The sequence below is a fragment of the Haliotis rubra genome, unplaced genomic scaffold, assembly GCF_003918875.1.
Source record: "Haliotis rubra isolate DU_JTF1 unplaced genomic scaffold, ASM391887v1 Scf36, whole genome shotgun sequence".
Classification (NCBI taxonomy): Eukaryota; Metazoa; Mollusca; class Gastropoda; order Lepetellida; family Haliotidae; genus Haliotis; species Haliotis rubra.
The window spans coordinates 2,744,495-2,866,390 of NW_025767035.1; the positions used below are offsets into that span (position 1 = coordinate 2,744,495).

At 40.4% G+C, this 121,896-nt stretch overlaps 3 protein-coding genes across 4 annotated transcripts; 1 reads left to right on the forward strand and 2 right to left on the reverse strand.

Annotated features, from left to right (window-relative positions):
- Positions 1 to 33,654: 33,654 nt before the first annotated feature.
- On the reverse strand, positions 33,655 to 62,260 carry LOC124285381 (CCAAT/enhancer-binding protein zeta-like). Its single transcript, XM_046721606.1, has 28 exons — positions 62,083 to 62,260; positions 59,341 to 59,436; positions 59,081 to 59,130; positions 58,548 to 58,839; positions 57,285 to 57,387; positions 56,517 to 56,705; positions 54,953 to 55,020; positions 54,095 to 54,220; positions 53,732 to 53,777; positions 50,397 to 50,440; positions 49,441 to 49,525; positions 49,137 to 49,221; positions 48,730 to 48,826; positions 48,246 to 48,330; positions 47,616 to 47,730; positions 47,190 to 47,331; positions 46,655 to 46,735; positions 45,861 to 45,908; positions 44,966 to 45,143; positions 44,718 to 44,860; positions 44,320 to 44,419; positions 39,369 to 39,489; positions 37,945 to 38,042; positions 37,542 to 37,599; positions 37,011 to 37,240; positions 34,889 to 34,985; positions 34,339 to 34,463; positions 33,655 to 34,037 (listed from the first exon to the last, which is right to left on the reverse strand). The coding sequence occupies exons 1-28, from the start codon at positions 62,203 to 62,205 to the stop codon at positions 33,811 to 33,813; spliced, it is 3,252 nt and encodes a 1,083-aa protein (XP_046577562.1). The 5' UTR covers positions 62,206 to 62,260; the 3' UTR covers positions 33,655 to 33,810.
- A 72-nt stretch (positions 62,261 to 62,332) lies between these two features.
- On the forward strand, positions 62,333 to 103,113 carry LOC124285382 (glycogen phosphorylase, muscle form-like). The gene is made up of 18 exons (XM_046721607.1): positions 62,333 to 62,709; positions 74,408 to 74,509; positions 74,979 to 75,161; positions 76,022 to 76,153; positions 76,714 to 76,825; positions 77,263 to 77,345; positions 80,088 to 80,231; positions 80,967 to 81,059; positions 85,104 to 85,250; positions 85,825 to 85,988; positions 86,573 to 86,687; positions 94,627 to 94,728; positions 95,543 to 95,749; positions 97,400 to 97,621; positions 98,759 to 98,886; positions 99,252 to 99,386; positions 100,737 to 100,803; positions 101,229 to 103,113. The coding sequence occupies exons 1-18, from the start codon at positions 62,464 to 62,466 to the stop codon at positions 101,406 to 101,408; spliced, it is 2,562 nt and encodes an 853-aa protein (XP_046577563.1). The 5' UTR covers positions 62,333 to 62,463; the 3' UTR covers positions 101,409 to 103,113.
- Positions 103,114 to 106,723: 3,610 nt separating this feature from the next.
- On the reverse strand, positions 106,724 to 120,786 carry LOC124285383. 2 transcript variants are annotated; one of them, XM_046721608.1, is made up of 5 exons: positions 120,702 to 120,786; positions 119,953 to 120,095; positions 119,018 to 119,381; positions 111,257 to 111,475; positions 106,724 to 110,916 (listed from the first exon to the last, which is right to left on the reverse strand). In XM_046721608.1, exons 2-5 carry the CDS (start codon positions 120,052 to 120,054, stop codon positions 110,699 to 110,701), a joined length of 903 nt encoding a protein of 300 aa, XP_046577564.1. In that variant the 5' UTR covers positions 120,055 to 120,095; positions 120,702 to 120,786; the 3' UTR covers positions 106,724 to 110,698. The 2 variants fall into 2 exon arrangements, with proteins under 2 accessions (XP_046577564.1, XP_046577565.1); XM_046721609.1 differs by having other exon boundaries at positions 119,953 to 120,092; positions 120,702 to 120,780.
- Positions 120,787 to 121,896: the final 1,110 nt, after the last annotated feature.

A 121,896-nucleotide genomic window follows, 5' to 3' on the forward strand; every position in this document is an offset into this window, starting at 1 on the left:
TATATATTGTTTTTGTTTTTTGGGAGGGAGTGGACACGGCCACTCCCCTCCTCACACTCTGGGGAACAGACACGGCCGCTCCCCTGTTGTCACTCTGGGGAGCAGACACGGCCGCTCCCCTGCTGTCACTACTATCACTCACCTACTTTTCACTCTGGGGAGCAGACACGGCCACTCCCCTGCTGTCACTCTTGGGGCAGGCACGGCCGCTCCCTTGCTCTCACTCTGGGGAGCAGACACGGCCGCTCCCCTGCTGTCACTACTATCACTCTGGGGAGCAGACACGGCCACTCCCCCGCTTTCACTCCTTGTTCCACTCTGGGGAGCGGACATGGCCATTCCTTGCTCTCACCTTGGAAGGTGGGCATGGCCACTCCCTTGCTCTCATTCAGCTCACTCACCCTGGGGAGCGGACACGGCCACTCCCCTGCTGTTTCCCTAGGGGGTGGACACGGCCACTCCCTGTTTCAAGACCCTCGTTGGGACGCATGTGTTGTCCCTCTTTGGGACGCATGGTGGACTGGCGTGCCAGTCTGGTGCCAGTCTGTGCGACCGGCGTGTTCTGGCTGGGCTGGTCCTCTGAGGTCAGGAGCTTGGGTGGTATAATCTCCTTGGCGCCCTCGGACAAACTGAAGACTGGCTTGATTGATATAATTTCTTTTTAAATATACTGACATAGTTCACTTTCCAAGAGGAAATTGGCTAGTGGTCTGTACATTGCAAGGTGCTCCGTGGGAGCCAGCAGCCGCTTGGCTGTCAATGTACCTAGCCCTGTTTCCTCTCTGAGTGTTTGCCTGGTTGTGTCAAACCGTTGGCAATCCAGCATAATGTGAGGGACTGTAGCTTTGGTGTGGCATGTTTGACAGTTCTTATATGAGGTTTTGGTGGTACCTAGTCTTAGGCGGGTGATCATGATGTCGACTCGCCTGTTTTGTGAGGGAGTAGTTCGCGTCCCTTTCACACTGGGGCGGAGTCCATGATACCATCTGCCTTTGTCTGAGGTGTCCCATTGCCTCTGCCACTTGCTAGTGATCGAACCTTGGATCATACTTCGAATTTCGCTTTTTGAGTAAGGATGATCCAGTGACACGTCCAATTCTAGCGCCTGTTTAGCTAGTTTGTCGGCTCTCTCATTACCGGGAATGTCTATGTGAGATGGTATCCAGCACAGTGTTATCTCTTTCTCATTTTCCCTTCTTAGTTTCTGAATGAGAACCAAAATGTCTCGGATGGTGTCAGGTCTACTGCTCGAATGCTTAGTTGCCAGTGACTGTAGTGCACTGAGAGAGTCAGAGAGGATGACCACTCTTTTCTCTCTAAGGTTTTCACTGTACCTTAGTGCATGGTGTATGGCTTCTAGCACCGCTGTGTAGACTGACTGTCCGTCAGGGAGGCGGACCGAGATGGTTTGGTTGTTAGAGGTTGTGTATATCTGGATACCATAGGCGGTTCTATTTCTCACAGGATCCTTGGATCCGTCAGTATATATGTGAGCCGAGTCTTCGTAAAGTGAGTCAATCCTACTAAGCGCAATGCTTCGTAGCAACATTGGGTTCTCACTTTTAGGCACTTCTTTTGTGAGAGTGGTGTCGACATTGGGTGATTTTAATTCCCATGGGGGACATTGCACTGTCGTTTGACATGTTGGTGGCTCCACCCTGTAGCATCCGTGTTCTCACCTAAGCTCTAAGACTCTGAGCCCGCCTGGTGTTGTATCAGGTCTCTTTTGGAGCCATGCTTTCATGCGTACGGGGTAGAGTTCCTCTTTCCATAGTCTAGTGACAAGTGGATTGGAGCAGCGACTCCAATAGTTCAATGTCATCTGGTTTTATAGTACTATCTCACTGAGATACCATGCCGCAGTGAAGCATGAATACCCCACTCAGACACATTATACTGACTCCGAGCCGACCAGTCCTTGTTGTACCCATTACTGCCGAGCACCAGGCAGGGACCAACAAATACCATATTTTAACGTCTTTGGTATGAGGCGGCCGTGGATCGAACCCGCGACCTTCCGCTTTCCGGGCGGATGCTCTAAGATGCTCTACAAGATGAGGATATCAGGTGGTGGATCAGACTGTATTCTTCTTGTCTTGTCATGTCACGGAGTTCTCACTGTAGCACATAATACTTTACTTTTAGGAGTCAGTAAAACTTAACAAAAAGATGCCGTGTTCACATCTACCTTACACTAAGACTCCTGTAAGTCTATGTTACGTATGGGAGATACGATAACCTTACACTAAGACTGCTGTAAATCTATGTTAGGTATGGAAGTTACGATCACCTTACACTAAGACTGTTGTAAGTCTGTGTTAGGTATGAAAGCTACGATCACCTTACACTAAGACTGCTGTAAGTCTATGTTAGGTATGGAAGTTACGATCACCTTACACTAAGACTGTTGTAAGTCTATGTTACGTATGGGAGTTACGATCACCTTCCGCTAAAACACATGTAAGTCTATGTCAGTTATGGGAGTTAAGATCACCTTACACTAAGACTGTTGTAAGTCTATGTTACGTATGGGAGTTACGATCACCTTCCGCTAAGATACATGTAAATCTATGTTAGGTATTGAAATTACGACCACCTTACATTAAGACTGCTGTAAGTCTATGTTACGTATGGAAGTTACGATCACCTTACACTAAGACTGTTGTAAGTCTATGTTAAGTATGGAAGTTACGATCACCTTACACTAAGACTGTTGTAAGTCTATGTTAGGTATGGAAGTTACGATCACCTTACACTAAGACTGTTGTATGTCTATGTTACGTATGGGAGTTACGATCACCTTACACGAAGACTGTTGTAAGTCTATGTTACGTATGGAAGTTACGATCACCTTACACTAAGATTGTTGTAAGTCTATGTTACGTATGGAAGTTACGATCACCTTACATTAAGACTGCTGTAAGTCTATGTTACGTATGGAAGTTACGATCACCTTTCACTAAGACTGTTGTAAGTCTATGTTAAGTATGGAAGTAACGATCACCTTACACTAAGACTGTTGTAAGTCTATGTTACGTATGGAAGTTACGATCACCTTACACTAAGACTCCTGTAAGTATATGCTAGGTATGCGAGTTACGACTACCTTACACTAAGACTTCTGTAAGTCTATGTTAGGTATGGGAGTTACGATCACCTTACGCTAAGACTCCTGTAAGTCTATGTTAGGTATGCGAGTTACGATTACCTTACACTAAGACTCCTGTAAGTATATGCTAGGTATGCAAGTTACGACTACCTTACACTAAGACTGTTGTAAGTCTATGTTACGTATGAAAGTTACGATCACATTACACTAAGACTGTTGTAAGTCTATGTTAAGTATGAAAGTTACGATCACCTTACACTAAGACTGTTGTAAGTCTATGTTACGTATGGAAGTTACGATCTCCTTACACTAAGACTCCTGTAAGTATATGCTAGGTATGCGAGTTACGACTACCTTACACTAAGACTGTTGTAAGTATATGCTAGGTATGAGATTTACGACCACCTTACGCTACGATCGCTTTGTGCAACGGCTGAGTTCGAACTCCCGGTCGGCCCCAAGTCAGCCTGGCTCCCTGTTATGTTGGACTTGCGCTTCTCTGAGAGAGGTCTGCCTAGCAGCGTGGGAGTTAAGAGCGACTATTCCCTACGATCACTTTATGGAATGAGGCTGTTACGACGTAAATTGGAATAAAAACGCAAATTGTAATACTTCGTAATAGAAGCCTTGGGTCCCGATCCACAAAGCGTTCGTACGACATCCGTAAGCCTATGATATACTATAGAGTTACGACAGGTCGTAACGTTACGAACGCTTTGAGGACCCAGGGCCTAGATTGACGAAGCTCTCATACCGCTAAGATAGGTGTAAGGTAATGTTAATGTATGGCACTTACGACTATCTTAGCGCTAAGAGAGCTTCGGAAATCTAGGCCCAGGATTTCAGAACAAACTACGGTTATTATGCTGGACATGCAGTACCTGTCAGGTTGTATTGAAACGTAATCACATGACTGCAAGATTTCCTTAGAGGCGGACACCAGCATTTGATGAACCATTCAGTAGGGTGGTAATAGATTTGTTAGATGATTCCCAAGTTCTCGATCAGGCAATGTATACTTGTTGACAATCAAGTGTGCACAAACTTTTCAGAAGCTATTTCTTTGAGAAATATTGAGCTCCAAGCATTTGTAAGGCTTGATTGAGTTCTTCACTCTTGTTGGTGTTCCCGGTTTCATTCAATCATACCACGTGTCCCTGCTTCATGTCTGGAATGTTCCAGCAAGTCAAGCATGTCTTGGGTACCACTCAGTGTAGATCTCACACTTACCATCCAGAATCGCAGGTGTGGTGGAACCATTTCACCAAACCTTAAAGAATCTGCTTAAGACTTATTGTAATATCAATATGATAAAAGAAGCTGTACATGAATCACTGGGATTCACTCCTTTAGAGTATCATGGAGATCACTTCTACTGGCTTGCTGAAAGATGACTGGTTACGAGAGGTTGGTTGGTTGGTTTGTTGTTTAACGCCGCACTCAACAATGTCCCAGCTATAAAGCGGCTGTCTGTAAATAATCGTGTTGGACCAGACAACCCAGTGATAAACAGCACCAGCATCGATCTACATAACTGGGATACGATAACACGTGTAAACCAAGTCAGCAAGCCTGACCATCGACCCCGTTACTCGCCTCTAACGACAAGCATGGGTTGCTGAAGACCAATTCTAACCAGGATATTCACGGCAGTGCAAAATTATTGTGACATTACAGTTTAGACAGGAGAAATGAAACCTTGTTTTAATCAGAAGACAATGCATAGAGCGTGTAAGCCAGCTGACAATGTAGACACTACTCCCAATACCAGCTCGACCATTCGTTCACTGGGGACAGATACTGCGTAGTTATTCGTAGCTCGTTATTCAATATGTATTGCTTTGGAAAGCTGTTTTTCTATTATGGCAGCTTTTACCGTGTTCATATCGCGCGAACTGATCGAATACCAAATATAAATGATCATATTGTCATATTGTCAGTTGAGAATCATCTTGGTGGAGGGTCTTTGTTACGATCATATAACTTCACTTGCAAACATCCTTGCTTTGCATTATAATTTGTTCACAAAATTAAACAGGTCAAGAGATTAAGGTACCTAGTATAATGGTATGGTCAAATACTGCGATGTTAAGATATGCAGTATGATGGTATTGTCAAGTACTGAGATGTTAAGATAGGCAGTATGATGGCATAGTCAAATACTGAGATGTTAAGATAGGCAGTATGATAGTATAGTCGAACACTCAGATGTTAAGATAGGGAGTACGATGGCACAATCAAATACTGAGATGTTTAGATATGCAGTATGAAAGTATAGTCAAATACTGCGATGTTAAGATAGGCAGTATGAAGGTATAGTCAAATACCGCGATGTTAAGATAGGCAGCATGATGGTATAGTCAAGTACTGCGATGTTAAGATAGGCAGCATGATGGTATAGTCAAATACTGAGATGTTAAGATAGGCAGTATGGTGGTATAGTCAAGTACTGCGATGTTAAGATAGGCAGTATGAAGGTATAGTCAAGTACTGCGATGTTAAGATAACCAGTATACTGTAAAATTAAAATACTAAAATGTTAAAAGATCCCACTTACTAATATCATCAAAATACTGTGATTAAATCACCACAGCCGATGGATAATTAAGCAGCTAGTCGATTGTCTTTCAAGCCTATAAATGTCCTACATTTCAGACAACAAAAATATCTTCCTCCTTGCATAACGCTTGTGCTATCAAACTTAAATCGTCATTTTCTTAGGAAGCCTGATCACATGAATACGAACCATTTCAAAGTGCTTTCTTAATTGATCTTTCACAAAGACATGACAGACTGCTTCGGGGCGTCTTTAAATGCCGTGACATTTCTACAGCGTAAACATCTCCTGCCCTCGCTCATGACGACGACATGTACGTCTTTGAACTACAGCGGGATTGCTAGCAACAGAGGACGACTTCGTTACTCCGACATCAACTACGTCAATATCACCGACAGAGATACAGGTGGACGGCGGATCAAAAGAGTGTCACGTGATAGGAGACAAAGGTGTAAGACGGAGGGAGAAATTAACGCCAGAGGACAAATGGCATCAATTATTACTTTTTTCCACGTAAAGAATGACATGACATCGCTTTGAATAAATGTAAAAATATATCTGACAATTCTCTTCCCAGTGTCAGGTTGCATGTGCTGTTTATGAAATATACTTGAAGGCACCGAGTTGTGTAACGTTTAAAAGAGAACATCAGTTACTGGGCCTGCACTGATCTCGTAGTTTATGCAAATGGGTGAATGAATGTTGTTTTACGCTTCGAATGGCATTTGTCCAGATGTGTCGCCGTGGCTTGTAAACAATCAAGCCCGGACCAGGCAAACTGGTGAGCGAAAGCACGAGCAACGCTTCACGCCCACGCAGTTTGATAACACGCAATCAACCATCACAGAGCCAGTCTCCATTTTATTCGCCTCCTGCGACAAGCATGAATTCTACTAATTCTACATTCCCACATTCATAAGAAACCTCCGCCCAAAGCAGAATCGACTTATGTTTCCGACTATCAAATTGCGCATAAATTAGTGAATCAGTTACGCTTTCTCTTGCCTCAAACGATGTATACTGATCCTGATTCACATTCTTTTCTTTCGTGATAATTTGACACCACAATTTTAAATGTACTTTTCTTCTTGTTCTTTCTTTGTTTTCGGGGTTTGTTCAAACAGCTACACCGTCCGTTCTCATACACCGTTGTCCTAGATGTCTTGGGTGGCCGAATAGTTGTTCAGCAACTCTCTCTGCCAGGAACAGCTGGGCGACCGCCTCCGTGGTCTTATGGACATAACAACTGCCGCAGAGCTGAAGGTCGCTTGTTCGATGCCCGGTCGTATCGTATCAAGGTTTGTTAAACGATGCTACTTGCGGTTACCCTGCCTGCCATGCGTCATATGGGAGGTATTACAAGGATTGGTCGACTCGGAGTCGGGATACTGAGTCTAAGTTGGGTATTAGAAAACTGCGGCATGGAAGTTCATTGGGCTGGTATTCTATAAGTGACACTATATAGTCAGGACTAGAAAAAGCACACACGCACATGCATGCACGTACGACGCTATAATTCCGTTGATAGTGGAATCGAACTTTGGTTAGTAATCACTAAAAATATATTTTGTTAGCTTTCTCTACATCAGTCTGGTATGTCATAATGGAAACTAGTCTTAAACTGCGTTGACATTCAATATGTTTCTGTATTTTGTCTTTTGTACGGGCTGTGTTGACATCTACATCGATATCACGGGTGTCCCGTACAGAGGTTCCACGAAGCAGTCCTTAACAGTCTTGATCGCACAGCCACCATACCAACATAGGTCATACAGTTAATAATATCGTATTACCTTCTTAACTTGAAAATATGCATCTTCCACTCCTGGGGAACGGGTCCGAACTAAAACTGTACAAAATAGCAAATGTGTCGAAACTATTTAAACGCGTTTTTGGTACTTTACAGCATAAAACTACAGAAAAAATAAACTGTTCTATGTGCATCCCGCCCCCGCAATTTCAAAGATCTACAACGTGTTCGTGTCTGAACAGTAAAACGGCAAGGTTGGTAAACAGATAAAAACATAGAGAAGGCGCAACTGTCAGAGAGACGCTCACTTAAAAAACCCTCGTTCGTATGCTTTGTGAAAAAAACCAGCGACTTGGAGACCCGACATAAACAGTTCGATAAACAAAGAAGCCATGCGACAACGTGGGCAAAGTCTACATGCAGCCTGACTGGCCAACAGCATGTCAAGGATTATTGGTTGTACATGGTGATTTGGCGTTCCTGGAGACCGGCTGACGGAGTACGGCCTCAGACTTGGTCTAGTTGGGAACAGTGGCGTTTGTTTCGTTTACACTCGGCTAGAGTGAGGCTTCACGAAGGAATGTTGGATACGGTCGTGTTGATGAACTGTCAACTACACGTAGCTATCTTCCATCCCAAACCGAATTAAAATCGACAAAATTCTTTCCACATTCATAAGAAATCTCCGCCCAAAGCAGAATCGACTTACGTTTCCGATTATCAAATTTCGCATGAATTAGTGAATCAGTTACTCGTCTTCTTGCCTTGAACGATGTTTACTGACTTACACCCTTGCCTTGAACGATGTTTACTGACTTACACCCTTGCCTTGAAACCAATGGAATCTGGATCTGAGAGAGGCGAGACTGCGTACTCTTTCTCACTGACGTTTTCTATGTATTACTAAATAGAATGGAACTACATGTACATGATTAACTGGCATAAACCAAGGATTGGAAACCACTAAGGAGAAGTATTAGTAGATCGTGTCAAATAAACTTTGTGTTAAATGAAGGTTCTTGGAAGATCAGAGGGACCGGAATTGGAGGGGGACGAGACATGCAGCGAGTGGGTGTGAATGGATGTGATTGGGTGTTAGTGGGTGTGAGTGGGTGCTTGTGGGCGGATACCAAATGCCAAACTTACCGTACCGTGCTACTCCACTGAGCTAGCATTCTGCAAGGTATGATGGATACACCATTCAAACATATTACACTAATTTTAAGCAGGAGACTCCCTTGTATTATCTTGTTAAAGCCGAGCAACAGACATAGGACCATATATATGATCTTGGCTGACCTAAAGGGTGAATCTCTGAATAGCGAATGGTATCTCATTTGGCGTTTGTCTGACCAAGGCCCGAGGCAAGAGGATGCAGTATTTGTAGAAGAAAAACTTCTTCATATTTTTGGAAAAGGCTTTATCCTAACAGGAAAAAATATCTGTCTCATCTGACTGATTAATCTTTTAATCAATGGTTGTATATTTTGATAAGAATGTTGTTCATTGGTTGTACAAATGAATAATGTTCGCATCTGACTGTCTGCGATGTGTGATGATTGATATATCACATACAATACCGTGATGAAATAGACAATACCTGGGTTTTCTTTGATCTTGACCGTTGTGACAACAATAGTATATAACAATAGGGTCATGCCCCGTGAAACTCTTCTGTCTGACCATCGTGATTACTTGCAGACCGGTCTCCGTCAGTGACTCAGCTAAAATCATGGTGATGGACAAATTGTCTCATGTAGTTGTACACAATGGAATCTCGGCTTGAACCTATGTGCAAAAGAATACCCAGTCTTGACTATCCCCCAAAACAAAATATTTGGTATCATCCGGTTTACGGGTTGGGACTATAATTTCAATCCACGATGGATTCTGAAAATTTCCTTTTCTAATATCAAATGAAATATTATTCCAACCATGGTTGTAAAGAATCTGAAGAATGTTGCAAGAAATCAGTATCATCTATACCAGCTGCTATGTTATATTTAAGACGGCATAGCTTGCCTAAAATGTCATCTCTAGTGATTGGAAAATCACTAATATCCTCTGTAACTTTGAGGTTTATAGCATCTTGAGCGAATTTGTCTGGTTCGGCATCAGACTAATCTTCCTGGGAATGGACATTTTCATCTTTGTAAGTAATATTATTCCAATTTCATTCAATTCTGCACATATTTACATCTTTGTAAGCAAAATTATTATTAATACTTGTGTATATCTTTTTAATTCATATCACTAGAAACAGGCCAGGTTGTTTATCTACTTTTTAACAAATTGCATATTTTTAAAGGCGTCTCATACGAAAATGGAGTACATCTCTTAAGAGAAAAACTTGTCATTGCTTCATTACACCAATAAGAGCACTCTCGGAAAGTTAAATGTATTATATATTTTGGGCTTTAATTAATGGTATTACTGACAAAAGTTTGAACAGTGTAAGAAAAAGTATGACACAAGATATGGATATCAACGTCTTCTTTATTGTATACACAACGTTTCTGAGCTATTCATTGCCCCTTCGTCAGGTGAATACTAACAGTTGTACTGACTGACTGACTGAGTGAGTTTACTTTTACGCCGCTTTTAGCAATATTCCAGCAATATCACGGCGGGGGGACACCAGAAATGGGCTTAACACATTGTGCCCATGTGGGGAATCGAACCCGGATCTTCGGCGTGACGAGCCAACGCTTTAACCACTAAGCTACCCCACCGCCCCTACTAACAGTTGTACAGGATATATATAAACTAGCAATGGTCTTGAAGCCAGAGTGCTTTTAAACATGTATATACAATAAATAGCGGATTATAAGATGGAAGAGAATTAAATATACATGAGTCTAATTAATTTCCCAAGCATTGGGTAGGTAAACCCTGTGATCTCTGTTCATCTGTGGCGCTAATCTTTTGATGCTGATAGACTCCGAAATCTTGCGTCGTCGCCAATCATGGATGTTCGATGCTATGATGGTTGTTGCTTGCCAGTCAATGAAGTGTGATGAATTGTTCACAATATGTTCAGAAAGGGTTGACTTTAGATCTGATTTCTCTACCTTGACGAAGGGGCAAGGAATAGCCCAGAAACGTTGTGTATACAATAAAAAAAGAAGTTGACATCCATAATGTCTTGTGTTATACTTGAATACCAACTTCTATATGCCTCTCAACAACCTCAGTGTAAGAAGAAGAAAATTACAATTTACAGGAGAGAGGGTGAAGTAAAACAGACGCTGCATGTGTAACACCATCTCGATCACGGGGTTATAGGAGTGAGTGAGTGAGTTTAGTTTTACATCGCAATCAGCAATGTTCCAGCTATATGGCGACGATCTGACGGAGTTACATGAAAGCCAACTGTGACATTACGTGAAATAGCATTGAATAAACGAAGATGCCAAAATATAATGATACGTCGTTATCGCTGCACCAATTTACCGTGAGGTTTTACATCGTTCTTATCCCCGTATAACTATTCTTTAAATCTCAACTATGACATTTTGACAAACTCGTCGCATTCATTCCTTCGTTCTTTTTGTTCAGGAGACTTCTTGCAGCTTTTGAAATTGGTTTCTATACCTTGATACCATGATAGGATATGATTGACGAACGAACAACTTCTTTATCACAATTTCCACCGATATTTCAGTGTAGGTTGTGGCGCCATTATCAAGAAAGTAATGTACAGTGTATGGCTGAGAGGCATAGAACTATGGGCAAGTTGTTCATCCATATATCTTATCCTTACTTAGTACTCCAGCAATGACTTGACACCAGTCCTACGTGACAGATTGCTGGAATATTGCTAAAAGCGGCGTAAAACTAAAACTCACTCACTCACTCACTCACAGCCTGTTGCATGTGGTATCACTGAGTTAATCGATGGAGACTACTGGAAACTTATTTCTTTAAATGTGCAGTTTATTGCTAATAAAACAATAAGGACATCGAAATGGATCGGGTACCGTTCTAGAAACAAAATAAACGAAAACTAACGTTTCTATAATAATAACGAATATACGGATAATGATAATACCTGATTAGAATGCAACACGGAGTTTAAAAGGGACTAGGCATTGTCATACAAGGTGATGTTCTAGCCCGTTCATCTGTGGGTTTTGCATTCACGGCAGCAATGGACCGGATGCTTTTCACTTCTCCGTCCACCATCTATTCCCAGATGAGGTCAATACTTACCGTGAATAGAAAATAATAACTGTTCAGCTTCTTCCGCTCCAAAGTGCAGTAAATTGAACTCTTTACACGAAGAATATCAGCTGTCTCTAACACAATATTGATAAATGGAAATGTGTCGCCTGTATACATGGATGCACTAGACAATCACCCAGTTTCTCTGCCCAAGCGTCTCGAGAGACCGGGACAAGATTAAACTGGCAGTTTGAGTGTGCGTCGGGGCGCAGAGGTGACAGTTCGGATGCTCAAGCATTGAGAGTATCGAGAAAATATACCGATTTATATATGAGATTTTGTTAAAATATTGTGTTTGGCTGTCTCAAGGGGGTTACCCAAGTGTATTTATTGTAAAGTATATTTTATCAATAATGCAATGTGAAATGGCTGACAGTCATTTAATAAGTTGTTCAATAAACATAACTGAGGATTTTAGGTGTACTGTGATCGCCATGGTTGTCAGGTCGTCAAATTGCTAATTTTCTGGGGAGGGTCTTTTGATGGTTTTCATACCTGGAAGAAACATTTAGGGTGATAAGATCAAAACCCAAAACACACTACGTTGCTATGGTTACTTGTATTAATGTAATTTAATCCAGACATTTCCGCCCGACACGACAGCTCTCTCGATCACGGTTGACGTAACGAAACGTATAGATAAACTGATTCAGCAGTTTGTGCGTTAGCTTTCAATCAACAAGTCAGCTTCATTGCCAGCAACTGAGTGAGTGTTTTACGCGGTCTTAAACAGTACTTCAGTCACGTTACTAACTTACTACGTGGGTGGGAGATCCAAAGTATACTACTGTTCTGAAACACACAAGCACGTGTGCAATAATGTGTGAAACGAGCACCGGTACGGTACTGAGTTAACACGAGCACCTTTGCGGTACTGTGTTAACACAGCACCTGTACGGCTCTGAGTTAACACGAGCACCTGCACGTACGGTACTGAGTAAAACGAGCACCGGTAGGGTATGAGTTGACAGGAGCACCTTTGCGGTACTAAATAACACCACCATCGGTGCGGTATTGATTTAACACGAGCACCTTTGCGGTACTGAATAACACGACCACCGGTGCGGTATTGATTTAACACGAGCACCTCTACGGTACTGAATAACACGACCACCGGTGCGGTATTGAGTTAACACGAGCACCTTTGCGGTACTGAATAACACGAGCACCTCTACGGTACTGACCTACAGCCACAAGTTTCTGGACCATATAGCACTCGTATGTAGGACTCATAGCGAAATGCAGAGCTTCCCATCCCAAAAGAGGAAAAATGCTGGGGTCCAGCCGTTACCACGGTGGGTCCTGGTTGGGGTTTGAGGGGTAAGGGAATTACATTCAGAAGTGATCTCGACGAAATGATTGGCTAGAATCATGACAATGTATTGAAATAGAAAGAAAGAGAAGATGTTACACATATATTCTGGGCAATAAAGTGAGCCCCATCTGGCGAGGCATGGAAATTTGGATATCGTACAAAAAGCGAAGCCCGGTATCAGTATCCACAGAAAATGTGCTATTTATAAAAGTAATAATCCTATAAACCTTGTCCTTATCTTGTCAAAACGAATCATTTTCAACTTTAGAACTTATAACTACTCACCAACATACAGAAGGATCTCACGTTAATAAGGTATACATCTGTCATTAATTGTAATAGAAATATTAAACTTTGGTCAAACTGTCATGCTGTGTTTTCTTCTATACATTGTTGTGCAAAATCGTGTTAGTGCATAAGATAAATGAACAAAATATTTTAAAAATCGATCCATCAGCGATTGAACTACAAGACAAGCAAGATTGGCCTTCGGGGAAGCAGTTTTGGTCCACGCAGTTAACTTTACGTTACAAGTTTACGACAATGTCCATGTACAAGTCATACGCCAGTAATCATTCTTGATGCAAGTGCAATACGTGTTTTGCATAAGATAAATAAACAAATTATTTTAAATATCGATCCATCAGCGATTGAACCACAAGGCAAGCAGGATTGGCCTCCTAGAACGCAGTGTTGTCCACGCAGTTACCTTTACGTTACTTGTTTACGACAATGTCCATGTACAAGTCATACGCCAGTAATCATTCTTGATGCAAGTGCAATACGTGTTTTGCATAAGATAAATAAACAAATTATTTTAAATATCGATCCATCAGCGATTGAACCACAAGACAAGCAGGATTGGCCTCCTAGAAAGCAGTGTTGTCCACGCAGTTACCCTTACGGTACTTGTTTACGACAATGTCCTTGTACAAGTCATACGTCAGTAATCATTCTTGATGCTGGTACAATACACATTTGGAGTTTTACAAGAGAATGACTACCACTGCTGGTGAATTGTGTCTTGGGAGTACGCTAAGGTTGTCCACATCAGAGGATATCCGACACCGGAGAGCTTCCTTAATGCCCCTGAGGGCGCTGAACAAACGTCAGGGGCTAGATCTCAAGGTAACGCGAGAGAAACGCTCATCTTACAGAGACTGAGGTTTCACTCTGTGCACTATTATTCTTCTTGTAAAAATTTAATAGTTTGATATTTGCGTGTATCATAACAACTACATATTGCGTTTGTGCCGTTTTACCTCTAAAGTCAGCTTAGGCTAAAGACTTGCTGACATTACAATTTAAGAAGAAATGATGATTTGTACTTAAATTCTGCTCTTTTTCTCAAATTCTGGAGATCTTGTTTACCGAATTCATCAATTGATAGATCTTTATTTCTGCACCGAGGCTATAAACGCATAGTATAACAATGTTTCAGAGTAATTATTATTATTATTATAGGATATTTATATAGCACTAGTGCATGCTCAAGGCGCTGGTATGTTTTCCCTCGATCATTGGATGTCAATCTCAACGGCACATCGCATTATCAATCTCAACTCCCTGGGAAGTATACAATTTGAACAGTAATGGAGTATATAAAAGAGTGCATTTATCATAAGTCAAGGTAGGTCTACAGAAAGATGATCAATGTTAAACATTTCTCTTTCGCAAAGGTGAATATAATATGAAAATTTGATCAATCTAAAATCTTGCATTTTTGTTTTAGTGTGATCTACAAGCTAAATTATATAAATACCAAGGGAAAATAAAGCGACTATTACAATCAAACTGTTGTATAGCATGATATTAAATAGTTTGTATTTATTATTATCAGAAATCTTGCGTTGTTGTAACATTTTTCTGAACACATAATTTACACGAAAGGTTTGTGCAGCATTGAGTTACTGTGAGAAATGCTGCGTCTCAGCTCACCTTTAACAGTTTTAAACCTATTACCCACCGTTCAGATACATTAGGAAAAAAGGAAATTTGAGACAGTGCGTAATTGCATTTGCAAGTAGCTGCTTAATAGGCCTCCGTGTAGATGAATGCCATTGTCAACAAAAAAACGCCGCTAAGAAAGGAGCGCAAATTGGTTCGCAGCAATGCTGCCATTATTTCAATACAAATAACAGTTGGGTGTTTTAGCAATTTTCTCACAATTCAAAACTCGTCCTTCGGTGTCTAACAGTGCTACGTTAGGCATGCATTCTGCGTTCTCAAAGCGGGGGATCCGCTTGAAAGATGCAAACAAAGACGAGTCCCTTAGCAACTGTGCCATCAAGGAGCCCCTGTGTTGCCAAATATTGCCAAATATTGCCAAATTCTCTAGACGATTCCGCTAATAGGTTGCGTTGGTTGGTGATGGTTTTAGTTAGACCCACGGGTTGTTCAGTACCAGGATGTCGCCTGAGCAATCGAATTTCGTCAATGCGGATTTCATTTGGACTGATCCAATTTGAACAGTCGCCGTGAATTTGAAATATGATAATATTGTCATTCGAGTGGTAGTAGTGTCCCTCTATAGAGGATGTCTGTTCAAAGAAGCGATGGCCCTCCAGAGGAGGGACGACTAAAGAAACACAGATACTGTTGTCGTAGGGAGAAACACCCACATGAACAGATACACTGCTACCATAGAAGAGAAGCCTGTAGGTCGTTAAACATTGTTTCTGGTTCTGTAGGACTCATCGGTGAAGCATTAGCACAATATGTGTTGGAGGGAAGGGGCTACAGCAAAGACAAGAGGGTTATAAAGCTGACTGCTTTTGTTTGAGAGGTACTGAGGGAATGGCAAGAGAGGTTCAGTCCATGGTATTTAGAGTTGATAAGAGAGTTCAGTCAGGAGAGGGGTGTCAGGAGAGGGTTAATCTGTCCTATCCAGAGATGGCAGGAAGAGTTCAGTCCGTCTTATCTAGGAATGACAGGATGACGTTCTGTCCGTCCTGTCTAGGGTTGACAAGAAAAGTTCAGTCTGTGTTATCTAGGGTTGACAAGAAAAGTTCAGTCTGTATTATCTAGGGTTGACAAGAAAGTTCAGTCTGTTATCTAGGGTTGACAAGAAAAGTTCAGTCTGTGTTATCTAGGGTTGACAAGAAAAGATCAGTCTGTATTATCTAGGGGTGTCAGGAGAGGTTTAATCTGTCCTATCCAGAGATGACAGGAAGAGTTCAGTCCGTCTTATCTAGGAATGACCGGATGACGTTCTGTCCGTCCTGTCTAGGGTTTACAAGAAAGGTTCAGTCTGTGTTATCTAGGGTTGACAAGAAAGGTTCAGTCTGTGTTATCTAGGGTTGACGAGAAAGGTTCAGTCTGTGTTATCTAGGGTTGACAAGAAAAGTTCAGTCTGTGTTATCTAGGGTTGACAAGCAAAGTTCAGTCTGTGTTATCTAGGGTTGACAAGAAAGTTCAGTCTGTGTTATCTAGGGTTGACAAGAAAAGTTCAGTCTGTGTTATCTAGGGTCGTCAGGAGAGAGGAGGTTTAGTCCGTCTATCTAGGGTTTAAAAGAGAGGTTCAGTCCGTCTACTAGGGTTGAAAAGAGGTTCAGTCCGTCTATTTAGGTTGACAAAAAAGGTTCAGTCTGTGTTATCTAGGGTTGACAAGAAAGGTTCAGTCTGTGTTATCTAGGGTTGACAAGAAAGGTTTAGTCAGTGTTATCTAGGGTTGACAAGAAAAGTTCAGTCAGTGTTATCTAGGGTTGACAAGCAAAGTTCTGTCTGTGTTATCTAGGGTTGACAAGAAAAGTTCAGTCTGTATTATCTAGGGTTGACAAGAAAGTTCAGTCTGTGTTATCTAGGGTTGACAAGAAAAGTTCAGTCTGTGTTATCTAGGGTTGACAAGAAAGTTCAGTCTGTTATCTAGGGTTGACAAGAAAAGTTCAGTCTGTGTTATCTAGGGTCGTCAGGAGAGAGGAGGTTTAGTCCGTCTATCTAGGGTTTAAAAGAGAGGTTCAGTCCGTCTACTAGGGTTGAAAAGAGGTTCAGTCCGTCTATTTAGGTTGACAAAAAAGGTTCAGTCTGTGTTATCTAGGGTTGACAAGAAAGGTTCAGTCTGTGTTATCTAGGGTTGACAAGAAAGGTTTAGTCAGTGTTATCTAGGGTTGACAAGAAAAGTTCAGTCAGTGTTATCTAGGGTTGACAAGCAAAGTTCTGTCTGTGTTATCTAGGGTTGACAAGAAAAGTTCAGTCTGTATTATCTAGGGTTGACAAGAAAGTTCAGTCTGTGTTATCTAGGGTTGACAAGAAAAGTTCAGTCTGTGTTATCTAGGGTTGACAAGAAAGTTCAGTCTGTTATCTAGGGTTGACAAGAAAAGTTCAGTCTGTGTTATCTAGGGTTGACAAGAAAAGTTCAGTCTGTGTTATCTAGGGTTGACAAGAAAAGTTCAGTCTGTATTATCTAGGGTTGACAAGAAAGTTCAGTCTGTGTTATCTAGGGTTGACAAGAAAAGTTCAGTCTGTGTTATCTAGGGTTGACAAGAAAAATTCAGTCTGTATTATCTAGGGGTGTCAGGAGAGGTTTAATCTGTCCTATCCAGAGATGAAAGGAAGAGTTCAGTCCGTGTTATCTAGGAATGACGGGATGACGTTCTGTCCGTCCTGTCTAGGGTTGACAAGAAAGGTTCAGTCTGTGTTATCTAGGGTTGACAAGAAAGGTTCAGTCTGTGTTATCTAGGGTTGACAAGAAAAGTTCAGTCTGCATTATCTAGGGTTGACAAGAAAGTTCAGTCTGTGTTAATTAGGGTTGACAAGAAAAGTTCAGTCTGTGTTATCTAGGGTTGACAAGAAAAGTTCAGTCTGTCTATCTAGGAGAGGTTTATGGGAAAAGTTCAGTCCGTCTATCTAGGAATGACAGGACACGCTCTGTCCATCATATGTAGAGCTGACAAGAGAGGTTCAGTTGGTCTATCTAGGGTTTAAAAGAGAGGTTCAGTCCGTCTATCTAGGGTTGAAAAGAGAGGTTCAGTCCGTCTATCTAGGGTTGAAAAGAGAGGTTCAATCAGTCCTATCTAGGAGTGACAAGAGAGGTTCAGTCCGTCCTATCTAGGAGTGACAAGAGGGTTGACTAGGAGTGACAAGAGAGTCCTATCTAGGAGTTCAGAGTTCAGTCCGTATCTAGGAGTGACAAGAGAGGTTCAATCAGTCCTATCTAGGAGTGACAAGAGAGGTTCAGTCAGTCCTATCTAGGAGTGACAAGAGAGGTTCAATCAGTCCTATCTAGGAGTGACAAGAGAGGTTCAATCAGTCCTATCTAGGAGTGACAAGAGAGGTTCAATCAGTCCTATCTAGGAGTGACAAGAGAGGTTCAGTCAGTCCTATCTAGGAGTGACAAGAGAGGTTCAATCAGTCCTATCTAGGAGTGACAAGAGAGGTTCAATCCGGGTCCTATCTAGGAGTGACAAGAGAGGTTCAATCAGTCCTATCTAGGAGTGGCAAGAGAGGTTCAATCAGTCCTATCTAGGAGTGACAAGAGAGGTTCAATCAGTCCTATCTAGGAGTGACAAGAGAGGTTCAATCAGTCCTATCTAGGAGTGACAAGAGAGGTTCAATCAGTCCTATCTAGGAGTGACAAGAGAGGTTCAATCCGTTCTATTTAAGAGTGACAAGGGAGTGTCAGTTGAGAAAGGTTCAGTCCATCCCGCCCAGAGATGACAAGTGATGTCCAAATTCCCTTCTATCCAGTGGTGATAGGGTAAGTCCTATCAAAGTTTTACATTCGAAAGACACGTCTACGAGGCGCAACTGAGCTAAATGCCTTCAACGACAGAGTCACCCACCCAGGTACTCTTTAATACAACCCCTTTGATCTACAGTCAATGAAATACTCACTACATGCGCGTCTGTAACAGATGCCTTCTATCTACGTCAGAAACCCTGTACACGTCTAGTTACAATCTACCTTCGACGTTACGTAGAAAGCGAGTGCCCCTTGGCATGAAACCTGTTCCTCCTTGTCCCAAACTGGCAGACAACCTAGTTTAGCCATCATTGATCGCTGTAAGTACACCACCAAATATTTCCGTGGTCATTAAGGGCCAGTAACATCACCTTCGTGTGACCACCACGCAATGTTCTTACGGATGTATGTAAGCGTAGATGTCACTCAAAATCTATATACTCTTAAATAGATTTGAAATAATCCATACACGCGTTACCCATCAGAAGAGATCTAAGACTTCAAATGGTATTATACGGCTCGTTTATAAAAGGCGCCAAGCATTGACTATATAGTAGATACTGCACAGTATTGTCAAATTAAAGGTGTCGCAATTTGTTCCGCCCAGTCGCGTTAAAGGACATGGGTTCGATAATGATAATTGTTTGTCGGGGCTGTAACATATTCATGCTGATCTCTTCGTTTCGCCAATGGAAAATGTACAAAACCATCATCAGGTGGTTTTTCTTCCACTTCTGTTCAAAGCAGCACAAAGGAAGGTGGCCTATTGGATATAGTCAACATTCTCCCCAACGGATGCCCGGTCGAGTTCGATTCCCAATTTGGTAATGGTGTTTGACACCTATTATTATATTCGACATCGTAACTATTGCTAAAGGTGATGTAAAACCATACACTAATTATTTCAACCATGGATTGGAAACTCACTATGAAAAGACATATCTTACAACGTTCTTCTCTAACGAATCAGTAAAGCAAGTTTCAAAACATCTCAGGTCGCCTATCTAGTGCATGGCGGATGTAGATATAAAAACAGCTCTCTATCAATTAAAGTAGACATGCTGAAGCCATTAAGTACTGTCTCCCTGTCCATCCCCGAGCATCAAGGCAAACACTCATCTATTGATTCTCTCAAACTGAGTTCTGTAAACACATCCAGCACTCGACGACGTGACCAGGCAAATACGCCGTTATTCGCAGCTGTCCAACACCAAGAAGATAGGTCTCCCTTGACGAGTTCTGTGCAGGTGTATTCTAGCACTAAATGAAGTCTATCGGTTTTTGTAATGTACATGATCGTCTCGAATGGCATCTGACCACACGAGCTGCGATAAGGACATCAATAACACGCCTGCAGTTTACTGTATAATTCGATATATTTGGGACCAAGGTTATCGCGAGATTGATCATTTCCTCTCGTGTACTGAGAAGGTGAGATCACAGTTTCTGTGACCCTCTATGTACTATTTGTAATGTATCTTTGACGCTTACTCATCGATTACCTGTGGTTTCAATGAAATCCCAAGAGAAAGTGTCACGTCTCTTAACAAGGCAAAAAAATGCTAACCAAATTGGGACAACTCTACATTGCGAGGAATCATCGCCAATTCTGACGGGGAAAATGTGGGCTTTTCGCTTGTAGGCTGTTGGCGAATAAACCCTAAGAATAATATTCAAAACTCGTATATGCGACATTTGATCTAAATGCTAATGGTTAAATGCTTTCTGGATGTGTGGTGTAACTAACTTTATACGTAAAGATTATATAGAAGAAAAGGTTAACCATATACAATAAGTGAATTACTTCAACAGAGGTATCAAATACAGGGCTTTAGGGCGAAGGGAAAGAGGGGGCGATCCTCCTGACGTCAAGGGTATTACGAGTACTTCAGTCCCAGATAAACATATCCAAAGAATCAAAATATAATCTTTCCCCACCGTATAGAGTTCGGACGAAGGAAAAATGATGGTGCTTAGAAAGTCTAGAAAGTATTGCATACTGTACTGAACAAAACCCACCAGTTTATTGTGCTTCTCTTGGTGACGAGGAAGCGTCTGATCGTACTTGGCTTGACGGTCAGATTATAAATTACAGTAGTTGGTATCGCTGATAAATTACGGAGTCTTATACGTATTTCTACTCAAGTCCATGTACTACTCATGGTTTGCTGGCTTTTAATCTGATGTTTTTCTGTTAAACAAGGTGTAGGTCAGGGTCGCATCATATCATCATGGGTCTTTAGTTTTCATGAACTAGTGAGCGGTGAGTTGGGTTTTACGCCGCTTTTAGCAATATTCCAGCAATATCACGGCGGGGGGCACCAGAAATAGGCTTCACACATTGTGCCCATGTGGGGAATCGAACGCAGGTCTTCTGCGTGACGAGCGAACACCTTATCCACTAGGCTACCCCACCGCCCCTTTTCATGAACTAAGCATCTCTCTTGTGGACTGTACATGTCTCAAATGTGGCGTGGCGTTGTTTCTAAAAAAACATTTAAATTGCCATGTCATCTGAAACAGTGGGAGATACACAAAATTATCAAACAGTTTCTTGCGCCTTTATAAACTGTGCAATCCATATTCGATGAACGTTTTCAAAAAAATGTTCTTAGTCCGAATTGAAACAAACAGACACACTAGTTATTTATAACAAGTGGGACATGAAATCAACCATTCTAACATGTTATGCTTGTCTCCAAATATGATTTGTTTGTCAAAGTTAATGATTTACTTACATTAATCTGATAGCATCACTATTTGGCAACGATTCAGTCACAGGACCATTATACAGCGTAAGCATACACCCGGCAGAGATTTCTCACGAATATGGAAAGCGGTTTGTTGCATTTCTATGAGAAAAACTGGAAAAAGTCCCCAGATGTCAGAAGAGGCGACTAAATGGATCGGCAGGTCACACTCCGTGACTTGCGTACGTGTCATATGCTGACTTGGCGATTCACATGCCGCCCCCATTTAGGACCCCCAATCCATTTAGTCGCCTGTGTGACCAGCATATGTTTCTGGCGACAAGTCTAGCCTGGACTCCCAGTGGCTCGCGGAATGCTGATATCGGCGTTGAACCAATGACTTGCTCCTGACATGCCGCCAATCATTTGTATTTGATACGTGACATCAATAAAATGAAGACATGCACGCTCACATTGCGGCTTGTAATCATAAATACTCATTGCTAATTAATTGCTAAGATTAGAGTACACATCTTGTGGGATACGTCAAAACAACCCAAGGTCAAACGTATAGGTTTACGTAAAAACAAGACTATGAGACGTCAGCGAGTCCACCGTCCTCTTTAATATTATCTTTTATTATATAAACTGTTATCATAGCTGTATTCAAATTCTGGGGTTTATGTATCCTTTGAATATTACACTTTTTTTTTTTTCACTTTATTTCTTTTTTACGCATTGGTACAGTTTTATCATTCATACACAACATTATTTCAAATACACAGCACAATGAAGTAACAAGCATAAGTGAGATCGAGTAGGTTAGGTAAATAAGTTGAATATTACACTTAATAATCACAGCTGAGATCCTGAAAATAGTTCTAAGCTGTTGAGCCCAAATTCCAATGACTTTATTTCATGTGTGCCATAAACTGGCAATTGCGGAAACACAGAAGGCATACCATACCCGGCATTCACGGTGACATGTCCACAACGTGAAATAAAGTTCGGAAATGATCAATTCACAAATTTATAAGAACCCATTGTTTTTCTACATCAAATAGCGTCTTCTCTCTTTGAACACGTGATCTGCCCAGATCAACTTGGTCTTCAAACATAACGGGTTGGTGTAGAGACTGACAATGAGGCACCTCCATGGAGGTTCGCTTTGATCAAGTAGGCTACATACTATTTTAAACCCTTGTTGAACCACATTCTACTTCTTCAGAATTATATTATAACATTTGAAAGATTGATTTTCCTTCTCGTTATAACGTCACATTTCTGTGAGATCGATATGTCAGCCCGACAGCTGAGTGAAGCTGGGTCAGATGCTGTGCAGTTATTACAATGTTCTTTGTTATGTGCATCATGCCGATGACCGTTATATAGATCCGTGGGATGTGCAGTAGATTCCGTGACACCGGGGCGACAATAGGCAGTGCATGATTTACAGCAAATTTGACGCCACACTATATTCATTATTTACAGAAGATGGCGTCATGCTGGTATGAACTATTCAAATCATTCTAATGCATCTTTGTATCTTCAGGAGGCCTAAACAAACATTGAACAACCTGCTACAGGTTAAACTGGATGCTGATATTGGTCATAGCATGATGGAAGTTACAACGCTAGATCAGCATCATAATATATCTGTATATATCTGTCTATATCGTACCCGTGAAGATCCAGGCTAGATATGATCTTCAGCAACCCGTGCTTGTCGTAAAAAGGCGACTAACGGCATCGAATGGTCAGGCTCGCTGACTTGGTTGACACATGTCATCGCATCCCAATTGTGTATATCAATGCTCATGATTTTGATCACTGCATTGGACCCGTGAAGATCCGGGTTAGAATATTGATCTTCAGTAACCCATGCTTGTCGTAAGAGGCGACTAACGGGATCGGGTGGTCAGGTTCGCTGACTTGGTTGACACATGTCATCGGTTCCCAATTGCGTAGATCGATGCTCATGCTGTTGATCACTGGGTTGTCTGGTCCAGACTCGATTATTTACAGACAGCTGCCATACAGCTGGACTATTGATCAGTGCGAGGTTAAACAAGAAACCAACCAACCAACTATATCTGTCTATCTATCTATCTACCACTCTCTCTATATACATAGATATATACAAATACACACGTGTGTGTGTGTGTGTGTGTGTGTGTGTGTGTGTGTGAGAGACAGAGAGAGAGAGAGAACCGTAAATGATATTATTCTTTAATATAAGGAATAGGGAGAAGGAGGGGGTGATCAAAGGCACGTCTGCTGTGAGATTTCCACGAACTTAATATTCCCTCGCAGTTGCCGAAGCAGACTAGACGGGCATAATACTGGTCTGACCTTTCGCAAGTTAGTCCACCCAGACAGCCGTAGCCATAATCTTTCCAATTGGTGAACAGACTTCGAATTTTCTGGTTTTGATAGTGGTAAGCCCAAGATTCCTCCGTGGTCAAAGGTCGCTCAGCAAATCACCCGGGTCTGGTTTAAAACGACGTAAATATTCACGAGAGATGATAAACCTGGGTCGTTTCTGGTCAGGAGTCGGAAACCTTGGAACCCAGCGTGCCGAAACCTTTGTCGAGCCCAGTGCATTCCTCAGAGTCTTCCTCGGATGATACGGATTGTATTGAATAGTGAATACATCATCCATAATCATATAATGTATTTTATCAACAAAATGCTTCATTGTGATAGATGAAGGTCTCCATGATCTTCGAGGATCTTCCTTTCCGTAAGGAGCACTAACCGAGCACGTTTTGCGTTTGTTTCCAAGTCTGCTAAACAACTGTTGTTTTCTGATTGACTGGTTCTGGAATGAGCGGACATTGTGTTGCATTAACTGTATAATGTCTATGCCTTCTCATTGTTTCGTTGTTTTGATGATCGAATAAGAATTCTGAGACGTTAAAATTGTTGACGTTTACTATTATAAGAACTGATTTGACAATGGCGCTATAAACGTCAAAATCGGTAGCATACTGTGTACATCCGCATAGTCTATAACTAAAACAGCAAGACCTTTTGAAGTATTTACCAACGCTAATGAAATTGTTTCGTATACTTTATCATCCTTGTAGGACCCTTGTAGGACCCAAACATTCTGAGAACAATCCACTAAACTCGTTCATTAAATTGGTGGAAATGATTTAGTTCAGTAAAGAGGATACGGCTTTATCATTCTTGTAGAATCCACAGGGGCTTGTAACGCTAAAAACTGCCATCAAGGTATGTACTGTCACTGACGGGGTCTTAGCACTATATAAAAGGATTCCGTCAGTGACAGTACATACCTTGATGGCAGTTTTTAGCGTTACAAGCCCCTGTTCCTTGTATATAGTGCTAAGACCCCGTCAGTGACAGGGCATACCTTGGTGGCAGTTTTTAGCGTTACAAGCCCCTGTGGTAGAATCTTCTTTTACCCAAACATTCTGAGAACAATCCACTAAACTCGTTCATTAAATTGGTGAAGAGGATTTAGTTCACCAAAGAGGATACGGCTTTATCATTCTTGTAGATACCTTCTTTTACTCAAACATTCTGGGAATAGTGCACTACACTCGTTCATTAAATTGGTGAAAAGATTTAGTTCACTAAAAGAGGATACGGCTTTATCATTCTTGTAGAACCTTCTTTTACCCAAACATTCTGAGAACAATCCACTAAACTCGTTCATTAAATTGGTGAAGAGGATTTAGTTCACCAAAGAGGATACGGCTTTATCATTCTTGTAGATACCTTCTTTTACTCAAACATTCTGGGAATAGTGCACTACACTCGTTCATTAAATTGGTGAAAAGATTTAGTTCACTAAAAGAGGATACGGCTTTATCATTCTAGTAGAACCTTCTTTTACCCAAACATTCTGAGAACAATCCACTAAACTCGTTCATTAAATTGGTGAAGAGATTTAGTTCACCAAAGAGGATACGGCTTTATCATTCTTGTAGATACCTTCTTTTACCCAAACATTCTGAGAACAATCCACTAAACTCGTTCATTAAATTGGTGAAGAGTTTTAGTTCACTAAAAGAGGATACGGCTTTATCATTCTTGTAGAACCTTCTTTTACCCAAACATTCTGAGAACAATCCACTAAACTCGTTCATTAAATTGGTGAAGAGGATTTAGTTCACCAAAGAGGATACGGCTTTATCATTCTTGTAGAACCTTCTTTTACCCAAACATTCTGGGAATAGTGCACTACACTCAATATTGTATAAGTATAACTGTCTATATTCACCATGATATGTAGGAGTGAGCTGCGGGTGCTGTCTACGCCCCCTGATATCGAGTGACTGTATAAACTACTGTAGTTAGTTGCTGACAGCTGTGTAAGCCTGATCCAGGTGTTCATGTAGCAGTACATACATGATTAGCTCTTGGCTTAAGGCATAGAAGATAGTAATACACAATCGGAGTGCCTAATTTCCACAGCAGACAGGGCGAAGGCAGAAACACATACACATTCTGGTAGCGCGTTATATACAATACCTCGAACCTGCATAATGTTGTCATAGTACAAATATTTGATTAATATTTCACATATAAAACTGTAATAAATATGATATTCAAACAGTCATCTATTGCCTATAATATGTCTGGCGGCATGGGTTTTTTTTGCAACCGAAGTGAATTATTCTCTTATGTGTAAGGAGGTTCTGCATAACTACATTGGTACATTTGTGAATTTATAAATTTCGAATATCATATTCATTATATTTTTTATTTAGAAACGGGTAGATGTATAAATAAGCCAAAGGCTTAAGATTGTGTGAAATGTGTTCCTGTAACTGTAGAAAATGAGTACCCCTTCTTATAGATATGTACTGGTTATGATGATCTACGTAAACGTTTTATCCCTGTTGATGTTTTCACCCATCCAACCTTGTGTAAATTTAATCGACTGATGTGTAATGCTACGCCTCTGATTATAAGAAATCTTGCCATGTTCATCTTCTACGCTAACAATCGACGTCGCTGCAGCTTGAAGGCTGCTAATGTATAATTTTGTATCATGAGCCGATGGCCTACATTCACATGAATAAAGAATTGGAATATTTTTATATATGAAATATCAATCAAATATACTCACAGAAACAAATAGGGGAACACATGAAAGTACAAGTGTTCCTTTATTTATTTCCCAGAATTTCACCCACAGTGCAATACATACCTTGTGAAGAAACCTGGAAAAGAATAAAGGGACACTTGTACTTTCACGTGTTCCCTTATTCGTTTCCATGAGTATATATATATATATTTGCACTATGACTTTATGCCGGATGGTCGGTCACCAACCATGCTTTATAAAAAGGCTACTCTTAAGACAACATGGGATTGGATTGGCATCAGTCGTCAGTATTACCCTCTCAATGAAAGGACACACGTTTCGGGGGGCGCTGGGGTAGCCTAGTGGTTAAAGCGATCGCTCGTCACACCGAAGACGCGGGTTCGATTCCCCACATGGGCAAATGTGTGAAGCCCATTTCTGATGTCCCCTGCCGTGATATTGCTGGAATATTGCTAAAAGCGGCGAAAATCAAACTCACTCACTCACTCACACACGTTTCGACGACTCTGTTCTGGTGGTAGACCCGTGGGCGGACAGCAAGAGAAGATTAGGGGCTTCTGGGTAATATGAAGTTATACATCTCCCTAACTTTTCATTCACATCATTGATGAAAATGGTTATCTTCAGACAGGAAATTATCAAAGAACTGAAATTAATCATGTTGAAATTGAAGGCTACAGATTGTCACGAACCTGACACTGATGTGTCCCTTGACGCTGGCTCTGCTGTAGACATGGCACCACAAATCAACATTCGGCATGGCGCTGTCATCACAGGGTTAGGAAACTCCATGCATCCTAATGCGAGGTCCAGTCTTGCGGGCGCCTCTAGAACGGGTAATCAAAACCAAACAGATTCAGAACAGTATTCTAAAAACTAGAAAAGGTGAATATAAAGACAACACTGTATTGTATAAAGTCTTAAATAATCAAATGCACGCTGTCGTAGCCTAGTGTTGAAAGCATTGAATAAAATAAAAGAGACAAAACTCTTTCCACATTCATAAGAAATATCTGCTAAAAGCAGAGTCGATTGTAAGTTGTGACTCTATCCTTGTTCCAGCAGTATTACAGCTGTACGATGCTGTTTGTGAACAAGCCACGCCAAAGACCCAGGAGCTGGGTTCGATTCCAATAATGGTCATGGGAGGAATATTTAAACGGCGGCTGATAACGTGATAATGACTGGTCAAGTGACCCCTTTTTGAAAAACCATACCGTGTATTATAGATGCTTGAAACTTTACAGTGTCACTACAATTACCCCAAACCAAACCCACTTTACAGCCATTTGAAGTTAAGTAAAGGTCAACCCTTCGGAGATTTTAACTATTATTGATCTATTATGATTGAAGTTATGTTATTTCTTTGTCTGTTTATCTCCGCACTCAGCAATATTCCAACTATGTGGCGGAGGTTGCAAATAGTCGACTCAGTATCAGACAATCAAGTGATCAACGGCACGAGCATAGCTTTGCGCAACTGGGATACGATGACATGTGCCAACCAAGTCAGGGAACCTGACCCCCCGATCCTGTTAGTCGCCTCTTACGACACGCATGGGTCCCTGAATGCCAATGCTAACCGAATCGTCACGGGTTTTACAATTCAAAACCAATATTGAAAACCCCTAACAGTATGACAGGAAGGACAGCTGTACTCTCAAGACAGAACAACACGCTAGTGGAAAAATATGAGACAAAGAGTACAAACAGATACGAAAAACAGAGAGGTCTACGCCCATACCTTTAAGCTGACTAAAGTGTGGCTGAACAATTCCCCAAATTGCAAATACTTATCGAGTAAGGTACTACTTCTGTGACTGCATAGAGGAAACTAGTATTTCGAAATTTATAATCGTATTTCCGTTACGATCTGAATTCCACGAATCTATATTGTAACCTTCTGGTGCTGTTGGATTTGAGAAAGAGTATCATCATCATCATCATCATCATCATCATGAAAACATTTATATAGCGCCAATACCAGTCCAAAAGTACTGCTCAGTAGTGCTCTATGAACAACTCAAGAATGAAAAGTTAGACACTGTATGTTTTCTTAAAAAGGTATGTCTTCAGTTTGGATTTGAAAATCTTCAGGTTGTTATTTGTCCTTAACTCCAGTGGAAGTTGATTCTAGAGAGTGGGTCCTGCCACCTGAAATGATCGATCCCCAAACCTGGTGCTGGACTTAAAGCGTTGGACAGCAAGAAGACCAAGTATAAGGGAAATAAGATTATTTCTATTCACATATCGGATCTAAATCTAAACTGTTTTGCTGCTAGTTTCAGCTGTGCGGTGTTATTTGATAGCTTTACGTGTAAAGGGATTCAAGTAGCTTGTGTGGATCATGTGTGGATCAAGCACGACAGCAATCGGCACGCTCTCGGCGGTTGTCGACGAGCACCCTTTCATCTGTCCATATTCCACTTCCGAATGGCATTCTCTTCACGGATATTATGCTGACTGCAAAACCGCATGTCGCTTAGTGTTAATGCATTGTACACATCCAAACACAAACCGCAAGCTGGGCCAGCTCAAAGCAAAGGTAATTGTGATACATTTTAATGAAAGCAAATTGTCTAGTCCAGACTCTATTATTTACAGTTGTCATATAGCTAGAGTATTTCTAACTGAAACAAATGAAAACAGCAACATATGGTTGTATTAGACCTAATCATAACCTTTAACTGTATTGTGTATTAATGAGTATTGGGGCGGTGGGGTAGCCACGTGGTTAAAGCGTTTGCTCGTCACGCCGAAGACCCGGGGTCGTTTCCCCACATGGGCACAATGTGTGAAGCCCATTTCTGGTGTCCCCCGCCGTGATATTGCTGGAATATTGCTAAAAGCCGCGTAAAACCAAACTCACTCACTAATAAAGTGTATTACCTCATATATGCAAATCATGTACATCATAACAAAATACAATCAAACAATCATTTATATGAAACTCTATACGAGCATACCACTTGGAATTGGTCCTGTCAGTCAGAAAAATAACCTCATCTCCTACTCCAACGACAAACCACTTGGCGGAGCATGAACGGAGTCAAACGAAGTTTACCGAATGTTGCTTGTTAGAGAGCGGAGCAGTACTCCCACGCTGTCTGTCCGATCACAGTCGACGCTCTACAAAGGCTACTTTGTTGTCCATTAAACGATCAAATGGCTGGACAATATGACCGGGATGCCCGTCAGAGATTGATGATCAAGTGAAAGGGATTCTGCATCGATTGACAAGATGTTGACAGGCCGTGGTGACAGTTTGGTTAGGTCTGGAAAAGCTTAGACGAATCTGGTACGAAAGTGGCGTCCGTAATTGGCGTAATTAGTAAACGATCTACCTACAGACAGATTAAAAGCCAAAATAGCATCAACGACGTCTGAAACTTCAACACCTTTAATGACTTAATCACTAAGTTATTTTCTTTTTATACTTATTACTTCGGTTGCATTTCGATTCAATTCACTTAGAGCACTTTCATGTCTCAAGTAGGTGATCGTAGATAGGAAATCAAACAGTATAATGTTTTATGTTTCTATTCAACTGCTAGTTTAGACATGATATGTGAACCAAGTTAATCCCCCCTAAATTGCCATTATGGGAAATATAACGGTGGGACGTACAGTGATTACGTCACAACTAATAGTAAAGGGGCTATATTACAATTGCCCGTGAATATATCAAACTTGACTTATATTAGGATTATATTACAATCCGTTAAGTGAATGTCTAACAGTTTCCCGAAAAGTATAATAACAGTTTTCCGTAAAGTGAATGTATCAAAGCTTCCCGTGAAATGAATATATCACACTTGCCAGCAAAGCATTCATACAGGTCTGTAAAGAGAATGTATCACAGGTTCCCGTAAAGTGAAAAGATCACAGTTTTCCGTAAAGTGAATATTTCACGGTTGTCAAAATGAAATGTTTGAAACAGTATATCTTATTGGCTTCCAACGTCATGTGAAGTCAATACATCGAGAAGTCTGTAAACTCCGTGCATCAGAGTTACTTGTAAAGTCAGTACATCGAGAAGTCTGTAAACGCCGTGCATCAGAGTTACTTGTAAAGTCAATACATCGAGAAATCTGTAAACTCGTGCATCAGGGTTGCCTGTAAAGTCAGTACATCGAGAAGTCTGTAAACTCCGTGCATCAGAGTTAATTGTAAAGTCAGTACATCGAGAAGTTTGTAAACACCGTGCATCAGAGTTACTTGTAAAGTCAGTACATCGAGAAGTCTGTAAACTCGTGCATCAGAGTTACTTGTAAAATCAGTACATCGAGAAATCTGTAAACTCGTGCATCAGAGTTACTTGTAAAGTCAGTACATCGAGAAGTCTGTAAACTCGTGCATCAGAGTTGCCTGTAAAGTCAGTACATCGAGAAGTCTGTAAACTCGTGCATCAGAGTTGCCTGTAAAGTCAGTACATCGAGAAGTCTGTAAACTCGTGCATCAGAGTGTGGCGTTAAACAACGAACAGTCAAAGACATAGGAACAGGCCTACTCGTCTAACGCGATGACTAGAGAGCAGCTGGGCATTGGTGACCCGCCATCTCAAGTTTCCACTAAAACTGTAATCATGGGTTTGTCAGCTCCACATCCCTGCAAGGGGCGATGGGGTAGCCTAGTGTTTAAAGCATTCGCTCGTCACGCCGAAGACCCGGGTTCGATTCCCCACATGGGTACAATGTGTGAAGCCCATTTCTGGTGCAGGAATTGCGGGATGTTAGACGACCAGGCCACTCTCAACCAGATCCCCCACCCCACACCACCCACCCTAGAGCGTAGTACCATGGCCTCTGAAGCATCTCACGGCAGTAAATATTGACACATGTCAAGTTCGTAAACCGATGCTCATGCCGTTGGTCACTGGCCTGTCTGGTCCAGACCGCCGCCATGTACCTGGAGTATCTAGGTGAGTACGGAGTTAAAAAAGATATTGACACATTTAGATTATACCGGGTGTCAACACCATAATGAATAAAAAGGCCTGAAAAGTTTCAATGACAAAAAATACTACTTCCCCAACATGTATCGCCCCCGCTGTGTTTACCATTACTCCTGCTATCGACCAGTGGCATACCGGGACAATACCTACATGTACGGCCGCTGTGATACAGCTGGTATTCTGTAAACAACGCCCTGTTGACGTTCATATCATATTCCTGACAGCATCATCGGCATTACGGCGCATCGAGAAGCACTTTGTCCACAGGGAACAGGTAACCTTTTCAAATTGATTTGATCGCGACACAAGTAGCAACTGTTATGCATCAAATGTAATTACAATTCCCCGGAGACAGATCGCTTTTCTTTCCCAATGGTAATTCGATTTTAAGTTGCGCACAACACGCAAACATAATTTGCAATCTTATTTACTTCAGTCTGATTTAAGACAATCCCTGACTTGGTTAAGAGCCTGGAAATAAGCAGGGTGCCTTGTCCGTGTCTTTTGTTTACGAAAGTCTAATTACACGTGAAACTCATTCCCAAACTTTCCTGGAAGATGTGAAAAAAACGAATTACATGTTTTTTGCACTGAAATCTCTGTTTAAAGTGGGAAGCCTTTCAGTTTAAGCTGGATGCATAACACAGCCTTGGGCAGTATTTTAGTCGACAGCGTGGGTGGAAGGAACGCTGAAGGTAGCCAAACCCTTAGATGTTTACTTTGGTGAAGCAATCAATCCTTCAGATGTTTACTTTGGTGAAACCAAGATTTGTGCTGACAGATTTGATATGGCTGATACAGAATTCGATTTCAGAATCCTGGCTTCTAGCAAAGGGGCTGTCCAGGTAGCAGTTCCTCCCGTTCCCCCATCCCAAATAATATTTATAAATATATTAAAATTATTAACAAATCTTAACACAACCATTACTAGAGAACTCACAAAATGACTAAAAGTCCAAAGGTTTAGGGTTAGGCATAGAGTTAGGTTTAGGGTTGGGGGAACGGAAGAAGCTCTTTCCGCGGCCCACCCTGGGAACCTGAGTTTTGTGGTCTCTTCACCATTGTGCCAGCCCCGCTCCTATATGGTCAAGCAAGCATACATACATACATACATACATACATACATACATACATACATACATACATACATACATACATACATACATACATACATACATACATACATACATACATACATACATACATACATACATACACACACACACACACACACACACACACACACACACACACACACACACACACACACACACACACACACACACACACACACACACACACACACACACACACACACACACACACACACACACACACACACACACACACACACACACACACACACACACACACACACACACACACACACATACATACATACATACTAAATGTTGCGTTATGCTTCATATAGAATATCTTTTCAAGTACACTGATCAAGATTTAATTCTTAATTACAGTATAATATATAATGTCAGTTTGCTCAACCAAGTCTATAAGATATGGATCTATTATCGTAATCAACAAAACCAGAATTTCAAGAAGACATTTAATGTTATTGATTTGATTAAAGCTCAGGGTCTTTTTAATGTCATTACTCTATAAGGTAACTGTCAGTAAATGGTAAAATCACGAACAATGCTGGCTGATTAATCAGTGCAATAAACAAATGCAATTATCTAGTGGTGCTGGGTCCGATATTTTACGAGCGCTTCCATATATATTTCATGACCTCGGAAAAGAGCTCATGCAAAACAGCTTCTAAACATCCAACCTATGAGATCTGGATGACCTGTTTCTCCGATGTCAGCATTCTGTGTGGTTAAATGTCTAGTACTGGTGTTTAATATACCATGTGTATAACGCTTTCTTCATCATAAGTATTTAGTCCCTCTGGGTCTCACTGCATGGTTATACAGCAGTCATGCCGTTTTTCAGCTTTGTGGCTTCTGCGACCCAGTCAAACATGAAAGGAGTGAAGACATACTACTCCAAAGAAGTTACAGGACATCCGCGTGAGTGAGTGAGTGGGTGAGTGAGGATTTACGCCGCTTTTAGCAATATTCCAGTAATATCACGGTGGGAGACACAAGAAATGGGCTTCACACCCAGTCACTATTGATATCACTTAAAATGAAATGTTAGAGTAACTTTGAAAGCAACAAAAACAATGGTTATTTGTTATTTCTGTATGAGTAGTATACAAATGGTCTTGCCCTGAGGTCACATCACTGGATCTTTTAGCCCCGGAAAGTAAAAATATGAAAACCTGGGTCAATATATACATGACTTTATTCACAAAGTGTTTTGTACACATATCTCACAGTACAATACAGTGACAATGCCCTGTCGTCACTGTTAGTCATAACATAACAACCACATGACGGAAATACTTCAACAGCTGATAAACAATGACAGTCACACCAATCACTACTTTTTCCCTGGTTTCTTCTTCCCCCCCTTAGACTTGAATCCCCCTTTAGACTTGACTCCCCCTTTTGGCTTGAAGTTTCCCTTAGACTTGACTCCCCCCTTAGACTTGACTCCCCCTTTTGGCTTGAAGTTTCCCTTGCCCCCCTTCTGTCCCCGCCGAGACTTCCAGGAGTCCCCCTTGATCCACTGGTCCCTCCGAGCCTCCCACTTGAGCTGCTTTGCACCTGTAACAGAGGGGCGAGGAGGAGGTCAGCAAGCACCATAACAACATGCCTCACATATGAAAGTATCACCTACCCGGGTCATTTTTTACATGTTAATTTATAAAGATTTTTCAGAATTCAACTCATGTTATCTATAAGTTCTTCAAGTTACAGGTTCACCTCCTCTTCATCCGGTTTGGAGAAAATGTTTAAACATGAACAAGTCTTCAAAATTTAGTCTTAGGACTTGTATACTAAATTCAGGCAAGTCAGATATGAATGTCCTGGCGTGAGGCTAGATAGATGACTGCTGTCAACTTACTTGAGTTGTCTGTGTTGGACATGTCGTGGGTGCCCCCTGCCAGCAGGGCCTGACCCCCACCCCCCTCAGTGTCCAGCAGGTGGGAGAACTCCTCCGCCGCAGCAAACAGACTCCCACTGTCGTGTCTGGAAACATGATGAATATACATCAACAACTAGCCATTTGCTAACAAGAAGAATAACTAAAATCTCTTTTTCGTTCACTTCACTGATTGGATCAACCCATGAAGATCCATGTTAGAATTGGTCTTCAGCAACCCATGCTTGTAAGAGACGACTAACGGGATCAGGTGGTCAGGCTCACTGACTTGGTTGACATGTCATTGTATCCCAATTGCCTTGATCGATGCTCATGATGTTGATCACTGGATTGTCTGGAGCAGACTCGATTATTTACAAACTGCCGCCATATAGCTGGAATATTGCAGAGTGTGGCGTTAAACAACAGCCAACAAATCAACCTGACGGAATCACAGACAAAAGCTGGATGTTTGGTTATTTGTTTGATCATACATCTGCCAACCTTATTTTCATCAATATTTGAAACTCACTTAGACTTGTCCTTCTTTCGTTTTCGCTGAGTGGGCATGAAGTCGTCTTCACCAATATCAGCTCCTCTCTTTCGACTACTCACACCTTCCAAGCCATCTGTAATTCACAAACATGACAAGTTGTCACCATTGCTGATCACACTTCACACAGGTTGTCTTACAGTTAACAACACCACACCTCCCCCGGGTGTTTCCACTCTCTATTATAACCATACAGGCCAGTAAATCACTTGGACAGGTAGATTTGGGGTCTGTCAGACCTTGTTTCCATCAGGAACAGGGATTTACCTAGCATTAGATCTAACACCTTGCAGTATACACTGTCTCTGAAAGTTGTAGATTTACCGTTCCTAGCTTGGCATTTCCCAAAGGTCCAACACAAATGGATTAACAAGGGACGGTAATACACTACCACTGTCCAAACTGGCAGTATGGGAGACAGTAAGATAGAGGGCAAAATAAAACTATGTTTGGTTATGTAGTATTTCTGCATTCTCAACTCTCTCAATTTCTCAGTGAGTGGTTGATACAAAATCAATATGAACTAGGATTGCCTCCTGGGCAATACTGACAGTCTTCAGACTTCCCTATACACTCCCCGTGGCGATCTTTACTTATACTGTTTCTTTGGACCCTAACTGGAGTGTTGATGACAGTGTTATTGAGATTAATTTGGCCCTGATTCAATGCTGCGGACACAGACGGAATATTCACAAACTGCAGAAAAACAAGCAGGAACGCACAGTCAAACAAAGGAATTGAGCAATATATACAGGCATATACAAGAAGAGAGATAACTGGTAAATGTTGCTAGTTAAGCGCAATGCTCTTTAGGCATTGGAAAAACCAGGAAGTGGGGATTGTTGCTAGATTTTATTGACGCTTCCTTCAGCTATCTGAACACTAACAAAATGCAAAACATCCTAATGTTGGTGTCGTAATTGTGACGTAATTATTGAGTTTTACAGAACAATAATGTGAAGCAAAAATGTCTCCTGTTCAATTATCTACAGTTTGGTACCTTGAAAATTGAAATCCGATGTGTTTTCGCAGAGCTGTGACATTTTTATGAACCCTATGAAAATGCGTTTTGACAGAACTGACCAACTTCCAAAGGCGATAACTCCAAAAGTATAAAAGCTATCGACTAGTCTTTAGTAATCTATGTAGTCCCGAGTGCGGGCCTTACAACAATATATCAAACACATTTGCACTATTTGCCGTTCAGGAGAAGAAGATTATGAAACACAGGCACCCTCAAAACGTGCGGAAATGTGAAAAATCGTAATGTTTGTGTTTGTGTCGTAATTGTGACGTAATTATTGATTATTACATAATAATAATGTGAAGCAAAACTATTTCCCATTTCATTATCTACAGTTTGGTACCTTAACCAACTTCCAAGGGCGATAACTCCAAAACTCTGTTCAAGATATCGACATGCCTTGAGCAATTTATGTAGTCCAGGGTGTGGGCTTTACAACGATATATCAAACACGATTGTACTATTCGCCGTTCAGGAGGAGAAGATTTTTAAACACAGGCACTGTCAAAACATGAAAATCGGCAAAAAATTCAGTTTTTCCAAACTTGCGGAAAATTTATTCTGCCGGTTAACTTCTGCTATGCATTGAATCAATGGAGAATGATGTTGTCTACATAGAGTGAATTTTGCTCAGTTTATCTCTAGTAGTTTTTGAGATATTAAGGTGAACTGGACTATGAACTGTGACTATGAATGAGTGAGTGAGTGACTTGGGTTTTACGCCGCTTTTAGAGATATTGAGGTGAACTGGACTATGAATGAGTGAGTGAGTGACTTGGGTTTTACGCCGCTTTTAGCAATATTCCAGCAATATCACAGCGGGGGACACCAGAAATGCGCTTCACAATGTGCCCATGTGGGGAGTCGAACCTGGGTCTTTGGCGTGACGAGCAAACCACTAGGCTACCCCACGCTCCGAACTGGACTTGACTAGAGATAAATAGTATGATGACCATAAGCCTGTCCAAACATCATATCACTCAAACAAAATATTCGTCCCTTGGCAGTATGAATCTTTAAAATGGACTCTGTCCCAGAATTCCCAGGGAATATTTCTTCCAATGTATTATTCAGTACCTTCATCTGAGAAATCCACTTCCTCTTCATCAAATTCTTCCTCTTCCCCATCTCCCAATGCATCCTCCATCTCCGCCTTAAACTCAGCAGCCAAGTCATCATCATCTAGATCCATCTCTTCCCCGGACAGATCATCGTCAGCATCATCAATATCATCATCACTGTCTTCTTCATCTACATCTGCAGTTTTGTTGCTTTTCTTACTTTTACTCTTCCTTTTGCCAAACTCCCTGCCCATGGAATATAAATAGCTTACTGAACAGCTGTACAAGAAAAATGCACAAATCAGAGAAAAAAATCAACGTTTTAGATATCTCTTTTTTTGTGTGTGGATACTTGTAAGAACCTTTAATAATGATAAAGAATATGGCAAACGAAGAAGCATGTCTTCAAATTCACTCTACCAAGGCCAATACCATATCTGTGAAAATATGGGACTGTTCCACGGAGTCTTAAAGAACAGTTCTTCACCAGCTTACCATTAACACATAACTACAATGAAGACTCTGGATGTTCCCATCCTTGACTTACCCTGCGAAGTCAAAGTCCAAGAAGTCCTCCCCTTGGTCAGCTCCTCGCTCAAAGTTATCTGAGGTGAAAGAATAACACACTTCAGTCAAGGCTAGAAATCTTACAAATTGTATATACATTCTTCACCTTTATTGATTAACAGATACCCTGAAGTTTGATTTGATTCTGGGGTGAAGAACAGGTTGTCTCAAATTGAGCTGCTCATATATTTGACATGTTAAAGACTTATTCTACTTGACATGTTGCATTGCTGCTAACTGCTCATCTCCTAATTTCCTACACAGAATCTGATTCCCAAAAATGTCAACATGGTTTCTAATGACAGGCACAAATTTTGTTCACCCAGACACCTTTGCTTCCTGTGTAATTCCAACACAATACCGAGACAAATAAAGACACTTACCCAAGTATTCCTCAAACTCTCCGTCACTGACACTGTCAACATCACTGCCGTCATCTTTCCCTTTCAACTTATCTCTCACAGATTTCTGGCTGAAGTACCTGAAGACATATGAGAGGCGGGTTTTACGCGTGTTTTACGTAGGTTTTAGCATGTATAGTAATACTGCAGCAATGGGAAACATCAGAAATCAGCTTCACACATTTATACCCATGTTTGAAATCATACCTTGGCCATTGGTGTGAAGAGGGAACACTCAACCCTTAGGCTAACACATCTGGAGATACGAGTTTATATGAACAGCCAAAGAGCAGTGAGACAGATTATCTGATTGAATAAAGAAATGACGTAACCCTGGTGACAGACGTTCAGCATTCAATCTCCAGGATTTGTTAACCCTCCTACAAAGGTCATTCATCACAGATATTGGTCGCATCCTTTACCTATCTGAGGAAACCAAGAGCCGTCTAACTGCCTGGAATACTTTGCTTGAGTTGCATTGATTAAAGTTTGAGATTTTAAGGCAAAACTTCTATTGAAATGTAACTTTGTTTTACCATGATTATAAAAAGTATTCACACAAAATAGTAGGTGACTTGGAAATATTTCACGACACCCTGTTTTTTTAGAGTATGATACTGCAAACTAATTGTACTGTGTATGTAATGTCAAATGTTTCAGATACAGACCCTCAGGCATAAATAGTAAAAAGAAATTGGTTCTCAGACAATGGCTATGAAAAACTTGGTGCAGACAGGCAATCACTGAATCTGTGAATCATCATGTGTAGTGATGTTTTATTTCAAATTTCTTTCTGTCATTGAGCGAATTACTGAACATCATGAAAATCTCTTTAAACTCCCATTGCTGCGCATACCAAGGGAAGTAACTGCACACTACAATGGATCTTGATGTTCATAGTACTGCCGCATAACCTGAGGTGGACTTTATGATGATGCAGTGGTGCCTGACAACCAACACTATTGTTTTTAAGCGTTATTGACAGGAGTAGGTACCAATTCTATCACTGTCAATGTTTCAGGTCAGAGTAAGCGGATATTCAGGGTTTATCCAACAGCTAGTAAATAACCATTCTGGGCCATGTAGTAGGGCAAACAATCCACTCACAATGACAGAATCTGTCATTTCACAGGCCTGTTTGATCTTCATTAGCTGGGGTACACGGGAACTAGTCTTGGAATACCAATGAGTCTATACTTGCATAAGGAGCAGAGGCCATCTAATTTTAACGTATCTTACAGACTTAACATAAACTAGCTGCTTGCATTACACTGCCATGCAATTAGTTGATCTCACTTCTCTCCTGGCCAGCAGGGCATTGGGGGCTTGCATGTAATCACAGAGTGGTCATAGACAGGGAAACAGACGACTGGTTCGGTAACACACAAACACAAACTGTGCCTTACTTGTACAAGTACTTCTCGTCTTCAGGGATGCTGTTCTCGTCTCTGTCTATGAAACTGTCACTGGTCACAGGAACCTGATTTTTGGGTACAGACTGCTTGGCACTCATCACACTCTTGGTACCTGCAACACGAACAATCAAGTATATTGTCTGTAATTATTTGTAAACTTACCTCTTGGTTGTGTTAGCCTTTTCCTCTGTTGCTTGGTGATGTGTTACAGACTCCCTTAGATAAAATTTTAATAACAAAGGGAAGTAATCCTTACTAGACAATCCCTGTTCCCGCTTGATTACTTCCCTTGACCTGCTCTTCTTGCCAGTAGTAACAAACATGTGTCATATTTTCCCCGGGTGTAGATTCTGTGACCATACAGTGGGAAGGAAAGGAAATGACTTTCCGGGCGGGTGTAACGTGTACAACCCAGAGGTAAGTTTACTAATAATTACTTGATTGTTTGTAATTATAGGCGTAAACATTCCCTCTGGGTTGTGTTAGCCAGAATCCCACGTATGGTTTGGGGGATGTTCTAGCTACACCTTCCAGAGTGAATGTCTATTCCTATTAATAACGCACAAATCCTGTATAATTGACTGTGGTACTGAATATGATAATTGATCATTATATACTTAGGTAATTCAATTAATATATTGAATTTACTGATACCTAAGTGCAAATTTCCACCACCAATAAGGGATTTCCTGGTGAGATAGGATGATTGGAGGGAATGATGGAGTAATACAGTTTACTGTTAATTAAATGGAATGTCAAGATTTAGGTATTTTGTGATGTCCTTTCCGATTTCCATGACGTCACTACCTGATTTATGACGTCACTTCCTGTTCTATGACGTCACTTCCGGTTTAGTTTTGGTTAGATAGATAATAGAAGTCTTACTCATCATCACTCCCCACTATAAGTAAATGTGTGTTAGTACTGGAGTCCTTCATCAGATGTTCCACAACTATCTGACCTCCTCATCCTAATAGATTCCACCATAAGTTGATACTTGATGAACTTGTGTAGAATTCTTGAGCACACACACACACACACACCCCTCCTTTTTTTGATGTCGAAGGGTCAATGCTGAGAGAGCCTTTGAGCAGCAATGAGCAGTCCCAGGGAGTGGATCCCATCCAGAGCCAGTGTAGTGTCCCGTAAGTATAACGTGTTCGATCAAAACTGAAGTCCAAGCGGTGAGAGATGATGCTAATGCTCTGATTTCATGAGGTGAAAATCTGACGTTAACATAATCTTGATTACAATCCTGACAGGCAATAGTGATCGTTTTGCGAAGCCAAGCAGATAAGGATTCTTACACAGTTCCCTTGTGGTATGTGGTTTACAGGGAAGGAACAGTCGACAACGCTTATGCCTAAAAAAGTTCTTGCGATCTGTGTACCAGCGGATAGCTTGAAGGGGACACAAAAGAAGAGATGTAACGGAGCGTGACGAGGAAGGCAATGCCGGGATAGTGTAGGATCTCGGCCCCAATGGACCATGTGCCGTGGATGAGTGGATAGTCTCGACACGCGAAGGTTGAGAGCCGGAATGTTCGGGTGGATTACCGATGAGCCTGGTTGAGCCAGTAGATTTTCCCACAGCAGCAGAACAAAAGGTTCGTCCGTTTGTAACTCTAGCAGAAGAGGACACCAAGTCCTGGTCGGCCACTCTGGCGCCACTAGGTAGAGCACACACTGATGTTGCAGATCTTTGAGAGTACCAGTACGTCCAGAATCACCTTGGATGGAGGGAAAGCGTATGCGATCATATTGTCCCAGGAGACTGACAGAGTGTCTATGGCCCAGGCGGTAGGGTCAGGTACTGGACTGACATAGACTGACATAGACTGGTAACTGTGCAATGCGACTCGTGGCAAACAGGTCTATACAAGGCGTTTCCCATCTCTGCTGAATCATCCGAAATGCCTCCTTGTGAGGGGTCCATTCTGTGGGTAGAAGTTGCCCTTTCCGAGACAGTGAGACAGCCAGTAAGTTGATTTTCCCGGGAATATGTCTGGCTTTGAGAGCGCACTTGTGCAGATCTCCCAGATGATAAAGTTTCCGTGTCAGATCCATCAAGGTTGAAGAGTGAGTTCCGCCCTGCTTGTTGATATACGCAACCACAGTGGAGTTGTCCATCGCTACCACGACAGACTTGTGATGGAGGTGAGGCCACCAAAGTCCAGGGCCCCGTCCCCATTTCACAAAGCTCTCTTAGGCCTAAGATCTCGTAACTTTTCTTGTAGCATTGGTACCTACTATATTGTAACATAAGAGGTACGAATGCTACGAGAAAAGTTACGAGATCTTAGGCCTACGAGAGCTTTGTGAAACGGGGCCCAGGCCCACAGCATGGCCAGGAACTCCAGGTACGTTGATATGATGGGTCATCTCCAATGGATTCCAGGATCCTTGAGCCTGTAGATGGTCCATGTGAGCAACCCAACCGGTTGCCGATGCGTCCGTATAAATTGTTTCATCCGTTTTGGGAATCCGAAACGGAGCGCCGTGGAGAACATTGTGTTCCTGAGTCCACCAATTGAGTTCCCGTTTGACTGTTAGAGGAGGAACTACATCGAAATCCAGGTCGTCTGACCTGCACTGATTGATCCAGCACTGTGTGAAGAGAAGATTGAGACGGCCCCGGCACGTAAAATCCTGCATGGAAGTGAGAGATCCTACCAGAGACATCCAAGTTCGGAGAGAAACTGTTGGATTGTTGATGAGGAGCATAAGACGATCTCTGACTGTGATCCAAAGATCCTGATCCTGGAGGATACGGCATGTCCAGGCATCAAGTATAGCACATAGAAACTTTATGTGAAGAGCCGGGACAAGTGACGGGCCAGAAAATCGTCCAGGTAGCCGTGGATCGCTATGCGTCTGAGATGAAGAATGTTGAGGACCGGATTCATCACAACAGTAAAGAGCCATGGAGCTATTGAGATCCCGAATGGAAGTACACGGAACTGGAAACGGCGACCGTTGATGGCAAAACAGATATATTTTTTGTGACTGAGGTTGTATCAGGATGTGAAGATAGGCATCCTTCAGATCAAGACTCGTGAACTTTGTGTCGGGACGAATAAGTTTGCGGACATTCTGAAGTGATTCCATGGTAAACTTGGGAGGCCGACGCAAGAACTGTTTGTTTAAGATTTTGAGATCGATCACCATCCTCATCTCTGGAGTATCCTTTTTTGGTACTAGGAATACCGGAGAGGAAAAAGCTGGAGTGCAGTCTTGGGGAGACAACTCTACAATAGCCTGAGAAGATCCTCTTCTGACCCACGTGGGTACGGTGCACGGCTTCAGTAGATGTAATAACGCTATCTTATATGCCGTATATGCCCAGCCCGGATTTAAATCCGCAGCCTCCGTGTCCATGGAGGGCACCGTAAGGATACCTTCATGCATAGATACCTGAGCATCTGTAATGGGATAAATGCCGTGGGTATCTGAGTCCGTAATATCCGGAAAGATTGGAGGGTTATCAACGTCAATGTGATCCACAGCCGACGGATCAACCACAGCCGTGGTGTCCGACGGGTCGGAGCTAACGGACGCCTCTGGTGCTGTGGAACCTGTAAGAGTTGTATCCAAGCCCGGTCCGGCAAACCTCGACTCAGAGGTCTTGTCTGGGACGGTGGCTTCCTGAAACCACTGAGACTGGGACAACGTCATCGCTGATGCCAGTTCATCAGATAGTTTGTGAGTAGCCGTGGAAATGTCCGTGACAATCCTATTTCCTGACTAGAGGTAGAATCTATATGCGAAGCAGCTATGGTTAAGTTTAAGTTCTTTCATTTTTGTGAAACTCCTCTGTTCAAGATCTTTAAGAGCTGATCCAAGAGATGCACTTAAATCTTCCTTACAAGATGCTAACATAGTCGAAAAAGCATTCAAGTCTAAGCCTTGTGAAGCAGGGGTCTTCTCAGGAGTGGAAGGCTTACTGGATTTAGACTTCCTTACGCTTTCAGAGGAAGATGACTTGCGCTTCTTAGCCCTAAGCCGAGCGTCATTCATGCTATTCCACTCATTCTCAGATAAGTCTTGGCACAATAAGCAACAAGTAGATAAAGCACAAGGAGTGTCTGTTGTGCAAGCAAGACATAATGAATGAGGGACCTTATCCTACTGAAAACGTTGGCATCCAACAAACTTCTTTTGAGACATGATACCTTAATGTGTAGTCAACGCACTTAAGTACAAAAATGGTGGGGGAAAATGGATCAAGTACAATTCACAATTTTTTACGCAAATAAATGTTCAAAGTGAATAATACGATTGTGTGGCGACCACACTAAACATGTCTGTTGCTGAGAAAGTTGAACTTAAAGCACAACATTGAAAAAATCCAAGGCAGTCCAAACATGTCTTCACTTGGTGAGTACAGAGGAAAATATGACACATTTGTTACTACTGGCAAGAAGAGCAGGTCAAGGGAAGTAATTAAGCGGGAACAGGGATTGTCTAGGTAAGGATTACTTCCCTTTGTTATTAAAATTTTATCTAAGGGAGTCTGTAACACATCACCAAGTGACGGAAGAAAAGGCTAACACAACCAAGAGGGAATGTTTACGCCTATAATTATGGAACGTTGATATTTTAAGTGTGGGAGAAAAGTAGGCTTGTTTTTCTCCATGAGTTTGCAGAATGATCAAAGTAGCGGCCATACAATTTCTGAGTCCCTACTCAGATCCGAGGTCCGACTCTTGTCCACATGAGCAAAGAGTTAAGGATGTCATCTGTGGGATGTCTCCATGGTCTACTACGATTTATTGACTAAGCAGATCACAAATGTTGAAACCTTGACAAATGGGTGTAGGGCTGACCCCTAAGTTTCTATCTTAAATCTGCAAATTGTGGTCCCTAGGACAAATGGCCTGGTCAACACCTGAGACCACTGGGCCACCCTAGAGGATGTGACCATGATGTTGGCTGGTGATTACCTGCTTCCAGCTTCTTGGGGTTCTTGTACACAAATCTGTTGAGAAACTTGATGAGAGTGAAGTCCTGCAGAGGGTCACTTGTGTACACAATCGGGGATTTCTGAAAATGTTAGTGTATCAGGAACAACTGGTGTTACAAACCTCACAGCAATAACAAGTGAAATCATCTCTCAGTAATAACTTGTGTTACAAATCACCCATAAACAAATAGTATAACAGTTATCTCTCAAACAAGAAGCATTAAAAATCCCTCAGGAATAACTTATGTTACAAATTATCATGAAACAACTAGTGTCCAAAATCTCCCACAATCTTCTGGCATCAACTTGTCTTACAAATCTCCCAAGAACAACTAGTGTCCAAAATGTCCACACTCTTCCCAAGGCTTGTGTATTCACCTGCAGCAGTGTTTTGGCAAACAGTGCCACTGAAGGGTGGAAGTGGTTTGTCAGCTTCTCCAGCTCCCAGACACAAGCCTCATCAGCACCACAGTACATCGGGTTTCGGTGGAACGGGTCGTAAGTCCCCAGTGTCATCTTATCTGAAAAACATCATTCACATTTTGTGATTAATTCCAGACTCCACTGTACACATGTAGAGTCTATTTCTTCACTGAGTGTTTCTCCTCTACTACCAATATACACACCTTGCTTGTTTCTCCGATGAACCCACGAGGACTTGAGATTCTTCTTGTCCTCCACCTTGACCTCCACCATGTCCTCCACTTTGACCTCTGGGTTCTCCTCCCCTTCTTCCTTTGCTGTGTGGGATGTCCTCTCATCTACCTCTGGCAGGTCCACAAAGTGTTCCTCATCATCGGAGTCCTAACAGAACAGTCAGAGAATGGACAGTGACCTGACAGAGGTTGGTGTGAGGTCAGTGAACAATGATTGGCAATGGTCACACACAGTCAGTCATGTCTTAGGACCTATTCTCTTCCAGATCTCCAAAGTGGTCAGGGTTGAGAGAGTTAATACCAATAGGAATGTTTTCAAATGATATCAATCCACAAATTAAAGGCCAGACTCAGTGACTCACAGCAGGTCATAGTAACTGCATGACATTGGTCTTTGTTTACCGGTTTGTCTGGTCCGGTATGAATTACTTACATTCCGTCATCATAGCTTGACTGACTGACTGAGTTTAGTTTTACGCCACTTTTAGCAATATTCCAGCAACATCACGGCAGGGGACACCAGAAAAGGGCTTCACACCGTGTACCCATCTGGGGATTCGAACCCGGGTCTTCGGCGTGACGAGCCAACGCTTTAACCACTAAGCTACCCCACCGCCCCCATCATAGCTTGAATATTGCTGAGTGGGGTGTTAATCAAACAAACATCATTCATAGGTAAAAGTGAGTGAGCTTAGTGTTATGCCGCTTTTAGCAATATTCCAGCAATATCATGGTGGGAGAAACCAGAAATGGGCTTCACACATTGTGCCCATGTGGGGAATCAAACCCAGGGCTTCAGCTTGACAGGCGAACGCCTTAACCACTAGGCTACCCCACACAACTTGTAGGTAAAAGATTATCTTACCTCAAAAGACTGTGAAAAGTTGATGACGTCTGGTCTTTTCTTAATCACCTGAAAGAACCCAGTGGAAGTATCAGTATCATTGTGTCCACTTGAAATAGCATTGTGTGTCAGCAACACATGAACAAGCTTCTTGTGTTAAAACTGCTCTTTTGTGAGATACTGAACAGAGATTTAATGTTTTCACTTCAGTAAACAGAACTCACTTTCATCTCAACCTGGCACATATAGATTTATATTCTAGGAGTGTTTGTGAGAGACTGTGTCTTAGAGAGTGTGTGAAAGCGTGTGTGTGTTTTCAGGGTATTCAGGGTGCTGTGTGACTGTGTGCATGTGTTTGGTGGGGGTAATGGTGGATGTGGGGTGATGGTGGGGGTAATGGTGGATGTGGGGGTGATGGTGGGTGTAATGGTAGGGGTGGGGTTGATGGTGGATGGGGGTGATGGTGGGGTGATGGTGGGGTGTGGGTAGGGGTGGGTGTGGGTGTAAAGGTGGGGGGTAGGTTGGGGGTTTGATGGTGGATGTGGGGGTGATGGTGGGTGTAATGGTGGGGGTTAATGGTGGATGTGGGGGTGATGGTGATGGTGGGTGTAATGGTGGGTGTGATGGTGGGGTGGGGGTAATGGTGGGGGTGATTATGCGGTTGAGGTGAAGGTTGAGGTGAAGGTAGGGGTGATGGTGGGGGTGGAGATGCCACTCCTTAGACTTATATAAGAGACAGAATACTTTTCTGTCAAATGATGATAGCAGTCCCCCTACTGAATGTCCTCACTACTTGAACTGCTGGTACTCCTCACCTCAGACAGCATGAATAGGACGCCACACACAAACTGGGGACTGTGGTAGGAGCAGACCTGCAGCATCCTCTTGATGAAAGCCTGGAACAGGGCATGCCACTCAACCATCAAGCTCATGCTTACTTTCATTATACTGACTGACTGAGTTTGGTTTTACGCCGCTTTTAGCAATATTCCAGCAACATCACGGCTGGGGACACCAGAAATTGGATTCACACATTGTACCCATGTGGGGATTCAAACCCGGGTCTCCGGCGTGACGAGACAACGCTTTAACCACTAGGCTACCCCACCGGCCCCTACTTTCATTATACAGTGGAAAGGATGCTACTTAAGGATTCACATTTCCTGAACATTAAACAACCAAATGCACAATCATATTCAAATTTGCCACTTTATGTGATGATCCAAATACATGTACTGATAATCTAACCCCTTATGGTCACCGTGATTAAGTGTAGGTGTGCATGAGAATCAAATAGATTTGCCAAACACAGCCAGATACAATCTCTAACAATAGGAATATAAAGCACACCTTGATTCGTTTCTGAGATGTGTCTGTGCGCATTGTCTTGAATATGAGATTGAGGAACATGGCTTGTTTAGAAGATGTCTTTAGGGCCGGGGCAGCCAGCTTCTTGTACAGCGCCACATAGAACCGGTCACTCAGCGTCTCACTAGAAGAACATATCGACTCAAGGAATACTCAACAATAGGTAGGGGGTATAAAAATAAAGGACAAAATATTCTTTTGTTTAATGAAGTTGAAATGATGCCAAACTGGATTCAGTTCCATTCCATTGAAGACTGAGATACGTATTTGAATTGCAACAATTTTGTGTCATTCAGTGCCAAACTGGAGAGACTGAATACATCCTTATGAAAAATTGAGTGGAATATTAACTTACGGATTGGATATCTTTAAAATTAGTTAAAAATTCTAGTTAAAAGGACCTCTCACCTTGAGTCTGTGACGTGATGTAGCAACATGAGAGCCTGGACACTAGTGTTGAAGTTGACCAGGTGCACGATCTTGTACAGGCTGTCCAGCTGCTCGCTCAGGTAACTCTTCTCACCTGCACATGATTACAATCACATCACAAACAAAAGACATCCATGTCTGATACACAAGTCACCACAGTCATACAGGGTATTGGCAGTCTGAGGATATAATCAGTACGATGGGTGAAAATTGAGTGTGAAGTGAGATTTATTGTCATTTACATGTTGGAGGGAAGCCAATAACAATGTCGTCAGCAATATTCCAGCTATTATAAAAAGGTTTATAAATGATCAAGTCTGCACAAGATGAACCAGTAGTTGTTGAAAGCATGCATGATCCTCATGTGACATTCAATTGCCAAGTCCATGAGACAAACTGGACATAAAAATGCTTAGAAGTACCCCAAGGAGGACCGCTCTGTAAAAGAATCAAGCCTAATGATGACTTTGTATTGCCAAATCTAGAACCTCTAGAAACTCTACCATGTCAGCTAACTAGCCTCAAACTAGACTCACGTTAAAATATAGTACAGCATTATTGTGAACAGTCACATGTCCAGCAGCCACAAGAACATGATATTGCTCTCACCTTTAGCATAGGGAAAGGCCCGATGGACTCCTGTCAACAGGGCACTCATCATCTTGCTGTCAATCTCCCCTTTCTGGACAAAGGCCTGGAATACAAACATAACAACACTGATCTACACAAGGTAGAAATGGGTAGGGTACATTTTGTTTGTTGTTGAACACCGTACTCAGCAATATTCCAGCTATATGATGGGGGTTAAGGATGTAACAAACAAGCTTGCCACAAAACAGTGAGTGAGTGAGTGAGTGAGTGAGTGAGTGGGTGGGTGAGTGAGTGAGTGAGTGAGTGAGTGAGTGAGTGAGTGAGTGAGTGAGTGAGTGAGTGAGTGAGTGAGTGAGTGAGTGAGTGAGTGAGTGAGTGAGTGAGTGAGTGAGTGAGTGAGTGAGTGAGTGAGTGAGTGAGTGAGTGAGTGAGTGAGTGAGTGAGTGAGTGAGTGAGTGAGTGAGTGAGTGAGTGAGTGTGAGTGAGTGAGTGAGTGGCTTACCCTGAAGAAGGAGAAGTATATCTTAATGAGCTGTGAGGCCAGCTCTTCATCCTCAGCATCCAGGACTATCTGGTTGAGGAAACACATTGCATAATATCTGAAACAAACAAAACCATCACTGGCAGCTACTATCTGCAGTTAATATCACTGATGTTTTGCATAAGGACTTTTTGTTGCTTAATGCCACACTATCACAGCTATATCACAATCTGGTTGAGGAAACACATTGCATAGTTTTCTGAGAAAGGATCTCTTACAAGGGTTAGACAAAAAAAGAACAAATCAAAAAGGTTGTATGATATTTTCAAAAGAAATAAGATGTTACAGCTTTTAAAAGATAAAACGTTGTTTAATGTCAAGTAGTCTGAACAGTCTCTTTGTTTAGACAAAGTAGTGACAATACTCACTGTGCCCTGTCCGAGATGTTCGGCCGGTACAGGATCACCTCTACAGCGCTGGCCACTACAGCGTTCATGTTTGGGTGCTGACTCACTGCAGGGAGGAACAAAACAACTGATAACATCTCATGTCAGTAGACGGTGAGGCTAGAATGTCGAACTGACATGCCACAACATTAAACTCAACAATACCATATTTGATGAACTTCATTCTGTCAAGTGAACATTACCATGTCTACTGCTATGTGCTAGTCATCATTGGTAGATGTCTGATACAGGCTGGGAGGCATTAGATATGCTATTGCTTGCTTACCCAGTTTGGTTAGCAGGTAAGATGCCTTGGCAGCTATCTTGTAGTCTGGATCTCCTAGTTTGTTGGCCAACATGGGCAGCAGCTCCTATAGACACATGACAAATATTCACATATAGACAAAGGGCAAATATTCACCTATAGACACATGGCAAATATTCACCTACAGACACATGGCAAATATTCACCTACAGAAACATGGCAAATATTCACCTATAGACACATGACAAATATTCACCTATAGACACATAAAATATTCACCTATAGATACATGGCAAATATTCACCTACAGACACATGGCAAATATTCACCTATAGACACATGGCAAATATTCACCTACAGACACATGGCAAATATTCCCCTATAGACACATGGCAAATTTTCACCTACAGACACATGGCAAATATTCACCTACAGACACATTCCCCTACGGCAAATATTCACCTACAGACACATGGCAAATATTCCCCTATAGACACATGGCAAATTTTCACCTACAGACACATGGCTAACACTACATTCACTCTCCAACATTGCATGGATAGCAGATTTACCAGGCTGGTAGGGACGGGAATGTTCAGACACCCAAAATAACCCTACTCCTATTCCAGAAAGCAACCATAGCACTACAACTATTGTTAGCTTATGTAAAAGCATAGAAATATGACCATCTTGGACTAAGATTGTTTTGAGAATCTAGTCCTACTCCCATGGAAAGACCAAATACTGCAAGATGAAAGCAAGGACTATTAATGTGGTAAGCCCAAACAACTCTGCTTTTACCATGCCAATTAAGGCAGTGAAGAAAGTAAACATGGAATGAACTGAACTAACTGTTTTGTCTAAGTATTACAGCTATAAGGATGGTTTGTCATGGGCAAGAGTAAAGGGAAATGAAATGGCAGAATACCCAAATCCCACTGGACCTTCCCCCACCATGTCTTGTGATCAACACTCACCTTCTCCCCTTCCGGCTTGTTGGCCAACAAGTAGTATATTGTACCTGGAGCAGGAAGCATCACATAGTTTAATGTGTGGATGTGTCTTAACCACCAGGCTATCAGTACAGTTTTATCAGTACAACATACCCAATTTTTCTCCGTATATTTTGAATGAAAAACACGAGTTTATGACAAGATGGCTATCCTTCTGTTTGACATATCATTTCTCATTTGCATTATTTCAATTGAGTGAGTGAATTTGGTTTAACACCGCTTTTAGCAATACTCCAGCAATATCACAGCAGGGGACACCAGAAATGGGCTTCACACACTGTACCCATGTTGGGAATCGAACTCGGGTCTTTGGCATGAGAAGCCAACGCTTTAACCACCAGGCTACCCCACCACCCCTTATTATTTCAAAGCCATACATAATGCATTAAAGTCAGTGTTCATAGTTAAGTTCACACTTGGCAACATTCCGGGTATATGGCAGCAGTCTTTAAACAACCGTGTCTGGACCAGACAAACCAGTGATTGATATCATGAGCCCAAGTAGTATACACAATGGGGGTACGGGACCAGGTCCCCCCCCAAGGGCCTAATCCCGTACCATCATTGTATATACTACTACTGAGTTGCATGCAAAATTTGACGAAAATCGGTCGAATAGTTTCTGAAATATTGACTTTTAAGTGAGCATGGGGTCGGTCAGGAAAAATCAAGGCCGCATTTCAGACGACCACAAATTGGTGTTTCGAAAGTTTTTTCAACACGTGTTCAGACGACGACAAAGCAGTGTTACGAAATGTTTTTTGACGCGCGTTTCAGACGACGACAAAGCGGTGTTACGAATGTTTTTTGATGCGAGTTCTGACGATGACAAAGCAGTGTTTTTAATGTATTTTTAAAGCGCGTTCAGATGACGACAAAGCGGTGTTTTGAATGTTTTTTAACGCGCATTCCGACTACGACAAAGCGATGTTACGAATGTTTTTCAACGCGCGTTCTGACGGCAACGAAGCGGTGTTTTGAATGTTTTTTTACGCGCCTTCTGACGACGACAAAGCGGTGTTACGAAATGTTTCTTTAACACGCGTTTTGACAATGACAAAGCGGTGTTACGAAATGTTTCTCCACCCGCGTTCTGACGACAACAAAACGGTGTTTTTGAATGCTTTTTAACGCATGTTCTGACGATGACAAAGCGGTGTTTTGAATGGGTTTTTTAACGCGCGTTCTGACGATGACAAAGCGGTGTTTTGAATGGGTTTTTTTACCCGCTTTCCGTCGACGACAAAGCGGTGTTTCGAATGTTGTTGTTTTTAACGCGAGTTCAGACGACAACAAAGCGGTGTTACGAATATTTTTGACGCCCGTTCTGACGAAGACAAAGCGGTGTTGCGACAAAGCGGTGTTTCGATTGTTATTTTAACATGCGTCCTGACGACGCCGGAGTGTTTTTTTTTAAAATGTTTCTCTAGGCGCTTTCCGACGACAACAAAGCGGTGTTTTTTAATGTTTCTCGACATGTGTTCAGACAACGACAAAGCAGTGTTTTTTAATGTTTCTCGACGACGACAAAGCAGTGTTTCGAATGTCTTTTAACGCGCGTTCTGACGACGACAAAGCAGTGTTTTTAAATGTTTTTAACGCGTATTCCGACGACGACAAAGCAGTGTTTTTTAATGTTTTTTAATGCGTATTCCCACGACGACAAAGCAGTGTTTTGATTGTTGTTTTAATACACGTTCAGACGACGACAAAGCAGTGTTTTTGAATGTTTCACGAGGCGTGTTCCGACGACGACAAAGCGGTGTCAAGAAATATTCAAAAACACTGCTTTGTCGTCCATCTGAATCTTAGCGTTTAAAAACATTTAAAGAGCTTTGTCGCCGCCGGAATACTCATTAAAACATTCAAAACACTGCTTTGTTGTCGTAGCGCAAGGTCGAGAAACATTGTCGTAACACCGCTTTATTGTCGTCAAAACACGCGTCAAAAAACATTTCGTATCACTACTTTGTCGTCGTCTGAAACGCGGCCTTGATTTTTCCTGACCGACCCCATGCTCACTTAAAAGTCAGTATTTCAGAAACTATTCGACCGATTTTCGTCAAATTATGCATGCAACTCAGTAGTAGTATATACAATGATGGTACGGGATTAGAGCCTCCCCAAGGACTCAATTTTTTAAATTGAGCCCTTGGGGAGGGCCCTGTTCCTGTACCCCCATATGTATACAGTGAAGCCCCATTAGTCCGGACTCCGATAATCCGGATAACTCACCTCCCGGGCGATTTTAGCTTGTTACCAATCTATGCCTATTTAATTTGCCTCGATAATTCGGTTTCCGGAACCGGACGGTAAGTAGCTGTAACCAATCAGTAAAATAAACAGTAAATTGCTTCACAGTCCGGATGCTGTAAGTCGTGTTCACGAACCATAACAACACCCCTAGGCAATGTTTACTTAACTGGCCATAAACAAGTTGACAAGATGAACTCTTGTTAACTTTTGAGAAATGTCGATTAAGGGTTGTTGTTTTAATTAGACATTAAAATCTCCCGACGGAAGATGCTGTACATTTACAATTTGATTGACACCACAATACAAAGGCGTGGATGACAAGTGAGCTATTTTGTGATTGGCTAATGTACTTTGACAGACAGATGCGGTCAGGTGGACTTAAAGTGATTTTGCTTCTCAACAACACTGCAAGTCACAAGTGTGCTTCGCTAACTTTGCGAAATGTGACCAAATACCACGTCTCATATTCAACCGATGGATGCAGGAATAATTCGGACATTCAAGGCATACTACAATAGATCGCTTGTTAGACATTACCTCACCTGAGCTGAGGAAGGACGTGATCAGACACGTCGGATCAACATGCGGATGTCACTCGGTAAAATTATTCATGTGATGAATTCAATGAGGAAGGTTAAACGAACACAAACAACAATGAAAGACTTTTTGCTATGACTATAGATTATTGTTGTGCTTGCTATTCATTGTTTAATAAGCTTTAAATTAAATGCTTATTTGTTTTATCCAGATTCGTGTCGTTTTTGTAATAGTAAGGGAAGCAACTCTTGCTTGAACTTGGGTCTTGATTCAGTAGTCCGGACTATTTGCAATCCAGACGAATTTGCCGAGAAACGTAACCGTCCGGATAAACGAGGCTTCACTGTACTACTGCCCATGCCATTGGGTATGAAGAACTCTGATCAGGTCACTGTGCCTGACCACCAGATCCTGCAGTCACTTAAAATGACTGGCAGGGAAGAATTCTTAGTTGGAATACTCCTGGAGGGAAGAAATTGTCAGTGACATAAGTACACTTTACTTACTTAAAGCTGTCTCTTTGGGTGTTATCAGTGTATCATATGACATTGTCTGAAACATAACATCAACTTTAAGTGCATGAAAAACATAAACTATAACTCCATATAACAATTTCATCTTCAAACTAGTAGTTATTACACAGATGATGACACCACTTATTCAAACTGTTAATATCAGAAGAAATCAAAAGGTGTTTTGAACATCTTCTTTGACGGGCATTTAGAAGTTGGTGTGATGAACAACGGGGAAAGTACTATGGATATACAACTCTTTATCATAACGTAAGTGCTTACATTATAATTAAGAGTTGTATAACTTTGGAACCTTCTCTGTTGTTCAGTGTTTTGAAGGACAGGAAGTTATCTCACATCAACAGCTTTAATAAATGCAGCATATTTCTCCTTCAGTTGATTTTCGAAATGCCACAGCAGGAGTGTCCTGTCAATGGTGTCCTTGTTTCCACTGGCCAGTCTCTCTAGTCCCGGCAAAGATTGCTGCAAGAGACATACATACACATAGCTCACTCAATGGATGTGCTGGGACACATAGATTGGTAACACTTGATTTCCCTCACTTTATTTACATACCTCCTGACAACATCTCACTACTAGTACTACATCAATACTCATACTGATTTCAAATAATAGTCTTACCTATTCGAGCTTTAAATTCTCCACATTTGTCATGACAGTGAGTGAGTTTAGTTTTACACTGCACTCAGCAATATTCCAACTATATGGCGGAAGTCTGTAAATAACCGAGTCTGGACCAGACAATCCAGTGGTCAACATCATAAGCATCATCTACCCAGTTGGGATGTGATGACATGTTTCAATCAAGTCAGCGAGCCTGACCACCAGATTTCCTTAGTCACCTCTTACGACAAGCATGGGTTACTGAAGATCATTTCTAACCTGGATCTTCATGAGTTTGCCATGACAGAACCATGGTACCTACCATTATCAGCTGAAGCTAGGGAGGTGAGCCACTTCTATGACGAAGACACAGTTAAACAAAGTTTACCCTGACCAATGTGCTAAAACTGAATATAAATCAACAACTTCAAAGCTTCTTTCATTAATTACTTTTACTGCAATTATTATGAAAATATTGACAGTTAAACTGCCGCTGCTTTACACTGTTAGGAGATATCTGTGACTTGAATCATGCTGGACATTACTACTAACCTGAGTTCAACAACAGTCATAGATAACAGTCAGTCATACCTGATGAAAACATTTGAGTTTTCTGTGGCTGGGTAACAGATCAGACAGGAACAGATCCTTCAAGGCCGCTAGCAGACAAGGGAGACAACTTGATTAACACACCATGTACACAAAATGTTTACTACATGAAGCATACAGCAACTGGACATATACTGATTTGAAGAACAAGTGAAGATGCCAATCAAAAACAACAACAATAGGACTATACAATATATAAACAGCCTATAGATCACCAGCAACTGAAGGTAGATCACCATACTAAGGACCATGGGGACTTACAGTACTTTGCTACCTACAAATGTATGTCTGTGTGGCAGCTTGTACTAGTCTGCACAAATACTGGTTTAAAATGCTACCCCATTGAGATGCCCTGCTATAGTTTGACATGGGTAGCCCTCTCAGACCAGTATACAGACTCTAAGAGAACAGGGGCTCCTTAGACAAAGCAACGTTTTCTAAGGTTAACCGTAACTCCCATTCCTTAACATTGTACTAAGGTTACCTCAATGACTTAAGATCGCCTTAGGGCTTTGTGAAGAGAGGCACAGGGCCTGTATTTTCGAAACGATCGTAGCCCTAAGAATTCATAACTTTGATCGTAGGTAAAGTGATAAGAATGGGCTTAAGAGGTTTGTTGGGCTTTCGGAAATTTAGGCCCTGATCCTTGTTTTATCCCCTTAATGCCAAAAACAAGGCAAAGTAGCAACAAGTACCATTTGTCAACATCATTGGTGTGACATGGTCAGAGATGAACAATCAACAAGTGGCAGACACTCTATCCATGAGTCACAATGAGTTTTGGACTTGGTCGTGTATTAACACATGTGACTACACAGTCTCACATAAAATATAGAAGTTACATTCTGAACTAGTGTTTGATGTTATCATGAAGTCTTCAAAAACCCTGACAAGGCCAATACTGATGGATATCCATTTGATGTCTACTAGGGGTGGGCATTGCAGAGAATTTTCACATTGCGATATATTGCGATGCGAAAACGCATATATTGCGATACGTATTGCAATATATTGCATGAAGTATTCTTAAACAAAACTACTTATAATCGAGTTAATACTTGATTTACAAAGCTAAAACACAACAAAATCACTACGCTTGATTAAGCTATAATAACAACTTTCAGTCATAACAAAATAAAAATGTAAATAATATTTGGCACAAATGAAACAAGGAAATATCCGAAGATTTCCGAGTGTTAGGAAGTTTTCTGAATGCAAGTCAAAATACCGGTTTTCGATCAGCGTATCGCAATACGTATAGTTTTCATGTCTGAACCGGTAAAAATCGGTAAACCGGTTATATTGAGCAGCCCTAATGTCTACGTGAGTCCTGTACATATTCCCAAATGTAGTATTGAGGCATAACTGAACAAAATACCACTAACCTGCAAGCTATAATCAATTACAGATAATGTATCAGGAGTGAATCAGATTTACAAACTTTTAACTATATTTCACCTGTACATTTCCCTGTATATTACAATTATCCTTTCTTAGAGGAAAAAGTTGTTGTCTATAAAGATAGGACCAGATAAAGGTTACTTACCAACAGCAGCCATTGCGTCCCTCTTGCTCTTTTTCCTGGCCATGTTCACAAGACTCTCCATACTGGTAAGAGTGTGCACAGGGGACTCCCCGACCAGAAGTGTCAGGGCGGCCAACTTGTCGGACCACGTGCCAGACGCCAGCACAGTCTTCATCCATTTTGTGTCCGACCGTTTGCTGTTTTCACGCTCTGGAGTTGAGTATGTCAACATAGTCATGATGGGACTCTCTTGTCTTCAAGTCAGTGAAATATTTCCATCTATATTGAGGGAATTATTTCTATGGAGGCCACTTTAATGATATGAATCTACACCGAAATGTTGTTCTATCCAACATACAAGAAGCTGTCATCTATAATGTTATATGCAACAGTAATGACTCTGTAACTTGTGGAATGCTGATCAAACAATCACTTTAACATGATCAATATTTTAACCTTTGTAGCCAACTTTGAGCGAAAGACAAATGTACAAATTCTGATCATTTGAACACAAAGTAATACAGAGCCGAACAATTAGACCTAAACAATGTCTACAATAACAATCGCCAAGTAACATATATTATGAATTAAATGACTGACCGACAGTTGATGAAACGATTTGAGAGTTTCAGACTGCTGCACCTACATATATCATCTATGCTATTTACTCCCTTCGTTACTGCAGTACTGACACTATGCCTGCTGCTGTTTGCCATCTATACCTTGCAGGTGACAGTGGCAGGAGCATTTGTCACGCAACAAAACATAATTAACTCCTCATGTTCTCACGTTTTGAATAGAGAGCCACCTCATCAGCCAACAGCTTCGACGCAAATGACTCCATCTGTTGTACCACAGACTCCGGTGTCTGGCCAGTGTTGGGGGCCTCATCCTGACAAAACAAATACACACTCCAATGCAAAAGTGAGCGAGTTAAGTTCTACGCGGCTTTTAGCAATACAGTGAGACCCCGGATATCCGGACACATTCGGTTTTACGTAAATCGTCCGGATAACTGAATATCCGGATATCTGGATTTCTGTCATCCAGGCTTACCGTATACTACCATCTATAAGCCGAATTTTGAGGATAAAAACAGTGTGTAGAAGGGGGTCGGCTTATCTTCATGAGTTACGCTTTCGTCAAACTTTTTTCTAGGGGTAAGAAAACAACATCACAATACTTCGCGTGAACAAACAACAAAAGACAACTTTGTCAGTAAAGACGTCAAATTTGCAATTAAACATCACTAGACAAGATTATTTACCTTTTAAGTTCTAAGTTGTTTTTGCTGGGCATTAAGATAACCGTGTGTATTTGAGCCGGAAATAGCAATCAGCTGTGCATACGTTTCAAACATGCACAATAATATTAGTAGGTGTTTGAACGGTAGCGAGCATACACTTCTGGTTTAAAATCACTTCCAAACCAGCATGGTCGTTTTGATTTGCCAACTACAATTCACTCTGTGTCAGACAGGCCTACTAATCACCACCAATACCCTGCTGATCGATCATTAATCCGGATTAGCAGACCATGTGTCAAAACACGTGGGACACTCGCGCTTCACTTCACACGGTCAGTGGAAGATCAAAGCTTTCGTGCGGATAAGTGAGTCAATTTTGTGTTGATTTAACCGGTTGGTTTGTAAAATTTACTGTCGGGGAGCGGAAACTGCATATCCGTTATAGACAGTCACTTTTAACCAAGAGATATTTTTTTTTGAAAATTGACTGGAAGGCGAGGTTTCCGGATATTTGGGGTCCGGGTATCTGGGGTCTCACTGTATTCCAGCAATATCACAGCAGGGGACACCAGAAATGGGCTTCACACATTGTACCCATGTGGGAGAATTGAACCCAGGTCTTCAGCGTGACGAGCGAACGCTTTAATCACTAGGCTAACCCCACCGCCCCCCCAATGCAAAAGAATTTAGAGTGAGTGAGTGAACTAATTTAGTTTTACACTGCTTTTAGCAATATCATGAAGGGGGACACCAGAAATGGGTTTCACACATTGTGCCCATGTGGGGAATTGAACCCCACACCTTACCTCGTCATACCATCTCTCTGTCCCCTTCAGGAGGAGGTACTTGCGGGGTTTGTAGGTAGCAATATGTTTATCCCAGTCCACCCTGATGGTCCTCAGTATGCTGTAGTTCACAGGATCAGTTGAACTGGAAATTTCATCATCCTGGACTTTGAACTTGTTTTTCTTTTTCTTCTTTTTTGTTGAACTGGATACAGCCTGTGTCTGTTCCTCCTGTGTCACTGTTTCATCCTTGTCTTCATCTTTTGGAGCTGACACATCTTCATCATCTGCTTCATCTTCATCAGCAATGATGCTGCACACAACATACTGAGTTCAGTTTATCTAACATTCAAGCTAACATGATGAAACAGTATTTGATTTTCAATTTAACCCATCTCTTGTTAAAGTTTAAAAAACTAGTAAAATTAAGTAAGTACTTCAAAATCACCCAGCTCTTCAATCATGCTCCATGAAAATGATTTCTGAGCTTCATGGAAACTAGTCTTGCATGTCAATAGCAATTAAACAATTTTCATGAAGGATCAAGCACATACCTTTGGCCTCTGTACTTGTGTAGGTCAAGTTTCTTTATGAGATCACGGATCTAGACAAAAATCACAAATTCATTAAGTATAGATACATTAGTAACATTACCATAATCATTGTAGATGTGATACATCTAAACCATTTATGAGAAATACTGTTGATGTCAGTTAAATGGAATGACAAAATGCTTTAGGCACTCGATCACTTATGCTGACTGGCAGAAAAGGGAGAAAACTCCTCCTGTTCACAGTTGCAGAGCAAGACATACCTCATCATGTTTGACTGGTTCTGCATCAAAATCCTCTTTAAAGCCCTCAATGTCCTCTTCAGTGTCCTCCAAATCTGCCACTAGTTGCAGGTCATTCTGCACAACAAAAACACAAATGAATAAGGACATGTAAACATGTTCAAGCCATGATTATAAGCTGATAAAATTACATCATGGAATTCCTGTATTTGAATGGATTGGAGTAATAGTACAAAATGTAGATATAAATAAGCTTGCATATTCCCAAGGAAACTGCTGCACAAGGCTGGAATTATTAAGTTACATTTTGGCTGGACTAGTGACAAATCTTTGCTTGTCCAATCAAAATCAAGAAACAAATCAGGTTCATAAACAAAACAGAGCAACTATCATTATGGTCTCTGATGGCATGATGATTGAGCGCTTTAATTCAATGCTAGTTCAGCAAACATGTGACCCTCGGACTCTTAGATCGACAGCTAAGTATAAGCCCTAAAGATATCTCTTTCTCATGATTTCATAACAAAAACGGAACCTTAAGAAAATCAAAACTTGTCCCATGTTCAGACCTGCGATGTTAGGATGCATGCAGCTCCAATATAATATAGATTTACTTAATAACCTGCATTCCTGTGCATAAAAATGAAAATTACAGAATCAGAAAATTTATGTATATCAGTATTATTGTTAGTTCCCATATGTAATCCTTTTAGCACAATGAATTAAGTTGAAACTGAAAAATATCCCAAAATATATTTCAAACAAGGTGCTTTCATAAACTATTACTTATAAACAATGATAAAATATGCTGCTGCATGGTATTGTTAGTAAACAAATAGTGAAAACTTTCAACAGCAATGGGTATATTCAGTGACAATGTGTGTAGAGATGATAGATTGCTTATGTCATAAGGCACTGTTTCACAAACGTGTTTGGAAACAAAATTTCACAAACTATGTCATAGAGGCATTGTCATGAACTTTGTCGTGCTGAATTCGGATGGCCAAAATGTGTTTCATACTAGTAGCAATGCTCAAGCTAAGGGCGGATAACTCATCCTGACCTCAGTCAGTGTGGGCTGAAACCCAGGTCATGAGGGTACCCTCAGTTTACGTTGATTTGAAGCAAATCCCTTCTACAAAGATGGGAAATAGTATGTGCACTACAGGCTGTGGTAAATGGCAGATGTGTAATAACTATATTTAGAGCTAGACTTGGTTTAATAGTTTTGTTATGATGAAATATGTTTTGAAAATTTGATTTTGTGGAGGAAAATGTCTTATTACACTAATGAAACTTTCTTATTTTAAAGAAAAAAGTATATACTTAATAAATCATACCTTGAAATATTTTTTTTCAAGTGACAAAGGCATTTTAAAACAAATTCAAAATGGGTGACTTTCACATGCGGTCTGCATTTTTATCAATTTCATGATCGAGTTACCTCCCTTTGAAATCTAAACACCCCTTGCTAATGCTAATCTGTGTGATTTTGTAAAAGTTTTTGTAGCTTTTTCAATGAGAAAGGGTCGTTCAGTCTAGAAAAATTAGACAATTTGCAAATGAAACAAATTGGGAAAATCTGAATGCAAAAATAAATAATGATCAGCCTTTGTCTATTAAGAGCCCATGGCCTGTCTGTCTTGGTAATTCTACCATATCATTTAATTTCACATGAGTTAATATTTAGTAAATTTGTAAATATATCTTATATTTGTTTTAAACGTAGTTATTGTATCAAGTCAAGTCAAGTCAAGTCTGGTTTATTGTATATCAATGTGGTAACAAAAATCATCAAAAAGATGACTATCCCTCCAGTTCCACATAAATCCTAAGATCATTTTTCTGATCCATAAACAAACCCTTACCCGGGAATCAATTCTATATCTAGCCATTGAAATAAAATTTTAGTATTCTGAAAATATCAAAAGGCACCACTTCAGTACTTGGCTGATGCATACAAAGTTTCAGAAAGAATTAATGAACAGTTTTCAAGTTCTGCTCCGGAAACGAAATGAATTACAGACGGATGGACAGGACAGACAGACTGACAGACAAGGTATTACATACTGGTGGGATATTACACATATTTTTCACTGAATAAATGATCATCAAAATCGTTATACATTCCCTAAATCAAAGATTTATCATCAAGTAGGGCAACATATTACAACATATTACACAAGACAGGAAACTTGTACTCTCACTCACTGCATATGCAACTATTCAATACAAACATATCTTCCACTTAGTTCCTTTAACACTTCTCCTTTGAATTTGTGGTTGACATACTGAGTGCAAAGACATTAATGCATGTTTTGGGAGAATTTCATCCATTTCCGGCTAATTTTCTCCACTATTTTTCTATTTATAAAATCACATTGAACACCCTTGACCTTAAATTTTGTTCCCACCGATCAGCAATGATAAGGACACATTTGTGATTTAAAGATTTCATTTTTTTCCACCAAAAGTGAATATTTTATGTACGGTTGTCACTTTTTCTGTTTTGTTTGTTTCTCGAGGTCCTGACGGTGCCATTTTTGTAGGATTTTTCACATGAGATATATGGACAATAAAAATCAATAAAAAATATAGTGTTCTAAGTTAAGGTTCATATGAGATAATGACATTTTTCTTATAATGATATCACATGTTTAGAAAAACCCTTGAGCATAGCTAATGTATGGACGGACGGACGGACGTATCGTGTGTACATCTCCCATTAGCATTTTGGATGGGTTATCAGCTCTTCAATATTACCTTATTGCCACCAAGTGAAACAATTCTGTCTAATGTTAAGTTTTCTTTGATTTTCTTTGGCACATCCACTGATTTAGTTTCCACATTGGAAACACGTGTTTTCTTTTTCGACTTTCCAGCCATTTTCAGGAAGTGGTGAACCGGAAACTGTTACATCGGAAAGACATCGACAAAGTCCGATCGGGGGTAAGTTCTGAATGAAAACGATTTCAGCAGCGCCCTCTATTGTGCAGAAAACAAACAACCGGAGCGATAACTCTGTATGGTTGACACTGAATGTTCGTCCTTGAAAAGAAGGGCAGGAGCTAGACGCAGTCAGTTCACGGACGGAACCCTTTTGACAGGTTGACTGAATCGCTGAGCTGAAGTCAATCGAAAAGCATGGCATCAACTCCTAAGTCCGACCAAGATAAAAGAAAGCAAATTAGTATTCGAGGGATTGCGCCAGTAGAAAATGTATCAAACGTGAAGTCCACTTTCAACAGGCACCTTCACTACACCCTTGTGAAGGATCGAAATGTTGCGACCCCCAGAGACTATTATTTCGCTCTAGCGCACACAGTGCGTGACCACCTCGTAGGAAGATGGATTAGAACTCAACAGTATTATTATGAAATGGACCCAAAGGTGAGAGTTTCTTGAATTTGCAGTTATGTTAATGCAAAACCGGCAAGTTGACACTCAGCTGATTCGGTAATGAAAGGTCGAACCGAATAAGGCTAAGTACAGTGACCTTGACAGTCATATTATCGCTTGGCTTGTATTGTCATAATATTTAAACTGTTAATCACGTGAATGCATCTGACACTCCGAATTTTAGTGCCCTTATCAGTGACCTCTGTTTATTATGTCATATTATTTTCATTAAAACTGGCTTTCTCATGTTATTGTTAGTCAGCAAAAGACAAAACCACTGGCAATGCACTTCCCTTTTACCTCATCATGCTTGAAGGTCTTCTCCATCAGTTTTAAAATAACACACAACCACCTTTACCCTCTCTTTTATCCAGAGGTAAAATTGTGTATTAAATTTTAAAAACCTAAAATTTTAAATCAATGTTTTTTTAGGACAGGGAGACAGTATAAGTATCTCGGAAATACAGGGTTTTATGAGTCCCTCGTAAGGTTGTATTACTCTCGCCTCCGGCTCGGGGAATACAACCTTACTCAGGACTGATAAAACCCTGTATTTCCCGAGACACGATGTGATAACGCATTTAACTAGCCGAATGTTTTTACTAAATCAAAAGAAAACAATATGCATCGAATCGACTTGCTGCCATGTTGACAACAGCTGATCGATTGACCTCAATGCAGCGAACGTTACTACAGGCTTTTCTAACTGCGCGTGGTCACCGAGGCGTGGCGGGATAATATGACTTTTGTACTTCAATGAGTTTTCGTGTGCAAAGGCTTAATGGCCATTAGTATGGACATAACAATGTGAATCTTGCATCTTTATTATCTCACAGTTATTATTCTTTTTTGTGCAAATATAATGTTTAATAGTCTTCTTTGAAGTGCATGGCCTCATAATGCTATTCTTACATGCAATATTATAAGTTATCACATCGTGTCGAGGGAAATACAGGGTTTTATCAGTCCCTCGTAAGGTTGTATTCGGCTCGGGGAATACAACTTAAATTTTTACTGGGAGTCACTTTGGAACCTTTGTACAATGAGAAGGGAATAGTTTCTCAGACATCCTACACTAAATTCACTACACCTTTTACTTTCTGTTATAAGGCAAATCAAGTGCAAAATGATGTACGCAGTCCAGGTATCTTTCATATTTTTGTTGCAACAATATTTGGGCTTGTTTATTTGCAAGACAACACCACATATAATCATGATAATAGACTCTGATCATTTAAAGTATATATATATTGGTCAAGACTATGTGTCTCTGAATGTATTGAGATGAGACGTCTTCAGAACAAATGTTCTTTCCATGGAGAAGTAACTGAGTAGATTAATGTGACTGTAGTTCTCATTGTGTGGTGCAGTGTTGTGAAACATGATCATGCTGACAGACAAGAGAAACTTTGTCATGCCCTAGTGCACATTTCCAGTTGATGTAATAGGTGCTATGTGTGAAACTTGGACATAGGGTTACCACTAACACCTTGATTTTAATTAGTAGGCAAAAGTCGTTTTGATTGTGTCTATTAGATATTCCTTACAATGAAGTTCTCAGGTTATACGCTAATATTGCTAGTCTATCTTAACCTCCATTTGCACATCATCACCTACATTAGACACCGGTTCAAAGTTCAAGTTAAGAAATGTCTTTCCATTTACTCATTTAAGCTGATTTGACTTTGAAGTACGTGAAGAGAATAACTACTGACACGAAAATAATATGTCCAAGGACAGGTTTAGTTTCCAGACTGATAATGTATTGAGTTTGTCTACCTACATTGTAATATGAGTACATGGGATGATGTGCTATACAACATGTGCAGTTGGTTTCAATATTGAACATCCTGTGTTCCCCTATAATTTGATTTTGCACCTTTTTGTCCTGAGTTTGTGTGAGGTAAACTAGGGCATTTTATCACTTCTAAGTTACCCATGACAAGACATGATTGCGTTTGCTAAACACAAAAGTATTGTTTGAATATTTCTGTTTTCTTTGTTTGAGGTGTTCATAATGAACATTTGAAACTGTTGTTCAATCCCATGATCATTTCATTCAGGAATACAAAACAGACGTTTCAGTCTGTTGTTCTAAAGGTACCATGATTTTACTCTAACATCTCTTTCAGAAATAAACATATTTTACCCCAAAGACAACCCAGTTCCTAAACCTTGTCAAGCTTCGAAAATCTAGGCGCAGGGGGATTCTTACCCACACACTCGGAGTCAATCAGCTAATCGCCAGCTCATAAAGCCAGTGATCTAAACCACTCATCCCAAATACAACATATTTTACATTTGATCACTTTCTAAATGTCATTGTGCATTCATTGCATGGCTGCATTGAATATATGAGTGTCAGGGCCTGTATGGCAGACATGATGGTTGGTAGTGGAGTCTGGGAGAAAGTGCCTTGTTATTGTAATATTATCAGTACACCATCCATCCTGAATCAAGGGTGGTGAATATTTAACTGATTTAACATTGTTATAAGATATTTTTCATTGATACATCCTGGCTTCAATATGATAAATAAATTGAAATGACCATTACATTGACCACAAAAATATTTCACCAACAATTCAGTTGTCAAATTTGACACAAACACTATAGCTACGACTGGTAAGAGAGGGATCCGATCGCTTAAAAATGGCCAGTGCTGTGCAGATACTCTTTTTGAGTGATAACAATTAAGGATAGACACAACTGTCCCAATATGTTCTCGTCTCCTTCTCAGCAACCTAGGTTCATCCCTATGAAATTAAGCATGTTAAGAGACTTGAGAGTTTCTTCTGACTCGTGTGTCCAGTGTAGAATGATATTTAACCTTATTCATAACATTATTTCTGAGACATGTTAGTGCAGTGATACTATCTCAGTTACTGATCTGATGGTGTATGTTGAGTAGCCCAACTCCTGATCCAGCAGTACTGACTGACTGACTGAGTTTGGTTTTACGCCGCTTTTAGCAATATTCCAGCAACATCACGGCGGGGGACACCAGAAATGGGCTTCACGCATTGTACCCATGTGGGGATTCGAACCCGGGTCGTCGGTGTGACGAGCTATTGCTTTAACCACTAGGCTACCCCACCGCCCCTGACCCAGCAGTAACCAAGATAACAAGGATGTATATTGGGTTTGATAATAGGATGTCCTGTCCACCAGTTGGGCTGTAGATATGATCAAGCCCTGAACTGAACAGTTATTTGTTTCAGCAATATACTTCCTGGTCGGATGTTGTTGTAACCCATGGTGCTGTTGCACAAAGAAATCTTCTTAGGTTATTCAACTCCCATATCTTAACATAGGCATACTACAGTTGTAATGCTAAGTTTGCTTTGTACACTGTTACCCTAGTCTTAAAGTAAATTCAGCTCACTTACTATCAGGGGCGGTGGGGTAGCCTAGTGGTTAAAGCGTTGGCTCGTAATGCCGAAGACCCAGGTTCGAATCCCCACATGGGCACAATGTGTAAAGCCCATTTCTGGTGTCCCCCACCGTGATGTTGCTGGAATATTGCTAAAAGCCGCGTAAACCACACTCAGTCAGTCACTTACTATCAAAACCTATTTAATATTGTAGACTTGGATATAAGACAAAATAGGTCCAGAATTCTCAAAATCAATTGACAAATGATATTGAAATGGTCATGTCTCCACTTGACATCTAAGTAGATTTTGATGCAGTTTATTGCTGTTAATAACCTGATATTGGTGTACTTCACCATCTTAATTGGTGATAGCTGGATGTTGCTGCAGTGTACCTTGCGATAAATATCAATTGAGTTTACTTTGTTTACTGGTGATAACATTAATATTAATATAGTTTATCTTGTTTACTGGCGATAACATTAATATCAGTATAGTTTATCTTGTTTACTGGTGATAACATTAATATCAATGTAGTTTATCTTGTTTACTGGTGATAACATTAATATCAATGTAGTTTACCTTGTTTACTGGTGATAACATTAATATCAATCTAGTTTACCTCGTTTACTGGCGATAACATTAATATCAATATAGTTTATCTTATTTACTGGCAATAACATTAATATCAATGTAGTTTACCTGGTTTACTGGCGATAACATTAATATTAATGTAGTTCACCTCATTTACTGGCGTTAACTTGATTTTGATATAATTGACAATGTTTATTAGTGATAACTTGATATTGATTTAGTTTGTCAAATTGTATGAGTTTACAATCATGAGCTTGTCCTTCGACAAGATTTTCTTCAAATATTTGTTTCCTTCTGAAGATGTTTAGCTAAACCTGCTAATATCAGGAATATAGTGATAAGTTATCTAACCATTTTTTTGGGGTGACTTGTATTTCACTGAAAACAGGAACAATGTAGAAGCAAGGATTTTTATCCTTTGTTTTTTACAAAAGTTTGTCTGTCAAAGAACCTTAGTTTGAAATCCTAGTGCTATGCATTGGCTGTCATAATTAAGCTTATTGAACTCATAGAAAGTTTTGTGTTAATTAGACTTATGCTTTGGCCTTGTGGTTTAAACATGTGAAGTAACAGACTCATTAATGTGATTTGATATCTGAATTACATAGCACTGTACTACATGCATGCATGCATACATACATACATACATACATACATACATACATACATACATACATACATACATACATACATACATACATACATACATACATACATACATACATACATACTAATATTTGTATAGCGCCGATATCCAACTCAGCTCAGCTGCTCAAAGGCGCTTTTGTTTTTCCCTCGTTCACTGGATGTCAATCTCAACGGCACATCGTATTGTCAATCTCAACTCCCTTGGGAGTATACAACTCTTGCAGCCACTAGGCGCACCGAGTTATTGTGGCATTCCCATCCTTACGAGGTACCCATTCACAGCTGGGTGGCCTGGGACACATAGTCACAGTACTTTGTCCAAGTTTACTGCACGTTGCTGTACCCGCAACTGGGTGTTTGCACGTATTCATGTGCCCACCATCTGGTCATATACCAACGGATTCATGGGTTCTTTTAAGTGCACAGGGTTGTGTACTGTACACTAGGGGTTGTGACAACACTGAAAGAGTCTGCACACAAAGTTGACTCCAAGGTTTTTACACCTGGTCACAGGTGGGCTTGATCCCGTCACATCAAGCTCACTGGATCACTAGCCTGGCGCATTAGCCAGTTCGCCCACCGTGATGATTATATAATCATGTTTGACAGAGTATTCTGTGTTCGAAGTTAAATATTGGGAAATTTGAATCTATAACATTAGGAAAATATTAATGACTATAAATATGTCCCCCTCAATAGTTATCATTGTTAGAAATTTAAGGGATGTCCTTGAGGTTTTCACATTGTTATGTTTTGAAGGGATCCTTAATCATACATTACGAATATAACCAGCACCCCTCGACCTTCATGCTCAATTACAAATGTTGGGTACTCAGTGTATTTTAACCTGTCTCTGTCTTATCTTGAAAAACAGGAATGTTTTATCTACCAGGGCATTTACAGGCAGTCAGACATGTCCCATCTGTGGGGAGATTGATGATGTGTGGCACATTGTTCCATTTAGTAACCTCACTGTAGCTGAAAGATGTTTTCTTTAAGTAGTGTCCATGCTACATCGACCAGCTTTTGATCTTCTGAGTGGGAAAATGTATAAAGGGTGTTAAAACTTAGAATGACTTAGAGCGAGGTCATGAACACACTTGCTGACTCAGAGCCCTGACCTTGGTCATGTTGGCTGCTTTTAGTCTTTCGTTTCACTGCTTCACTGAAATGTGTTTATGACAGACAATTCACATTAACCTGTGTCCCAGAGGATTGTGCTGACTCAAGGTGTTTTTCATGAGAGTAAACATGAAGTAGGGATCGTGTTGCCAGAATCTGCTTCGTCATGCTGACATGACACATTTGAAAGTTTTCCACCCTCTTTGTTTTTTATACATATCAGTCAGTGCATATGGTATTGTGCACACAATCATTGCAGGGATGGCTGGGTAGCCTTGTGGTTAAGGAGTTAGCATGTCATGCCGAAAAAAGTGTTTGTTTCCCCATATGGGTACAATATGTGAAGCCCATTTCCCTGCAAAAATATCAGTGCTTCTTAAACTTTAATGACATATTTGTCACATCCTTCTTGCTACCCTCACTATCTCAAGCAATCGTTGTATTGAAATGTTGCTATATAGAGAGTCATATTTGTACACTATGATTTATTCACACAAACTTATGTGGATCAAAGCATGTATGCGACATTGTGCATGCATTTTAGACATTACATGTGTGTTTAGACACATTGCCATGAGGAAGAACGTTAGATGTAGTAGCACAGTGAAGTTTGGAATATTTTTCATGTAGTTTTGTGCTAGCATTCTAAACCAGGTATCGCAGTTGTGTAAAATGTTAAGTAAGCACTTTCACCATGTTACATTGATTTGGTCATATGCTTATCTCTTTTCCCAGTGGAAATGAGCTGCTTGATTGAAATCCCAGAACACAGTGCAAGTTGCCTGATAATATATGAGAACATTTCCAGATATTGATCTCCACCAAGGAATACACATGTCCCATGGACTTTAACTTTGTCAGTGTGTCAGTTATAGTGCTGAGGGAATTCCTTTACAGTAAACCTTTCGCCAGGCCTATTGTAATACAGATTCTGGGAACATCTGAAGGGGTGCAAAATTACATGTGAATCGTGTACCTAAGTCAGTTATAGCATGCATAGTATGTTAACTGATATTTCTCTTCCAAATATACAGTTAAATTACGGACTGTATATTTCTAATTGCCTCATGATCATGTTGATCACATTTGTTTAATACATAGAATATAGAAATCATCATTAATAATTACCAGCAACATTTAGAGGATGTGCAGTGTTATGACATCATGATAGTACCACTAGCCTCCTACTCATCAGGATTATGTCTAGGACCAGGAAATGAGCAGCTCTAGGTCAGTCCTTGGACCATCAGAAGATGGACAATGGGTCTGTGCTGATGGAAGTCCTCATGGTTTTAACTTGGGAATAGGTTAACTCCTGTTATGTCATAATGATAATAGTCATAAATCAGCCATTCGAAGAATGGAACCAAAAGTACCAACATATAAAGAATTCAGTTTCTGCTACTCGGGTGATTCCTTCATTTCATCACAATCAGCATGATGAATATATGGCTGAATAATTGTACAACTGTGTATGTTTATGAGGTTTTAATGAAACAGAATCACTGAACTGTTGCTGTTACACATGATAAATATAATTCATTTAAACCATGCCATTGTTTGACTTTAAGAGGGGTGGTTGAACACCAATGCATAAAATGTTTTATGTGCTGATGTCACTTGACCCATAACAATCAACCCGTCTCACCTCAGGGAGTATTCTGGTAGTGCAGGTTTGTCTGTATCATGTACATTGTCACACTCAATATAACAAGCAACTGATTTAAGGGATCCATGTGGCAAAAGATACTGTATTGGACAAATGCAGTTTACATTGTATTTTGTAAACAGCAACAGTTAATATATGTGGAAGTTACAATTAATTTTCAACTCTGTTTAGAATTGATACAGTGTTTGCCATAACGCAGAAAACCTGTGTATTTGACACACAAATTATCTCAAATATGCTGAGAATTTAGAAGCTTGTGTCATTGTTGACGCAATGCTACTGGGCCCTTAGTTAAGTATGAGTATGTATTGTAATTTGCTGTTGTTCAAAACTACTTAGTTTAAAATGTTTGCCAGTTCCCTCTCATGACACCAACGAGTCATGGTGAGTCCTAAGTGTTTATGCCAAAGACAAACACTGATTGATGATACCCTGCCATCTTTGCTGATCATATGAGGCTGTCAATGGACTGTGCAGTTAGGCTGGGTGACTTGGTTGACTGAGTGTCCCTGTACCTTGACTGTGTGGAATGTGCTCACGATATCAATCACTGGTTTGTGTGGCCCAGACTGGATTATGAACAGGGAATATTTGTTTGTATAGTAATAAACAATGTTCATGAACACCATCATGATTACTGCATAAGCCCAAGAAAAACTGTGGATAATGATGCAATTTCTTACATATTATATATTTAGCATTGACAGACTCAACAGAGACAGACATTGACATTTGTTTGTTAGTCCAGTACAAGTTGTTTTCCCCAAAATATTGTTGTTTTACATAGTCATTGCAGGGCTCCAGATAAGGGCCGTATCGGCATATGCACGATACGGTAGGAAATAATTTAGAAAACGAGAAGATATGCACCACAGCAATGGTGTACGGTCTTAGAATCATTTACAGACGTATTTTTCTGAAACATTATTGTTTTATTGTTTTTTACCTTTTTACTTAAGCATAGCAATGTTGTGGTGCATATATGAAACGAAACCCAAGATTACTGATACTCCATTAAATTCCATTCAGTACTCTAAATGTACTCTTAAGGTTTTCCAGTACTCCTGTATTGAAAAAATATGGAGTACGTACTCCTGATGTTGAAAACTTATCTGGAGCCCTGGTCATTGGTTTGAAATGAGCTGCAGTGGGATTGCTGTTTGTGATGGACAGTGATGTAAGATTAAAGATGGTAAGAATTATACCGTTATGTAAGCGGTAAGTGTGTTGGTGATGATGTGAGCTGTGGAGATGGTAGGTGATCCTGAGTAGGGAAGCAGGTACTGACTTGGGAGGCAAGGTCTGACTTGAAACCAGCAGCGGCAGATGTTGTCCAGATGGAGTGTTACCATGGTAACAAGGAAACAATGGATTTCCATGCTGTCACAGTTTACATGTTACATTATTTGTTTGGCCAGAGTAGTATATATATTTTGGTCAAACATATGGAGGCTCGGTAATCAAGAAAACATGTTCATAGTTTCCAGAAATCACCAACTAATATGACACAAGATGCATATTTTCAATCTATTATTTTTATTTTTACTTATAGAACATTTGTTTGCTTGTTTTTGAAAGGAGATATTGTGTTCTTGATTGATGAGTCAACATCATTTTCATCTGATGTTTGTGTTCATAAACATGGTAAACAGTGGTGGCAATTTCTCTTTAGCTGGCTAATGAAATAGGTTAGATAGTTAATATGAACAAGTTAATAGTGTCAGTGTTAACATGGACAAGACTGATTGTTCTCAGAATATTTGCAGCAATTTCAATGCTAGCATGGTTGGTCTTGTTTAAACAACCTGAATTTATGTGGTGAATTTTCTGGGTGTTTTATATGAAACAGGCCTTAAAAAAAAATGTTGTGGTTCCAATTACCCGATGGACCCTTGAATTCTGGTGCCGACCCTAGTTTTTTAAAGAGGTATGAATAAAATAAGCTTTCAGATACCATTGTTTTTTCCCAGCACCAACAGACATTGGTCATTCTGATAGAGAAGGTTGACATGATGGCCGCAAGCTTGATTGAATAAATGTGTTATTAGTTCGTACTTTACTTCTACAAAAAAAAAGATGTAAAAATAGAGAATTCCTACCTACCTACCTACCCTAAATTTTAAAGAGATGTAAATGGAACCACAACTTTATTTTATTTGGCCACATTCGATGTTAGACACAAAGCAGACAAGTCAATAGATGCATGATACAGCCACAGCCACTTATAACTGTCATGTTGTTATGAGATAACTATCGTGTCATCATGATGGTCAATTTCCTGAAAGCATCATATTATTTCATCCTAGTTCCTGAAGCTGCAGACAAAATATCAGTCTTAGACTTCACTTAGCTCATATTAGTTGAAAATGCTTAGTTTTGAAAATAACAAGTAAATTAGTATGCTGGAAAGATACATAGGTGTTGATGAAATACTGTAGGTTGTTGACAGCGGGAGGATCCTGTTTATCAAGGACACCCTTATAAACATGGTAAACAACACCAAGCTGGTTGACATGTTTAAATGATAGATGAAATACTGAATGATCATGTATAAACATGATACTACTGAGTCAGGATGACTTGCTGTTACTGTCCAACACTGATCAAATATAGGAGAAACATAATGTGTACTCAACATGCTAAATGAAGAGCTGTATTACTTGCAGATTTAAGGAGAAAATAAGATAAGAATCTGAATGTGCAACGTCAGGTTTCAAGTGTTAAATTTAGCATCAAGCTCAACATTGAAAAGTTACTATGGTAATTTCAGTTCTACCAAGGCAACATGAAGCACAAACCTTTTGCTGTTACTGATGGTAGTGAGACACAATCTCTACTTGTTAGGGTGCATGCACACTATGTCCGATTTTCTATGCAATGCATTAAAAAACTCACATCATGTATTTCACTATGATCACCCACACTACAACCGATGCATCAATGTGATGCGATCCGATGCGTTAGGTGCTGCACCTAATTTTCATCGCATTGCATTTGAAATCGTATGGGATTCCATTTGTGACGTCATTATTTTGCTACAATTAGGGGTATTTTCCAATGATATGAGCTTCACAATGTTACAGTAATTCTTTTTCAGTGACATGCTGCGGTTACTATTCTCCCTTCATAACATGAACGAGAACAACAATACAATAAAAAAATTGTAGTTCTTTTTTCTTAAAAATTGGAAAAGCATAGGTTTAATATGTTTAACTTGTTTGCCAAATATGCATATGTAAATAATGGATGTTTATCAAGGAGTATTAATAGATAAGGTTTATCAAGGAGTATTAATAGATAAGGTTTATCAAGGAGTATTAATAGATAAGGAGCATTTACAGGTTTATTTACAAACGCAATAGGAAAACGCATGTAGTGTGAGCGAGAAAAAAGCAACACAATGCATCACATGACACGGAAAATTGGATGTAGTGTGCGTCCACCCTTACTAATGGTAGTGAGCGATGCTGTAATGGTTTTGTGCTTATGGTCTAGGGTGTTTACAACCTGTAGGTGGTTGGGCAGCAGACAATTGATTGTAGACAAATTATGTAGCTATATATACTCAAATATTCTTATTTTGTATCAATATACTTTACAGTCATAAACATGCTTCTCAAAAGAAGTTAAAAACACCCCAATTTATTCACATTAATATTGCCAATTTTGTCCTGACATGACACATTGTATTCATATGAAAATTTGTTTATCCATTGCAGATTTTTGTTATAATGTGAGGGACATTAAAAGTGTGTAGCTCAGATGGATAGAGAACATTAGATGCTTACCCTTAATAATAATAATAATAATAATAGGCCATTTATATAGCCTTTCCACGTTACAGGGATATGCTCAAAGCTGCATGCAATAGGTCTTGTAATGATTATTTACAAGACACTCGTCAGAGGGGTACACAAAGTACATGATCTGGACTGCCAGTTGTCAGACTTCCATTGATGTGGAAGCAGTGGTCGGTTTGATCATAGGCCTCTCACTCTGTGAACATGAGTTTGAATCCCACATGGGAGTCAGACCCAAATAATGCTAGAGTCTGTACTATACAGACAAAATGTAATCCCAAATGTAACATGTGTTACACACACGCGAAGATTGAGAATTTCCAGCTCTTTTATAATTTTCTGTAGTTTGTTCTGCACACAAAGTGTCAGCATTGAATTTTATAGCGCCCTAATTCACCCAACCTTTCATAGCATATATTATTGAGAAAGAAGTACTTATGAACATCTGTTTCACAGTGATTACATGAGGTGTTTGTTTCCAGCGTGTGTACTACCTCTCCCTGGAGTTCTACATGGGGCGCACCCTCTCCAACACCATGGTCAACCTGGGCATGCAGAGCTCCTGTGACGAGGCCATGTACCAGGTAAAGCTGCACTTTAATATTTCAAGGCCCATGTGTGTTTTTAGTGACTGATGTTAAAAACACTATGTTAAACTAATATGGAGGAAGAAGGATTAGCTTACAACACCATTGATGTGGGAAGTAATATAGTGAAGACCTCAGTCTAAGTCCTCTAAGCATGAAGACCTCGGTCTTAGTACTCAAATCATGATGTCCTCAGTCTTAGTGCTCAAATCGTGAAGACCTCAGTCTTAGTCCTCTAAGCTTGAAGACCTCGATCTTAATGCTTAAATCATGAGGACCTCAGCCTAACTGCTCTGGTCCTGTAAATTGTAACTATCCCAACAGTAACCGAAACAGTACTTCAGTTGTTAGACGTGTCCTGTGTGTGCTTTGTTAGAGAATGATTATCCAAGTATATTTCTGCTGCTGATTTAACACGCTATGATCACCATGATGTTTGCTGTTGAACCCATGCCCTTTCCTTCAGCTTGGTCTTGACATTGAGGAACTTGAGGAGATCGAGGAGGATGCAGGTCTAGGAAATGGTGGACTTGGTCGTCTGGCTGCCTGTTTCCTGGACTCCATGGCCTCCTTGGGACTTGCTGCCTACGGCTATGGTATCCGCTACGACTATGGCATCTTCACACAGAAGATAAATGAGGGCTGGCAGGTAAGCTGGCCTCTGTTCAGGCTTCTGGATCTGGTAGGGAGTTTGAAAATTATAGGCCCCTATTAACAAAGTGTTTGTTTGTAAGAGCTTGGCTTGAGTGGCCACAAGGAGTAACATGGATATGTTCTAGCACCTGTTTGTTTTTTTAAGAAATGAAACAAAAACAGATAATAAAATCTGAGTTTTTGTTTAACAATTATCATTGCTAGGGGGGCAAACATTAAAATGTATAATAAAACAGCATTATTTTTCTCAGAGGATACAAAGTCCATGGAATTCATCCTTGTGAGAAAGTCACCTACAGTTTTGCATAGGGAAATTGTTAAATAATATAAGGGTAACGCTATTTTTCAGGGCATTATCATTTGCAGAAGCCTGAGGTCTTTCATTAACTGCCCGACGAAGGAGGGCAGTTGAAAAAACCGAGGTTTATATTATTGCTAAAATGAATAGAATATTTAATACAATATAAACAAACAACGGTATCAGGTTTGAAGCATTTACTAACAACAAACGACAGATGTCACTGACACACTTTTTACAAATATAAAAACGTCATAGAACAAAACAGATGACATCGCTTTTGAGAGTGACGACATTCAACCTTGACCTTTGCCCATGCTACCAGCCGCCATTGTTTTCAACGCTCAACAACGTTAGAGTTCCAGTCGATGTTTTCATTGCTGCATGTTGTAATTTATGGTCCATTTGTAACAGTTGGCACCGGCAAGAAAGTGCATAATGGCACAGGTACATTTGACGAATATGAGTCAGAAATATCGTCAACATTGAACCCAAGTTCAAACGAGCCATAGGTGATGCTCAGATGAACTACAGTGCTGTGGTGGTGTGTGTTTCAGATGGAGGAGCCTGATGATTGGCTGCGCTATGGCAACCCATGGGAGAAAGCTCGCCCCGAGTACATGCTGCCTGTGAACTTCTATGGACGGGCTGAGGGTAGTCTAAGCGATGGCAAGTGGGTAGATTCACAGGTCAGTGACAGACAAAACATTCTGTTTTAATGTATTTGTAAAACTGTTGGCTAAATGTACATTTGGTATAGTGAGTGAGTGAGTTAAGTTTTACGCCACACTCAGCAATGATCCAGCTTTATGGCGGCGGTCTGGAAATAATCGAGTCTGGACGAGACAATCTAGTGATCAACAGCATGAGCATCATTCTATGCAACTGGGATACCATGACATGCGTCAACCAAGTCAGTGAGCCTGACCATCAGATCCCGTTAGTTGCCTCTTACAACAAGCATGGGTTACTAAAGATCAGTTCGAACCTGGATCTTCACGGGTGCATATGTGGTAGACTTAACATCGGATTATAGGTCGCCCTGCTTTCAGGTCATCTAAACAGCTGGTTTTTATGGTTGATTTTGAAATTTCGTCTTCATGTTTCTACACAGAATTCATGCTTGATAACAGGAGCAGATTCTATTTTGTGGTGCAGTTAATCAAGTTTATATTGTCAAATTGTTTGCCTGTCCCAGGTCTGAACCTGTAGTTAAGAAATAGTTTGTAACATGAGGTTGTGTTTGCAGGTAGTGTTCGCTATGCCGTATGACAGCCCTATCCCTGGATATGGAAACAACACAGTCAACACACTCAGGCTGTGGTCAGCAAAGGCACCAAACAGCTTCGATCTCAGATTCTGTAAGTTTGCATTTTATGAATAAATAAAGTTGGACACTAGTTTATACTTGCTTTTTGCATTTACATAGAGTTACAGCTAAGTGATATTGATTTGATATGTTTATCAGCTGTTAAATGTTTTGTTATACATTTTTACCTTAAGAGGCAATAACTAATGTAGCAAGGGACATGGTTTGCCAGTCTTGTAAGGCAAGTCTATTTCAGTGTAGAGTTGCTTCCCTTATGTGTGACAAAGTTCAAATTTCAAATTTTTCCAGATTCTGATTCTTGATTTATCCAAGCCATACAACAGTCAGTTACTTACTCTCTAAGGTGTTATTAGCAGTGTTGAGGGGAAAACCAGTTAAACATTGCAGTACTGATACCTCTAGGAGTGCAAGAAATGTAGAACAAAGACTTTGAGTGAAACAGTGATGTTAAACCTTTCTGTTTTTCAGTCAACAATGGCGCATACATTGATGCTGTCTGTGACCGGAATCTGGCTGAGAATATCTCCCGTGTGTTGTACCCCAATGACAATGTAAGTTATTGTGTTGATCGTGTTGCCCGGATCATTGCCCTCCCAATACTCACACTGGTCATATCTGAAATCATTTACATCTCACTGCTGTGATACCTAACATAGAAGTGCGTTATACTGTTGTCTGATATACTTCCTTTCAAAAGTTTAGACTCACTGAAAACACATACTATATGTTATGTATATATATATGGTTACATCGAAGATTGATTTCTCCACTAACTTGGAACAACCAACTGCAAACCTTATGCAGATGAAGTGCATGAGGATCATGCATCAAGTTACTGAAAAGCATGTGCAAATATCGTGCATGTGAACAGCTGCGTTTTGGTGTGAAGTTTTGTTAAGAATTAGCCAAATTTCACTGATTTTTATCATTTATTGACCTCATGAAAATTATCTTTTCAACGTTACAAATATGTTTTACAGTACATCAATTAATGTGTAAACAGTATCCTTAAACAGTATGGAATAGTTTGCAAAATTTAGTTTAGAACAGTTACCTGAAATCAGTGGCTATATGTACACTAGTGAGTCTAAACTTTTGACATGAAGTACATTTTGCTAATTTTGTGGTATATTTGTGTTGATGGTGATGAAAATAAATAATATTCATACTCTTCATTGTGGGATTCAGGGCAGTGGGATAGCCTAGTGGTTAAAGCGTTGAAGGGCCGGGTTCGATTCCCGACATGGGTACAATTTATGAAGCCCATTTCTGGTGTCCCCCGCCGTGATATTGCTGGAATATTGCTAAAAGCGGCGTAAAACCATACTCAGTCAGTCATTGTGGGATTCACTGCATTTCATCCAGATCTTTGCATGAATCAGAATCTATCTGTGTTGTGTCAAGACAATGAAGGACTGCTTATTTGTGTGGCATTTAGAAGTTGATGTGATGAACAGCGAGACAACTTCCATAGATATGCAGTATTGTACATCACTTGCTTGATAATGGTGTTAGCATCTACACTGAAATGTTAATGATAAAGAACCCGTGAAGATCCGGGTTAGAACTGGTCTTCAGCAACCAATGCTTGTCGTAAGAGGCAACTAACAGGATCGGGTGGTCAGGCTCGCTGACTTGGTTGACACATGTCATTGTATCCCAGTTGATGCTCTATGCTGTTGATCACCGGATGGCCTGGTCCAGACTCGATTATTTACAGAACGCCGCCATATAGCTGGAATATTGCTGAGTGTTGCGTTAGACACCAACCAACCAACTAATAATAAAGAAGCTCTTTGTCCATAGAACTTTGACATTGTTCAATGAAGGACATCTTGTTCCTGTTGTGTTTTCATGCTTTATCATGTGCAAGCTATTGAAGACTTGTACCGTTATACCAGTGGATTGAGACATTTCATGGTTACATATTTTACTTTACTCCAAAACCACAATTATGTTGACAAAAGAAAAAAAGCTGAAAGTTTAGAGTCTTTTTTAAAACTGACTGCTCAATCTTTGACAGGGGCCGTCAGAAAAATGTTATAGTTCTAGTGCAGTTATTATGCAAATAACCATTAACTATCAGATGCAGTACTTGTTACCTCAGGCAACTGATACCTCTTTGAGAACAATGCCTTCTCATAATGTACTGTTACCATGGTTACAGGAAGTGTATGCAACATTATTGCCCTTTCACTGTATGAAGATTTGTTTGTTTACCTGTAGAGCTAACAAAGTTATAATATCCATAATTTGCTGACTCTTGTTAGTTAGCAGTTATATGAAAACAATACAATAAAAAAAGACAAGGAGCTGTTGGTTATCAAGTACATTGTCAGGGAGATTGTTGGCAACTATCCAGGTTAGAGATGCATCAGTTAATGTCCTATCATTCACTCATGGCACAATACAAGGGGGAATGCTTTCTTCACCTGGCACACTCACCTCACTACAGACATTCCAAACATAGAGGATAGAACACTGGTGCATCTATGTGGCTTAAACACTTTTTAAAAACTAGATCATGTTATCTGTAGATGTCAATCACATTTACAAAGCAAATGACCGTGAAATGTTTTCCGTATATGGATGATAACAGAAGGGTTAATGGCCTTTAGAAGGAAAGTTAGGATGGTTGTTTTTGTTGGTTGTACATTTTCTAGTTGGAACTGTTAATATCTGGGGGCGGTGGGATGGCTTAGTGGTTGAAGTATTTACTTGTCACACTGGTGTCCCCAGCTGTTTTATTGCTGGAATATTGTTAAAGTGGCTTAGAACCAAACTCACTCACTCACTCACTTGTCACAGCGAAGACCCAGGTTTGTTTCCCCACATGAGTGCAATGTGTGAAGCCCATTTCTGGTGTCCCCGACAGAGATATGTATTTAATATTGCTAAAAGCAGCATTATACCATCCTCACTCAATCACTGTATTGGAGTGGTCGTGCTCATATTTTTGACATTAGCAATAAGGTGTGATTTTCATTACATCTACATTATTCATGTGACCTCATTTATACAGCGTACATTTTTGCAGTGCTACACATATGAAATGTTTGCTATATGTTTTATGTCTCAGTGGTCGCCATTAAAGAATGTCCTGGAGTCCTCCTGATTTTATCCAGGAACCCTCCAAGTCTTTAACTTGAAGAGTTTTTCTGTAAACTTCCGACCCATGTTAATGTCACTGTTCATCGGGAATCATGTCTGATAATCAGATAAAGGCTGATTTTGTGGATGTATTTCTAGCACTGTTCCAGATGATGTGCTCATAGAGTATGTTTATGTTGAAGGTGTTCGAGGGCAAGGAGCTGCGCCTCAAGCAAGAGTACTTCCTTGTTGCTGCCACTCTGCAGGACATTGTACGCAGGTTCAAATCTTCTAGGTTTGGTTGTAGAGATCCGGTCAGGACTTCCTTCGACACATTTCCAGACAAGGTTAGTGATATGAGTGGACTAACTATCCCAAAGTGTCCAAATTAATGTCCAAATGCCCCAATGCCTTGAAACCTGTAGAATTAAGGGTACTGGGTAAATCTCCTGAAAATACCTGGAACTTGATAGAGATACTAGTTTGGAAAGAGTTTTCAGATACTATACTGTCCCTTTTGCACTTTTCAAAAATGTAATGTATTTATTGATGATGCCTAAAAATATTTGTAATTGATTTGTTGACATCAGTTGAGAGTTACCTCCCCTTTATTCAGTCACCTGGAAAGTGTCATGAGCAGGTGAAGCATGGTGTTACAGATAATGAATATTTGTTAACATCAGCATTTTGTCCTTTGGTGCAGTATTTGTGTCCTTTCGAACTATAGCTGCAGCTTTGAATTGAAATTTGGTTTCTAAAACTTTGTATAATCCAAGAAGAAAACATTTACAAGGATACCAGGGTGCCTTAGTACAAAAGTTGACATTGTTTGAGCTTAAACTTTTCTAAAGGGAAGAATGTATTTTACAATGAATATGTCAGTATAAATCTCTCTTTTATAACAATATCTTAATAGATTTTCATCCCCCTTGCCTTAGTACAAAAGAATTTAAGAAAATCAAACTACTATCTGTCACACAATTCTGAAATAATTGAACATTGCCAAATCTAGGACCTGTAAGGATCTGTGGTGTAATACCTCTTTGAACCTTCAAGACTTTATGTGTGACATTTTTCCATAGGTGGCCATCCAACTGAACGACACTCATCCCTCACTGGCAATTCCTGAACTCATGAGAATACTGATTGACATTGAGAGAGTTCCATGGGAAAAGGTGAGCCATAAACTGACTTGGGTGGCATGTTTCAAGGAGAGGCATTCTTTAAGATTATGTGTGATTTGTTTTACCATGAACAGGCAAAGAATGATGATAGTTTTCATAGTAAGGAGAATGTATCAAAATATGTATTGTTCAGTGATGATGTGTAGATCACAACTTAGAGTTGTCAGCTATTTATATGTTGCATTCATCTAAGGTTCTGTTTCTGTTAGAAATCAATAAAAGACATACGATATCAATATTCGGTTTGTATGACCATCTTTTAATGGAATCTATTCATTAATCATAAGAAAATATGTTCTTTCCTCAAATTAATCCAGACTTGCACAATGCAGCTCTGTCTCTACATGCTCGGCTGTCAGCAATTTTTCCATTATGTTTCTGTGTGCAGGTCACTTATCATACTTTGTCCGGACAATATTGCCATGGTTTGACTTCAGTCTGATCAAGTAAATTCCCCACTGTGATATTGCTGGAATATTTCTGAAGGTCGCATAATATTAAACTCACTCACTGTATCAGGGTTTTTGTTCGTTAGAATGAAGGTTTCCTATTCAAGATGGTAAAGATATGGAACCAATTCTGATAGGTTCAAGGATCTGTACATCATTCCCTTAGATTGGGCAATCAAAGTAGTGGAGTGAGAGATGAGATTTCTGGAATGTAATCATTGGCGGATCCAGAGGGGGGCAGGGGGTGTTCCAAACCCCACCACCACCTAACCCGTTGAAAATGACTTAACCCCCTCAATGCCACAGGGACATATATGTCCTTCCCCTTCAACCCTCACTTTGAAGTCCAATAAAACTCAAAATATCCCATGCACACAAATATACTTCACAGTTTCGAATTCTGCAGGAAATTTCCTGTTTCTTGATACCATCCACTATTATTTTAGGCAAATCTCAAGTGCCGAAAATGACCTTTCAAAATAGGCTTCGTCGAAAATGTCGCCTTTATTGAAATCGTGATTCACAGCGTTATTTGCTGTGTGTTTTGAAATGTGAAAATCGGATAATTACTCGGAGTATGGAATTTCAAAAATAACATTTTCATGATCACTGATATCTGTTTTAGATGAAATCGCTAATGATAATTCTGAAATGTTGCCAATGAATCTAGAATCGGTTGGGATGTTTCAAAAATATACTTACAGCGAACGCCTTAGAGCGCTTTCCGCCATATTGGATAGTGTTTACAAAATCACGTTTCGCGAAGGCCGTTATTGAGACGCCTATTACATCACGTATATTTCATATTCAGCTTCGAAAAATGCATCACTGAATTCCCCATACATTTTAGAACCGAATTTCAACTGGTCTTTGTCACCAATACCAACTGTCTAGATAAAATGAGACGAAACATGTTGTGTGTGAAAATGAACGCTGTGCTCGAAAGACTGCGCTTGTTTGAAATGTAAACAAAGACAAATTCCGATTTTACACTGCGTAGCATTTTCTGAAGTTTTCCAACATTCATTCGTCTATTCATTGCTTGCAATGGCTCAATACCTTTGGAATATGCATGGAAAGAGTATCGTAGCAAGAAATAGGAAAGTATAAATAGATACAATGCAATGATATGAAAATTCATAAGAAATTGTCAAAGTTTCTGTGCAGTGTGACGCCATGACTGACGCAAAATCACGCAGAACGACAGCTGTAATTATCAGCATTTTTGGCTTCTTCTCTTACAGTGAAAATGATAAAAACATAAAACAATACACAGATAGTGAGAATCATTCTGATTACTTACATGTCATATTTATGTACAAATGATCCCTGCATCAATGGAAGGGTCCTCGCAAAATCCTGTGTATCCTTGTCAGCAAAGCAGCCATTTTGTAAGAAATAAGTCATCGGTAGTGATGTCATACGTCAACATTGTTGTACATATTAGGCAATTTCTTTGAGGTGAAGGTCGGTTGAACAAGAGTAAACACGATCGCCCACCCCTTTGGATTACACTGTCAATATTATGATGTATATTTTGCGGATAGTTCAGATACTTTTTCATGAAACTGACTTCAGTATCTACATTTAGCCTTGTCCAATATCATATCATACGTTCATATAGGGTTTACGGTGTTTTATTCTTTGAAAGTTTTTGATTGTTTGAATAATATTTACATAAGAAATTGACACATTTAGTGCAATACACCATATTCTAAACCTTTACACAAGTGTTAGAAGATCAAACGTAGCCATAACTGCAACTGCTTTAGTTCCTATGATGTACAATATTCAATGCATTTGGACTAATATTACAGTTTCATATGAACAGGTTAATGAATGGCGATTTAATTCAACCTTATAAGTAAAACTGATAATATTTAGTGAAAATGATTTATATATGTTATGAAATGTATATGCACATATATTTAAAGGAATTGTTATATAGACAAAACAAAGATGAATATTGATTGGCCAGGTGCGCGTTTGTCGGAAGCGTTTTATGATTAACTATCATTGTTTTCGATAATATACTCAATTCATATTTGATTAAAAAATATTGTGAAGACAGGAATTCAAACTCTAACTATATTTATATGAAAATTGTTTAAAAATATATAAACCATGTCATGTCTTAATTTGGACAAATCTTACATCCATATTCTAATATATAGTTCCATATATAAAAAACTATCTTTTTGGATCTGTCATTGCATACTTATGAAGAGAAATAGCTACATAATCATAAACAAAGAAAATTCGTATCCTAAATAAAATATTCAGGTGTTGTGAAAGTGTTGTTTTTCATTTACTTTGAATTGATGCCAAACAGGTGCGCGTGTTGCTCACAATAAGATACACAGTCAAAACGTCTAATTGCTGATATATTCAGGACACTATTTACATGGAAAAATCAGTCATTTTATGTTTTGTCTAAAGAGTGTTAAATTCTGACATAGAAGCTGAGACCTTTCACACAATTAATGGAAATTAGGTGAGATATATACTAATCAGCATACCAATGTCGTCTTTTTCCGACGTCGCAAAATGCATAAAACAAGCAATGACGTCAACTAAAATGTTGTATTATTTTCAGCAATTTCATTACATTTGAAGATATGGCTAGTACTCTGGTAATAACGATGCAAAATTAGTCAAAATACATCCACACAAACAGGAGAATATGGGAATCTAAGAGCTAACTTATATATCAGACAGGGCCATCCAAATCGCTATTACGTGCTTTCAGATGTTGTACGTTGTCATCTTTTCTTATAACTTGTGAAACTACCAAAGCGTATCCGCTCACATTGGGGAACTTTGAATTAGAGTAGTGTGGTTCACCGTGAATACAAAAATAACGAAAATATAGCGTCCTTATCAACAACAAATTCTCTCCAAGTGATCTGAGTTACATTGACCTAGTGTCAAGCATAACAGAGTTATGCCCCCTTATCATTATACGTGTATGACCTCTCTGTTGTTTGACGTCATAGAAGAAAATCCATTTTTGACATTTATTGCGAGTCATTTTTAATGTTGAGCATATAACGTTATGGATAAGCACATAAACCCAATTCATATACACTTATGTTGTTCAGATATCAGGCTGTATTTTCTTTGCTCACACTTTCCCTAAAGATGCAAAATAAAAAAAATTGTAGCACAGTGCTTTTATCAGTGCACGAAAAAAAGCGGAGAAATTTACTGTTTTTAATGCATAACAAAAATTTGGACAACATTTAGCAAGGTCTATTTCTCAAACCGCAGAGTTAGTTGCACTTATATTTATACCAACGGATAGGAAATTTAATATTCTACATTTCTGTGTAATTTTATAGCCGTACGTAGATCCAGGACCACGTGAGCGCAATTCTCGCACCACATTCACTTTTCAAACCGTATGAACAGCCTGAAAAAACCCCCAGGGGTTCACATTTAAGAAATTTTTTGCATTGGCTGCCAAACCCCATGAGCAGCCCCTTCATGGTAATGGCCTTGCAACATTTTCACATTGACTGTCACGTGTGTCAGATGAGACAGAAACTAGTAGGCTATTTACGCCACTATTTGCGTCTCCCTGCAGGCGTGGGAAATCACCGTGAGGGCCTGTGCCTACACCAACCACACTGTCCTGCCTGAGGCCCTGGAACGCTGGCCAACATCTCTCCTCAGTAATGTCCTGCCCAGACATCTGCAGATAATGTTTGAGATCAACCATCGCTTCTTGCAGGTAGGCTCAATATTAATTCCTTCTTTTGGCTTATTCACTTGCCACTAATACATTAGTTTGGAAGTGACATCATCATTTCAGTTATGCTTCTGCAACTCTTACTAGTCTTAGCACAGGTTTTCTCTTTGCTTTTTAGCCTAAATCAACTTCTAAACAAAATGTCATCTTTATTAGTGAGGAGTTTTCCAATGCAGCACAACTCATTTGGCAGAGTTAGTTCCTTTGCCTGCTTGTGAACTCAACAAGTGAACTTGAGTCAATCAAGCTTTGCCCTGATTATCATTTGTGATAGTTGGTTACTTTTCTTACATGTTCAGCTTATTTGCATTGATAACAATACATAAGGCTATGATATAACAGTTACTAAGTTTTCAGCCTTGATCTTGCCCCAGTATATAACATATCCCAAAATACATCACCATGTGTGGTCCTTCTTTACTTTAAGAAATACTCATGTTATCCTACCAAACAGAGAATTTCAAACAAAAACAAAAAATTATATTTGTGTGGCCAAGCTGAACTGGTTTTGAAACTTGATTAAACCCACCTCCCACCACATCTCCGTTGCACACAGGAAGTGAGAGCGAAGTGGCCTGGTGACGAGGATCGTATTCGTCGCATGTCCCTGGTGGAGGAGCATGGAGAACAGAGGATAAACATGGCCCATCTGGCCATTGTTGGATCTCACGCTGTCAACGGGGTGGCTGCTATTCACTCAGAGATCATCAAGAGAGAAACGTGAGGCTTAGGAAGATGAAGAATTGTTTCTGAGGCATTTTCATGTGACTGTATTCAGGGCTCGATTTAGTGCCTTTTTGCTTGCACTGGTGCAACCCAATATTATAAAGTACCACCTGTTTTTTAGTCTAACTTGCAACAGGTGCAAGTCAATTTTTGAGTGGGTAAACTTCTGAATAAAACATATTTCTTACATTACATATTGCAATAAAAGCAGTGCACCTGGAATTTTGCTGGTGCAACTAGGTTTTTTATCTTAGGTTGCACCTGATGCAAGTAGGTTAACATCTCTTAAATCGAGCCCTGGTATTGCCTTGTATCACTGGCGTTCACTATAAAATAAATAAAAGGTTTAACAAGTTCAGGAAGTGATCATACTGACCAGCTGTGAACATTATGAACTATATGTTTTTCTCCCTTCAAGAGACGTCCCTTAGTTCAGTGCTTTTAGTTCAATCTTCTCATGGCAAAAATAATGTGCTGAGATAAAAAAAAGTGGTTGAACTACCTCTTTACTCATATTCTCAATCAAAAATAGTGATCACTATCTGATATGCTGCTGATCATAATGTTTTCTCCGACAGCTTCAAGGATTTCTTTGATATGTACCCAGAGAGATTCCAGAACAAGACTAACGGTATCACCCCAAGGCGTTGGCTGCTGCTGTGTAATCCCGGCCTGTCTGATGCCATTGCTGATGTGAGTAGCGTTACCTCCAACATGGGGCCGAGGGGTCTTGACGGCTTTAGGTTGTAGAAAGTGAGAGAATGCATTAATCAGGCTACAGTATTGATGGTAGCTATTGAAATAGTCACATTATGTCTTGTTTTATATCTGTACTTTACTGTAAAAGTGTAATCCCAAATATAAGATAATGTATATTATTGTCTATAAGCCGAATTTTGAGGATAAAAAAAGCAGTCTGTAGAAGGGGGTCAGCTTATCTGTGAGTTACGCTTTCGTCAAACTTTTTTCCAGGGATAAGAAAACAATATCGTATCACTTCGCGTGAACAAACAACAGAAGACAACTTTGTCAAAGACGTCAAATTTGCAATTAAACATTTCTAGACAAAATTAAGTTGTTTTTGCTGGGCATTGTATTATTTGCAGGGATTAAGGTTACCGTGTGTATTTGAGCCGGAAATAGCAATCAGCTGTGCACATGTTTCCCGGCGATCAAGTTCAAACATGCACAATAATATAACGGGATAAATTCTGATGCAGTCATCCGTAAAATATAATACAGAATACTATTATTTAACCCCCAAAAGTATATCCTAGCATTGTGTAATTTTAATTCAAGTTTTTGCTCTATAAATTAATTAAGATTAAGCTTACCATGTGTATTTGAGCCGGAAATAGCAATCAGCTGTGCACATGTTTCCCGGCGATCAAGTTCAAACATGCACAGTAATATAACGGGATGAATTCTGACGCATTCATCAGTAAAATATAATACAGAATACTATTATTTAACCCCAAAAAATATATCCTAGCATTGTGTAATTTTGATTACAGTTTTTGCTCTATAAATGTAACATATATATAATCAACACTAAGGTTATACGGACCCTCATGAACGTGGTAAGAGGAAGTTGTACGCACATGGAATGGGGTAAAATAAGGAAGCCATTTATATTCACACATTTTTACCGATGTTACTGTAAACTAGCAGTCCATGGAAAACGAGGCGGTAGTCAGTCCGTGATTGTTGAATGAGGTAAAATAAGCAAGCAAGTTTGTTGACATGTGATCGTCCAGCTACAATAAGTATGATATTTAGCGAAACAAAATATGTTATCCATTTTCTCTCAACTACACTTCATTTCGATGCGTGAGTAGACGCAATATGATTGTGAATTCTTTGAATAATGTGGACCAAAGTTATAATTATTGGTTACTGCCAGTTGTCTGTGGTCTGTGTTTGCCAGGATTAGGACCCCATCGTGGGGGATCAGCTTATGTATGAAACATACCATTTTGACACTGATTTAAGGGTCAAGTTTGGGGGTCGGCTTATCTATGGGTTCGGCTTATAGACGGTAATATACGGTATGTTACATTTGACCACTGTCTAAAAGATATATTGAATTCATGTATTTTAAGTCAAAACGTGTGACTGTTGAGTTGGTTGTTTTGGGACAACAACTTTTATTCTTTGGCAAAACATTTCAGAGCTAATCTTGCTCCCTCGTCAGGTATATGTTAATATATATATATATATACACAAATGATGATATGTTTATTATTAAGGTAAGGTGGTTGTTGGTCCTGATGTTCATGTGGACGATGCTTTTATTTTTCCTTATCCTGACTCATGCTCTTTTTGCTTGTCTCCTTCCTCTTGCGAACATAGTGGAACACTTGTATCTCCCTAATTGAAGTTCCCTTCAATGTAAAATCACTAATTAGTACACCACGAGTTACCTCCCTTCCACAAGCGCGGGAACGAGGGCGCCACCTCTACCCATGTGCCTCACTCTCTCCTTCTTCGCCCAGTGAGCTGGACGTGAGAGCGCCTGTGTCTCCCGACACACTATATCCTTTGATTATATTTAGTTAGTTACCTCGTATAGAGATCTATAGAGGTTTAGCTAGTATCTTTCAACAATTATATATTGATATTTAGTCGTGTTTCTACTGTTTATGCACGGGGCCGCCGTGCTGTTGCAGTGGATTACGTTGATAAAAATTCTGTACTGTTGCACATTACGTTTTTATTCTGCTGCTGATCCGCATTTAATATGCCCTAGCTGTACTGCGCCATGTTTCATGTGATTCACGTTGCAGTTCGCGATACTAATTTATCAATTCTACCTTTAATAAATAATTACTTTGCGTTTTGAGGCAGCAGCAGATAGGTCGCATTATGCAGAGTCTAGCATGACTGATACACCTGAAACCCTCGCCAGTCTACTGCTGTTGGTCGACCCCCTCCCGTCTGGTTTTCCGCTAGAATGGTGGAGGCGTGGGGCGTGATCCGCCGCCTCCAAAGCGTCCTGCTTCCCCAGACATCCCGCCATTAAGCACTGAGGGGTATTCAGCGAAGTCTACTAGAACTTTCTCAGCGAGATTGTTCTCATCGCGAGATTTGGGCCTGTATGATGATCAGCCGATCATCATTCCTGATGTACATCAAAGAATGACTGATGTCGGCAACAGTGATGTCAGCGCAGATCAACATTCGATGATCTTCCTGAGGGTCCCGGCCGCTACCAACACTCAGCGCAGACCGCACCCCAGGGCAGCGTCGACCTCTGAGGGAATTCAGCGAAGTCTACTAGGACTTTCTCAAGCGAGATTGTTCCAGCCGCTGAACTTGGCCTCTCGATGATCAGCCGATCATCATCCCGGCGTATGAGACAAGTAGCGACCGGTGACAGCTACAATGACATCAGCAGAGATCGTCATGCAGCCTGATGTCTCTACACTGATGTCAGGCGACTTACCTGAGGGGCCCCACCACTAACAGCGCAGAGATGGCACCCGACTACGCCGTCGCGCAGACCATCCCAGACGAGCTACTACGGCAAATCATGGTGGTGATGGAGGTCACTACAAACTGGAGAAGCAGCCAGCCCAGAGTGCGAGCCTTCGCGAAGGCTCCAACTTAGAACAACACTCTAGAGGCACCTCCAGTCAGCGTAGCAGCCAAGGCGATGCAGCCTTCGAAGGAAGTCGCAGACCACCTTGACGAAGGACCCAGATGTACAGCCTTGGCGAAGGCCTTCGCTGGCGGATAGATCATCACATTCCTCGGCTTCATCCTTAGATGCAGACTCAGCCACCAGACCTCACGGAAGCCTTCGTGACTCAAATCGCCGTTCCCCAGCACCCGAGCGCGAGGAAGAAGCTGAAATGGCGTTAGCGCGAAGGCATTCAGCGAAGGCACTGGAAGGACACACCGAATATAGATCGTCATTTAACAGAGTCAAGGGACTACTCAAGAGCCGCTGAAGCTGTCAATAGTCTCCGATCTCCTCGTCACATCACCACATCGATCGCCTCACAGGTTACCACACAAGTCTGCACACAAGTCTACATCACCTTCCTAGAGTGGCAGTACGGCGCAGACATACCTGATGAAGGAAGGCGGCGCCAGATGCTATCACCCTACCTCCGATCGACCCGATTGCTGCGGTAGCACAGAATCTAGACATAGCATCCCATAAAGCCACAAAAGTTCAGACACCATAATTGCCGAACTTTCACGCCTAGAAGTTTTCCACGCACAACATGGACCCCTTCTTCAATGCTTAAGACATCGATGAGAAACTACAAGTTGATCATCGATATCAACAATAAGAACTACAATCGTAGAATTGGTTCAGTTGAATCCATGGCGAGGCGTATGTTCGTTGGCCTAAATAGATCTAGAAGCGATCATTGAGACACTTATCGCCAGATTTTCGTAAACACGACTTCTGAAAATGATAAGATGATCCACTCGGCCCTACTTATGCAGAACCAGCAAGTCCCAGGCAGCCTCAGCGAAGGAGCTAGAGCCTCACCAGCTACAAGGGGCGTCGGCGGAGGAGTAAGCGCCGCCGACCCACATCCTGTTAAACACAGAGGCCATTAAGCGAAGCAAAGCGCTCTTATATATATATATATATATATATTCTAATCGGACTTTGACTTCGATACCAGCCGAAGGTCGCGAAGGCTAAAGGTAACTCAAGTCTACTTCACCAGTAGATCTAGAAGGGATGCCGAGAGCTTCGTGAAGTCTCCGGCGTTCACCGAGGAAGTCTCCTCCAAGGTCTCCATATACTAGCCTTTCGTCATATATAGCTACTCCTCAGTCCGTTCAAGACATCGCATAAGTTGTCTATCAACTGTATGCCAGATGCGAATCTATAAGCCTCTGCGAAGACAATTGCACAGGCTATTTACAACACAGAACGTCGCTGTATTAATTTGTCAGCGGCGTTTCATAGATCTTCACAGAAATCAACTATTCGTATAAATTGCTAGTATATGCAATCCCGACGACGATCACGATTATCTACATGCGTGACCATTACGCATATCTGCAGACAATTCAATATCGAAATTGAACAGCAGCCTTGTTACAGCGAGTATAACTCATAATCGTCAACATTTCTGAGAAGAAATATGTACAACAAATTCAGCTTTAATTCTACAATTATGACGATACATTCATGTATACAGTCTACAAGCTGACAACTTACAAGTTATTGTACCTTTATATATAAAGAAGTCGGAATTATATTCAAAACTGAAGCACTTTCACGACAGCCAGGAAAATAACCTACCCAGCATTAATATTACAGGCGAGGTATTTTTGGCGAAGCTTTTGTAGCGTTTACCATTAATCCTCGAAACGCGTGGTCACTTTCGGGTAACCCGAGGAAGTTACGATGAAGACCGACGATTGTTCTAATATCAGCGGCGGCACTATATTATACAAGGTTCCTTTTCCTGCTACACGGTGACATCACAGCGGGTACTCTACAGAATCAAAATGCCTTATTCTGATTGGACCCGATGAACAGCGCCCTACACAGAGGTCGAGCATAGTTCACAGTTCAAGACATAGGTTGCAAGTGACAACTTTATATCAATGAGCGAGCAAGCCTCCTTACAGCCCAGTTAACCTGAACCTTCAGGATTAGGCTGCTTTCTTCAGGTTAGAGACCTCCCCTGTCAAGTTTAGACAAGGGCACAGCAGTCAGGCGATTTTACATAAAGTTCATCGAGGACACAAACTCCGGTTGTGCACATACATCGTCAAAAGGACATCGCATAGCGATTTACCTAGACGACGTGATACAAGTGGATCGAAATCCACAGCGTTTCAGACTACACCTGAATTTCATCATCAAGCTACTAACACAACTAGATGGTTAGTAAACCTACTAAGTTTCTGTTTGGAGAATAAAGCGGAAGTTTCCGTACCAACTTGGGGATATGAATATAGTGCTACAACACCTCACAAGTGAGGTTTATGAACATGCCTGGATGACATACTTGGACTCCATGATACGATGATGCTATCACGCTGGCCAGCAAGAGCACTGTAAATTTATCTCCACCAAACCAAACAGGAAGAAAAATACAACAGATTTTTTTTCCTCTATCATCAACTTACATAGAGTGTAGTCTCAACGTACTATATCTCCGTTTGGATCAGAACTGTCATACTACGTGCATACAAGACAGATGGACCTAATCCGACCCTCCATGAGCTTTAATACTCTTGATATTAGAGCTTAACTTCTACAATTTCATCTACACAAATGTTATTTGAAATAATGGAGGGTTTATTACTGTAGATCCGATATGGTGGTTGCCAACCATTATCTGAGAGATATCACCACCGAGGACATCTCAGGTATCCACCAATTTGATCCCATGGTCCTTGCACAACAGTTGACAGTTCCTCGGAGAAGATAAGTCAATCTTACAGATTTTTACTTATCTTATAACAGTACTAAATAGCTTCATGCTATATATAATTTGCTTAAGCTCGTTTTTTATCATCACAGTGGTTACATGATAAATGCATTAGCTAACAAACTCTACAGAGTTTTTTTTTGGCTATTATATACGTAGCTTAAGTCAAGTATATTTTAAGCATAGTACTATACTCATATTGTAAAAATACATTAGCTAACAAACTCACGGAGTTTTGCTATTATATAGGTAGCTTAAGCTCATTCATATCTTAAGCTCAGTACTATGTTTATATCATATAACTATATTAGCTAACAAATTCTAAAGAGCTTTTGCTATTTGGCTTAAGTTTCATCATTATCTTAAGCAATATGGTTACATTATAACATGTATTAGCTAACAAACTCTATGGAGTTTTTTGCTATTATATATGTAACTTAAGCTTATTCATATCTTAAAGCAGTACTATGTTTATAGCATATAGGTATATTAGCTATCAAAACTCTAAAAGAGTTTTTGCTATTATATATTGGGCTTAAGTTTTCATCATATTTTAAGCTTTATGGTTACATTATATCATGTATTAGCTAACAAACTCTACGGGTTTTTGCTATACATATGTAGCTTAAGGTTTCTTCATATCTTAAGCTCAATACTATGTTGATACCATATAAGTATATTAGCTATTAAAACTCTAAAAGGTTTTTTTGCTATTATATATTTAGCTTAAGGTTTACTTCATATCTTAAGCTCAATACTAGGTCTAAATCAACATAATAAAATGTATTAGCTATCAAACTCACGGAGTTTTACTATTATTATATATATATAGCTTAAGTTTAATCATATCTTAAGCTCAGTACTATGTTTATAACATAAAAGTATATTAGTTAATAAACTCTAAGGAGTTTTTTGCTATATACATTTAGCTTAAGTCTAATCATATCTTAAGCTTAGTACTATGGTTACATTATAAATCTATTAGCTAATAAGCTCTACAGAGTTTTTGGCTATTGTATATGTAGCTTAAGTTAATTATATCTTAAGCACAGTACTATACTCATATTGTAAAAATATATTAGCTAACAAACTATACTAAGTTTGGCTATTATATATGTAGCTTAAGTTAATTATATCTTAAGCACAGTATTATACTCATATTGTAAAAATATATTAGCTAACAAACTCTACTAAGTTTGGCTATTATATATGTAGCTTAAGATAATTATATCTTAAGCACAATACTATACTCATATTGTAAAAATGTATTAGCTAACAAACTCTACAAAGTTTGCTGTTATATATATAGCTAAGCTTATTCATATCTTAAGCTCAGCACTGTCTATATCATATAAATATTTTAACTAACAAACCCTAAAGAGGTTTGTTATTATATAATTAGCTTAAAATTAATCATATTTTAAGCTTAGTGCTATGTTTATATCTTAAAGTATTTTAGCTAACAAACTCTAAGGAGTTTATACTAGCATATTAACAAGCTTAAGTCTATTAGTCTTAAGCATTGTATTAATATTATATATACTTATCATAATAAGTACATTGTAATAACCTCTATATGGCAGCTGATAAGCTGGCAGCAGGAATTCATCAGTTCAATGCCTTTATGAAGTTCCCATAGGGTTATTACAATCATCACAGTTCAAATCACTAATTATTAAAATCCAAAGTATTATATATTCCCACCTCCGCTCTGTTGGATTCTACAAGCAAAAAGAGCATGAGTCAGGATAAGGAAAAATATGTAATTTTTTGAGTAAAATTGATATTTTATACTTATCCTGACTCATGAGGTCAGCCCTCCCATCCTCCCCAAATAACACTTTGGATTTCCCTGTAAATTCAAATGTTGGGCTCAGTATATGAGGAGAGAGTGAGGCACATGGGTAGAGGTGGCGCCCTCGTTCCCGCGCTTGTGGAAGGGAGGTAACTCGTGGTGTACTAATTAGTGATTTTACATTGAAGGGAACTTCAATTAGGGAGATACAAGTGTTCCACTATGTTCGCAAGAGGAAGGAGACAAGCAAAAAGAGCATGAGTCAGGATAAGTATAAAATATCAATTTTACTCAAAAAATTACATGTACTGATGATCTCACCTGTCTCCTCCTCTCTATGTTATTGTCGATGGTTATCACTTTTAATGCCAGTTTAAATCCAATCGATGACTGATCCATACTACCCATCTTATTGACACAGAAAATCGGTGAGGGCTGGGTAACTAATCTCAGTGAATTGCGTCAGCTGGAGCCTCTGGTGGATGACGAGAGCTTCCTGAGAGGAATCATGAGGGTGAAGCAGGTGAGCATCTGGACAACACTAGCATGAGTTTCTGTACGACACATTCCTCCATAGCCACCGTGGCCAATCTACAGTGTGGCAGGGATATATGCCTGTTTGGCGACAGGTAACTGTGTGCCAACCATGTGCTTGAATGCACTATGAAGAGCAGATGACAGTATGGCTATGGTATATGATGCCATTTGTGTGATTTTGTTTCAACACTTTCCCTCCAGCTTAACCAGGGTGTGGCATGATCATTAATCATAAATAGCATTCACTCTGCCAATCAGCTATATGTATGAAATCATTCCTGGTGAAGGAATGCATTGTATACAAAACCTGTTAAATACTGATAGTGGTATCAGCCATGCCAGGGTGAATATAGTTTTGTTGGAATTTGTCTTCTTCCCCCTGAAGTTTATTTTATTTAAAAATATTGTTTGATCAAAGTTTGAGTGTTCTCTCTGTTGTTATAATGCAATACAAATTGCAATCTTTTGTTGTTGTAATATTTGGTGTAATTAAGGCATTGATTTGGAACTAAGGGGCATTACCAGTTCTGAGGTCGTCATGGTTGGTTTCAGTATCAATGCTGGACAGTGTTAGATCTTTTGTAGGAGGGAATCATAGTCATGTAACTATTAGATGTCAAATCATGAAAGCAGAGCGGTACATAGCTGTGATGTTAACAGCAGGGTTCTCATCCTGTTGATTAGCCTCACACCATTTTGAAGGACAGCCACTGGTACAGTCTAACTTGTATCACAACAGGTATTCAGCGTAGTTATCTACTCCATAGAATGCATTCGACCTTTTCCTAATGTATGTTTAGGAAAACAAGATCCGTCTGGCAGCCTACATCAAGCAGGAGTACAACATCGAGGTGAACCCTGCCTCAATATTTGACATGCAAGTGAAGAGAATCCACGAGTACAAGCGCCAGCTGCTCAACTGCCTCCACGTCATCACCATCTACAACCGTCTCAAGAAGGACCCCAGTATGGACTTTGTGCCCAGGACGGTCATGGTCGGAGGAAAGGTAGGGTTAGTTAGGAAAGAACCCTTTTCAGATTGTTTACTGTTAATAATAATAATAATAATAGGCCATTTATATAGCGCCTTTCCACGTCACAGGGATATGCTCAAAACTCTTCCTGAGCTCAAGTTAAAACTATATACAGCTGGCAGGTACGGATGATTGGAAGTCACTTGTAGCGGAGAAATAGATGAGTCTTTAGTCGTGTTTGGAATGTACTTAGGGAAGGAGATGATTTTAACTCGATAGGGAGAGAGTTTCTGTTACTGTTCTGTTATCCCTTTGTTCTGGTGGCTACAGTCTCCATCTGCCCAGTTGGTCCCAACCTGTGCCCTGTGGAGATTCTAGGTTGCTCAGGAGCCAATGCTGGTTGTAAGATGTAACTTACAGGATTGGTCAGACATACTTAGTGATGTGGTTGATAATATACTACTTTAAAAAAGTTATAGACCAATTCTTTCATATTATTGCAGATAATTGTTCGCGTTATATTACCCTAATAAATATGTCATGTCAAATTACTGTGGTATCTTTGTCATATCATATTACTATAGTAATACGTCATGATGGTGAATTATTGTAGTCCCTCCGCAGAATGTTTCATTGGCTATCACACATAGGACACTGCTTGTTTCAGTCAGTGGCCTGTCTCATGTAGATTACATATAGGCAGCCATAGGACACTGCTTGTTTCAGTCAGTGTCTCATGTAGATTACATATAGGCAGCCATAGGACACTGCTTGTTTCAGTCAGTGGCCTGTCTCATGTAGATTACGTATAGGCAGCCATAGGACACTGCTTGTTTCAGTCAGTGGCCTGTCTCATGTAGATTACATATAGGCAGCCATAGGACACTGCTTGTTTCAGTCAGTGGCCTGTCTCAGTAGAGTATAGGCAGCCATAGGACACTGCTTGTTTCAGTCAGTGGCCTGTCTCATGTAGATTACATATAGGCAGCCATAGGACACTGCTTGTTTCAGTCAGTGGCCTGTCTCATGTAGATTACGTATAGGCAGCCATAGGACACTGCTTGTTTCAGTCAGTGGCCTGTCTCATGTAGATTACGTATAGGCAGCCATCATACAGCTGTAATGTTGCGGAGTTACAATATACAAACTCTGATATTTGTGACATTATGATCTCAGAGCTATCCGTTCAATCCGTATCCTATTTTTCAAAGTGGTAAATGTTTACAGCCCATGCGTGTCCTTTGGATTTTTTCTCCCGCATATGCCTCATATTGTGTTTACAGCAGCAATATACTTGCTATGTCAGGTAATGTTTACAACAGCAATATACTTGCTATGTCGGGTAATGTTAACAGCAGCAATATACTTGCTATGTCGGGTGATGTTTACAGCAGCAATATACTTTCTATGTCGGTTAATATTTACAGCAGCAATATACTTGCTATGTCGGGTAATGTTTACAGCAGCAATATACTTGCTATGTGGGGTAATGTTTACAGCAGCAATTTACTTGCTATGTCGGGTAATGTTGCTGTTACATATACACTGAAAATCAACTAATTTAGCGTTATATTTTGATGAGTATCAGGGTAACCAAAATTTGAAATATTCTTCCTGGTTAAATTGCCTTTAAAAATAAGTCAAGTTTGAAATAGAACCAAGCCTTCTTCTCCCTGTATTCAGGCTGCCCCTGGCTATCATATGGCAAAGCTGATCATCAAGCTCATCAACAATGTCGGAAGAGTCATCAACAATGACCCTATTGTCGGGGACCGTCTCAAGGTGGTGTATCTCGAGAACTACCGCGTGTCCCTGGCCGAGAAGATCATCCCAGCTGCTGACCTCAGTGAGCAGATCTCCCTGGCAGGCACTGAGGCATCAGGCACTGGAAACATGAAGTTCCAGGTAGGTAGAGCTCCTTACAGAAATGATAATGTTACATGACATGGGTCTTGGATGGCCTCCATGGAGTTGTGTATTCTCATCTGTGAATATATACATTAATCTGTTTTCACAAGTTTAGCAAGTTTAGGCTTTATACAGAGAATCTTGTGTTCTTGTACTAAGCATGCTGAGTATGATATCTTCAAGAGACAATTTTAGAGCTGTAGTATCACTGAAAGGACAGGGGTGGAAATAACTTTAAAATTGCTAGTGTTCTCCGGTACAGTGGCACATGTAAAATCACTTGACCTGATAATTTTCCCACTATACCGGCCGTTTTCTTGTTGATTTTTTTAAGTAAACAACATAATTAACATTGGAAAGTCAACTGGACACTGGTACATGGTGATATACAAATTTGCTTGCCCGACAGAAAAAAACACTTGACTCGGACGTCGGGCAATGGGTTATTTCCACCCCTGAAGGAGATTCTACTAGATGAAGTCAAATAAAGGTTCTAGCATTTGCCAATGAGTTGAAGTGAAACAATAAAGATGTTGTTTTTGAAAGGCATTTAGAAGTTGGGATGAACATGAATACATGACACGTTTTATGGATAACAACTTAAAAAAGAAGTTGTTATCCATTAAATGTGTCATGAATTCCATATAGATGTTGAAATCCACAGGTCAAACTTGTCTTCATACTCCTTAGTAATTAAGCATGTTCATATGTTTTTGGAACTTCAGCAAAAACCTGACAAGATGTGTCTTTGTTACGTCATTTTTAGTTAAAATTACCCAAATTTTAAGAAATTCTGTTTGCCTGTTTGTGCCCAGTTTGGGGTTTCAGGTTAAAGGCTACCTCCCTTCCTATCAATATAGTTTTGAGTTCTTCCTCATTTTTCATATTTGCCAAAAGACTAAGTATTATTTCACATTTGTAAAATGTCTGATCAGTGTAACCATGTTGCAGTTCACTGTGTTCACTGATCAACTGGTTCATACTGGTTCTTACTGGTATAGTAGACATCTGGTGGGGTAACTTTATATTCAGCTGATTGGACACATCAGTTTTCAGCCAACTGACAAAGAGACCATTGTGATGATTGATATCATGAACAGTTCAGTTGAATGTAAAGTAATGTTTCTGTTGCAGCTGAATGGTGCTCTAACTATTGGCACCCTGGATGGAGCTAATGTTGAAATGAGGGAAGAAATGGGCCCTGACAACATCTTCATCTTTGGAATGACAGTGGATGATGTGGATGAGCTCAACAGGAGAGGGTCAGTCTCGCTTCACCACTTGCATCCAAATTCTGTTCATTGAATAATGCTTTGAGTCTATGTTTACATGTGGGTTTCTATCACCATGGTGCTGTGATCCCATTGTGGAATGGGAACAGGGACTGGTGGAAGAGTTGTGTAGCATTTCCTGGAACATTAATCAATCCTTAAAGTGGCAACTGATATATGTTTTGCAGGCTGGTCGCTTATTGAACATTAATGTATCACTTTGTTCCCTTGGTGTCACTGCCGTGGTGAATCTATTGTTTCCTGCAATTCAAGTTTAAGAAACTGCATAAAAATGAGTGGACAGAGTGGAGTAAGGCAGATATGTTCTGAGTATTTTTTTATATTGTTGTGTGCAGGTACAACCCAAGGTCCTACTACGAGAGTAATTCTGAGCTGAGGCAGGTTCTGGATCAGATCAACAACGGATACTTCTCCCCTGAAAACCCAGATCTCTTTAAAGACGTCTTCAACAATCTGGTCAACGATGATAGGTAAGTCTACAACCCCCACAAACAGGCAGATGGTCAAGGCCACTCATATGATGACCTATGGATGAACTCCTTTTTCTAAATAATTTTTGTCTATACACTGATACAAGTCAGAGGCGAAAAAATATACATTAAAAGGAAAAAAATGACAACTACAGTTGATAACTGCTAACAGTAACCCATTGAAGGTGTTTCAATAAGTTAATTCTACTAATAATTTTTCCGGTATTTGAATCAATTTAGAAAATGTATCAATGGTTGTTTTCCAACTCGTGCATGTTTTACCTCCATGGGTGCCATGCCGTAAGTGCTTCCGGTTTCATCAAGGGTGGGTACAATTACAAATATTATGATTATTTTTTCATTATTATCCCTCACTGCGCGTTTAGTGTGAAGCGGGGGATATAGTATTAGGCTCCATCCGTCGTCCGTCCGTACATACGAATTGGAATATCTTAAGAACCGTTCACTAGATTCTTTTCATATTTGGTGCCTAGGTTCATCACAAGAAAGGTCTAAGTCAAGTTTGGTGTCCTTGACCTTCATTTCAAGGTCACAAGGGGACTTTAACGTTTTACCTGCATGTTAAGCTATCTCAAGAACCGTTCGCTGGATTTTCTTCATATTCAATACCAAGTTTTATCTAGTGAAGGCGCAGGGCCCAGTCAATTTTGTTGACCATCACTTAATTTTCAAGGTCACAGAGTCACTTTGAAGATTTCAGCATGTTAAATTGCATGTTAAGTTAGTCAGCAAGATATCGCAAAACCATATTCAGTGAATTTTCTTCATATTTGACACCAAGCTTCATCTAGAGAAGGCCCAGGGCCCAGTCAATTTTGGTGACCTTCACATAACTTTTAGGGTCACGAGGACTCTTTTAAGGTTTTAGGATGTTAACCTGAATTGTCAGCAAGATATTTTAAGAACGGTTCACTGGATTTTCTTCATAGACTTTCAAGACTTCCCTTGAATGTTTTTCAATAAGCAATTTCTTTAGTACTAGTTTTGCATATTTCATACACTATGACATTCATGTCAAGGTCAATGTCAATCTTGAAAATATGTGTGTGTTTGAACAACTAAAGAGCAAGATATCAAGAGAGGTTGACTGGTCATGTTTTTGTTGACATTTAACTTTATCTTAAACTTTCATTACTTTATAAGTTTGATTTGATAATTTGCGGCGGGGGATTATGTCACCTCAGTGACAATGCTTGTCTCTATTATTTAGGTATTGAATCGTTTTCTTAGAATGTATATGAGTTCAGATTCTGATTCTGAACGCGTATTTTCTAACAGCCTTCATGTCTTGTCACTTCAGTTAGATTTTCAACTACTGTTTGTTTTCAGGTTCCGTCTGTTGGCTGACTACGAAGCATATATAAGAAGTCAAGATGAAGTCAACGAACTCTTCAAGGTAACAATTTTCAAGCTTTCAGTTTGTCTTATCATTCCTAATTACTAAGTGTATTAATTGTTTCACAGTATCTTAATGATACGTATGCTTATTGTAAGGCTGTCATGAGACTTGCCTGGAGGACATTCTGTAGGGAGCTGTGGAAGAGGATAGCAATAGCTCTGATTATTTTCTACATTTGTGTGTTGATGAATAAATAAGAAGTTTGAGAAGCTATTATTGTTGGCATGTATTGGAAGGATTGATTTCCAAAGTATTTGCATGTAAGGAGTTGCAATGTAAAAACTGAGGTGGCCAAGTGGCAGATATCCACATACATAGTGTACCCTCCACTTTTAATGTTTATACTTCTTCAAGTGTGCAAAATATGTAAGTCAGTTCTTAAATACACAGTTTTTAACTGAAACTTGTTTTTCAATCTTCAGAATCCACTGGCATGGGCAAGGAAAGCATTACTGAACATAGCAGCCTCTGGAAAATTCTCCAGTGACCGTACGATTTCTGAATATGCTCGTGAAATCTGGGGAGTGGAACCAACTGATGTGAAGCTGCCAGCTCCCCACCAAACCAAAGACGGGGCAGACAGCGGTATCCCAGCAGTTTAAGAACAGGTTTTGAGTTAGCAACACCCAGGCCCAGAAGGTCGAAGTATCTTCGAGACAGTGACAGTGTCATCTCAGTTGGAGACGAGCTTTCTGTCTGTTCCGTGAAATCCCAAAGATCTGATGTTCTTGAAAACAGCTTACAGTTAGAACCATGATTAATGCTTGCCTCATTACATTGCTACTAAGACTTATCTTTACACAACAATCATGCCGTTGAATTTGACAATGAATTTGGATTTATTTGCAATATTACAGTGTTATTTGTTTATACTGATATGTATATCTTGTTAAACACATTAGAAGTAACATTTAGATATTTGTTGTAGACTCAGAGAAGTAAAGATGACATTTTTTGTCATTTTAATCCATAAGATGAACTTGATGCATACATATTCTATCAATAGTAGTCTAATTTCTAGTATTTATTCATTTAGCATTTCTTATTAAACCAACATTATGGCTTTGCTTGTATTTGAGATCTTATTGTCAAACATTGCATAGAGAAAAGCTATGTAGGGTCACACAGTGTCAAAAAGCTAATTGTCTGTTAGAAGGATGAAAATTTAGGCTGTTGAAAAATTTAGTGAATCTGTCTTGAAAATACTGACTTGCCGTTCACATTTGCTCAATATGTGCTGTGACAAAGCACCCCGGTAGTGGTTCACATCCACTTAGTCCTCATCTTCTTGCTCCAGCATCAAGAGGGATTTTGTTAATGTTTCATTTGAGATTAAGTTTGGAGCTGTGGGTTGTATTGTTCTGGAGAGTACTCCAGAGTGATGTGGGATGTTAACTGTGGGCTAATGTCTTATAGGACCTAGTTTCTGATGAATGACATACCTGCTTGAGATAGTGCTAGAATCTTACTTTTTCATCTTATCTTCCAACTTGTTACTCATATCAAGTATTTCCTGTTACCAAGTTACAGAACCATATTGTTGTTGAAATCATCTCAAGACATCTTGACAGTGTTGACTAATGGAAAAACTGGTAGTAGATTATGCCGAGTGATCTATTAGAGTGCTATGAAATATTTCTGCATCTTCTTAGAAGATTGTAGGATTATTATGGGTATTACTTGGTACATCAGTACGAGGTCAAGGTCAACTGTGATTACTTTGGGAATTTCCCATACATCTTAAGTGTAAGTGGTGGTTTTATTTCATGATCTTGCTATCCTGTTGCACAAAACCTGTATATGAATGACTCATGGATGGGCTGTTTCGATAACTGTTCAGATCTGTTCTCATTTTGGCAGTCGGGTTCAGTACGCCATTACTACCAGAGATCAAATTTGTGAATTAAACTTGTCAACACTTCCACACCCAATGTTATGTGAAGATGTTATACACACAAATTCCAATTCCACCACTTTGTGTAATATGGAAGTGTTTCACCCCTTTTCTGATGAACATGTTTGTTATTTTTCCCAGTGATGTTACGCTTTGTTTTCTTGTTTTATTATGAAACCATTCTCTATTGTGTTCCATAATGGATTTACCATGTCTGCTGACCCCCAAGCACCAGTGCTACTTACCTGTGTGTTAGAGCCGATATTGCATGCATTTGTATGGGCATTGCAATATGATGCATCTGTAGCTAGGGCAATGTGTCTGTCCAGTTCTGATGCTTGCAGGGATGTTGACGTAGAGGTTAATGTTGTCAAAGAACAAAATGTCTTTAATAAAAAATATTCATATCTCAATTTTGGGTTTTGTTGTGTGTATTGGCTTCAGTGTTGCTCAGGGTCCCGTTGTACAAAACAACCTTAGAGCTAAGGCTACTTTAAGTCTATGTTAAGGTATGGGAGTTACGGTCACCTTAGCGCTAAGATCGTTTTGTACAACGGCACCCAGAACAGTATTCCTGTTCTTTACAGTTCTATCAGGACAATGTCATGTTATCTTAATATGGAAGGAAAGTCTAAAGTCAGGGTTTAGACGTTTACATTTTTGGTGAAACTCTCAAGCAAAGGAGGAGGACTGGGATTTAACCACTGATTGTAGGCGGCTGGCATGTCCAAGGGAGGCAACTCCAGACAGCAAACTGCATCACCCTAAATGACTGGACAAAGTTTGCTCCCACATGTATTTTGATATTAATTTTGTTTGTAATTGATGACTACATAGGTAATATAAAGTGTCATGTTTCAAGACATTTATGTAAAACAGTTTCAGAGCAGGATGAAGAGGCCCAATTTCAACAAAAACATCACTGTGAACTTAGAAATGATTAAAACGGGCATGTTGCAAATCTGATTGTGGAAGTATATCCCTAACCAGAGTTGATGTTGCTTGGATCAACAGATTCATATGATTACTCTGACTTAAACTATGTCATAGTTCAGATGTTTGATAGGCATTTAGAAGTCGGTAGGGATACAACACACTTGATATGGACATGCAACTTCTTTATTATTTACACACAACGTTTCTGGGCAAATACTTGCCCCTTCATCAGGTGAATGATGGAGGGGCAAGAATTACCCCAGAAACGTGTGTAAATAATAAAGAAGTTGCACATCCATATCAAGTGTCTTGTATCATGTCATAGTTGATGCATAATTTCTATATAATTCGCATTTCCTATCCATTTACTTGTTTAAATGCTTAGATATGACTGCCTTAACAATATTACGATGTCATCAGAATGAGCTAAAACCGATAGTGTTGATTGAAGTCCACTTGAAAATTATCTGCGTCAAGATTCAGGAATCTAAAAGGAACCAAAAGTAGATCATGTTTAAAAAGAAAACAACTAGTCATTATGGGTTTTATTTGAGGGCCTATGTGTATCTAGATGGACATAAACACACTGTTCAAACAAGACAGGACATCAGAAATTGTACATTGTACATGACCGGAGATGTGGGGATGTACATCTAACTGTAATTGTATTATACAAATACAGTATGCTTAGAAATGGTAATCAAGTATCATTATGGCCTTACACCAAACATAAATGATACGTGTTCACTGGAAAAAAAATATGTTATAGCTCAGCCCAAAACAAACGCATCTGATGAGATGTTTATGGACTTTATTACAAAATTCAGTATCAGTGTCATAACACATGTTCATCAGTTTAGGTCTTAAAATATGTTCAAGATATTGTCAGATGGAACTTGTGACTGATAACAAGATAATAAAAAACACTACTTCCCATGAATGAATAAACTCATGCTTCTTTTACATCATTAAACTTGTTTTCATATCTTAGGGTTTGGTCAAGATTAAACCCGATAACAATATCCGTACAGTGTATTCATTGTCACCTTTCTATTATGAAAATACCTTGGACGACACAATCACAATCAAAGTCCATTTCTAAAGTAACGTCATCTCTGCCCCATTTGATACTAACTTTGCATTCAAATTCTCGGTAAGACTTCCGCCCGTAAACCCACCCCCAATTTTAAAGATAAGGAAATATTTCTTTGAGTGGCTCTTTTAGAAGTTGGATATGTCTTTCAGTATGTTCAGTTACAATTAGAGAAACGTTAAAACTCATCGTATCAGATGAGGGATATATATTCAGGTAATGTGATTTGACTAGAATGAAATTTAAGGGGGATACGACGGGCGGAAGTCTTTCCAAACTCTCTTGTTCACGAAGGCAATTAGATTGGAAGACTAAAATTGTCAAATCAGATTAAAAAGGAGTGAGTGACTTTGGTTTTACAACATTATTAACAATATTCCAGCAATATCACGGCAGGGCACACCAAAAATGGCCTTCACACATTGTACCCATGTGGGGAATCGAAACAGTGTCTTACACTTTATCCACAAGGCTACCACCGCCCCTACAACACTTTTATACATCTAAAAAGAAGCATGGTGGCTAATAATTCCAGGGTATTTATCATAATAGAAAGGATGATAATATGCACTAAATAACTGAGGATGACGAACCATTCGGTGAATTACTCCTTGGTATTTTAGCCTGTTTCTTCCTGATCATGATCTCACATCTGACTAAGTCAGTCATATCACCAAACAAACAGAAGCAGTGCAGACTTGATCACAAAACAAATTCATAATTAACAACAGTCTGTACACAAATAGTCAAAATACATGAGACCTATTCTGTGACATAAGTCAAGGCCATAAATAATTTGCATCACTCTCAAGAATGTGTCAGTAGCTGAAATAATAGGTTCATTGATGTATATATAAACTTTATAATCAATTCCTGTAGTGTTTCTTCATATCTGTATGGGTGTTTCAATATCTTTCTTACTCACTAAATACTGACAATTTCTCAGAAAATTAATACATTTGAATCACTCTGAGATGTGAGTTATTGTACCTAATCACTCCAATAAAATCTCAGTATCCTTTGTCCACTACCTTTCAATACAACATATATTCTAATCAAAAGAAGTTAAAGGCACCCAACTCCTCTAGAACTTTCATGCCCTGACCAGTTAACTATTGTAATATGAGAGAATCAGATGCTCCTTAACTTCTTTTGAACAGCATAGATTCTCGTTTGCCAAATGTTCTCTTAATTATTTCAGTTTGTTACCACGGTATCCCAGCACCTGAAAGAAATCACAATTTCATACAAAAACACCACTCGCTCCCCGAAGCCAAAGAATAGTTATTGTCTTGTCCAGCTACCAACACATTATCCTTGATATCACAGTAGCTGGCGGCTAGGTGAACCAGCTGACAATTGTACATAGACATGCCATCTGGCATTCAACTCAATGCAACACAAAACTTCCACTGTATCAAGACTTCAAGAGATGTAGAAGAAAATGAAACTTGCATGTTTGGGTGAAGAATCTGCAGGAGCTGGTTCCACGAAGCTAACATAGTGCTACAACGTTACTGCCCATATGAGAAGGAGGACACAGGGTAGTATTTTTCCTGTAAGTCCTAAGGGAGGTTACACCTTTGGGTGAATGTTGATTGGCTGTTTCAGAAAATAAAACCACCAATCAAGTCGTAGGGATATGGGGAGTCCCCACATCGCGGGAATACTTATGGTGAATACGGTTTTCACTTTAGCATTTTTTAGATCGTAAACTGATATGAGTAATAAAAACAATAACCAACTCGTGATGGGAAATGACAGATTATCTTTCCCTTGTTATATTAATCATGTAATTCTCTTGTCAAGGCTTGAGACTTCTGTAATTAACATAACTTGGGAAAGATAATCTGTCATTCCCCAACACTCGTTAGTTATTGTCTAAGTCATAAGTCTGTGTTGAAATATGGCATGTCTTAGACATAGGGTGGCTGTATGATATCAACGCAAGAATGGATGACATCAGTCAGAAGCCTAATTCGGAATTTATTCTATTTTAGTAATCTTTCACTTTAAAAGTCAAAATACTTAGATATAGCTGCTTTTCATGACAGTTTGATATCATGCCTTTACAAGCAATATTTCACCTATATCATGATGGGTTATCACAGATGGACTTCACATGTTAAAGTAAGACTACCCTTGTGGGATATCCAAGCACAGCCTGTTGAACCAATACTTTAACCTCTCACTATGGACAACCCCAGCACCCCGCATGGAATGAGGGTAATGAAACTGAATGATTCTTTAGAGTGAATGATATGGTTTTATGCTATTTTTACACAATGTCACGCAATATCACAATGGGAAAACCAGAAATGGGCTTAACACATTGTACCCATGTGGGGAATTGAACTCGGACCATTGGCATGACTAGTGAATGTTGTACCACTCGGCTACCATGTTGCCCAATTGATCAGAAGATTATCTACTAAGTGAGGATACAGTTCCAACCTAAACAAGATGTGATTGTGTGATCATGTAAGCGGACAAACATGACATAACATGCCAGTTTCATTTACTTCTACATATCCTTAAGTTATATAACAACAATAGATTATATATGTGTACTGGTACATCAGATATACAGAAATGTTCCCCCTGGCCCATGTTATGAAGTACAGCACATGTAACAATATTATGGATAGGGTTTTTCAGCAACTATACGCCATAGACTGCATCTTCTTTAACTGAGAAAAATATATTGCTCAGATAATTGTTGATGCATTCAAACCGGAATGACATCACTCAAACATCTGTCAATTAACTCATAAACCTACTGACTATAAATTAATATTTTTAATTTGGGAACTGATCAGTTTTGAGTTTTTACAGTCATAACTGGATGACATTGTCATGACTGTAATCAAATGAAACATTATCAACATAATATAAATTACTAAAACACCAAACAAAGGAAGAACACTAATTTCTGTCATATCATTACAATTAGTCTCTCATGCCATGATAGATTAACTAAAAGAATATCAAAGAACTAAGTAAAAAAGTTTTTACAGTATCATCAAAGTTCTTTAGATCACAAAAAAGGTGACAATGGACATAAAACTGAATCTTGATGATATCAATAATAATATGTGTCCACATTTGACATCAACAATGTCACTATCTACAGAAATATTACAAGGTGGTATTTTCAAGGTTTATTCCTATCATAGCACCATGAATGTGACACCTCCATCTTAACAATAACAATGTTAGCAACCATCCAATATATTACATCACATTATGAATCATTCCTGATGGGAACAAACAAAATAGAGTTGTTATGCTGTTGATGACATATACAACATAAAAAACATTATGAACATTATCAATATATTTATGGACAGAATTTGAAAATAAACATTTATTTACAAAGATATTGTCCTGTAAAACAATGCATGGCTAAACGCTCATGTCCCAGCATAAGCACTGCTAAAGACTCTACTCCCAGTTAGAGCACTGCTAATAACTTCAGCCCTGACTTGAGCATGGCTAAAGGCTCTTGTCCCAGCTTAAGCACAGCTAAAGACTCTCCCTATAGTAAAAGCACTTATAATAATTTGTGTGCAGGCAAAGGCTCTAGTCACAACTTGAGCACAGACAAAGGCTCTAGTCCCTATGAAAGCACAGTTACAGGCTCTAGTTGCAGCTTGAGCACAAAGGTACTAGTCCCAGTGACTGCAGTTACAGGCTCAAGTCCCAGCCAGAGCACTAACAAAGGCTCTAGTCCCTGTGAGAGCAGTTATAGGTTAAAGTCCCAGTGACAGCACAGTTACAGGCTCAAGTCCCAGCTAGCGCACTAACAAAGGCTCTAGTCCCTGTGAGAGCACAGTTATAGGTTCCAAGTCCCAGCTAGAGCACTGACAAAGGCTCTAGTCCCAGTGAGAGCACAGTTATAGGTTCAAGTCCCAGCTAGCGCAATGACAAAGGCTCTAGCCCCAGTGAGAGCACAGTTATAGGTTCCAAGTCCCAGCTAGCGTACTGACAAAGGCTCTAGCCCCAGTGAGAGCACAGTTATAGGTTCAAGTCCCAGCTAGCACACAGTTACAGGCTCAAGTCCCAGCCAGAGCACTAACAAAGGCTAGTCCCTGTGAGAGCACAGTTATAGGTACAAGTCCCAGCTAGCGCACTAACAAAGGCTCTAGTCCCTGTGAGAGCACAGTTATAGGTTCAAGTCCCAGCTAGAGCACAGTTATAGGTTCAAGTCCCAGCTTGCGCTCTGACAAAGGTTCTAGTTCCAGTGAGAGCACAGTTACAGGTTCAAGTCCCAGCTAGAGCACTGACAAAGGCTCTAGTCCCAGTGAGAGCACAGTTATAGGTTCAAGTCCCAGCTAGCGCACTGACAAAGGCTCTAGTCCCAGTGAGAGCACAGTTATAGGTTCAAGTCCAAGCTAGCGCACTGACAAAGGCTCTAGTCCCTGTGAGAGCACAGTTAGAGGTTCAAGTCCCAGCTAGAGCACTGACAAAGGCTCTAGTCCCTGTGAGAGCACAGTTATAGGTTCAAGTCCCAGCTAGCGCACTGACAAAGGCTCTAGTCCCTGTGAGAGCACAGTTACAGGCTCAAGTGCCAGCTTGCGCACTGACAAAGGCTCTAGTCCCTGTGAGAGCACAGTTATAGGTTCAAGTCCCAGCTTGCGCACTGACAAAGGCTCTAGTGCCTGTTAGAGCCACAGTTTAAGGTTCAAGTCCAAGCTAGTGTGCTGACAAAGGCCCTTATCCATTAGCAGATACAATATGTCACATGATCCTGTGTTATTTCCCAGAAATGACTTTATCCAGCAGTACTGCTTCAGCTGCTTGAAGATCTACACACACCAGGCCCAGCATGTTTGGCCTCCATGAGCAGTAACTCTTCACTTATCTCAATTGTACTGTTCATGGGATTCAGGGATTTGGCTGCATTCTAAGAAATATATAGAAATGTAACAGAACTATACTGAAACGCATGAAAATGCACAATAAAAGGGATATAAGGAACATATTTAATAATAGTAGGGTTGTCTTTGCATTGCCCTCTGTTGTTGCAAATGTACTTTGATATCCCATACCGTTGCTTGTTCTCCATCTATTACTGACATTTTCATGTGAAATACATTTACATCCTCAAAAACATACTACTGATAGTACACCTTGACAGAGCACTGACACCTGGTTGAACATTCAATAAGAACATGTGACAATATTTAATCCAGATAAATAGGGTACTGATGTGAGAAGGATGCTTGGTTGGGACCATATATACTGAGGGAAAAAAATAAGGGATCATATGAAAACACAAGTGTTCCTTTATGTGTTTCCAGGTTTCTTCACAAGCGTTGTATCGCATAGTTTGTGAAGAAATCTGGAAAGAAATAAAGGAACACTTGTGCTTTCATGTGATCCCCTATTTTTGTCCCTCAGTATATTTTCAGGATTATGTTGTCTATATCCTAAGGTCTCATTTGTTTCTATGCATAAACAAAAAAGACATAATCAAAATGAGCACACACCATGGGCAAATGTATCAATAAAACACAAAACCTCCGATACTTTAACACACACACACACACTCCCAATGTCTTTGGTGTCTTGACATAGCTGACAAAACAGCACCCTCATTTTGGTATGTATTACTTTATGGTTACCATGAAACAGGACGTCAAGGCAAATAGTCATGCTTCTATTTTGCAAATCTACTCAAGGCTCTACATGTAAAAGCAAGGCATCGTATGTATCACCTCCCTAGAAAGAGGAAGTATGGCATTGCAGCACTACAGGAACATCTTCAACAACAGATGTTACCATGGTTACCAGACAACCCTTTGTCAGTCAGTAGTAAGAAATTAAAGCATCGCAGTGACTGTGACTCCAACATGTGACCATGGTTACCAGACAGGGCTTCAACAGGCAGTGGTGAGACTCTGTGCATCTGATGTTTCAGCATCCGACTGTTGCTGTTTAACATGATCTGCCCTTCACCTTTTTCTTTATGCAATGGCATAGTCTGCAAGAAAGTCTGCAAGTTTCATGATAGCAGTCTGGTTGATATCACACTGGTGCAACCCCTTCTCCTTCCAGAAGGCCATATCTACAATGGCACCAAGCTCCTGGAACTCGGACCCTGTCAAACTCTTCTCGCTGGACAGTTTAGGCAGAACATGGATGTCTTTGTGATGGAGAACAACAACAGCCACATCCTCACTCGCTGGAAACAGAACATTTCCATAGATGTACATGTATAATAATAACTGCCACTCTTAACTTAAACTATGATTCATATACATGTATATAACAATATGAAAAGGAACACACTTTATTCTTAAGTCTTAGATTATTGCACAGAATACTACATTTAATGGGAACTTTAAAAAATCATCCGATTCATAGGGATAGTTTGAAGTCCTAATTTATTTGCACCTTGATGATAAGGTTTCATCTAAATTCTGTCCTCACCCTGTGGATATTTGTTTTCACACTATATATCTATCTGATTCCTCTAGGAGTAGATAATTCACCAAAATAACAACTGTAGATGACAGACTTACCCCTGACATCTTTCAGGGCATTGGAGACATCCGTGCCCAGTCTGGAGACATTAACACAAAGCAATATAGCTGGTCTGGCTTGTTCTGGTACCGGGGTCTCGTCGATCGTTTCTGGAATAAGTTCTATGTCCCTTTGAAGAAGCTCTTCTCCGATGCGTGACGTGATGTCACTGACAGGGGGAATCTGCTCACGTTGGGGGCTGTACAGGTACACATACACTGCAAGGACAACAGCATCACACATAACATTGTTGTTATTCACAAAGACTTATAAATATACATGTACAATGAGGTTTTTCATAAACAGTGCTTCAGATGAGTAAAACCTGCTGGATAATGTAATTTTCTGAATAAAATTGATATTTTATACTTATCCTGACTCATGTATTTTTGCTTGTCTCCTTTCCTTCCCGAACGTCAGTGGAACACTTGTATCTCCTTATTGAAGCTCCCTTCAATAAAACAGATGTAAAATCACTACTCACTACGAGTTATCTCCCTCGCCGTTTTGGCGGGACCCGTCTTCCCACGCTTCACTCTCTCCGAATTAATAGCCCGACACTTTAATTTACAGGGAAATCCAAAAGTGTCTAGCGGGGAGGTTGGGAGGGCTTACTTCATGAGTCAGGATAAGTATAAAATATCAATTTTATTCAGAAAATTACATATTTTTCCTTATCCTGACTCATGTATTTTTGCTTGTACAATCCGTCAGATTTGGTGGTGGGTCAAGCCACTTCTGGATTCCATGTAGTGATTTACATCTTGCATACCCCCCTATGGGAACTTCTATTTTACTGCTATGCTCTGCTGCTGCTGTAACCCTTTACTTCCAGCTTTCTCTGATGGGGGGACCACAATTGTTAACTTTTGGTCCTTGCTTCTTTTAACATTTTATGTGGATTTTGCAACTCCATCTCTTGATGCGAGCATCAAGTGGAGAAGCGACCCTTTCCTGTACGAGTATCCTTACAAGTAGTGGGTCATATCACTTATGCTAGTCTGTCTTAGACGTGCATATAGACTATAAGCTGAACTCTCCTGAGTGTAAGCTTTTGCAAGTCATGTGATAAAGGGCTTGGAGACTCCGCCTCAGCCTTTGAGGGACTGTCAATTGTTGTGCAACAACAAGTAGGCCGAAATGGTGAATGCTGGCGACGTCCTCGGTGGCGATGTCCCTCAGGTAATGGTTGGCAAACACCATGTCCGATTTCCAGAAACAGCCCTCCATTATCGTCCTGATAGAGCAATTCCCATGTAGAGCGAGTGTTGACGCCAGAGCTCTAACTTCATGTGGGTTGGAGGCTCTTGGAGGATCAAGTCCTGCTGCTTTGTAGGCCCTTAGTATGACAGTTCTGATCCAGATAGATATCGTAGTGCGGGAGACCTCCGTCTGTGTCGCTGTCGATATCGGGACGAAAAAGACGCTTGAATTTTCGCCTCCTGGTCTTAGATCTTTGTAGGTAGACTTTCAATGCTCTCACTGGGCATAAGGATAGGTCGTCGCGTATCCTGTGGTCCAAGGACTGATGATAGTGCTGGGATGTGGAACTGTCTGTCCGGGTTGACCTGGCAGTTGATTCTTTGCTATGAAGTCCCATCTCAGTCCCATATGCACGATGTTTTGATTTTCATCAAACCATGTTCTCTCAAAGTCCAGAGCATGTATTTCCGACATCCTTGCTGCTGTTGCTAAGGCGATCAGGAACAGCATCTTCTGCGTCAAGAACTCAAAAGATGTCTTATCTAATGGTTCGTAAAGCGCCACTGGTGAGATGTCAGAACTAGAACGCGTTGAGGTCCCACGCCGGAGCTTTAAATCTCTGTTGTTGGTCCTCCAGTTTAAAAAGAGCGTAGCAAGGCCAGTAACTCTGGTACTTTCGTCAGTTTTGCACTCGTCCTCATGGTGATAACTGAGCTCAATGCCGCTAGGTATGTTGAGAGTGTTGACCCTTTTAACCGCTTCGTTTGTCTTAGGTGACAAAGGTAGTCCGCCACTTGAGGGTGTGTCGCTTTTATGGCTGTGAAGCCGTTCTTCAAAGCGTATGTCTCGAATCGTCGCCACTTGTCCTCGTACAAGTTGAGTGTAGACTTGCGTAGAGCTAGTGTGACTGCTTTCGCTGCCCTGGCGGAATATCCTCTCTTGTTCAAGCACGCCTTCATACAGTCCACACGTGTAGCCGGAACACCTCTGGGTTGCTGTGTGCTTGCTTTGTGTGAGGATGTACTAGCAGATTCGACCACTCTGGTAGTTGCAGTTGAGGCGGTCCTAGTTCTTGTATGAGAATGGGGAACCATATTCTCGCTGGCCAGTAAGGCGCGACCAAAATCAGTTATAGGATCTTCGTCTGACTGATTTTCTGCAACACCCTCGGTATTAGAGCTGGTGGTGGAAATGCGTAAGCGTTTAGTCCTTCCCAGGAGATGTTTAGAGCGTCCATTGCCCATGCTCGTGGATCTGGTATTGGTGAGACGAATGTTATGAGTTGATTGTTGAATCTTGTGGCAAATAGGTCTATTAGTGGCGCTCCCATTTCTTGTATGATCTGCTTGAAGATCTCTGGAGGTAGCATCCATTCTGTTGGAGATGGCTGCGTTGGACGGGACGCGTCTGCTATCACATTCTTGGCTCCTGGAATGTGGCATGCTCTTGTGTGGATGTTCAGGTTGTCTGTTATGCTGAACAGTTGAAAGCAGAGGTCCAGAAGGTTCGCCGACCTTGTTGATCCTTGTCTGTTTATGTAGAACGCCACTGTTGAGTTGTCCGTATGTACTGTCAGATGAGCATTCTCCAGAATGCTGGTCCAGTGGAGAATGGCGCTTATCACTGCTTTCATTTCCAGCATGTTGATGTGCAGATCTTTCTCCTCTATGGTCCATGTCCCAGCTGACACTTCGATGTCGAGGTGTGCTCCCCATCCTTGGAGAGATGCTTCCGCGTAGAGATGTGTCTTGCACTCCGGCTCTGCTAAATAGGTGCCTCCGCAAACATTCGATCTCTGGGTCCACCATAGTAGATATGGTTTTAGTCCGTCCGGGAGTCCGAAGGGGTCCAGGTCGTCCAGATGAGCATTCACGAAGACCTGTAGTGGGCGTAGTTGTAGTCTCCCTCTGCGTGTCATGTCTTGTGCTGACGCGAGGAGACCCAAGAGACTCTGCCACTGTCGTAGTGGCCACAGAGAGAGTAGAGCTTGCAATATCGTCTGTTGTATCTTTAGCCATCGGTCCTCTGGTACTGCTATGCGGTTTTCAGTTGTGATGAACCAGATTCCTAGGAACTTCAGGTCCTGTGTAGGTTCTAGGTCCGACTTTAAGAGATTCACTAGCCACCCCAGTTGTTTGAGCAGTCTGATGGTGAAGTCCAGCTGTAGTCTGAGATGATTGGGATCTTGATGAACTTGAATCCCGTCGTCTAGGTAGAACGCACTGCGTGGACCTCGATGATATAGGTATGTGACTATGGGCTTCGTCACTCTTGTAAACAACCAGGGGGCCGATGATATTCCAAATGGCTGGACCTTCCATTGGTAGTGTCGTCCATCCAGTATAAACCTCAGGTACTTCCTTGATTCCGGATGTATAGGAATATGCAGGTATGCGTCCTGTAGATCTATGCTGGCCATGTGGTCCATCGGACGGACGAGATGTAGTAGTTGTGGTAGATGAATCATGCTGAACCTTGGTGGTTTGCGTAGATAATCTCTGTTGAAAGCCCTCATGTTGTAGATTAGTCGGAACTTTTCTTTGGAGTTTTTCTTTGGTACTAGGAAAACTGGGGAGTAGAATCCTGGTGAGATCTGGTCCTCATCCACCACTTCTATGGCGTCCTTCGTTAGTAGAGATGTGACTGCTTCTCGTAGCCTCTCTGTCCGATGGGTTGTAAAGTCGAACTTCTGAGGTTTGTCTGTTAATGGCGGAGCTGCTTGTAGTTGTATGCGATATGGATGTTGGATACAAATGGATCTTGAAGAATTCCCCAGTTCTCCCAGTAGCTTTGTAGACGTCCACCCACTTGTGAAGGTTGTACAGGAACGGCTGGGGGTGGAAGACTCCAGTCGTTCCGAACCCCTCCAACGTCTATAGCCTCCGGCACCTCTGGGTGCCCTGCCTCGTCCGGATCGTCCTCTATAGTTGCCGGCTGGGCGACGAAAAGAGTCCTTTCCTCCTCTGGAGGTCACCATTTTCTTCTCTCTTGCTTTCTGGATGCCTGCAAACTTGGACTTGCCCGAGTAGTGCTGGGACGTCTGCCTGATGACACTGGCTAGTGTATCGATGGACTTGATCATTAAGACCTCCCTGGAGTCCTTCGTGACTTCCTTGGCGGCGGCGTCAATCTCCCCTGCGAAGATGGATGATGTAGACCATGGGGCTCTGTACAGCAACTTCGTGAAGCGTTCGCTCCAGTTGCAGGATGACAGTAGTCCCTGTCTTCTAGCTAACGTCAACGCTGCTGATATGGATGATAGATGGTCCGTCATAAACTGCTGGTCCTTCTTCTGCGTGAGTAGAGCAGAATAGATCATCCGGTCCTCCTCTGTCGTGTCTATCTGCGCCAGCTTTTTGTCCTCAATCTTGTAAGATTTGGTCCAGGCGTCGTTGATGATCTTATAGTTCTCATCGATTTCTTGTGCCTTCATGAAGGGGTCCATGTTGTGTAGAGAGAACTTCTTTGCGCTGAACTGTGGGATATTCAGAGCCTGAGACTTCGTTGCCTTCCTGAAGGCTGCGTCCAAGTTCTCTGGTGCTTCCGAGATGGGATCAATTGGCGGTAAAGTGATCGTGTCGACATCATCGTCCTTCATTAGGTACGTGAGTGCTGCATTCTCTTCCTTAGAGGGTGACGCTAAGTCCAGTCCATTAGCCATCCAATATTTTATCTCTGAGTCCGAGAAGATGATACCGCCGTTGTCCTCTGTATCAGGTCCACTGTTATGAGATGGTTGATCGTCCTTCGCTGGGGATCTGCGTGGAGATGAACCCGTTGAGCTGAGTCTATGGGGCGACCTGCGCGGAGACCTGCGTGGAGATGAATCCGTTGAGTTGCGTCTATAGGGCGACCTGCGTGGAGACCTGCGTGGAGGTGAGCGTCTCTTGGTTCGTGAATGCCTCGGTGAATCCCGTGACGATCTGCGAGATGTTGATGATGTCCTTGAGGCTACGTCTGATGACTTTCGCGAAGGTGAGAGATCTTGATGAGGGTGCGAGTCCCTAAAGGTCTCTCTGGTCCTAGGTTTCTTCCTCTGTGAGGTGGGTAGCCTTCGTGAAGGTTCTTCCTCTGCCTCCTCCTCTGAAGACGAGCGTGCCATCCTGCGCGCAGACTTGTTCCTGGAGCTAGCTTCGCTGGAGGGCCTCTCCGATGTATCGTCAGTGTTGTCTTCGTGCAGGTCCGGGTCCTCTCTGCGGGTGATGCCTTGAGCATGGGAGCCATGTGGCTGATGTGATGCTCTTTCCTGCGCGAAGCGCTTCTCCATCATCTCCATTATCTGCTGAGAGAACTGCTGCATGAAGGTCCCGGGGTTGAACGTCTGCGATGATTGAAGAGCTGCCCTCTCTGCGCTGGTAGCGATTTGGTCCAGGGATCGCTCATCTGCCGCCAGTGTAGATGGTACCTGGGACTGCGTAGATAGATCTGCTGACGTTACCGTTGCAGAAGCCTGCTTCTTCCTCTTATGCTGTATCTCAGGGATGATCAGCAGCGGCTCATCATATAGTCCTCTCTCTTCCATCGGGACGATCTCGTCCGAAAAGGTCCTTGTAGTCTGCGCAGACGTCCCCGTAGAGCTGCTAGACGTCTTAGGGGTGTGAGGCTTTTTCTGCGTAGAGGAAGGCTTCTTCTTCTTCGTCTGCGTTGAGGGGTTGTCCGATGTAGAAGCCCTCTTCTTCGAAGTGGCGGACAACATCCCACGCCCATCCTCCGAGGACATCTCCGGCAGGTCACTTGATGGAAGTAAGTCATCTGACAACGATAGACAGCTCGTGAAGGACTCAACCGGTTTATCCATGACTTGTAAAAGTCGCCTGGATTTGTCGCTAGCACGCCTAAGTACAGAGAATAAATATTTATTAAATTGAATTTTTGAGAGGGAGATAACTCATGGTGAGTAGTGATTTTACATCTGTTTATTGAAGGGAGCTTCAATAAGGAGATACAAGTGTTCCACTAACGTTCGGGAAGGAAAGGAGACAAGCAAAAATACATGAGTCAGGATAAGGAAAAATATAATAATATAATAATGTATCCAGTTATATAGCGCCAAACTCCACACCAGGTATGCTCATAGTGCTAACAATTAAAGTACAGCTCACTATTAACCCAGATAACCCAAGCTGCCTGTTAGGCGCTAGAAGATTATAGTCAAATGACTTATCCCACCAGGTACCCATTTTCTGCTGGGTGAACAGTGAGTGAGTGAGTTTAGTTTATAAATTCCAGCTTTATGGCAGCTGTCTGTAAATAATCGAGTCTGGACCAGACAATCCAGTGATCAACAGCATGAACATCGATTTGTGCAATTGGGAACCAATGACATGTGTCAACCAAGTCAGCGGGCCTGACCACCCAATCCCATTAGTCGCCTCTTTTGACAAGCATATTTGCCTTTTGTGGCAAGCATGGGTTGCTGAAGACCTAGTCTACCCCGGATCTTCACAGGTCCTGGGTGAACAGAGGCAATTTTGAACAAACTCACTTGCCTAAGGTAAGACATGTATCACATGTGCTTTCTACCTTTTCTCTGCTCACTGTAGAGTACAGTTTTTTGCTGAGAAGACACTTATAAGGTAACATACTAACAAGGCCTAAATGTAAGATCACATGACCCTGTGAACAGTGCATGGGACCCAAAACACTGACACTTAAGCAACATCAGCTGCAGCAAATGTTTGGCTGGGTGACTGTACAGCATCTTGACTTTGGTGCTGCCAGCATCTTTGGTCCCGCTAGCATCTTTGGTCCTGCCCATCACTGATATTTCAAATCTGGTGTCCCGATAGGCATGTAACTTATTTCATGATACTCCTCTGTTCATCCTCCGGTGGTGAGATAAATATCAAGTACACACTAATCCACTGATCAGGGTTATAAGACAACTGGCAATGTCAATCAGCCATTTCTCAAGACAAATCATGTAAGGACATTTACATGATTGCATCAGCTTTTCATACAAAATTATTTCTATCAATGCCAAATTTGAAATAAACCCATATATTTTGGAGTATAATAAGTCATGGTTCAAGAAAATAAACCAATCTGTTTCACCTTGTCAATATAGAGTAGGTAAGTTTCAATTAACTGGAATCTGACCACTGTACATACATAATCAACCCAGCACAGACTATCTTAAGAACAAATGGAATTTGCATGTTTTTACCACAGAGACAGTGATGGAACAAGCATGGATTTATGCTGCTCCTAACAATAATAATCTAGACATATCATGGCAAGGGACACTATGAGAAGCTTCACATGTAATCAAAGCTGAATCTTCCCGAAGCAAAGAAATCTCCCAATTATCAATACCTGTACATACTGATGTTTAACCTTACACTTGTATGAATCATAACAAATAGACACATTGTAAGAATAAGAAACTTTTTTTCACTGGAAGATCATGTTCACTTGTAAAGTCACTTTCATTGAGCGAGAAAGTGCATTTTAAAAGAAGGCAGTCTGATAAAAACTTATGCAGCTCGTACTGCAGTAGCACAATTGACTTATAAATTAATGAAATGTATAATCATCATACATGCCAACTAATTTACCTTTCTGCAACTTTCTTCGTTTAAGATGGTCTGGGATCCTCTGATTTGCCATCCGAGATGGATCAACACTGGTCTGCCAGGGTGTCATTACATCTCCTCCATTGTAGCTGGCTCTGTCTGCTCCATAACCAAAACCACCATAGCCTGTCTGCCCATAGCCAGTCTCCTGCTTCAGTCTGTTCATCTCACACTGCTGCCTTTCCAATATTCTCTCAAGTTCACTGTTTTTCATACTCAGTTCCTTGTTAATCCTTATGATATGATTTCTTTCAAATAATAGCTTTTGCACTAATTTATGCTGAACTGAGTTCTGTGATTGGATTTTCTCAAGCATTTTTCCCATTTGTTCTGGGGTACAACTCCTCTGAAAATATGAAAAACAAATAAGTGAGTGCGTAAGTTGGGTCTAATGCTGCTTTGACCTGTTATTTCACAATGTATCAACCAAGACTGAAGTGATGACAGTCTTAGATGTAAACCATTTCCATGTAACCAACAAGCATGGTGCTAACAAACCCAAACACATAATTTGGGCAAACCTGGATATGAACCCACAATTATAGTTTCTTTCATGCCCTTGGGATTCAGCTCACCACAGTAAATTGTATAAGCTTAGATGACTGGACCACCAGTACCACCACATATAAAATTACAATGACAGAAAAATATTCAACGGGGAAAATTACATTCATTAACAACATTCCAAAATATCAATTTTAAGCAATTGAGTCTTTTCGGAAAAACCTACTTTAAAAAAATATATATAATATTGATGGATCCTTATTTCAAATGCTCCCCAATCTTAATCTGAAATACAGATTAACATGCTTCAAGCCACTAGAGGTGACATGTACCACATAATGAACAGTATACACATACATGACAAGTGGAGAAAACAGAGAGCCTTTGGCACCAACAGGATAAATAATAAATACCTGGTATTCTCTCAACAGTTCATCGACTGTCTCCATGTTGCACCCTTGATCCTCTGTACTCCTCTGAACTTGATCCTTTCTAAACCAGCTCAACACATTCATGATACTGCTTCAGTGTGCCTGACAGGCAGTACGCAACACTGCTGGAAGTATAAACAGACATATCACAACATAGAAAAAAAAAGTTGAATAATGGGTGAACTTGATTCACGAATACAGTTTTTTGGTCATTTGGTATAATCAGGGGAGGCTATATATGTTGTAGATTATCCCTGGTATAATAGTGACCATGGCATCTAATGAAAACAATCGCTTCTATTAATATACCTTATTTCAAAAGAAATAATAGCCATATCCAAGATATACCAGCTACTGTGATGAAAACTCGCCTCCGAAACTCAAACTGAAATTAGTGAAAGCATTCACTCCTGTGATAGTGACCGTAATACAAGATGATTTAAAACGTTAATAGGAAATATTGGTTACCATATTCCAAGTAACAAGCTAGACATTTCTGACCGGAATGGCGCAACAGCATTTACCCTGCAGCAGGAACTAACAGACGTCGTGACTAAGTCCATTACGCACCGTTCACATTACAGATAGCCAACCCCAAAATCAATGATTCATTCTGACAGTATCCCTAAGCAAGTGCTTGCCATTTGAACAAGCATTCGAGTCGAGTGCATGTTTCAAAATTTCCCCTAAATAATATAGTTGACTTCTGTTAGCTATATGATTGTAATTACTGTAAATTAAGCCCGATGGAAGCTGTTTCAAGACGACCCGGCAGTCAGACAGCAGACGAAAGTAAAACTTGGTTCCAAATGTATCAGGGGACTGGTTATTGTTTGTTTCTACATCGTGCCTTTTTACCGACTAAAAGTATCAAATAAATAATCTTGTCTGTAATATTTAAGATACTTAGTCATTTGTTATATTTTCAATGAGTTTATGCTCCATACAATCCTGGATTTACTTTGAAATATGTTGCTCGGTAAACAATCATCCACCGGTCCCCTAATTAGCTAAGGGCAAATAACTCTTCCTAAAATGTATTTCTGCAGTATAAAAGTTGGAACGCGTGTTCGAATCCTCATTCAGATTTGAAACAAAATTTTAAAAACCTCTGGTAACCCTAAACATCAAAAGCAGCTTCATAAATGATAAGCATCTTAAACATAGTAAAGTTTCTTAAAATGAATATACTTAATCAATTTTATCCATAAATTCTTTGATAAATGTATTCCTGGGATATATAAGTATTGTTTTGTTTCAGAATGTAAAACAACAGACGTTGTTGAATCTTTGATCTAATCTATCCACAAAAGACAATACAAACTTAGAAAATAAATTACCTTAAAATATGAAACGACGTTATGTTAAATTCGTCAAGAAAGGACATCTCGTCCAAACGTACGATAGAACGGAGAGGCAGCAATGAGTGTCGTAGTCGGTGCAGTCAGAACAATGTGTCAGACTGGAGCCTATCACTAAGCCGGTGCCGATTGAGCTAAAAGCTGTCTGACTTACTCCTAATCTGGTTAAAGCCGCCCCTTCATTACAATGTTTACAAAGAGCTTCGGGTACTTGGGAATCCCAGACAAAGAGCCCTCAAAGAGGCAGATGAGTGTTTAGCTGAAGGGAACAGTCACGTCCCTCTGTTTCGTCACGTGAGGAATATCGGTATATTCCTACAATTAAATTGTGAAAAATGTGAAATCTCTTATGCACTTTTATCATGATAAAATTATCATCGGATCCTGCAAGACATATTGAGTGTTGTAGTCAATGACATGCTTTTTTTCTCTTTCAGGTCAAATTTCTCAACATGAAAGTAGAATATTTTTTTAAATGTCACATCGATTGTGATTTTTGCATGGCCGCTCTACGTCATCTTGATGATGCATTGAGGCCGTTTGTCAGCCAGAGAACATCCTTTGA

What these genes read in the sequence shown, in the direction of transcription:
- LOC124285381 (XM_046721606.1), bottom strand. Translation starts at nt 62,205, where the DNA reads ATGGCTGGAAAGTCGAAAAAGAAAACACGTGTTTCCAATGTGGAAACT. An exon ending in TTTCACTTGGTGGCAATAAG is followed by an intron (nt 59,437 to 62,082) that starts GTAATATTGAAG and finishes TTTGTTGTGCAG; the next exon opens with AATGACCTGCAACTAGTGGC. An exon ending in AACTCAAATGTTTTCATCAG is followed by an intron (nt 54,221 to 54,952) that starts GTATGACTGACT and finishes TGTCTCTTGCAG; the next exon opens with CAATCTTTGCCGGGACTAGA.
- LOC124285382 (XM_046721607.1), top strand. Translation starts at nt 62,464, where the DNA reads ATGGCATCAACTCCTAAGTCCGACCAAGATAAAAGAAAGCAAATTAGT. An exon ending in CGGTCATGGTCGGAGGAAAG is followed by an intron (nt 95,750 to 97,399) that starts GTAGGGTTAGTT and finishes CCCTGTATTCAG; the next exon opens with GCTGCCCCTGGCTATCATAT. An exon ending in CTGGAAACATGAAGTTCCAG is followed by an intron (nt 97,622 to 98,758) that starts GTAGGTAGAGCT and finishes TTTCTGTTGCAG; the next exon opens with CTGAATGGTGCTCTAACTAT.
- LOC124285383 (XM_046721608.1), bottom strand. Translation starts at nt 120,054, where the DNA reads ATGAATGTGTTGAGCTGGTTTAGAAAGGATCAAGTTCAGAGGAGTACA. An exon ending in AACTGTTGAGAGAATACCAG is followed by an intron (nt 119,382 to 119,952) that starts GTATTTATTATT and finishes TCATATTTTCAG; the next exon opens with AGGAGTTGTACCCCAGAACA. An exon ending in TGCCCTGAAAGATGTCAGGG is followed by an intron (nt 110,917 to 111,256) that starts GTAAGTCTGTCA and finishes TTCTGTTTCCAG; the next exon opens with CGAGTGAGGATGTGGCTGTT.